Source organism: Bos indicus x Bos taurus, chromosome 10 (assembly GCF_003369695.1).
Source record: "Bos indicus x Bos taurus breed Angus x Brahman F1 hybrid chromosome 10, Bos_hybrid_MaternalHap_v2.0, whole genome shotgun sequence".
NCBI classification, from domain to species: Eukaryota; Metazoa; Chordata; class Mammalia; order Artiodactyla; family Bovidae; genus Bos; species Bos indicus x Bos taurus.
The window spans coordinates 38303061-38447239 of record NC_040085.1 but is presented as its reverse complement, the minus strand read 5'-3'; the positions used below and the strand labels follow the sequence as shown (position 1 = coordinate 38447239).

The 144179-nt window shown below is 39.8% G+C and overlaps 1 protein-coding gene and 1 long non-coding RNA gene across 6 annotated transcripts; one reads left to right on the top strand and one right to left on the bottom strand.

Annotated features, from left to right (window-relative positions):
* Positions 1-29146: 29146 nt before the first annotated feature.
* FRMD6 (FERM domain containing 6) lies at positions 29147-136917 on the bottom strand. 5 transcript variants are annotated; one of them, XM_027553744.1, is made up of 14 exons: positions 136848-136917; positions 68514-68758; positions 62760-62850; positions 59582-59685; positions 58559-58635; positions 55720-55906; positions 52315-52470; positions 48171-48236; positions 47221-47289; positions 44288-44462; positions 39538-39873; positions 38675-38806; positions 34419-34510; positions 29147-32150 (listed from the first exon to the last, which is right to left on the bottom strand). In XM_027553744.1, the coding sequence occupies exons 2-14, from the start codon at positions 68610-68612 to the stop codon at positions 31866-31868; spliced, it is 1869 nt and encodes a 622-aa protein (XP_027409545.1). In that variant the 5' UTR covers positions 68613-68758; positions 136848-136917; the 3' UTR covers positions 29147-31865. The 5 variants fall into 5 exon arrangements, with proteins under 5 accessions (XP_027409545.1, XP_027409546.1, XP_027409544.1 ...); XM_027553745.1 differs by lacking the exon at positions 136848-136917 and adding an exon at positions 116202-116317 and having other exon boundaries at positions 59606-59685; XM_027553743.1 differs by lacking the exon at positions 136848-136917 and adding an exon at positions 116202-116316.
* On the top strand, positions 116439-117544 carry LOC113900207. Its single transcript, XR_003513088.1, has 2 exons — positions 116439-116979; positions 117168-117544. It is a non-coding gene; the product is annotated as an uncharacterized LOC113900207 (long non-coding RNA).
* Positions 136918-144179: the final 7262 nt, after the last annotated feature.

The following is a 144179-nucleotide window of genomic DNA, read 5'->3' as shown; positions in this document are numbered from 1 at the left end:
GAAGAAGGGGGAGGGGGGGATGGGGGAGTGTGACCCGTACCCTGGGCGTGTGCAGCCACTTGTTTAACACCACCTGTGCACCATCACTGGGCTCCTCGGGAAGGTTTTCCTACTCAGAACGAATTACATGCTTCAGTGCTTTTAACGATTTCTGGGGGTGGGTGTTACGATTTCAGCAAAATCATGGAAACTAGAAAGAGTACCTGAAAGTATGTGATTGTTTTCTAAAAAGTGAAAGCTCAGTGGCTTGGCAGAGGAGGACAGCAGGAGGTCTTAATGAGTCAGACCACAAATTAATCCTGCCTTATTTTTCCTTTTTTTTTCTTTTCCCAGCATCTTTGGCTGGCTCCAGCAACCATTCCAACTGTGTAATTAAGTCATTTCTAGGAGAGCTGAGCAGCTGGGTCAGTACTATATGTTCTAGTGATCACTGGCTGTCAGGTTGAAGCTTAAATTAATATTCTGAACAGTTATTGAATTTCAGCCACTCCATCTTTACAGAAGCCAGCAACTAGAAATGTGACAGGTACTCCGGATTCTGCTTTCATCAACACATTCAAGGAGCGATAAAAACCAGCACCAGCCTGATACTGTCGATAATATTTCTTAGAGCAGCTGTTGATGTAAAAAATAGATAATAATAAATTGGGTCGAAGGAACTGAAAATGTTATGTTCCGTGCCTGCCCAGGCTGAGGACAGCTGCCACCCCACCATACTAAGGTGTCTCCTTTGCCCTTAGGCCTCATTTCCTTCCTAGATAATAAAAATAAATTCCCTATAATGCAAAGGGACCACTTTCTAGAAGTGTAAATTGAAATATGCTGGCTGTACAAACTTGTGAAATTAGTTTTGTTGGTGGGAAAAACCTTAATTAAAGGACTGGTTTGAAATAAGGAAGAGTAATAATGCATTTTTCATTATGTTCACCTTGGCACCAGCCACATTCACTTTAATGATCTAATTTCTATTTTTCTTATTTAATGGATGACATTAGATTAGCTTTCCCAACAGGTTTGTTTCCAAAAGGTTAATGAAATCGAGCTAAATATTTGGTTGGCCAAAAAATTCATTTGGGTTTTTCCCTATGATGGTAGGGAAAGCCCAATATATACAGTAAATCATTAGTATTTCTGTTTTGAACCACCAATGTCTCACAGTTCTGGATCCTGCTTTCTGCTTGGGGACAAGATAAAATTTATCAGAAATTAAATGGCTTGTATCCTCTATACTAGGAAATCAATGAAATATCAGAACTATAGAGGAAACAGCTCCTTTTGTATCACCTTCAAATGAACAAACTCAACATGAGATTTTTTTGTGACTTTCCTTAATGAAAAACTGAACCAAAGTAATAGATTTAACGTATGAGAATAAAAACTTGGGAATTTAAAAATTTACATTTAGTAACCTCTCATCAAGGAGTGAGGGATGGGGTTTAAGCATTTATTGGAGGTAGTAATAAGGAGAGAAACAATTTTTCATGAAATCTTTTTTTGTAAAGGTGAGGTTGTATCCACTTTCTCTTATATCAGGCTTCTTAAAAAAAAATCAAGGCTCAAGACCTTGGTTTGTTAGTCTGCCACTGCCAGTCAAGATGAAATAACAGAGACTAGAGTTACAATTCCTGCCTAAAGATATAAAAAATAAATAAAACAATGGTTTTCAAAATACAATCATTAGGAAAAAAAGGGCTGTGACTCTTGAGAGACAAACAACCCAATTTTTTAAATGGGCAAAAGATTTGAACAGACACTTCACTAAAGAAGATATATGAATGAAAAGATACTTATCATTAGTTATCAAGGAAATGCAAATCAAAGCCACAGTGAGATATGACTACATACTTGACAGAATGTATAAAATTGAAAGACTGACCATATCAAGTGTTGGCAAGGATGTGGAGAAACTGGAACTTGCACACACTCTGGTCTGTAAAATGTACAACCACTCTGGGAATGAGTTTCCCTGCTTCTTAAAAGGTAAACCCGTACCTATTACAGAACCCAGATATTCCATTTTTGAGTATTTACCTAAAAGAAATGAAAGCCTGTGTTCACTACAAGGACTGGCACATCAATTTTCACAGCTATTATAATAGCTCCCAAATAGAAATAATCCAAATTCCCATGACCAAGGAAATAGGTAAATAGATTGTGGTATATCTACATAAGGGATTATTCCTCAACGATAAAAAATAATGAGTGGGAGGGGACACGGGTAAACCTATGACTGATTCATGTTGGTGTTTGGTAGAAACCAACACAATACTGTAAAGCAATTATCCTTCAGTTATAAATAAATTTTAAAAAGTTCACTTTTAACATACTAGTATTAAACCAAAGTTAACTATGAAAAAAAATAATGAACTACTGATACACTATGCTTCATGAACAAAGCTAAACAAAAGACAGTGTATATTGTATGTTTCCATTTATACAATATTGTATAAAGTGAAAATTATAGTGACAGAAGGCACTTTGCTGGAAAAGGCAGTGTGGGGGTGGAGAGGAATGCAGGGGGTAAGGAAGGGTGAGGGGTTCCAAAGGGGCCCGAGGAAATTCATGGGGATAATGGACATGTTTATTATCCTGACTGTGGTGATGGTTTCACCATTTTATACATGTGAAAATATACTGTTTTACTTTAAATATGTACAGTCTATTGTAGGCCTATTAAACTTCAATAAAGTTTTTTTAAAAGGTCTGACTTCTAATCATAGTTGAATGATCTCAAACACGTTGCTTTTAAACATTTTTTTTTAAGTAAAAACATTTTAAATTGAACTGTGGCTGATTTACATGTTACATTAATTTCAGATGTATAGCAAAGTGATTCAATTATACATACATTCGTTCTTTTTTCAGATTTTTTTCCATAATAGATGACAAGATATTGATTTGTTCCCTGAGCTTATACAATAAGTCTTTGTTATTTATCTATTTTATACATAGCATCAAACACATTTCTTAATCTCTCTGAACCCAAGTTCCCTTGGGGATCAAATGGAGACCCTAACAACAAGCCTCTCACACCCACAGGGAGTTGTATCAGGCAAGGCCCTGTAGCAACAGCCCTTAGAGAAGCAGCAAGTATATCAGGCAGGGAGAGCATCTTGTCCTCTCTATAAAAAGTTTCATTTCCTATTGATCCTGCAGACAGGGTTCTCTCTTGAGGTCCTATCTTTTATCTTCAGCAGTCATAGGATGTGATTTTTGAAGGTAAGGTGGTTCAACCTCTTAAAACATCTTTATAAACAAAGTCAGTTGGGGAGAAATAACACACAAGGGGTTAAAAAGCAACAGCCCAGCATCTGTAGCTCTGCAGAGCACTCAGGTGGAAACTGCCCTCCCTTTGTCATCAAGGGACACAATGAATTCAAGCTATCTAGCCTTTGTGTGACCTTCCCACCCCCTACACTCACATGACAAAAATCATGAAAAGAAAATATACGAAAAAAAAAAAAAAAAGACATATGCTTTGGAGTCACACCTGACTCATCACTCCCTGGGTCTGTGGCTTTGGACAGCTCACTTCCTCTCGCTGAGCCTGTTTCCTCATGTGTAGACCCATTATCCCATAGGGTGACCATGAGGAAGAAACAGGTAAAGTTCCTTGGCAGCACTTGACACGGGGAAGACGCTCAGCGCCATGGTTTCCCCACGGTACACTAGACTGCAGAAGTGCTTGAGCAGAAAGCTCCTGACCCCGGTTCGATTCCTTTTTCACTGTTCTTTGTTGCTAGCTTGCCTGGCTAGTGTATGATGGGGAAGAGGGAGTGGGCGGCAATTAGATACCAGAGGTCTTAGCTCAGTCTGGTGCTCTTGCCACTGAGCAAGGTCATTTTTTAAAAAACCATCACAGATCAGAATTCATTTATCAACTAAGGGAAAAAATGGTGCCTAAAATCATATTGGTTGGGAGATCAGGACAAATTCCTCTGGACCCTACTCCAATGCTATTCATGACCAGTTCAGCCCCCACCATCTCTTTGACTACTTCACCCCTGACTCAGAACCCTTTCCAGAGCCGGTAACCCTGGTGCTGGACCCGGCAGGGTGCTGCGGGTGCATCGCTGCTGTTATGGCGGCCCTCCACCACAAGATGGCAACAACTCTCTTCTTTCAGAAGAGAAAGGGAGCAGAAGCCTTTGAAAGCCTGGAAGCAGGCACGTTTCAGATAGGATGAAAATGCATTCATTTTAAAGAGTGGTTCCCTCACTCTTAAAATGGTAAGAACAAAGCAAAGAGCATGAAAGGAGCTCTGCTAAGGCACAAGAGACGAGGGGAGAAGGGGAGACTGCAGTGGGGAGACCCGGGAGGGTTGCTTAGAAGCTGAAGGACTTGGTGTTTGCCCTTGGTCTTGTCACCTCCCATCTTGTCCATATTCTTGTCAAGCTCATGACTCCAAAACTGGGCTATACTTGGGGTCTCTGAGATCGAGGGCCTATTTGAGCCTTGACTAGACTAAAAATTCCGAATTCCTCTTCTACTCGCATGAAGATGGGAGTGTTTCTTATCTCTTTTCCCATAATGACAAAGGCATGCTTTTTACTCTTCCCCTATGTTTGATGCTGCTGCATATCCTCCACTTCAGACACTAGCCATTGTTGCTGTTAGGCCGATGCAGGATGATGGGAGTGAATTTTAATCCCCGTCTCACCTTGGATACATCCAGCCTGAGCTGAGCGGCAATGGTCTTGCCTAGCCTCTGAGCTTCGACTCTATGTCGCCCTCTGCTGGTAGGGTGGTCATCTTCCCAGGTCCTTCACCCTCTTTCAGGCTTATGAAAGGCACGTTGCGCTGTGCTCAGTCGCTCAGTCGTGTCCGACTCATTGCGACTGTGGAGACTGTAGCCCGCCAGGCTCCTCTGTCCATTGGGATTCTCCAGACAAGAATACTGGAGTGGGTTGCTATGCCCTCCTCCAGGAGATCTTCCCAACCCAAGGATCAAACCCAGGTCTCCTGCATTGCAGGAGATTTCTTTACCTTTTAGGCTACCAGGGAACTTTAATTGCTTAAAGTAATTAAACAATCTGCATTTAAATCTATCATCATCTTTCCTATTAAATTTTTAGGAAATGTACTTTAGACACATAGACAATTAATTGCAATGTAAACAGGAGGGGTTGGAGAGGATGGGTGAGAGATGATTTCCAAAGACTGAGCAGGAGTAGTTAAGTCTAGGTGGGTGCAGGAGTGGGGCTGGGATGAGGAAAGGCATTCTCCTCAGACAGCATTGAATGATGGGTGGGAGGGAGGAACAGCCAAATGCAAGCAACCCTCACAGGCAGTTCTGTTGGGTTGGAGAGTGAAATTAATTGAAAAACAGCCTCTGCAATAGGCTGCTGCTAGATATAGGGGACAGAGAAGGAATAATGGTCAGAGAGGCAGAAGCAGAAACAGAAAAGTGCATTGCCATAAACACCAAATGATTAAAGACCCCCTAAAGAGGAAGGATTCAATCGTTTCAAAACCATCAGAGAGGCCCACAAGGTAAAGATTGCAAACTCTCCACAGAGAGATGGCAATGGGGGGCGGGGGGAGGGCTGCAAAAGTTAGACTGCAGGGACTGGAGAGTGAGTAGAAGGTAAGGATGTGGAGATGGTGAGGGAAGGTTACCTTGTGGATGGCCCTGGGTGAGAAGAAAGAGAGAGATGGGGTGGAGACCCAGCAGGGCTGAACTGGATACAGAGTAATGGAAGCTTTGGGGTTTTGTTAATGCGGGAGACCTGGGTTCGATCCCTGGGTTGGGAAGATCCCCTGCAAAAGGGAAAGGCTATGCACTCCAGTATTCTGGCCTGGAGAATTCCACGGACTGTGTAGTCCATGGGGTCACAAAGAGTCGGACTTGACTGAGTGACTTTCATTTTGTTTTTTTAAGTACATATACTTTAAAAAAAAAAAACTTAATTTTATATATTTACAGGAAGTTGCAAAAACAGTACAGAGAGGTTCCACGTATCAGTCCCCAGTTTCCCCCACAGTGACATCTTACATTACTGTAGCATGTATTTTCAAAACCGGGACACTGACATTGCTACAATAATGTATGGATGTGAGAGCTGGACTATAAAGAAAGCTGAGCGCCGAAGAATTGATGCTTTTGAACTGTGGTGTTGGAGAAGACTCTTGAGAGTCCCTTGCACTGCAAGGAGATCCAACCAGTCCATCCTAAAGGAAATAAATTCTGAATATTCACTGGAAGAACTGATGCTGAAGCTGAAACTCCAATACTTTGGCCACTTGATGTGAAGAACTGACTCATTCGAAAAGACCCTGATTCTGGGGAAGATTGAAGGCTGGAAGAGAAGGGGACAACAGAGGATGAGATGGTTGGATGGCATCACCGACTCGGTGGACATGAGTTTGAGTAAACTCTGGGAGTTGGTGATGGACAGGGAAGCCTGGTATGCTACAGTCCATGGGGTTGCAAAGAGTCAGACATGACTGAGCAACTGAACTGAACTGAACAGATCTTATTCAAATTTTAACATTTTTATATGGATTCATGTGTGTGTATGAACAGTTCTACACAACTTTGTCATCCGCATAGATTTGTGTAACCACCACTACAGTTAAATACAGAACTATTTCATCACCACAAAGAACTCCTTCATATTGCCACAATCCCTGGTGACAAGCATCTGTTCACCATACCTATGATTTTGTCATTCTGAAGATATTATATAAATGGTACCATATAGAATGTAACATTCCAAAACCAGCTTCCTCTTTTCAGTCAGCATAATACCCTTGAGATCCATCAACACCATTGCAAGTATCAAGAGCTTGTTTCTCTTTATTACTGAGTAGTATTCCATTATATGATTATCACCACACTTAGTTTAGACATTTACTGGCTGAAAACATTTGGGTTATTTCCAGTTTGTAGCTATTAGAAATACAGTTGCAGTGAACATCATGCGGACACTTTTGTGACGTAAGTTCACGTTTCTCTGGCGTATAGGCCTGGGAATGCAACTGCTGTACTATCTGGCAGGTATATGTTTAGTTTTCTATGTGCACGCATGCTAAGTTGTGTCTGACTCTTTGCAATCCTATGGATTGTAGCCTGCCAGTATCCTCTGTCCATGGGATTCTCCAGGCAAGAATACTGGAGTGGGTTGCCATTTCCTTCTCCAGGGGATCTTTCTGACCCAGGGATCGAACCCGTAAAAGGAGTTTTTTACGTCTCCTGCATTGGCAGGAGGTTCTTTGCCACTAGTGTCACCCACCAAGCTATTTCCCAGAAGGCCATGCCACTTTACATTCCCAGGAAATTTATGGGATCTAGTTTTTCCATATAATCACCAGCATTTGGTATTGTTACTTCTTCATTTGAGCTGTTTTAACAGGTGTTCTAATAGCTGTATAGGGCTTCCCTGATGGTTCAGATGGTAAAGAGTCTGCCTGCAATGTAGGAGACCCAGGTAAAGTATGTGATAAAGGAAGCTTTTGTTGTGCTGTTTTGTTTGTGGGTTTAGCAAAGGAGAGTCTTTGACACGTTTGGGGGCTGAGGGGAAGCAGCGAGCAGAGGTGATGAACTGAGGGTGCAGGAGAAAGTAGATGAGTGGACAGTCCTAAGGGCTGGAGAAGAAGGGGTGGAGTGATGAATGAACTGTGACGGCTGTGTGCCTTATCCTTGGAGACAGGAGGACATGATGTTAGGGTGGCTGAGTGGGAAGAGATAAGTGTAAGTGAGAGGTGAGAAGTGGACTCAAGCAAGAGAGTGTCAGGAAACGAGGTTAGAGGTGGAGGCCCCGGAGGACGTTGTCACCTGGTGGGTGACAATGGGCTCTGGGGGTCAAGTTGATGCCAGTTCCCCCACTTCCCAGCTATTTGACCTTGGGCATGCTATCTAAGGACTCAGTTTCCTCATTTATAAAATGGGGAGAATAATAAATAATGGAAAGATTATGGTGAGAAGTATATGAAATTTTATGCACTTGGTGAATGAGAGTAACAATGATGATCACACAGCAAATCAGAGAGCTAAACACTCCAGATAAAGTCACAGTCCAGATAGTTTGATGTTTTGGCTTATGTGTCTTTTCACTGTCTCCTGAAAGACTGACAATAACTTGAGGGTAGAGCCAGACATTTTACTTTTCTCTGTCTTCCTAGCCTCCAGCTCAGTCTCTTCCTCATAGAAGGCTCTTGGTCATGTGTATTAAATGTCTGAGTAACTGGACTGCATATGGTCAATCCTGCAACAGTTTGGGGTCCTGCTTCTCAAATCACTTCCCTTCCTGACTGTCTGGATTGAGCTTTTTCCTCTATGCGTTTGCTACCCTTTTAAAACTAACTCATCTTGCTTCGCGGTCACTGGATGAAAGGCTCATAACTCCCTGATTTGGGTCTGTATTTCAGTTCTGGAAATGCAAAAGCAAATTATTATTCACCATTCAAGTCAAATGATCTCTGTTGGTTATAAATGTCCAAGAATTAAAAAGGAAAAGGAGACGGCAACACAGCACCGGAGGGACTTATTTAGATGACCTGTTTTTATGGCTTCTTGCATCCTGGGGGAGACTGAGTTTCAGCAAGTTGACGGTTCAGTGCCCAGAAGCTGAGTGAGTCACTCCAGACCCCAAGGGACAGAGGAAGGTCTACTGGAGCGGTGCAGCCATCTTGCTCATCCTGCTCCATCCTCAGTGGCTTCAGAGGCTCCCGTCAGAGAGGCAAAGTGGGACCTGGGCTAATGAGGCACACCTGTGTCTGGTTGCCAGTTTTTTTTTTTTTTTTTTTTTTTAACCTTGGCCACGCCCCCAGCCTTAAAAAAGAGACTGTGTTGTGAAAACACCCAACTTTTTCTCCTTTTCTCTCTCCCTCTGCCCCCTCCAATGAGATGCAGAAATGCAGCTAAAATAATACCCAGAGGTGATTGGGGAGGAACACTGACAAGATGAGTCGACAAAAGGGGAAAAACAAGGAATTTGGAAAATCTATAACCTGCTTATCACCCCCTCCTCAAATCATTCCAGTCTTGGCAATAGAGTCTTTGCACGCACAGGTGGAGTTTATTATAACTTAACCCTGCGGCAAATACTCTGGGTCCCTCCTACCAAACCACTCGCTCTGACCACCAGGGATCAGCCTAGAGCCAGGAACACGCAGCGGACACCCCAGAGCCAAGCTCCGTTTGGTCCCCCAGGCCCTGCCCTGCCTGCCCTGGAGCTCACCCAGCCCCAACCCCGTGCATCAGCAGTGGCCTGTGGGATTCCCTTTCCGTTTGTAAGAGGAGCTGCCTGGAGTTGGGACAGGTCCCAGGCGGATTATATCATTCCCTCATGTTCATTTAAGTCTGAAAATCACTCACCTGAAGAATCGTGCAGCAGGGGTGGTGGGAGGGTCTCGGGGGTGGGGGGGGAGCTTATGAAAAAGCAGATTCTTGGAACTGATTCTGGGGAGGGGGGGTGGCCCTGAGAATCTGCAGTGGGCCAACTCTAGTTCTGACGCAGGCACTGCTGGACCACACTTTGGCAGAACGCTTGAGGCTGTTGTTCTGACCCAAGCTGTTCTTACGTGGAGCCTTTGCCCCCATATCATGTCCAGGACTCCGGGAGGCAGAGGACCAGGCCCACGTCCCCTGCCACACCGGGGCTGTCCATCACACGTGTTGGGCTCTGGCACATCACCAGTGATGCAGCTACTCCTGGCACATTAACAAACACCCAAAGAGGGAGAAAGAAGGCAGGAGAAGAAGGACAACTGGTACTGCCCAGAGCCAGAGGAAGACTGCTGCCAGCCCACCACACCCTCTCCAGATGCCCTGTGTGTCCCTCATTCCTTCTATTTCTGGGCTCTGGCTTCCTTATTTTATCCTCTTTGACATGCCTCCCTCCTCCTCACTGCTCAGCAAAAGCATCCTGGATTTAGAGGCAGCCAAGCTAGAGAGCTCAGGACAATGCTTGTTGACTTTCACCGGTGCTAAGACACAGTCTACAACATGAGCACCCTGATGCACTCACAGCTTTTCAGGGAGGATGGGAGTGAAAGGCAACATCACATACACATGTAGGCTGTAAGAGGCAGCACAGATCCAGAATCAATAAAATGGAGAAAAGTATCTCTCTTGTTCTCATAATCTAATGCTGCATTGTTCATTCAACTCGAACTCACGGAGTGCCTGCCTGCTGGGCCAAGAACCTGTTCCAGGTGCTGTGGGCGGAGGGTTGAGTGGTGCTGTTGTGATGGTGTAGAAGGCAGGTAGTCAAATAAGAATAAAAAATGAATTATGGAATCTGAGTTAGAGATAGTGACATTTGTTATTAGAGAACCAATTAGGGTTGTGTGGTAGAGATGTAACGGAGAGGCTGATTTCAGATAGGGTGTTCAGAGGCCATTTCTGAGGAAGGGTCAATCCTAAAGAAAATCAACCTGAATATTCACTGATGGACTGATTCTGAAGCTGAAGCTCCAATACTTTGACCACCTGATCCCAAAAGCCTACTCACTGGAAAAGACCCTGATGCTGGGAAAGATTGAAGGCAGAAGGAGAAGGGGGTGACAGAGGATGAGATGGTTTGATGGCATCATCAACTCAACAGACATGAGTTTGAGCAAGCTCTGGGAGATGGTGAAGGACAGAGAAGCCTGGTGTGCTGCAGTCCACAGACATGCAAAGAGCCAGACACAACTGAGCGACTGAGCAACAACAACATGGAACTGAGACTGATACGAAGAGAAAATAAGAGGAAGAGCTTTCTGGGTGGAGACGGCTTTCATGTGGTTTCTACAAAGCCTGTCTGGCACCTTGGCCCATGGCTGCAGACTTTTCATCCTTTGCTGAGCTCAGCATTTATTGATCACCTTTTTCTATGCCAGGGGATGCTCAGGATGCAGTTGTGAGCAAGAAAGACATGGTTTCCACCCTCAAGAAGTTTACAACAAGGTGCAGTTTTTAAAGATAAAGTTCAGCTGGCCCTCTATTTCTACATTTGCCATTTATCTTCTTCATCACAAGATACATATTTTAGATTGTGGACTAGGGTGGCTTTGATGGGGAGAGCTTTACGACCACAAACACTAGGACCCAGTGGTAAAACCTTCAAGAGCCTGAATACTGCACGTGGGGGCTCTGGAAAAAAAAAAAATCCCCACCATTCCCTACCCAACTGTGGCTCTTGGCTCTCAGCGTTCTCCTCGTATCATCCCGAACTGTGAGATCTGGGTGAGAAGAGACGGTTCCAAAGACAGAGCTCACATCTTCTGGAACTGAATCTGGTCCATACACGCATCATCATCTTTGGTGCCCCCTCCTGGTGCCGAGCAGAAACACAGCTCCCGACGGCCCCCTGCCCGCACTTCTCAGACCTTGGGGGCTGTCACAGGGAAAGAAATATTTGTTTCTGAACCTCTCAGTCGCCTTTCAGAGGTTCTCACTGAAGATGAATGATGGGGATAAAGTTGGAAACAGTCTAAAGGAGAGTTTTGCTCCTGCGCATCCCAGGAAGCAGCTGCTTCTCCTACAGCACAAATTCATACCTGACAGATGCTGTGAAAACCCCTGCAAAAAGCTGACATCCCCTCCTGGGTTTCAGAGATTTCCTTTCGCATTTGAACTGCTCGTAAGAAAGAAAGGAGAGGAACGGCTCAAATATAGTGAGGACTGCCTTGGCCTCATGGGCAGGGCTGGTCTGGAAGGAGCTTGCACTAGGGCTCCCACGGCCGGTGAGGGGGATGAACGTGGGCATCCGCATCCTGGGCTCTACGGCTGGAGGTTCTGATCAGGTGTGGTGTGAGGCCTGGAAATACATGAATCCTTCCACAAGGCTTTCGTGAGTCTTTCTGAAAGTCACTCAGGCTTGTGAACCCTTGAATTAGGGGACAGACTGACCAATAGTCCCCTAGTTAGCTCTCCTTCCATCCTGACAGCCTCCATGTCTCCCGGCTCCCTCAGGTTCAGTCTCCCTCCGCCCCACTCTCGGTCTTTAGCCCCCAGGGGCTGAAACCTGAGTCAGCACCAGGCCAGGTGGAGCAATTGACTCGGGCCTGTTCAGTGAAGGCGTTTAGTTACCAGACACCCATCTGCTGGCTGTCCTCACCAAGGAAACGGGGGCCAGATCACTTTCACTGGGCATCGGCCCCACACTTGCCAGCGTGAGTGTGGGAGGAAGGGAGATCCACCCCGCCTTCTGGTGCCTTCACTGCAAACAATTCCCATGTGACTCCCTCCAGCTCCAGAATAGCCTGCGAGCGTTGTCAAGAAAAGCCCACGTCCACAGAACAACAACCTCGCTCTCCCTCTCCTATTCTGCCTTCTGGGCTCGGCACCCATTACTCTCTTCAAATTTACAAACCAGTCCTCAAAATGAAGAGTCCTGTACTCTTCAGGGTCTCTAGGAACCCAGGGTTCTACACTGGTGACTGAAATTAGTTTTATCTTCTTTAAAAGAATTTTTAAAAAATTTAAGTAATATACATTTACATAATTTGACAGTAGAATGTACTATTTAAAGCTTCTAAAAAAAAAAAAAAACACTTTTCTTTCCCTCCATAAATGCTAAATTAACACTTTCAATTCTTAAGGTGGTTTAAGAAGAAAAGTGTTTACCTTCATATTTCCACATAACATCCTTATAATATGTGTATACTGCTTTTCCAATCAGGAATATTCTCTGTCAACTTCCTATCATGGAAGATGAGGAGAAAGTGCTTTTACATTGACTCTGTCCCACCACTGTCTCCTCCCTATAGTGACATCATAGTTTTTGTTAAATCAATATTATACAATGTTTATTTTTATGCTTATGCAAGTGTTGTTGGGCCAACTGTAAAATATTATGATACGTTTTTCTTTCATTGTTTTTCTTGGAGTTAATTTTCTTTTTTGTCTGCTCAGTTGTTCTGTATGTAGAGCAACAAACTTTCCCATATTCCTCACAGAACTATAAAGCCCCTCTCAATGTCCTGTTCTCTCTGAGGAGGTGACATTTGAACTGAGTCCTGAATAATGAGGGGGACCCAGCTGTGGGAAGATCTGAGGAAGTGTGTGCTAGGCAGGTGAAACTGCAAGAGCCAAGGCCTTGAGATGGGCGAGAGCCTGGCTTCTTTGAACAAAACAAACGGAGTGTGAGTGGCTGGAGCATGGTGAGTAAGGGTGGAGTGGTATATATGAGATGAAACCACAGAGACGGTGCAGTAGAGCCTTCTGCCACGGTGTTTTATCTTCCAGTTTTTGACTGGGCATGTGGCTGCCCAGGATAAAGATGACATTTTCTAGTTTTTCTTATAGGTAGATATAGTCATATGACTAAATTCTGACCCATGGCATAAAAATGCAAGTGTTGTATAGATCTTCAAAGAATCTTCTTAATAAACAGTAGGCATGGACCCCTTGTCCTTTGTAATTCTTCTTCCAACTCTGCTGTTTGAATGTACATAAAGACTGGTTCTCTGGCTGCTTTTTTAGGTCACTGGGGTCAGGTCCTGGGGATGGCAGAGTGTGGCCTGGAAGGAGTTTGTGCCTTGAGGACCTCATGGTTTTTTGTTTTTTGTTTTTCTTTGCTGGTCATTCCTTGTGGCATGCGGGCACTTCGTTGCAGAGAACAGGCTTCTCTAGTTGTGGTGTGTGGGTATAGTTGCTCTGCTGCATGTGGGATCTTAGGTCCTTAACCAGGGAACCTGCATCCCCGGTATTGGAAGGCAGATTCTTCACCACTGAACCACCAGGGAAGTCCCTCTGAGGGAAGTCCCTCTGAGGGGTTCTTGAAGCTGAACTCCAGTACCAGTCTTGTTTGGTCTTCCTTCAGACTTATGTATCAGAGATGTAAATTTGTTTTATTTAAGCTGTTGTTTCTTTGTTTCTTTTGCTAATAGTCCAGACTTAACTCTAACTGATACAGAGAGGAAGCATCCATATCATCTAAGTTTTTATCGGTACTGTGAAGAGATTGGATTTTATTCTAAATGCAATGGGGAGCCACTGAAGTTTTAAGCACAAGAGTCATATGACCCAATTTGTATCTTACAAGATTTTATAAGACACAATGGAGAGAGAGTTGTAGGTGGACAAGAGTGAAAAGGGAAAGTAGGTAAAAGGTTGTCAGAAATGTTACAACCTTATGGGGAAGTTAGCAATATCTAGCAAAATGATGTGTGATTTACCCTTTGACCAGCAATCCTACTTTTGTGATTCAATCCTCAAAATTCACTAGCAAAAGTACAAAATAAAGCAGAAACGGGGCTATTTATTTCAACAGTATTTGTAATGTCAAGACTAAGAACAATCCAAATGCTCATTAGAGAGGGATTGGTTGAATAAATTATGGTATAGCTGCCCAGTGAATTACTACTATGTAATTATAAAAGGGTTTGAAGTGAAGTGAAGTGAAGTCACTCAGTCGTGTCTGACTCTTTGCGACCCCATGAACTGCAGCACGCCAGGCTTCCCTGTCCATCACCAACTCCCGGAGTTTACTCAAACTCATGTCCATCGAGTTGGTGATGCCATCCAACCATATCATCCTCTGTTGTCCCCTTCTCCTGCCCCCAATCGCTCCCAGCATCAGGGTCTTTTCCAATGAGTCAACTCTTCACATGAGGTGGCCAAAGTATTGGAGTTTCAGCTTTAGCATCAGTCCTTCCAATGAACACCCAGGACTGATCTCCTTTAGAATGGACTGGTTGGATGTCCTTGCAGTCCAAGGGACTCTCAAGAGTCTTCTCCAATACCACAGTTCAAAAGCATCAATTCTTCAGCGCTCAGCTTTCTTCACAGTCCAACTCTCACATCCATACATGACCACTGGAAAAACCATAGCCTTGACTAGACGGACCTTTGTTGGCAAAGTAACATCTCTGCTTTTGAATATGCTATCTAGGTTGGTCATAACTTTCCTTCCAAGGAGTAAGTGTCTTTTAATTTCATGGCTGCAGTCACCATCTGCAGTGATTTTGGAGCCCCCAAAAATAAAGTCAGCCACTGTGTCCACAGTTTCCCCATCTATTTCCCATGAAGTGATGGGATCAGATGCCATCATCTTCGTTTTCTGAATGTTGAGCTTTAAGCCAACTTTTTCACTCTCCTCTTTCACTTTCATCAAGAGGCTTTTTAGTTCCTCTTCACTTTCTGCCATAAGGGTGGTGTCATCTGCATATCTGAAGTTATTGATATTTCTCCCGGCAATCTTGATCCTAGCTTATGCTTCTTCCAGCCCAGCATTTCTCATGATGTACTTAGGTAAGTTTATTCCTAGATATTTAATTCTTTTTGTTGCAGTGGTGAATGGGATTGATTTCTTAATTTCTCTTTCTGATTTTTCATTGTTGGTATATAGAAATGCAAGTGATTTCTGTGTATTGATTTTGTATTCTGAAACTTTGCTAAATTCACTGATTAGCTCTATTAATTTTCTGATACTATCTTTAGGGTTTTCTTGTACAGTATCATGTCATCTGCAAACAGTGAGAGCTTTACTTCTTTTGGATCTGGATTCCTTTTATTTCTTTTCTTCTCTGCTGTAGCTAGGACTTCCAAAACTATGTTGAATAATAGTTGTGAAAGTGGACACCCTTGTGTTATTCCTGATCTTAGAGAGAATGCTTTCAGTTTTTCACCATTGAGAATAATGTTTGCTATGGGCTTATCATATATAGCCTTTACTATGTTGAGGTAGGTTCCTTCTATGCCCATTTTTTGAAGAAAATCATGAATTTTGTCAAAAGCTTTTTCTTCATCTATTGAGATGATCATATGGTTTTTTTCTTTCAATTTGTTAATATGTTGTATCACATTGATTGATTTGCCTATATTGAAGAATCCTTGCATTCCTGGGATATACCCAACTTGATTATGGTGTATGAGCTTTTTGATGTATTGCTGAATTCTGTTTGCTAAAATTTTCTTAAGGATTTTTGCATCTATGTCCATCAGAGATATTGGCCTGTAGTTTTCTTTTTTGTGTTGTCTTTGTCTGGTTTTGGTATCAGGGTGATGGTAACCTCATAGAATGAGTTTGGAAGTGTTCCTTCCTCTGCAATTTTTTGAAAGAGTTTTAGAAAGATAGGCGTTAGCTCTTCTCAAAATGTTTGATAGAATTCTCCTGTGAAGCCATCTGGTCCTGGGCTTTTGTTTTTTGGGGAGATTTTTGATCAGAGCTTCAATTTCAGTGCTTGTAATTGGGTTGCTCATAATTTCTATTTCTTCCTGGTTCAGTCTTGGAAGATTAAACTTTTCTAAGAATCTGTCCATTTCTTCCAGGTTATCCATTTTGTTGCCATATAGTTGTTCATAATAGTCTCTTATAATCCTTTGTATTTCTGCATTATCTGTTGTAAGCTTTTTTCATTTTTAATTTTGTTGATTTGATTCTTCTTTTTTTCTTAATGAGTCTGGCTAAAAGGTTTGTCAATTTTGTTTATCTTCTCAAAGAACCAGTTTTTAGTTTTATTAATCTTAACTATTGTTTCATTTCTTTTTCATTTATCTGCTTGGATATTTAGGATTTCTTTCCTTCTAATAATTTTGGGATTTTTTGTTTTTCTTTCTCCAGTTGTTTTAGGTGTAAAGTTAGGTTGTCTATTCAATGTTTTTCTTGTTTCTTGAGGTAGGATAATATTGCTATAAACTTCCCTCTTAGAACTGCTTTTGCTGTTCCCATAGGTTTTGAGTTGTCGTGTTTTCATTGTCGTTTGTTTCTAGAAATTTTTTTATTTCCCTTTTGATTTCTTCAGTAACCTGTTAGTTATTTAGAAACATGTTGTTTAATCTCCAGGTGTTTGTGTTTCTTACAGTTTTTTTCTTGTAATTGACATCCGGTCTCATAGCATTGTGGTCAGAGAAGATGCTTGACATGGTTTCAATTTTCTTAAATTTACTGAGGTTTGATTTGTGACCCAAGATGTGGTCTATTCTGGAGAATGTTCCATGTGCACTTGAGAAGAAAGTGTAGTCTTCTGCATTTGTATGGAATGTCCTGAAGATAGCAATGAGATCCATCTCATCTAATGTATCATTTAAGACTTGTGTTTCTTTATTAATTTTCTGTTTTGATGACCTGTCCATTGGTGTGAATGGGGTGTTAAAGTCTCCTACTATTATTGTGTTACTATTAATTTCTCCTTTTATGTCTGTGTTTGTCTTGTGTATTGAGGTGCTCCTATGTTGGGTGCATAGATATTTACAATTATTATGTCTTCCTCTTGGATTGATCCTTTGATCATTATGTAATGTCCTTCCTTATCTCTTGTAATCATCTTTATTTTAAGGTCTATTTGTCTGATATGAGGATTGCTACTCCAGCTTTATTTTGCTTCCCATTTGCATGGAATATATTTTTCCATCCTCTCACTTTCAGTCTATATGTATCTTTGGTCCTGAAGTGGGTTTCTTGTAGACAGCATATGTATATGGGTCTTGTTTTTGTATCCATTCAGCCAGTCTGTGTCTTTTGGTTGGAGTATTTAATCCATTTACATTTAAAGTAATTATTGATATGTATGTTCCTATGGCCTCTTTCTTAATTGCTTGGGGTTGATTTTGTAGATCTTTCTCCTTCTCTTGTATTTCTTGACTATGTAAGTCCCTTATCATTTGTTATAAAGCTGGTTTGGTAGTACTGAATTCTATTAACTTTTGCTTGTCTGAAAAGCTTTTTATTTTTCCATCAATTTTGGATGAGATCCTTGCTGGGTACAGTAACCTTGGTTGTAGATTTTTCCCTTTCAGTACTGCTGAAAAATCAGCTGTTAAGCATATGGGGTTTCCCTTGTATGTTACTTGTTGCTTTTCCCTTGCTGCTTTTAATATTGTTTCTTTGTGTTTAGTCTTCATCAGTTTGATTAGTATGTGTCTTGGCATGTTTCTCCTTGGGTTTATACTGTATGGAACTCTTTGTGCCTCTTGGACTTGATTGACTATTTCCTTTTTCATGTTGGGGAAATTTTCAACTATAATCTCTTCAAAAATTTTCTCATACCCTTTCTTTTTCTCTTCTTTTTCTGGGACCCCTATAGTTCGAATGTTGGTGTGTTTGATATTGTCCCAGAGGTCTCTGAGACTATCCTCAGTTCTTTTCATTCTTTTTACTTTATTCTGCTCTTCAGAAGTTATTTCGACCATTTTGTCTTCCAGCTCACTGACTCATTCTTCTGCTTCAGATATTCTGCTGTTGATTCCTTCTAGAGTATTTTTAATTTCAGTAATTGTGTTGTTTGTCTCTGTATGTTTATTCTTTAATTCTTTTATGTCTTTGTTAATTGATTCTTGCATTGTCTCCATTTTGTTATCAAGGTGTTTTTTTTTTTTTATCATCTTTACTATCATTATTCTGAATTCTTTTTCAGGTAGTTTGCCTATTTTCTCTTCATTTATTTGGACTTCTGTGTTTCTAGTTTGTTCCTTCATTTGTGTAGTATTTCTCTGCCTTTTCATTATTTTTTTTAACTTATTGTGATTGAGGTCTCCTTTTCCAAGGCTTCAAGGTTGAATTCTTTCTTCCTTTTGGTTTCTGCCCTCCTGAGTTTGGTCCAGTGGTTTGTGTAAGCTTCCTATAGGGTGAGATTTGTGCTGAGTTTTTGTTTGTTTGTTATTCCTCTGATGGTCAAGGCTGAGTGGGGTGGTAATCCTATCTGCTGATGACTGGGTTTGTATTTTTTGTTGTTGTTGTTTAGCTGAGGCGTCCTGCACAGGGTGCTACTGGTGGTTGGGTGATGCCAGGGCTTGTATTCAAGTGGTTTCCTTTGTGTGAGTTCTCACTATTTGATACTCCCTAGGGTTAGTTCTCTGTTAGTCTAGGGTCTTGGGAATCAGTGCTCCCACTCCAAAAGCTCAGGGTTTGATCTCTGGTCAGGAACAAAGATTCCACAAGTGGTTTGTTATGGTATTAAGTGAGATTAAAACAAATATCCAAAAACAAGAAACCAAAGATAAACCCAAGACAAATGGCAGTTACAAAATCAGGCAAATAATAATTAAAATAATGGTATATACACATATACACCCATGAGCAAAGACAAAATAGTCCAACAAAAAATAAAGTACAGTAGATTGACCTGGCGAACAAAGGAAATAAAAAATTATATTTACCAGTTAAGAACAAAACTAACTAAAGCACACACTGGAAAACAAAGCTAAAGCAAGGTGCCAAGTGGGAAATAAAGCAATGAAAACAAAACTAACAAATATGTTGAGAGAAAAGGAAAGAAAGAAAGGAAAGAAAGGAAATGCAAAGTTAAACAGAGATAGATGAAGAAGATTTATATACATTAAATTGCAGTTATATACATTACAGTTATATACATTAACTGCAAGGGGAAATGAACAGAAGGAAAGGCAAACAAAGGAATAAATGTATAAAAATAATAATAGGTTTAAAAATTAAAAATTTAAATTTAAAAAAGAGCGAGAAAAAAAAAGGAAAACTCATCAGAACTGCAAAAGCCCAATGTAAGGCAGAGGTTTATAACAACAATAAAAAAATGTGACTGAGGGAAAAAAAAAAGATCAAAAGCTCAATCATATTTCATAGTGCCAATAAAATCAACAACTACAACAGAGGTGGGTGAGGAAAAGAAAAAGAAAAAAATCCAAAAGAATCTACAGAACAAGTCAAAACATAAGAATAAAAAATGTTTTCCTTCAGTCACTGCTGTCAGAGTCCTTTCCCTCGCTGGGACTCACAGTCCACCTCACCTCCCTAGGATGCCCTCCAACACTGTGCTGATCTCTGGACCTGCTGTGGGGGCAGATCAGATTCTAACCTGGTCCTACTCCTGTGTGTTCTTGCCTCCAATGTCTACAGCTAACAGAACTGGTGCGTTTTCTTTTGTGGGACCTTTCAATGACCTTTTATATATTCCATAGACACAGAGTCTGCCTAGTTGATCGTGTGGATTTAATCTGCAGCTTATACAGCTGGTGGAAAGGTTTTGGGTCTTCTTCCTTCTTCCACATTGCCCCTGGGTTTCAATTGTGGTTTTATTTCCACCTCTGTACATGGGTCGTCCACTAGGGTTTGCTCCTGAGGCTGCCCTGGAGAACTTGGGTTTGCCCCTGTGAGAGACAGTGTGGAGGCGGTGTGGCTGCTTGGGTTGCAGGGGTTCTTGCAGCACCAGGTACTAAGGGGAATTGGCAGCTAGAGCAGCAGGATATATAATGCTCTAGAAGGGCATGGGAACCAATATTGGCCAATACGCTCCAGTATACTTGATCGGAGATCCCCCCTCCCTGACACAGATGCCTGGCAGGCCACAGTCTACAGGGTCACAGACAGACACTACCGAAGCAACCCTGCATGCATAGATGCAAAACAATTTTTGCCTGTGGCAGCTCTGCCCCAGTGAGAGTTGAGTGTGAAGGTGGCACAGCTGCTTGGCTTGTGGGGACCCTGGCGGTGCCAAGTGTACAGGGACACTGACTGCCTCCACTGCAGAAGTTATGACCTTATCAGAGTCTTTTTTCGAGCCTCTTGTAGCTGGCAATCAGAAGGCCTCTTTGGTCAGTCTTTCTCCATAGCTCTGCTCATTCAGGAACTTAGAGGGCTCCTTTGCCTGGGGTCGTTCTCTGTTGCTCAGCACGTCAGGCACATAGAGGGGCTCCCCTGGCTGGGGTCCTACTCTGTAGATCAGCAGGTCAGGCATTGATGGGCCAGCCTCTCTATTGTTCAGCCATTGATGCTGGCAGTGTGGAGAGAGAGAGGTTATGGTGATGGCTCCACCCTCTACACATGACTCAGTGCTATGGCCTTGCTTCCATGGCTTCCTAGCTTTCCTCCACAGGCATTTCCTACCACAATCTCCTCCTTCACATCCCCTCAATCCATCTCTCCACAGACAACAGCAGCCCTTGTCCTGGGATTGCTCCACAATCCCTAAACTCCATCTCCCAGCTGCTGCACTTTCCAGGGGACTTGTGTCCCCATCCGGGGTATGTATGGCTACAGCAAGGACTGTCTGATGTTCATTCCATTTAGGCTGCCACAGATCAGCTGTTTTACTTTCAGCCTTAAATGTTTCTCCTCTCACTCAGACAATTGCCCCGATGTGGAGATCGGACCCCTGCTTCAGTTCCCCCACCCACTGAGGGCAGGTCCAATCCTACTAACACTCCTGATTTTCCCCTAGTTCCTTTGTCCTACCAAGTTTTGTGTGGTTCTATCTATTCTTTTCTACTGTCAGTTACTCCTGTCTGCTCACAGCTGGTGTTCTGCAGGCACTTCTGTGTCTGAAGGTGTATTCCTGATGTATCCATGGAGAGAGATGTACTGCACATCCACCTAGTCCTCTGCCATCTTGTTCTCCTGGAATTGTTTTCTTAATTTCATTGTTGGATCGTTTGTTGCTAATGTATATAATTGATTTTGTATGTTGCTCTTGTATCCTATGATCTTGCCGAACTTGTTTATTCTGTTTTTTCAGTGAATTCCTTCAGATTTTCTATATGTAAGACTCATGGCTTTTGTGAATAAAGACAGTTTTACTTCTTTAAGAAAATAGGCTTGTACTTGGTTCTACTTGGTCACTGAGTAAGCTGGCAGCTTCTTTTCCTTCTTGGAGACGCTTCTCCTAGAATACTCCATTTTCCTGTTTCTATGTGAATTAGCAGCTCCCTGAGTCTGCTGCATGGCTGACAGTCTACATCTTCCCTCTGCTTCTTTCCTGTACTGGTTTCACGTTTCCCAGATCTCTCATCTATCTTCCTCCTAATTGACTCACTTCCCCATCCTGTGGGAGTATATCCTTCAGTAGCTTTCTAGGTATGAAGATATGGAATATAAATTTTAAAAGACTTCAATGTCTTTATTGTACTTCTACACTTATTTTACAATTCTAGGTTGAAAACATTTCCCTCAGTTTTTAAATTTTATTTTTATTTCTTTGTCTGCACTGGGTCTTAGTTGCAAGACACAGGACCTTTAGTTGAGGCATGTGGGATCTAATTCCCTGACCAGGGATCGAACCCAGGCCCCCTGAATTGGGAGCGCAGAGTTTTAGCCACTGGACAAGCAGGGAAGTCTTCCCTCAATTGTTAAAGCATTGTTCATTGGCGTCCAGTTTCCTGTGTTCCTGTTGAAAACACTAATTTCACTATGTATCTGGATTCTTTACATATGACTATCTTCTTTTTCTCTCAGTCTTTTTCTCCCTTCTCTTGTCTCTCCTTCCCCTGTCACCCTCTTTCTCTCCCTCCCTTATTCCCTCCCTTTCTTCCTCCTTCTTGCCTTCCTTTTTTCCTAAAAAAAAAAAAAAAAAGAGAGAGAGAGAATTATAATGTGTTGGGGGAGAGAGTATATGGGAAATCTCTGTACTTTCCCCTCAGTTTTGCTGTTAACCTAAAACTACCCCCCACCCAAATAAAGTCAAACTGGGGTGAGGGAGGGAATGCATGGATACTTTTAGGATCTTTCCTTTACCCCTAGTATTTAAGATTTTATGGTATGTCCTGGATTGGTCTTTATTACTTATTTTATGGGCATTCCTTGCATTTTTTTTTCCAGTTTGGAAATGCATGTTTGGTTCTGACAATTTTTCTTTTTTCTTCACGTATGTACATAAGCTATCTATTCATATGTATGCAGGTATGTTAACATCTATGATAGGATGTTTTTATTTTGCTTTCTGAGAGATTTACTTTATGTTCCAGCTCCCTCTCATGGGAACACTTATTTTGGCTATCATATTTCAAAGAGCTCTTACAATTCTATGTCTATTTTCATAGTTTTTTCCAATTTTCTGAGTGCAATATTTTCTCCCTCTCTGAGAATACTAACAATACATTGTTTTTTTCTGGAAAAAAAAATCCCTGCAGTGTCTCTGTTTGTTTTCTAAGAGTATGGACTTAAACAAAAAAGGCTAAGTCCCCATTCCTACCTTGTCTTTAATCACTCTCCTCTTCAGAATTACCCATAGTTTAGTTTGTTAGATGTTCTTCAAGGTCATTTTTCATGCACTTAGTTAATTTAAGCATGTACATATAATTACATACCTTGCCTTTTTCATGCTACACTAATGTGCTGCATTGTGCCGTTGTTTTCATACTTAACATATGCTGAAGATCTTTTAATGTCTGTATATCTAAACTATTTATTATTATAAACTATGTTAAAATAAGATTGTGCCAATATTTAATTGACATTCAGATCACCTTATGTGTTTCTCTTTTCGGATCAAAATTGTTAAGTCTTATTTTAAAATATGTTTTATTTCTATAGGATAAATATCTAGAAATAAGTGGCTGGGTTGTAGGTTAACTTTATTCAACATTGTCCTATAATGCTAGTTTATACGCCTGTAAAAAATTATGAAAGGATCTATTTCTTCACAGTCTTACAAATATTGGATACTATCAATTGTTTTAATTTTTGCCAATTTGGTCAGCCAATTTGCCACCTGCCAAAAAAAAGACTAAAGGTATATTAATTAAGGTTGGGTTACTTTGTTATTGGTAAGGTTGAACAATTTTTCATGTATTTATATTAGCTGTTTTTTTTAATTTCTCCTTCTAGGAATTTCCCAATAATAATTCCCCCATATTTCTACTGTTGCAATTTCTTATTGATTTATAGAAGCCTTTTTATACTATAAATGCCAATTATTTGTTTGTTTTAAAAAAAGTTGCAGGTATTTTCTCCTTTTGTCTCTCCTACCTTTAGGCGGTATACAGGAAAGTCTAAAAATATTTCTTTTTTTAAATATTTCTTGTATTCAAATTTATCAACTCTTTTTTGTGACTTGTGACTATTGTGTTTACTTTAGGAATGCATCTCCCACCCCAAGTGAATAAATAGATTTTTCTCCACTCTCTACTTTTATAGTTTTTTTTTAATGCTAGAGAAGGGAATGGCAACCCACTCCAGTATTCTTGCCTGGAGAATTCCATGGACAGAGCAGCCTGGTGGCCTACAGTCCATGGGATTGCAAAGAGTCAGACACGACCGAGTGACTAACACTTTCACTTTCACTTTTAATGCTTATCTCTTAATTGTTTTTGAGAATGATTCAAAAGAAATAGCAAATTTTTCTGACACTAACTACTGAATATCCTTTAGTATCCTATGATTTGAATTGCCACCTATTTTATACACTAAGTTCTTTTTTTACATATTGGCCCACTGCTGGCCTCCGCTCTAAATCAGGGATTGGCAAACCACAGTCTGTGGGCTAAATCCAGCCTGCTGTCTGTTTTGTAAATAAAGTTTTATTGGAACACAGCCATGCTCATTTTTTTACATATTTTCTATGGCTGCTTTCACATTACAATGGAAGAGTTGAGTAACTGCAACACAGACCATATGGCCCACAAAGCCTAAAATATTTATTTGGTCTTTTACAAAAAAAAAAAAAAAGCCAATCCTTGCATCAGTATTATCAATAACAGGACCTCTATTGTGTATTTTGCAGCTGGATCTTCTCACTGGGTCTGTATTTTAAAAAATTCTTGGCTATTCCTTAAAAATGTGTTTGGGTGAATTTTACATTTAATTGATTATTGATATGGTTGGGTTTAAGTCTACCAATTTTCTATTTGCTTTTTTTACTTGTCCTAGTAGTTCTTGGTCCCTTTTTTTCTTGTCTTCTTTTGGGTTTAGTAATTTTTATTATTCTATTTTCTCTCTTAAGCTTTTTGGTTTTTTTTTTTAGTGGTTGTTTTAGAGTTTATGTGATATGCCTTTAGGCTATTATAATCCACCTTTAAATAATATTATATCATTTCAAGTACAGTATAGTATAAGAAACTTATAACAGTATGCTTTCATTTTTTTCCCCTGCCTGGTCTTTTTCACTATTATGGCCATACAGTTTACTTTTAATATGTGTTTTAAACCCCACACTACATCATTTTTACTTTGCTTTAAATCATCAATGATTTTAACATTTTTCAATTATCAATTATTTTCAATTATCTTTTTAGATCTAAATGTGAAAAATTGTGTTTTATATTTAACCACATATTTACCATTTCTGGGGCTCTTCATTCTTTGTGCAGATAAAATTTTTCATCTGATATATTCTTTTTGCCCCAAAGACTTCTATTAACATTTTTTGTGCAGATTTGCTGGTATTGAATTCTTTCATCATCTGTAAGCCTGAAAAAGTTTTAGTTTCATCTTTGAAAGAGACTTTTGCTGAGTATAGACTTCTAAGTTAACAGTACTTTTCTTTCAAAATTGAAAAGGGCTTGCTTTTTATGCTTTGTTAGGAGGGCCAGAACAACCTTTAGTCTTGGAAAATACCCTTCTGAGAACTTTATAAGGTGCCCCACATATTGCAAGGGTTTTCACTCTAGCTGGTGGGAACACACACTATTTCTGGTCCTATATAAGGAGATGGTTTAGTCCCTTTCCCACAGTGCTTCCCTCACACGTACATGCTGATCAGTGCTCAGCTGAAAGCTTGAGGGGACCCCTCTGCAAATCTCTAGAGCACACTCTTTCTCCTCCCCTCTCCTGCTTTGTACTGCTCTCTCCTTTCATACTCTGTCCAGAGTAATTCTAGTTACCTTAGCATTCCCAAATTCTCCACTCTGCCTTCTCAGGGAGACCCCTCCTCCCTCATTGTGGCTCGGAAATGCTCTCCAGGCAGTAAGCTGGGGCAGTGATCAGGTTTGTCTGTTTCTCCTTTGGGGGCTTTATTCTACTGCATTATCTATTGTTGAATGTTTAAAAAACATTTACATGCCTTTGGTGGGTTTTTATCTGTTTAAGGTAAGAGGGTAAAACTGGTTCCAATTATTCCACTACGGTTAAAAAGTTTCATTTGGGATTTGATTGGAATTGATGGGAAAAATCAACACAGATTATTGAGTCTTTCCTTTTAGGAACATGATATATTAATTTATTTAGGCCTTCTTTTAATTTCTCCAGTGGATTTTATGGTCTTCCACATTTATACTGATGTTGCATTTAAAGGTCCCAGTATAGACTCCCTGACTTCTCTCTTATAGCACCTTATTAATACCCTGTAGCAAATAAGGGATAGAGTCTAAGAAGACCAGGGGCTTCTGCTTTGCAAAGAAGCTCCTACAATGACCCACTTCGTCCCATGCCTGTAGATCAGAAGAAAGCCTGTGACCTGATCTTAAGAGTTGGCTTCAATCCAGCTGACTCTTTCATGATGGCAGGTAAGGGTTGAGCAGCTTGAGAATGGAGCCTGGGGTATGCATGAGAAAACACTAGAATCATGCCTCATGCAACCCAAGGGAGAAACTTGCTTAGAGTTGCTCCATTTTGGCATGGTTTGCCTGAAGCTTGCTTCTATGCATAGTTGGGCATGAATGTACTCTGAGAAGAACCTAAGGACTGAACTTTTGGTCTACTGGTTGTGGGGTCACTCCAACTGCCTTATTTATACATTGGGCCTCTCCTTTGATAGATGGTTCCTTATGCACAGAAAATAAATCATCTCATAATATTTCTAGGATAAACAGGCATTTGTGGGCTAATTATGGAAGTTGGGGATGTTTATTCTAAATATCAAACAACAAATTTAGGAGCAAACTTGGAATGTAATTCATTCCTAAGCTAGGAACTACCTCCTCCTATGAAATCCACCTCTTGCCATAATGACAGTAATAAATTGAAGAGACCTTAACTGACTACAGTTGATACCAGATGGGTAAACACCCATCCTAAATGAGTTGGTTCATTATAGCTGTGCCATGTTTATAGACTTTTGATTAATCTCTTGAGCATATATAACTCCATCACCTACATTGGCTCATAGCATCTAAGCAGGATGTTTCAGAGCACAAGCTGCTCCATTAAGTCAAAATATATGATGTAAGAATCAAAGCGTTGAGTGGAATTTAGCTTACTATTTTCATTACACCTCTGTGTGGGGATCGACTTGTACAAAGCATCAGAAATAGTGAGGCAAATAAAACACTGACATGGAGGAGATTTTACGATACTTTCCTGGTATTCATATAACTCCACCCTCATACTTAGACAGACAGTCATACATATATAACACCCAGGGCTCTAGAATGTGGGTGCATTCAGACTTTCTGAAACGGGTTCAGTACTTCACTTAACACAGGTTCACTCCTTGACAGGTATGTTGGCAAAAAGAAATCAATGTCGCTCTCACAAAATGCAACACACCTGGACACACTGGAAACCTAACCCATTCCAAGTGGGGATCACAGTTCAGGAGCAGATAACTGGTTGGTCCATATTGCTTGGGCTTATCTATAGACCACGGGGCTGCAACCCTGATGCACATTAGCATCACTTGCGGAACTTTTAGCAGCACCGTGCCCACCCCAGACCAAATCAATCAGCAGCTCTGGTCTGGGCCCCAGGCATTGTTCTCCAGGTCATTCTAATGTGCAATCAAGGCTGAGAACCACTGCTGGAGACTAGAGTAGTTGAAGCCATTGTGCCAATTTTCAAAGTATTCCTGCAGAGTAGATTTTAGTTCATCATATAAAGCAGTAATTAACTCTACAGTCCTCTCAAGATTATTGCCAAGTATGGCAAAATTGCCTCTTTCTCCAGTTTTTAGCTTTGGAGGTGACAAGTCTGTGTGTGTGTGAGAGAGGGACACACAGAGAGAGAAAATTCTGCTATTCTGCTTCCTACGCAGCTTTTGAATCTTTTCTTTTTCCTGACTGCTGCCACATTCTTAATTCAAACCCTCATCTTCTCCCTAGTCTCCACTTCTACCTGCAGTGTTTCCATTATTTCTCTCAAACTCCAGACATTTGTCTCTTTCTTCTTATGACCCCCTCCAGTGGCTCCCTGCTGTGCAAACACTTAAGTATCTTCATCTGGGCATTCAAAGCCTCTCAAAAGTAGGCTGAGAGGTCATTACTTGAGTTATAGGGTTCCTCGCAGGTCCCTGAATGAGCATTGCTATCTCCAGCTTCTAAGCCCTTGCCTGGACAGCTTGCACCTCACCCATTCTGCCAGAAGTCTCCATTCAAGGCTCTTCTGAATAAATCTTCTCTGCTCTTCCCACCTCCCACTCCCATCTCCGAGGTCTTCACTGTCTGTGCCAAGCAATGTCTGATTAAGCCCTATGTATATTTGGCAGATAGGGGGTGCTCAAAAAAAAAAAAAGTTTGTGAACAAATTCCATTTATCACATTATCAAAATTGTAATTTTGTCCTTCCTATTAGATTCTGAGTTTTCTGTAAGTGGGTAACATGGTGTATGCAATAAAAAAAAAAAAAAAAAGGCAAAGCTTTTGGAGACAAATTTAGGTTGAAAACTTTGCTCTATCACTTACTACCTTCAGGATCTTGGGCAAATTGAACCATTTCCTAGCTGCAAAATGTGGGTGACAACACCTTGAAGGGTTGTGAGGATTAGATATGTGTGTAATATCAGACACTCAGACAGCGCCCATATATTTTCTCCCCTTGCCTCCAACTTATAATTTACCAGCTATGCGCAAAGTTCATGAATGACACCCCACTGGAAAGTTTGTTTTTGTACTGATTGCTTCAAAATGATCAAATGGCTCAATTCTACAGAAATTAAATGTTTGTTAGAAGATTTGAGACCCCTGCTCTCTCCCACCCTAGTCACCAGGGGCATATTATACCTATTACTGTATTTAATCCGCAACAGTCCTTTGAATTATTCCTGTTTTATAGCCAAGAAAGCTGGAGCAAAGACAAGACACTGGATTCTCCTTTAGGAGGTGAGCCAGGCTTTACAGAATCCTGTCTATTGACTCTTAAGCTTTGGGCTCTATGCTTTATGCAATGCTACCCTCACATTCATTCGATCCGTGAATGCATGCTTTTAAATGCAACCACTCATTTTTCTGAAACTAGAACACTCCAGTAATGACTGTTGAATGGGCAAAAGTTAAAGTAGTTACTTTAAAAAAATGAAAATAAAGAAGTAGAGACCTTTATGCTCCACACTTTGGGACTGAATAGTGGCTGACTGCCACACCCTTGAGCCTCTCGGAGCCTTGTTTCCTTCATCTCTAACTTGAAAAGATTAACAGTACCTGCCTTATGGGAATACGAGGATTCAATAGTTAACACACGAGCTTCTGACACACGTGGAGCAGGCTCTGGCACGCGGCAGGGCTTGGCATCAGCTATTAGCATCAACACAAGGGCTACTTTGCTCAGAATTCTATCAGGTTGTCCTTAAATGTGCTCTATTATAGGAAAGAAGAACATAAAGAGAACAGTCACTCTTGCATCATGGAGAACTCTAATAATAATTTTTAAAAAGGCACTTCAAAGACAAATAAAAAGTAACTTTATTGACTGCTAATCTTACCATGAAATCCTTATAAGAATAATTACAAAATAATGCAGTTTTTTAAACACACTTTTGGTATCATCTTAACATGATGATCCTTTCACAGAAAGGATTATTTACAATTTATGCAGATATAAAGTTCATTGTTGCAAATACAAATGCAGACATGTAGAGGCAATATATACCAAACTGGTATACTGACTAGCAATGGATATTAACAAATGCAGAATAAATATCAGGTTTATACTTTTCCTTTATTTTTTAAAACAATTTCCAAATACAAAAATGTAGATATTCAAAAGGGATTTTCATATACATATATATAATTCTGCCGCAGTGGATCAAAAAGCAAAAATATGTCCTTAGCATGTCTCATTTTTGAAAACCCACAAGACTATTCATAAATCCAATTAGAAAGAGGGTGTGCAAAACCACTAACGATGCTGGCAAAACCCTAAAGACCTGATTCTGTTTGAAGTAGAGAGAAAATAAAAGTATAAAGCATTATGTACTTAATTAAATATATATTTTTTGATGTTTAAACAAGAAACACTAAGAGCTAAAGGAAATACACCACATTTATGATCTGGGCTTTTTAGGGTCAAACTTCATCAGAATTTGTCTCTTAAGCATCTATAAGAAATGGTGGATTATTTAATGACTTATAAGTAACAGTCATTAGATGATCCTTTCATACTTTCATCCTTTTATATACAAAGATTGAGATACTTTAATACATTCTGATATCTGAAACTTTGGTTCTTTCAAACATTTGATAAAAGCAAAATAATTTCCTGACTATAGCACTCTAGCATTTTTTTCCTTTTAAAGTGTCAAGTTAAACCAAGTTGACCGGCCTGTGTGTACCCACTGCTCTTTCATATCCACGGCGGGGGCGGAATGTGAGGGGCAACACAGGTAGCGCTTGTTCTCACTCGCCACATGTTTATAATACTGACCCCCATCCACGGGGAACACTGTAGGTTCTGCTGTACCCTAAGACTATTTCTCTGTTACCTGAAAACGTAATTTTGTATAAAAATATGACTGTTTCTTTAGAAAATAATATAGTTTTTTTAATAAAACTTGGTAGATAGAAAAAATGGTATATCAAAATATGGTAAACAAATGTTGTAAATATATGAAATCATTAAAAACATCTTGTAGAAAGACATTGTGCTAAAGTACTTTCCTGAAGTGCGAGCAACACTGTTACTGTACATCTGAAGGTGAGTAAGTTCACTCTCCTGACTTGATTTTATTATATATCCTAACAGCAGTGGCAGTAACTGTCCTAAAAATGGCCTTTTCTCAAACACTAACACTTTCTATATACGTCAAAGTTAATGAAAAAGACATCCTCGGGATTGGTGGTTTTCAATCCTGTTACATCTAGCTCCATCTGGAAACTTCAAAAGAAAAGGCAATTTTCACCTGGGTCTCACCACAAGACACTGATTTAATTCATCTGAGGTGGTACCCAGACATTGTTAGTTTTTTCAAAGATCCCCAGATAATTCCATGATGCAACGAGGGTTGAGAACTATGGCAAAAGACACATGAGAAAACAGTCATTCTTGACTGTGTATCTATCAACTGATTGTCTGTAGGCATCATTCATTCAGTGACACCAAACATCATTATCCTCTGCACCAAACAAGAAAGACCATGTATGTAAGATAGACATGGGAGCTGTCTATCTTTCATAGATGAAAAGGTGGTAAGCTTCAGACACACATAAACACACAATCTTATGTATTTATATATGTATAACATATATGTATAGTTGGGGTATTTTGGTTAAGCAGAAACCAACATTACCATAATTTATTCTTGATTAAAAAAAACAAACCACCAGGTATAAACATATTCTAAGACATTTCTACAGTTTTAACAGAAACTGGTTTTGGAAACTCCACAAAATTCATTATGGCATGAACACAACCGATCTGTTACTTGGACAAAGGACTCGGCTGAATCCTAGAGCTTTCTGGAAGAGCAGGAGAAGGACACGGCACTGACCAGTGTGAAGCACTCACAGGCCTCACCGCACCATCTTTTGGTTATTGCTTGATTCACATCTTGTTGACCTTGGGCTGCACTTCTGTGATGACGCATCTTTGGCATGCTGGAACCATGTGATTCAACCGCTTCATTCCTGTTCACTTTGGGACAGCCTCAGAGGGATGGCAATGGCTATGACTGGGCAACTGTCCCTCTCTTAAAAAGATGAGAGCTTCTTCTCTCTCTCCTCCCTCAAACCACCAGCATTTCATGAGGGAGTGGTAGAAAAAAACATACAAGCAAACAAAGAAACACAACAACATCTTTCACATGATAAAAAAAAAAGTGATGTTACACGTAATTGAACTGGAAAACAAAACAATGAACACACACACCGCAGTCTGATATCCTGAAGGTTTGGTAACCAGTAAAGCACATTTCCTTTCAAAGGATCAGTGAACTTCCGGGCACTTGTCTTGCTGTACATTCTCTGTAGTCCTTTTCCTCCTGTGTTAATACTTAAAGTGCAACTGTCCCACGGCTTTTATTTCCATCACAACTATTATAAAGAAAGAGATATGTCTGGGGTGAAGAAAATATGGCACAAGTAATAGGTAAAGAAAGAACCCATGGCTTTCACAGCCTCTAGCAAGCAGCAGGCTGTCTGGACAGCTGCACGCAGAGGTCCTTTAAACAACAAACTCTGGAACTTCATCGTGGGTGAGATCCAGAGAGAAGTATTTGCTGGTTCTTTTGACTGGAAAAGCATCTTGGATGTTGACACACTGCTGAGCCAAGCAGCTGCTGCAATAGAGGCCTTCCTCATCCAGTTCATGGCCACACCCAAAGGTGTAACTCTGAGCAGTGTCCTGACACAGTCCTGCAATGCGCAAGAAGTCCTTCTGGTAAAGTCTGATGTCATCAAGGCTCAAGCTATGTCGATCGGTGGAGGTCTTTGGTTTTCGACATATTGTCTACAAAACAAGGGAAGGTTGAAACGACTTTAAGAGTATAGACTAATGTGAAAGTTCATCACTCTGTGTCCTGCACAGAGAAAAGATGCCAGATCAGAAAATGTTAAGGAATCCTTAGCTGTTAGAGGGTGGCTTCCAATCTGTGGTTTCTGGGCCCTGAAGCCCTGTGAGGAAAAAATGCTACCACCACCAATAATAGTAGCTAACATCTCCTGAGCCATTATTATGTGCTGCTGCTGCTAAGCTGCTTCAGTCGTGTCCGACTCTGTGCGACCCCATAGACTGGCAGCCCACCAGGCTCCCCCGTCCCTGGGATTCTCCAGGCAAGAACACTGGAGTGGGTTGCCATTTCCTTCTCCAATGCGTGAAAGTGAAGGTGCTCAGTCGTGTCTGACTCTTAGCAACCCCATGGACTGCAGCCCACCAGGCTCCTCCATCCATGGGATTTTCCAGGCAAGAGTACTGGGGTGGAGTGCCATTGCCTTCTCCATTATCATGTGCTAGGCCCTAGGAACTCAGTGACCTTCCCCACCCACTCCCTAGAAGAATAACCCAAGGCTCAGAGAAGTCAATGCAACATGAATCCAACTGTCTCCAGCATCTCAGAAACCGAGCAGTTCTCCTAAAATCAGGTTGCATGGGTAAAGGTACTGTTTCTTTGCTTTTCCATGAGGCTATGGCAATTAGGCATAGCAACACTCTTGTGATGAGGTCTGTTATTCTTTTAATACGAGATGGGAAAACAAACCAATTATTATGCAAGAAACACAATTTAAAACACTATTTTTTTAAAAAGCTAGAATTCTTGGGTAGAAAAATAACATGAAGTGTTCTTGGTGTAGAAAAGGTTGGGAGGCAGCCCCAGGATGAAGAGGTGGCTCCTAAACAGTGCAAGAGGCTGTACTCTACCAAATGCTGCACACAGCAGGTTACAGACTTTCCAAACTCATTATCCCAAGAGGTGGTACTGGCTGCAAATATAAGCAGGTTAAAAAATGGTTCCAATAATTACATGAATAGAAAATCCTTAATGGGTTACTTATGGAAACGAGCCATTACAGCTCTAACCTACTTTTGCTGCTGAAACCACAAAGGCTAGCTTTGTTAGAATAAGATATCACTTTTGCTACCAGCAGAAGAGAACAGAGTCTGAGCTCAACAACATTTTACTTGGAATTGCCATATCTGAGAGCCCCCCAAAGATGATGATCCTCGTACTGATGGTGTCTTCTGAGGATCCACCAAGACTTTCACACAGAATTCATCAGGTCATTGCCACAAAGCATCAAGGCAGGCACCCATCTCCCCATCTCCTGGGTGTAGAAGCTGATCCCTAGCTGTACCCCACAAATGTTCATGTACAGTTAAGAGCAAACATCGAGTGGCAGGGGTGGGGTGCAAACTGAGGCAGTTTGACCCTGGAGCTTGTACTCCTAATCATCATGCTACATGTACAGCTACAAATACCACTTATTGGAAGTGCTAGAAGAATAGTTCATAAAATGTCACTTTCATATTATGGCTACTGAAATGGAAGGAAAAAAAAAAGACAAAAGTTAATAAGGGAAGAAAGAGAAAAATATAAAAGGCAAAGACTGTCAGATACAAGAGAAAGAAAGAAAAAAGAGGGAAGATAATAGAGTGAAGAAAACAAGAGACCCACAGAGCACCCAAGACAGACAGCATATAAGGAGAGAGAAAGAGAGTGGTCAGAAGTCAGAAGTGAGTATCAGTTGTAGATTCCATCCAAATCCTGCAACAATGAGTTTCAGAGTATTTTAATTTGTCTGTATCTTCTGATAGCTTAATCGTCTAACCAGTGATTATGGGTTATCAAACACACTAGCTTAGCACAGTTTGAAAATTCAAACTGAATAGAATAATTAAGAGTGTGGAAACACTTCTGTCACAACATACCTGACAAGAAAATTACTCTCCCAGTTGTTGAGATCAACACACACACACACACACACACACACACACACACACACACAGAGTTAACCTGAAACCTAAAGACCAGAGGCTTCTCACCCATATGAAGTATGAAACAAAGTACACAGTTCATCCAAATAAAAATCCCAAAGAGAAATGGAACTAGCAAATAAATGGAAATAAATTCAGACTAAAACTGGAAAGTATGTATCTACTAGGAATCATTTCCTGAAGGTTTTAAATTTCTGCTCATTTACATAATTATAAATGCAAGCCCCTATTTAAAACTGTCTATAACTTCAGCTCCTGATTTAAGTTTTTCAACTCCTCCCGTACCTGTGGAAGAGAATCGGTGCTCTGGCCACGCAGTTTGACTACCGTTTCTGAGGAGCTGGAGGTGGAAGAACCGATTTCTTTCACAATCAATCCTAAAGTAAAACACAGAGGAAAAACCAGTGAAGACCTCAAATTATTCATCCTTCTTGCCACGCATCTGACATGAACTACTGTGTGCTTGTGCTCAGTCACTTCAGTCACGTCTGGCTCTTTGTGACCCTATGGACTGTAGCCCGCCAGGCTCCTCTGTCCATGGGGATTCTCCAGGCAAGAATACTGGAGTGGGTTGCTGTGCCCTTCTCCAGGGGATCTTCCCGACACAGGGATTGAATGGGGTCTTCTGCGTCTTCTGCAATGTAGGCAGATTCCTTACCGCTGAGCGACCCTACTACCAAGAACTAAAGTGCAAATATTAGCCAGTGCTGATTAATCTCCCTCCCTGTGGCCCTTTGGTGGCTGATGACAGGCATGGATCACAACCACTCCTTGTGTTGCAGGGAGTGGTGAGATCCATGAGGGGTTAGAGCATGGCATGGAGGTTAAAACTGCATTCTCTAAAACAAACTTCTAATTAAGCTGTTTAGGATGCAGTTAGAAACAAAAACAAAGGCCGAAGGTGAAAGTGGTTTCTTCACTGTATCGCTAAAGCTCCCCTACTCTCCATACAACACTGACTTTGAATATAACTCTCTGAACAGTGACACAGCCTCTAGGTTTGGTTCTGCTTAAATGAGCAGTGGGTAAATGGGCGGAAACTGGGTCCAGGCAAGTAAGGACTGTGTGTCCTGGCCAGTGTCCTCTTACAAATGTGGTTGAGCACAGCACCCATCCAACTGAAGAGCAAATGCCCACCAAGGGCAAGGTCCAGGGCCTGCATATGGAACACACTCCGTTCCAGAGGTTCCTCTGGGAAGATGGGGCCACTGCACAGGCCTCCTGCGTCAGGTTTTACTGGCCTGACACCAAAAATGGGAGGCTACAGTAAGAAGTCAGCTCTGGACCTCTGAGATCACCAGAGCCCCTTGTCACTGAGGGCTCAGGGGGCCTGATGGTATTTTAGAAACAGAAATCCAGGGCTAAAACTTTCCTAAGGGACTGTGGCATAGGAATAAAGCATCCAGAAAAAATGTTTAAGAAGGTAAAACTGTCAACAAGAACTGGCGATGTAAGTGAAAACCACTCATGTTTCTTGCAAACAGATGGAGCAAGTGAAGGTCAAGCCCCAGAGCCTTAAGGCTAAATGGCTTAAGTACATTTCCACCTGATAAAGAAAAGAACCTTGGGTAAGTAATATGATTTTTATTCAGCCACTGCTAGTAATCCATAGAAATGACTTTTTGTATTCTATCTCTTTAAAAGGGTCTCATGATAATTCAGTGTCTGGCATGTATTAAGTGTTTGATGATTAGTTCAATTAAAAAATGATATATGTACATTCCTTGGCTTATATGTAGACAGTTTATTCTCAGATGACAGTCATGTTTTTGGGGTTGGTACCAACTGCCTGAGCAGAAGATCTTTCTCTAGAAAGCTCATAATCTTTTAAAAAGCATTAAACTTAAAAAAAAAATTTACTTATTTTTGGCTGTGCTGGGTCTTTGCTATTTTGTGCAGGGTTTCTCTAGTTGTGTAGAGAGGGGGTATTGTCAAGTTGTGGTGTGTGGGCTTCTCACTGCAGTAGTTTTTCTTGTTGCACAGAACGGGCTCTACGGTGCACAGGCTTAGCTGCCCTGCGGCATGTGGGCTCTTAGTTCCCAGACCAGGGATATAACTCATGTCAATCGGCAGGTTCTTAACCACTGGACCACCAGGGAAGTCCCAGCATTAAACTTCTGAGTGAATCTTCACAGGAAGAAGATGTGGACTAGGGCACCGGCTGGCACTTGGTATGCTTCCTTTTGGATTTCCTTGTAAACGTGCCCGTGTGTGTGTGTTAGTCACTCAGTCGTGTCTGACTCTTTGCGACCCCATGCACGATAGCCTGCTAGGTTCCTCTGTCCATGGAATTCTCCAGGCAAGAATACTGGAACAGGTAGCCATTTCCTTCTCCAGGGGATCTTCCTAATGCAGAGATTGAACACAGGTCTCCTGCATATACAGGTGGATTCTTTACTGTTTGAGCTACGAGGGGTGCCCAAATGTGCCCTGGTTGCCTGTAAATCACCTGCTCTGAAACCCAGAACCAGCACTAGAAAACTCAGCATCAAGCCTGATGATCAGAACATTGAACTAGCTCCTGCCAACTTCCACAAGAGTGAAGGATAGAGCAGTACACTCCATCACCACTCAATCTTAGCTCTGTGTATTTAAAACAATGTTTAAAGGCTCAGATTATAGAGATCTGGGCAAACTAGGATGATGCAAGGAAGAAAATAAAAACATCCATAACCCCATTATCCAGCAAAAAGGTTACTAATATTTTTATCATATATGTATAAACATTTTTATAATTTGAGATCATGCTATTTAAACAATTTATACTGTTTTTCTTACCTATGTTTCTTATATTATTAAGTACCCTCTGAAAGAAAATCTCATTATTGAATGGCTATATAATATTCCACTTTAATGAACAGAACATAACTTTACTCATTGTTAAACTTTAGTTTCTTTTTTCTTTTTGCTATTATATTTGACATTTCAATACACATTTTTTATATATAAATCTTTTCAAAAGCCATCTTATTTAAATTTTAAACAAATTTAATTTCTATTTAAAATTACAAAATTAATTTATAAAAATCAAACAGAAATAAAAAAAATAGAAAGTAAAAGTCTGCTTGCCTCATCTCTCCTTCCCAGAGGCCCACTTTAGACAATTTTCTTTACACAAACACACACACAGAGTGAGTGATGACATGCTCTCTATACAGCTATAATATGCATATATATATTAAAACATTTTTAAGGAAAAAAATTAAACATAATAAAGTAAATGGACAAAAAGGGGCAAAGTTTGGTACAAGACTAGAGCAATCAGCCTCTTGGGTCTTTGTTGCTCAGAGTGATTCTCAGCAATCATGGGCAGGTCTGTTTCTGGCTAAGCTTCTGAAGGCCATGGTTCTGCTAGGTTAGCAAGTGGAATTCTGTCATCAAAGGTTCCTCTTACTCTTTAGAGAGCTGCCAGAATGACAAAGACTGTGTCTGTTAACCTTTTCATCACTAATTCCCTGCCCCTGATGCGTGGCAGAGGATCACAATCAGAGGTTGTGGGTCATGACAGGCCAATGCCAGGTCACTCCAGTCGAAGGAGGATCTCTCACTGAAGCAGTGCTTTCAGCGGCAAGACACTTAGCACTGAAGTCATTTCGACAGCTGGCTCCTAAGGCATTTTCTTTATAGAACAGAGACTAATTCATGACATGTGACAAAAGCAATTACAAGTCTGAGGTTTTTTTTTTTAAAAAAAAAACTACTTTTTTTTTTATAAGATGACAACTTTCATTTGAGAGAAATATATATATTATTATATAACTCTATAAAAGGGTTATAGTGAATACATTTAAAGATGTCATCAAACATAGAATTTAAGAGTTTTTTTTACGCCAACCTTTTTTTAACGCTTTTTCTCCAGATTCCTACATTCTATATGATATAGTGTGTGTGTGTGTGCACGCTCAGTTGTGTCCAACTCTTCTGTGACCTCCATAGACTGAAGCCTGCCAGGCTCCTCTGTCCATGAGATTTTCCAGGTAAGAGTAATGGAGCAGGTTGTTATTTCCTCTTCCAGGGGATCTTCCTGACCCATGGATCGGACCCACATCTCTTATGTCTCCTGCACTGGCAGGCAGATCTTTACCAACTGTGCCACCTGGGAAGTCCGTATAAAATAGAATGGGGGAAACCAAAACAAAGTAAACCTGGAGAGCTGACTGCTGCTTTTCTCCACCCAGCATTTGTCCTCTCTAATCCATGGGTTTTCTTGTCTATGGAAAGGAGGAGGCCAGTTTGAAGGGTCTCCAAGCCTCTTAACAGATAAATCACATAACTCTCTGATTATCATTTAAAAGAGCAAAGAGGGAAAGATAAAACCCAATTACACAGCTTTGTCCAAAGCCTGAGGTAGAGGATGCTAATTCCAATGCTGAGTGCTTCTCCAGCTTCCCTTTCCTTTCCCTCCACAGAAGGCACTCGGTCCCACAGTCTGTGACACTGATGTGCAGCCCCCAACCCACCCCTTCTATTTTCCTGGTCGCCTGCTTCCCAGTCCAGGACCACTCCCTGGGTAAGGAGAGGTCCCTTCTGCGGGAGCTCACCAGAGTGTCCGTTCAGCTTCCGTGACAGGAGCATGTCCTCTGTGATATAGATGCACATGTCTGGGCTGACTTCCAAGGACTCTTCATTCATCTGTTCCAGGTCTCTGGGGTCATCAACCAACATCTCTATTTCTGAAGAAGGGAAAGACATTTAGTGACACAAAGGAAATGGTTACCATTCACAGCCACACCTTGAGGGAGGTTATGCAATTATTTACATGTAAAAATAAATTTGCTAATGAGACTCTACAATAGGAAATTCCAGTGACAATTCTCGACTAGATCCTGCTTCTCTTTTTCTCAGGACTGTTGTGTTATCTACATGTCTGCTAATGCCATGATCTGATTATCAATTATTCTTTCTCTTTAAGAAAAACTGTACTAGCATGCTGTGATGACAAAGGGCCAGCGGAGGCTGATGGGTCGTTTGGCTCATGCCAAAGCAGACTGTTGACAAAGACAGAATGAATAGTGCATGAAGCTCTCCGTCTCCCACATCTGCCATCTCTTGGAGCATTTAACAATGAGATTTGAGATCCACATGAATTCTATAGTAAGCACACATATGTTTTTCAGTTTTCCTCAATGGAATCAGTATATCTTTTCCCCAAACTTGAATGCTACAGCAATTATTTGAAACAGAAAAACAATAAAAAAGATGCACCCAAATGCTGATACAGGCTATAGATCTCATCTTATCTCCTTAACCCAGGGTGAAGCAGCCAATGCTGTGTTGCTCTCTTCTCTATTACGACATTAATCCTATGGAACCAACACTGGGGAAGCACTGGGAAAGAAAAAGCAGAAGGGGCCCTGACGATGGGTCAGCACCGTTAGCTTGGAGGGCCTGGGGGGCAGGTTACCATCATCCTGCGAATCCTCCTCCAGCCGGTCCTTGCCGCCACTCTCCACCCCGGAGGTGTGGGAGCTGCCGTGGCTGGTCATGGAGCTGCAGGTTTTCAGCTTGCGGTGGATGGCACTGCCAGGGTAGGCGTCCTCAGGGCCCGCATCCCGGGCCTTGGTGTCGGCCTCGATGCCCGAGGTGTGGGAGCTGCTGTGGCTGGCGGTCGAGTGACGGGACAGGCGCTTGTGCTTCATGCTGCCGGCGCTGCTCCCGCTGGCCCGTGACCGCTTCTCCAGCTGGTCCATGTCGAGGTCCAGGTTGTCGCTGATGTAAGACTCCCGGTACTGCTTCTTCTCTGTGTGGTGAGGAACACAGCTTGTCATTACAGTCAACCAAGGCAGGAGGAATGGCTGGTTAGCCCAGGGCAGGCATCAGGCCACGAACGAGTACAATTTCACATTCAGAAGTGAGTGACTGGAAAGTGCTGATAATTCTGATAGGAACTCTATGTAAGAAGACTGCAAAATGAATAAAACCCAGTACAATAGATCTGAGGCAGGTATTTGACTACTTGAAGACTTTTAAAGTTTCAAACACTGCAGAAGAATGCTACTCAATGTGGATGAAAAGACCACTTCTTGTCTGAAAACTGTTATTTGTCCACAATGGAATAAGTTTAGGAATTGAGAATAAACATTTAGAAACTTTCAGAGCGATCTGATATTGCCAGGACATCCACTAATGAGACTTTGAACTTTGCAAAAGTATCAGTGCATGGTGGATTAGAAGTTTTGAAAAATCTGGTTCTTCCCCACAGATAATTTCTGAAACTCTGCTACAGAAATGGTTTCATAAGTACACTTATACTAACTGCCTTTCATTTGATTTGTTCATCTGTTCAGTTTGGTCCATTGTTAACTTAGCTCTAACTGTTGAAGACAATTTAAAATAAAACTATTTTTCTGAGAATTTCTTTCAAAAAATTCCAGAACTGAGATTTTCACAGATTAAGATTGCTTTTCTCCATTTAGGCTGAACTAATGAGACTTCACGATCTATTAAGAAAACATAGTAATCACTCTGGTTTGATGATTTATACCCACTTAGCCTCTGACTGATAAAACTGTTATTTAACAAGTTGGTACAGATCTTTAATGCAGACAAAGACACAATACTGGAAAGTCCCTTTTATCAAATGCTAAACTAACTATTACATAAAGGCACAAACTTACAACTGGGCTACAGGTATACAACTGATATGCTATGCTATGCTAAGTCACTTCAGTCGTTGCCAACTCTGTGCGACCCCATAGATGGCAGCCCACCAGGCTCCCCCGTCCCTGGGATTCTCCAGGCAAGGACACTAGAGTGGGTTGCCATTTCCTTCTCCAATGCATAAAGTGAAAAGTGAAAGGGAAGTCGCTTAGTTGTGTCCCACTCTTAGCAACCCCATGGACTGCAGCCCACCAGGCTCCTCCGTCCATGGGATTTTCCAGGCAAGAGTACTGGAGTGGGGTGCCATTGCCTTCTCCAATACAACTGATACAAACATACTATTTTTGTGCTTGAGGTCAGAAATTTAAAACAAAGAAAGAGCCTTGTATTTTTAATACTTATGAGAAATAACACATCAAAACAACGTTAAAAAGGAAGAGTGCACTTGGGGAATGTTGAATTGATACTATTTCAGAAACTGTTAACTAAACCAGACTGGGTTCTCAAGGGTCTGCTAATGGATTTGTCTTGTCTCTTGGTTAAGTAAAAATACGTGTACTCTTGATGTCTGAATCCAGCCTGAAGTATAATCACCACAGGCTTCCCCAGAGAAGAAAGGAACATCAGCAGAAAGAGAAGATATGTACTCCAGGATGCAAAATGGCAACGATGCTTGGAGATGATGGTGTGTACACTTCTGGGCTCCAGCCTATTTATGTTACTTCTAAGGACTCAAGCTGAAGCAAAGAGGTGTGTGCAGCCATACTCACAGTGAGGCAGAAGGGAACCAGATATCAGGGCCTAACCACAAATCACTGCTACAAAAGTACATCCATCTACAGCCCATCTTTTTAGGGCTAGGCTGGGTTCTAATGAGTCCTATTTTCTAAGAAAGCAGGTGTTAAGATGAAGAGCTAAAAGGGGTTTGCAAAATTCCCATATGCTTTCTATTTGTTGTAGTTTTAATACAATAGGCACATGGCCCTTGGAAGGGTAAAAAGTAAAAAAAAAAAAAAAAAAAGTCCTAAGCCCTAAGACAACTGATAACAGTGGCTCTAATAATTAAAAAAAAAACTTTTCTGTATCTTTAAAAAGAGCCCTTTTACTCCCAAATTTCTGACAGATTTGGAGTAAACTAGTTATTCTATACTCACACACATAGTCACTAGAAAACAAGTACTTTGCCAACCTGTCTTCTAGCTAATAAGAGCCTAGCCTGAATTACTTCGTGTCAACATGTCAGCACAGCCTTGGTGCTCCACGTGCCGGCTTCTGCTCCTGTCATCGTGCTTTTCATCTCTTAGACCTTCTGCAAACGTTTAAGGAGTTTCACACCGATCAGTTACAAAATGAGGAAAATGTTGAAATAATTTTGAAATTTATTTTAAGAAATACAAAATGCAGCCGCTCACCCTCTAGTAATCACTGGTGTCAACAATGCAATCATCTGTTGTAAAAGCCCACAGAACACCAAACTTTTCGTGTTGTTTTGGACCATAATGCAAGTCAATGCACCCTCTTGACACAAAACCTAAGAATAAGCCCTAGCTATCGAGTAAAACTGAGTTGAAAAAAGATTTTAATGACAGAAAGCATTTTTTATCCATCTCTTTTTAAACAACAGGATTCTTGTGATCATTTTTACTACAAAATGCAAAAATAGTGTTTCAGACAAGGTGACACTAGATGAAATCTAATTAAGAAAAATACAGATTCTTTTCACGCTGTGATTTTGGCTAATGTTAATAGCTTTTTTTTGTTGTTTAAAATGTTGCAATCCTTAAGTGTGGGTGAAATAACTGAATTCAGGCCAAGGTTAATCCAAAAGAACTTAGTTTCAGGTTTTCTTCAGATCTGCAGGGATTTCTAAGCAGAAGAAAGTAAAGATAGGGAAGAAAAAAAAAAGCCATATCTGCAAAATGTATCTACGCATACCCACATCAAAGATCCAATCTGCATCACTGTCAATCTCACTGCCCCATTCACATAAGCCCTCACATGCACGTGATAACAAAGCCCTCCCCTAAGAACTCAACATTCTTTGTAATTTTTCTTTAGAACCTATAGGGGAGGTTCATTAATTCTTTCAGGGTACAAGGGGCTCACATTACAGTCACCTAAACAAGAATTTACTAAAATGCTGTGGGCAGAGAGCTGCTGGAATAAATGAATTTCCCAAAGTTGCGAGTTGGCCATTCAGGAATGAAGCCAACTTGGCAAATGATGGGCTCTGCACCTAAGTCACCTATTCTCACAAGCTTTCCTGGTGCTTCTGCCCATTTAAATTCCTAATCTTCATGTCAGCGTCAATGCACTTGTTATACTGATAAGTCATCATGGGGAAGAACTGGCAGTCTGGCAGCAGGGGAAGCCAATACACTAGACAGTGAGACTAATTCTCTCCAAAGACAAATGCAGTTTGGTGGCAGACAGTGGAAAATGATTCATGTTCTAATTGCTACTTAAATTACAATGGCATCTCCAAACTGGGCCTCATTTAAATTGAGAGGCAGCTTTTGAGAAACATCCATCAGATTGTGTTTAAACCTCTATAAGGATTTTTGTTTGTTAAGAGAGGACAGGTACTTGTCTTGTTTCTATAGGGAACGTGACGTCTGAGAGGTCAAAATGTGTTTCCGACATGGACCTAAGTTAATATGAATCTGAATCCTAATTTATGCAAATACCCCAAATAAAATCTAATAAAATTACCAACAATTACTATAACATGAGTTTGCAAAAAAATTGAAGACACTGAAAGACCAAATATGCAAAGTAGCATTTTTGGGTGTGAAACTGGAGTGTGCTGTACAGAGTAACCACAGGAGATAAAGAGCTAACCATCAGGTTAATACTGTGAAGTTGAAGTCTACTGTTAGAAGCCTCCACCTCGTCTTCCTCTCCTCACCAAGACTTGCCCTCTCATGGCTCAGAACTCTGAAGCCCCACATGCACTGCTCTGTTCTGTGTCTCAGCAAACCGCCCCCGTGCCCCAATAGGACAGGCTAACAAGATCCTCAATTGTAAACTTTTCTCTCCTTTGTTGGTCTTTCTTGCTGAGCCAGACAAGGGGCTTCCTAGTTGTCAACAAGAGGCTGGAGATATTCTGTGGCCCACCTTTACTGTCACTCTAACATAAGGAATAATCACACTGCAAGGAATTTCAGAGAGCCTGTACATAACAGCCCCAAGGTGGACCAGTGTATAAACAAGACTCTGAGATGCAGATAAAAGCTGGTAAGCAGATAAACCTTAGCTGTGCTTCCACATAGTGGCTTTCTGGACTTTCAAGTTGAGTGCAGGGAAACTTTAAAGAGACTGTTTGCTAGGACAGTTAAATAGCAGGGATAATCTCAGATATGCTGACCAGCCTGTGGGTGGGCTTTCCAGGACTGCTGAGATGGAAAAAGCAACGCTGCTGGGGACCTGGAGAGGCTGGGGGTCCCCAGGTCCCACTCTTCAGGAGACTAAAGCCCCAGTTCTTGGCAGCTGTCGAGTAAGGGGCCACGGGTAGCAAAAGTACCACCTGCTTCCCGGCCAAGATTTTGCGATACCTTCATTTTCCTCCAGCTTCCGGATGTGGCGCAGAACGGGCTGCAGGTTCATGTAGAGGCGATGGCTGTTGCTCAGGAGCTGCAGAAGATGTCTGGAGCGCATGGGGCACCCCGTGTAGTAGATGAGCTTCCTGGCAGAAGGCAAGCCATCTGGGAGAATCTCAAACTTCTTACCCTGTGGAGGGAAAGAACAAGTCAGGAAGACAAGTCTCTGATGTGTCAAGGTCCACTTTCTTTCCTAGTAAGTAAGGAAAACTACAGACTCAGAAATAGATGCCTAAGGCTCCATCCAAAGTTCCCTGAGGGGTATATTACTGTCTTCCCTTTCAAAAATGTCATGGGATAGAGGATTACCAAAAATTCAGGGAAATGCCAAGCCAGGGTCTTCCGGTTCCATCTGTGGTTTCTCTGGCTGGCCAGGCTATTTACGTAATAGAGAAGAGGCCATCATGAAAGCATTCTCAAATGTAATCCCAACACCCTAACTCAGTAAACAAGACCACAAGCTCTAGAAGAGTAATGCATTCAAATATTTGTTGAACGCTGACAAGATGTCAAACACTTTTCTAGTTCCTGAGAAAACAGTAGTGCATATATGACCAAGTCCCTACCCTCCTGTTGCTACAATCTGGTGCTAAAGAGGGTGAATAAACACATAAAATAACTACAGCTTATGATAAATTATGGGGTGGAAATAAACAAGGAGTTACGATAGTAAACAATACAAGATACCTATTTGGGGGTTAGAAAAAAATGAAAAACTCTTTAGTCAGATAGAAGAGGGACTTGGAAGCCAGATGGATAGCTGGAGGGATGAGATAGGAAGGAGAAATAAGATATGCAAGTGGTATGTAAGTATCTCTCTGTCAGTGGAGGAATCTCATTCACCAGGTTTGGGATCATTAACCCGAAGTTGCTCAGTCGTGTCCGACTCTTAGCGACCCCATGGACTGCAGCCTACCAGGCTCCTCTGTCCATGGGATTTTCCAGGCAAGGGTACTGGAGTGGGGTGCCATTGCCTTCTCCGAAATTGAGGGAGAGGGTGTGGCAAAGTTCCTTCCAGTTACAGAATATTATGAATTCCTTTAACTTTTTTGACAATGAATAGGATAGCAGGACTACAGAAAGGAGTCTTCCAGACACAGTGATTCTCAGCTGGAGACGACAGGTAAAGCAAAGAGGGAGGTGTATTTTAACTACACACTGAAAGTCAGCACAAAGCAATTCAGACATGGATGGAATTTCTTACCTCTTGACTTTCCATTTTAAAAGGAACCACCACCAGATCTCAATGCTATGATAGAATGCTTGTAACTTACACTTCATGAGCACTAAACATGTATTAACTTACTCAGTCCTCACAAGTCTATGGCCAGTGAAAGTGTTCGTCACTCAGTCATGTCCGACTCTTTGCAACCCCACTGACTGCAGCCCACCAGGCTCCTCTGTCCACAGAATTCTCCAGACAAGAATAGTGAAGTGGGTAGCCATTCCCTTCTCTAGGGGATCTTCCGGACCAAGGGATAGCACCCAGGTCTCCTGCACTGTGGGCAGATTCTTTACCATCTAAGCCACTAAGGAAGCCCAAGGGGGTGGTCCATTATTCCCCATTTTGTAAGCAAGAAACCAAGGCACAGAAATGTTAAGTGATATGCCCAGAGTCATACAACTAGGCAGGGCTGGGCCGGCTGCAAAAAGAATCATCTGGGAAGTTTGCCAAAACAGATTCCTAGTCTCTGCCCCAGACTTGCTGAATCAAAAATCTCCTGGGTGAGGCCCAGAAATCTAAACAAGCTCCTCAGAAGAAGGTGATGCACAACTAGATTCAGGAACCACTTGGTGCAGGACCCTTAAAAATTCAATTTCTATAAATGTATTTTATTACTACTTAATTGGAGACATGAAGGGGGCAAGTGGGTTAATAATTTTCTCATTTACAAATAACTCCACTCCTTTCACAAAAAGCTTGAAGGAGAAAGAGCCAGTGAGGAGGAGGCAGGTCAGGCCCCATTTAATGTATGAGTAAAGTGAAATCAGATTGAACTGTGCCCAAGGAATTAAAGTCAGAAACAGGTCTTTTAACTCACAGGGCAGTGTGGGATCAGTGCCCAAATGCGATCTGGCAATAGAGCTCTTTATTTATATAGGCCATCTTCCTGCTGGAAAGAAGCATGTGTCTTAATCCTTATCTTCCTCCTCTTTTTGTGTATTTCTTCCAGTAATTTAGGAACAAAGCAAAATTATGAATTTTAATGACTACTAGAAAGACATATAATTAACTGTAATTCTTTGAACTCTTCCCCAAAATGGATACAGCTGGCAAAAGAGTGAAACAGCTGGGAAAAAATAAGAATTTGCTCTGACCAAAGAAAGTGTATTGTTCTCAATACTCTAAAAACAAAAGTACTTTTCCTGTTAAGAGTTGTAGCCCTTTCCTTATAATGATGATTTTCAACAGACAGATTTTAATAGAAACATCTTTTTATATCACTCTTTATTCTCTATTCAAGAGAAGTTAACTTCCAAAAGAACGGGCCAACCCCCAAGCTAAGAATAATTTACCCTCTGATTACAGCTTTCTGTTTTCTAATCCCTTTGCTGTACATTTTTAAAAATAATTCTGTTTGATGAATTCATCTTGAACTTTTCCCATCACATTTTTTCTGCAACTAGGGTAGAGTGGTGGGGACCAGACACACAAATTAAAATTGGTGATTTCTTTTGCTGTAAGACTCTGTGATTTCAGGTTCACTACTGAAAAGTGGCAAGGATTATAATTACAGTGCATGCATAAGAATCTAAGAAAGCTAACTATTTTCATCTTCAATTTTGAGAAAACATCAAGTTTTGTGCCTGAAACAATATTTTGTTTAAAAAACAAAAATCCACAAAAACAAACAGATGAGTATTTTAGTCAGTTATTTTAAACTTACCACAAACACCAACTTTCCAACATTGGTCCAAGGGAAATCATAAAGTAATTGTTTCTCTTCGTCTAAATTCTGTGGAAAGAATGATGAGTTACTTATAACTCTAAGTTATGCACATAGAGTTACCGAGGAAACTGACAGATACTCTAAAATAGCTCTAACTTCTTTCCCAGAAAACTAAAATACATACAGTAATTAAAATCCGAAAGAGGTCCCCAACTCTCTTTAGAGACATGCAGACAGTAATTAAAAGAGAAATGATACAACTCTGCCACTTTGGGTTCCTCAGTGACTACGTTGCCTTTCAAGGTAATCTGTTCCCTTCTGGCCCATCTCTAAATTTAAATAAAAAGTCCAGAAGACTCAGGCATTCGAGAGATGAGATAAGGCACTCAGATGTTCATAACTGGGTGTTTTGCCTATACCAAAGATAAGGCACCCTCCCAGGCCTCACAGACCTCCTCTTTCCCCTGTTGATGGCGGGATGATAACACCATCCCACCTGCAGAAGGATGACAGGAACCGCTTACTCAACAGATGAGTTTTATCAGAAATTGTAACGGAAATTAAAACGTCTGGGTCAGATACTTTATCACAAAGTCATTTTTCTTTCCATAGTTACAGATGCATCAGATGATAAAAAAAAAAGAATGCTAAAAATTAATGACACACAGAGAAAAATGTCTGGATATTAATGATCTATGAGTGATAAATGTGGGCCAATCTTTGGTTTGCTGTTTCCTGTTCTAGAGGACTTACTGATGTCAAGGATCAGACTGTTTCACTTTGTCTATCCCACATTATCCACATCTGTGCTGGACAAATAAGAAGTAGTAACCAATCAATGGCTGGAAATAGGACCAGTGGACATAGCACAGGACCAGGCAGGCACGCTGTCAGAGTGAAGACACAGTGGATAGATACCATTTGACACCTATTCCCCATTAACTAACCTGAAAAATCTGTATTCCCCGCATGGTCAATCCAAGGGTCAGAGAAGCTTCAATTTCCCTTTTATCCTGTAGGAATAAAATTATATGAAAAAGCGTATCTTTCTTCCATAAGAAACAATTCAGCACTAAAGAATGAAAGATAAATTTCAGTATTAGAAAGCTTTTTACTTAAAATAGCTTTGCCTTTCTGCATCCTTTTTTTTCCTGTAAGATACAAGAAAATCATGGGTACATATTAAATCAATAATGATATTTTCTACTTTTTAAATCTGAGATTTCAGAGTTTTAATGTTTTTACTATACTTTCATATCTGACAATATTCTAAATTCGTGTGTTACTGAGAACTCTGGTAAGACTATTTGCTACATTTACATCAATTTTTTTTTTAACCTTCTATGCTATGCTAAGTCACTTCAGTCGTATCCAACTCTTTGTGACCCTATGGACTGTAGCCGGGGATTCTCCAGGCAAGAACAAACACCACAGTGGGTTGCCATGCCCTTCTCCAGGGGATTTTGCCTACCCAGGGATCAAACCAGTGCCTCTTATATCTCCCACATTGGCAGGTGGGTTCTTTACCACTAGTGCTGCCTGGGAAGCCCCTTTTAACCTTCTAACATCTTTTCTCAGATGTTAGAATCTTGAATATAATGTCATAGTTATATTCTGAGGTGCAGTAGATTTTGCGTATTTAAAACTGGTTAAATCTCCCAACTCTGAAACAAAAGTTAGAGGCAAGCCTGAATAGTTAATGGGCTTCCCTACTTAGATAGCATACTAAAGACCAGAGACATTACTTTGCCAACAAAGGTCCATCTAGTGAAAGGCATGGTTTTTCCAGTAGTCATGTATAGATATGAGAGTTGGACTATAAAGAAAGCTGAGTGCTGAAGAATTGATGCTTTTGAACTGTGGTGTTGTAAAAGACTTTTGAGAGTCCCTTGGACTGCAAGGAGATCCAACCAGTCCATCCTAAAGATCAGTCCTGAATATTCATTGGAAGGACTGATGCTGAAGCTGAAACTCCAAAACTTTGGCCACCTGATGCAAAGCGCTGACTCACTGGAAAAGACTCTAATGCTGGGAAAGATTGAAGGAAGGAGGAGAAGGGGACAAGAGAAGATGAGATGGTTGGATGGCATCAGTGACTCAATGGACATGAGTTTGAGTAAGCTCCAGGAGCTGGTGATGGACAAGTAAGCCTGGAGTGCTGCAATTCATGGGGTCGCAGAGTTGGACACAACTGAGCAACTAAACTGAACTGAACTGAAGTGAATAGTTAATGCTCTCTCATGAAGATAGTTGAAAGCTATAAAGCTTTACATTATGTTAGTTTGGAAAAAGCACTTATTTTTAAGAAGTTCAATTATCACCTGCCAATATGATATACATTCAACCAGCTAAACCATAAACTGAAAAAAAAAAAATACACCACAACAAGTAGCAGGGAAAAATACTGTACTTAGCCACAGCTTTTAAGCACTATTTGTAACAAGTGGTTGTATGATGTAAAGTTCAAAATAGAAAATAAAATTGCTAAGTCACTAAAGTATATTCAGTATGAGATTTCTCAGTTAAAAAAATGAGTATGTACAGCTCTTTATTATGTTCAGTGCCAGTTTTTGCATGATCATGAAAAGAAGTATTTTTAGAAAATGTATCCTCAGCTGGCATAGTAGATAGAGCCTATATTCACTACTGGGGCTGTTTTTTTTTCCCCCACTAATATTCTTTTTTTTTTTTTTTTGGTTTTAATTTTATTTTATTTTTAAACTTTACATAATTGTATTAGTTTTGCCAAACATCAAAATGAATCCACCACAGGTATACATGTGTTCCCCATCCTGAACCCTCCTCCCTCCTCCCTCCCCATACCATCCCTCTGGGTCGAATATTCTTTACATCAAAAAAGGCACATACAGTATAGGTTTAACAGGAGAAACCAATTCATCACTATGACTTTAGGCCAATATCCCTTTCAAGGCTGTTCTGATTGCTTCCAGAAATAAGACTGTGTTCATAAAAATGCTGGTTGTGTGTGTATGAGGTATGTATCACTGGGCAAGAGGTACAGAGGTTTGTTGTTGCTGTTGTTTTAAATTTCCTATCTCCTGTCTCCATTTTATAAACAGGTCTTAAATGAAGCACTTTTAATGGCAGTCACAATTTCTTTAAAGAATGAAAATTCTGTCCATAAGGAAAAAAAAATCTGTTTCTTCACCTCAGTTCGTTAGCTTTATCTTGTTTTAAGAAGGCCAGAGTGATTTTTATGCCATGTAAAAGTAGCACACTTTGAGCAAATTGAAAAATTAATTTTTACATGAAAGGTAAATTAGAGATATCTACTTTATCTACTAAAGGATTCTTAATAGGATTCTTTAAAATACCAAAGCTTCTGTAGCAAATAGAAAGCAACCAATATTTACTGAGCACTCACTAATGTGCCAGGCATGCCATCTGGCCATTTCAGATTCATCATCTTGTTGAATCCTTCCTGACCTGTGGCATGTATAGGATAATTCCCACTGAACAGATGCCCAGTACTGCAGCGACAGACCCCCAGGATCCCAGCAAGAGTGAGTGCCAGCGGAGGGTTTCTAACTGATGATCTGATTCTAAAGCCATACTCTCTCCAATGGATCATTCATACTTCTAATACATTTTAAAATATAAACTTATTGTCAAAACTGTCGTTAATTTTCATTTTCTCTTATAAGTTGAGGTGTCACAATGAACTCTTAAAAGAAAAACAAGAACTCAGTCTTTTAGGAATTTAACTGAAGAGATCTTGTGGAAGTCTTTGCCTTTCAAAGATGACAGGGCATTAACAAAGCATCTCTTGGGCATGAAAAGGGAAAAAATAACATCCTTTGCTCTCTTTTTAAGTTTTTTGAACCAGCCAAGAAAATTACCCAGCAATATAACCGATCTGTGGTCCAGTCTCTAATGGCCTAATTATGCTTATCTTACCACAAGGGTGTAGCAGAGATAACAAACCTAATAATAACAAAGACAGTGGTAACAGAAACACATTTAACATCATACTTAATGTGTGCTGGGCACTGTTTTCAGCACTTTTCACCCACTAATTCCTTTAGTCTTTAATAAACCTCAGAATTTATTGGGTTTGTTACCATCTCCATTTATCTGTGGGGAAACCAAAGCACAGTAACATGCCTAAGGTTACCCAGTAAGGGCTGAAGCTGGGATTTAATCCCAGCAAGCTGGATACAACAGACCACACTCTGAACCACCTCATCCTATTTGGTTGGAGAATAAATATGCCTTTGAATACTCAGGTGGGAATTGAAGGGTTCGTACCATGGAAGTGATACTTGTGGAATAGGGAGAGGAGTGTGGCGGAGAAGAGGGAGAGAAGACAGAATGTGGTGAATACTTTTGCCAGTGATTCTCCGCAAGACCTGCCCCAGTTATTATTTGGATGTGTGACCTCTGACTCAGAATGGAAAAATGAGGCTAGAGACACAAGAACACAGAACACAAGGACACAGGACAAAAGAAGGAACAAACTTCAGAGTGAGAGCAGCAAGAAAGTCAGTGATTCAGGCGCAAAGGTTCTTGTAAGCAGACATGGGTTGACTCCTGTCTTTTACTAGTTTTGTGATCTTTGGTATGTATCCCTGATTGTAAAATGAAGATTACAGTCCTATCTTATAGAGTTATGAGTATTTTTTAAAAAAGGATAGATATGAAGTGTTCCCATAAATACAAAACTCAATAAACATTAGCTGCTGTGGTGGTGCTCTTATTACTAATGGATACAGTGCAGGTGTGGCTTCACTTATTAAATAATTACTGATCAAAGAAGTAGTAAACATTACTCCCCAAGGCAGAAATGCAGATTTGGGAAGGAGGAGAATAACTATTTCATAATCACTGAAAAATCAAAAGCACAATTTACAGCCACTTGTCATCTCAATATCAGAACCATGAAAAAGACTCACTCCTGCTTCCAGGCCCAAAGAAAAACATCACTGACTCCAAGACTGACTTATGACGACAAACAGCAGTTCAAATAAAAATTCTTTTAAAAACCCATTTTAAAAACAACCAAAACTTAAAAAAAAAAAAAACTTCTCCTGATCAAGAAGATACAGCTGCAGACGTACTGCAGTTTTGTACCTTATACAATCTGTAGTAGTGAACAGCGACGTCATCCAGTCGGACAGCCTCTTTGATATATTTAAGATGAGCCTCAGAAGCTGTCAGTGCAAACTGATCTTTGTGCATGTTTGGAATGTGCTTCAGGATGTAGTCCTTCCCTCTCTTGGAAACAACCTGTTGGGATACAAGGGGAGCGCAATGCAACATTTGTTGGAAGGATTCAAGTATAACACGACCCTCACCCTGCAAATGATGAAAGGCCGAGAACCAAAAATAGGCCCTTGAAACTGGCTGATTTCCACCAGGAAATTCTCACACTGATACTCTTTTGACCATCTGTGACGTTACTAGGCTGAACAAGCTAATACTAGAAGGTACAGAGTCAGTTTAGCTGTAGTACTTCATATCTAAGAAGAAAAATCATAAGAAATGGGAAAAATATGTTCTCTTGGCTTTAAAATCACTAACAAAGAAAAACCATGCAAACTTGCACAATTTTGCCCACATCATTGTTTATACTTGCAGAATTATTGGTACCATGAAATACAGCTACTGTTAGCACATCTTCAGGTTCTGGATCCTACTTAACTCTTCTAAAATTACAGCCACAAAGTGGGAGGCTCTCAATGTTAATCCAAAGAAGGCAGAGGACTGCAAGGAATTCTTAGAAACATTTCTGGTTTCTGCATAAGAGGCTGATAAGAACACTCTACTCAAATGCTTAGGAGAAAACAATTTCACCCAAATATTCATTACAATTTACTGCGACTTCAGTTTTCATCAGACAGTAGTCTAAGCTTTCAGATTTCAAAAATATATAGTGCCCAGTAGCTACAGGCTCAAAAAAAAGGTGTTGGTAAGTTAAAAGTCTTAGCTGACTTCATGAAGATTATAAAAGATGGAAAGAAGTATGCAAAGTGAACAAAAAGCATTTTTAGTGCTCAAAATGATCAGAATTTAAAAATTAGAGAATTTTTAGTTTTATCAGTTTTTATAGTTGACATATTTTTCTTCCTATGACTATTTTAAGGAGAATTAAACATGATGAATTATTGGCCAATAATCAAGTTTTGCTGATAACTCATTATAGATTTTTTCTTTCTAGATTCCTTTTTCATGGAGATCATTTAAATCAGTGCTTATCAACCTTTTTCAGGTCAAATAACCCATAGAAAATAGTATTTGAAAGGGCAGTGAGGTATATGTAATAGGTGGTTCTGGTGATCACAAGGGTCAAGGAAGCTGGTCTCAGTACCCTGGGCGCCATGGCACACTAATCAGGAAGCTCTGCTTTAAAGACCAAGAGTCCATGAGAACCTGATGACAACTAGAGAATGGAAATACTGGCTACTTTTGGTCCCACAGGCACTGCTATGTAATAGCTTGATGCCCTCTGGTTTTTCTTCAACAACTGAAGCACAGTCAGCCCATGAACCAAAGCTTGTATTGAGCACCATGATGTGAAATGCTGAAGAAACAGAAAAGGTTAAGTTTACACCTGTTCTTTAGGATATCTTAAGAAACACTCAGATTACTGGGTGCAAGAGATAAGCAGAATATTTGAAAATAAAATACTTTTGTTCAGGGTCTTATTGAGCCCAGAGGAAGGGCCCTGGGCACCTAGACAGTCCATCCAGAGAACACACCTGGGCCAATGAGCAGGAGTAGCCAGGTAAAACAGGGAGGGTGCCTCACCAGCTAAAGAAGCTGCAGGCAGAAAGGCCCAAAGTGCCAAACTACAGGAGTTGTGGAGACACAGTAATGCTGAGTGTTGCTGAAGCACAACACATGAGGTGCAGGACAACCAGAGAGGAAGGTGAAAAATCTGGCAGGGACCATGAGCTGGGAAGTTCCTAGGTCATGTTTGGCACTCAGGCTTTCACTCTGTAGGTGAAGGTTTAAATCAGAAGCAAAATCGACTTCTCTGCAAGCTGTGAAGTAAAGCCTGGAGCAGGGACAAGTGTCCACTGGTGAGTGCTGACGAGAGCTGGCACCTGGGAAATGGGAGGAGTCATGACCTGGGTTGGGGTGGGGATGCAGTAATGTTTAGGAAGTTAACAGCAACAAAAATACAAGAGAATTTTATTTCCTAAGTTGAGTGCTGGGGAATCAAGGGTTTATATTAGAGGATGTTCTCCTGACTAGATGGGGCAAGGTAAAAGAAGAGTGTTAAGGAAGAGCCTGAATGACTCTTAAGTTTCTAGGTGACCAGGGCCACTGGCTGAGGTTATGAACACAGAGGTAGGAACACACAGAACTGAGGTGGGAAGCAGATAAATTTGATCTGGGGCACTGTGAGTTTGAGGTGCCTATGGGTAAACATCTGTCTTACAGACATAAGGGAGAGAAATGGATTCGGGAGGTGCCAGCACATATGTGGTTGTAAAAAGCATCAATTTGGAGGAGGTCTCCTGGGATAGGAGTGACTAAGTGTCAATCACAGCAGAGAAACCCAGGAAAAGATGTGAAAAGTGTCCACTGGATTTGGCAACTTAAAGGTCACTGCTGGCCCTAAGGACAACGCCATAGTGGAGGGGCTGGTGAGGAAAGAAGGCAGATAGATGTCGGTTGAGGAGTACATGTCGAAGTAAAGATGTTAAAACATCAAATTCACATCACTTTTTCAAGAAGCTTTACTGAGAAGGGAAGGAGAGATAGGTAGCTCTTCTTTCCCTCCCTCCTTCCTCCTCTGAAGATAGGAAGGTGTGAACCGAGTTAGTTCAAGTAGAGGCTGAAGATACAGGAGAGATGCCTCAGCAGAGACCTGGAGGAAGAACGGGAAGTGATATCAGCAGAGTATGGTGGAGGAAAACATGGCTGAGACAGTCAGTGCTCAAATAACCTATATTTTCTTGCTGAAGGAAGGGGGTGGCTCCTCCTTTGATAGTGAAGGAGATGGTGGAAGGCACAAGCAGTTCACTTATATTTGTTTTCTCAGCACAGGAAAAGTTGTGAATGATGTCGCTTTTTAAAGAACAGTGTTTTTCTCCTCCTGAAGGGGAAATATGCTGCTTGAATTAAGAGTAAATAAGAAAGTCAAAGCTGAGTAAATCTCAAAAGAAGGCTGACAAATTCCCAGTTCCAGCATCTGCAGGATGGACAGCCATCCTCTTCCTCATTACCCACGTACAGGTCGAGTTGGTGGAGAGACTGTGTGTGCCACGCTCTCAAGTGTGAAATGTGTACCCGGGTGTCATGGAGGGTGTGTGGGCCATTAAACACCTGGCTTCCCAGTTCTTGAAGCTGCATGAGTAGCTTGACTATTTCTGGTTGCTACTAGTTTCTTTGTCATTACCATTGCGCCTCGCAATGTGTCTAACATAGAGGGTAGACATTTTAGGGGTTGATATGTCTCTATTGAACTAGAACAATGAACTAGAAATGTGCTAGAGCAAATGCTTTAGATCTGAAAACAGTGCCTACCCAAGATGGGAAGTAAGCCTCGGGCTCAAAGTACTTTCCATAGTGCTTATTCCTTTTGAAGTTCCCAAGATCAGCCTGCAGCGCAAAGGCTGCCAGCAGGAAGTAGGCCTCCTCTCGGAGCACACACTGCGAATGCAGAACTTGCTTTCTCAGGTGCCAGTAGTAATAGTATCTTGCTGCTCTGTCACTAGGAAAACAAAAGAAAGCAGAACTCACATTTTGATGGAACAATCTAAACGCATGTAAACAGAGCGCAAATCCTGCTGCCCATCTGGGGACGGGAGCTCTTCTGCTCTGTCCCCTCCTCCTCCCCCGCCTCACTTGCTGAAGAGGGGGAGGCTGTGTCAACACCTGATGGCTGCCTGATGGCTGCTTCCCTCAGGCCTCAGGGAGACAGGACCCCAGGCCAGACGACCCAGACTGCAAAAGCAACATTTCCTGAGGCCTGCGGCACTTGATTCATTCTGATGATGGAAACAAGATCTAAATCATGCCACTCCAATGTGGTAAATAAATACTACATTGAACAAGTATTAGAAGAGAAGCCTAGGCATTCGTTGTCTGTATTAAAATAACTTTGCTACCACAATGCTGCACACGCAACATAAATAAGGACAATCCTGGTTTTAATGTCATGTGTCCTTTTTTGTTTTGTTTTTCATCTGAGCAAATTACAAATACATTAGGCCCTTTAAAAAATATTTCTATTTATATGCTGTACTGGAAAAAATTTGCTTGACTATAGTTTTTTTCCCTCTAAAAGTGAATGAACTGAAAATTCTCTTAAAATCCTTTTTTTTTTTTAATTAAGCAGATGTTACTTTATGGGTGTGTTTTTATAGGTACATGCCACAAAATCCGGAGAAGGCAATGGCACCCCACTCCAGTATTCTTGCCTGGGAAATCCCATGGACAGAGGAGCCTGGTCGACTACAGTCCATGGGGTTGCAAAGAGTTGGACGTGACTGAGCGACTTCACTTTCACTTTTCACTTTATGCATTGGAGAAGGAAATGGCAACCCACTCCAGTGTTCTTGCTTTGAGAATCCCAGGGACTGGGGAGCCTGGTAGGCTGCCGTCTATGGGGTCGCACAGAGTCGGACATGACTGAAGTGACTTAGCTAAGCAGCAGCAGCCACAAAATCATAATAGTCCTCACAAACGGAAACAGTAATAGTGCACTCATTACAATCTGTTGAGGTCAGAAATAAATATAGTCCCCATTAAATACACTAAAGAGTGCTGACTGGGTAAAAACACAGTCAAGCTCCAAAAAATGTCACAGGCAAACAGGACGCCTCTGTGATCAAAGTAAAAATGCAAGGGGGAAAAATGTGTGTGTTTGTGTTATGTATTTAATGAGTATTTGCCTCCCTATTATTTTAGGTTGAATGTTTACCTGAGATTCATAGCTCATTAGTTGATGATAATAAAAACATATGGGTTTATTTTAACCAAGATCATGTTTAAGAATGAAGAATTTAAAAATAAAGCATTTATGTAATTTTTTTCCTCTTGGGACAGAGTACTTTTCAGAGCACTTCTTTGTATAATGCTGAGTACACAGCGTTTGGACTAGCTAATCACTGGAGAAAAGGGCAGAAGTATAGGGGTTAATGAAACATTCATTAGTCCCAGGGGGCTAATTAATGGCTCAATACTATATTTTTCTTCTTTCCAGCACATTCCATTCCAATTAAGTACACTGAGTGAAGATTTTATACAAACTGAGAATAACTAAAAAGGTTTCTCTGCCTTTAAAAACATCCTTTATGGGCTCATATTTTTTACTTTTTAATTTGCATGTGGCAATAATATAAATATTAAGAGCAAATCTCAGATACAACTCATTAGTTAAATGTATATTTGTCCCTTTTACATAGAGTTTCTCAAAATTTTAAAATAAGTGAAAAACAGAGTTCACATTTCTAGTAATTTCTACCAGGTGACAAAATCACCTCTGAAAATCTTCCAGCACTGTAACCTCATATAAAATGTTAATCTGAGCTTCTGAACTGGTGACTTCTGGGTCTGTATCATGTGCAGAGTAATATTCAGGCACCCACCTCCAGAAAAGGAATCAGTTACCTGCCCTCGCCGAACTGCATCTAAGATTCTCAGAGGATAGCTCCACTGGGTGTAATCTTAGCTTTAAAGATACTGCCAAGAACAGAAGCAAGACCCCAAAGGTGAAAAGAAAACCAGGCGATATAAACACCCATGCATTTGTATAGGACAGAGTTCTTGCTGCTGTCCCTTTTCTCACATCACCACCCGAAAAGAAAACAATGCATTAACCAACCTCTCCTCTTTTCACAAAAGTGCTAGTTCTTCCTTAAAGGAAGTACCTTTTCAGTGACTGATCTGTTATGGAAAATGTAGAGAAGAGAAAATGTGAGCTGTGATACTGTTAACAACTTCACTGATAGTCTAACAACTCGTTCATTCAACAAATATGTATTGAGTGTCTACTGTTACCTCTGTTTTAGGGACTGAAGATACATGTGTGTGCCAAAGTGTTTTTTAAAAAAAAAAAAAACAACCCTGTTCTTGGGACTTCTCTGATGGTCCAGTGGTTAAGACTCTGTGCTCCCAATGCAGGGGGTCCAGGTTTGATCCCTAGTCAGGGAACTAAGATCCCACAAGCTGAAACTCAGAGCTTGTGTGCTGCAACTAAGACCCTGTGCAGCCAAGTAAATTAATTAAAAAAGAAAATCTCCCTGCTGTTTTATATTCTAGCAGGTGGAGACAAACAATAAACAGAAGTACTTTATTTGATACATTAGAAGATGAGTACTGTGGAAAATGAAAGGTCTGGAATTTCTCCTTGTCCTCATACCTGATCAATCGACCATTTTCCACATAATACTGCACACGGAAGTGGATGATCATAGGAGGTCCAAACTGATCAATTCCCTAAACAAAGACACGTGTAAAAATCAGGCTGTTTTTAGTTACTTTAAAAGTGGGTTTCAAAAACAACAAATATCATTTTTAAGACACTTTTTAAACATTGAAAGGTTTGACCTACTTCTAATGAGTAGGGGCTTCCAATAGGTATAAAGTTGTCCATGCAGAAACAGGAAGTTATAAAGCATCATCACTATCTGATACTCATTCACTGTAATGCCAGTGACAACATACGGGAAGATAAAAATAAATGCCAGTGGAAAGTTCTAGCTGAGATCCAGCTCCTCTCCCAGCTCTGTCCCCTGTGGTGACCATTTGCTCCTCATTACAATGTTCTCCTGTTCCTCTGACATTCCACATACCAAATTCTAACATGCTGTTTGTTTATTTAGACATTCATGTTCCTTACTTTGTAGTTGGCTTTGAAGTAGCCTTCAGTTTACTCCAAGAATTCTTAAATACAAATTGGAGGATCAAGGATTACACACTGGGGATTATTACTGTTTTGTGAGGGTAATCTTGAGAACACTAGGTAAATTCCCAGTGAATGCTCTCCTATGCAAATACAAGGCATGGGTTCAATAAAGTAATAAAATATCAATGTAAAGATAGTAAAAGCAGATTTTAAAATGACTAATAACTTCTAGACAGTCAGTTTTGACAACTAATGTGGCCAAAGAAGAGGAGCAAATACTTTTCCCATGATTTTCATTTCAAAACATTATCCCAAGGTTATGGAAAAGTTATTGTCCAATACTATTTTAGCAGATGTTCAAAATCTTTTGCTACATGTTATAAGCTATTAATCCTTCGCTAATGTGATATTTTAGAACTTATAATTCATATCCCTTTCCAAATCTTTACTGTATAAAGTGTTAAGATGTTTTCCTAATGTATAACAGCTAAAATAAACCTTTTTTAAAAATCAAAATAATTTTGCTGATAATCTCACCCAAGTGACTTCGTATTGTCGTACCTTGCTGGCTTCTTTCTTCCATTCTTTTGGACAATACTTATAAAGCTTTTGTGACAACTCCATATACACGTGTTCATTATCTGCACATTAAAAAAAAAAGGAGACCAGGTGATAAAGGATAGATTTTTTTTTTAAAGAAAAGAATATACAAAGAAATGGGTTTTTCAAAAAAAGCCTCAAGCTTTCTGAATGTACTCTAAAGTCACATATCACCAAGAAAACTGAAAACGTAAAAAGATACAAGGTTCTGTGGGATAGCTATTAATGACATTATTATTTTGCTTTTGCAATACAGAACATGTATCACTGAAAATGTTAACACTTAGAAGAAATACTAGATTCCTATTCTTGCTTTTACTTAGTTTCCATGGTCATTATAACATAGTTTAACTTCCAACACTGTGGTGTTACTCAGTCTTAGAAAAACATGCTTTTGTTTGGTTCACAGAGGATCCATCTCATAAGTGCAAAGTAATAAAAAAGGGCAGAAACAGCATCTTAATTGCTATGTAAGAAACTAAAAAAAACTGATGATAACCGATTTGTTTTCAAGTGAGCAGCTTGACCCATGTGTTTTGTGAAAAGAAGTCTCTAATACTATTCCTTCTCTGCGCTATCCACATAAAACCCAGAATGTCAAAATGATAAAGCATTACTTGCGCTGCTTTTGGGGTTGATCTTGTGGGAAGAAGAAAATAATCTTATGCAAAACAAGAATGGATGCCAAAATATTTCTTCAAGGGAATGATGTTCTTAAGATGAGCAGAAAATAAGACTGCTAACTAACTCATGCAAAAATGATCTAAACATGTGAAAACTAGCTGGTAAAAAGTGCAAAATTTTTCAGATTTCTCAAATGGACTCTTTTAAACAGAGATATTTCATATGAAAAGTATTCCTATCTTGTACAAAGTTTTCCAAAAAAAATTTTTTTTTAACTCCTTCCTTTTCCTCTAACCATCACCCTGGGGTCATGCTCATGGAAAGTCCTGCATAAAAATGTACTTGTTGTGGAAGAAAAGTCCGTCTCTTTGACTACTCCAAGGTAACACATGCCCACACTGTCACTCATGACTGAATACTGCAGTTTGACAGAACAAGTCAAACATTTGACTAGAATAGGAAGGGTAAAGCCACTCTTTGTCAATGAATGTCATAATAAGTCAACCAGCGTGGATGAAAGGGGCAAAGAAGAAGTCCGAGAGATAAGAAGATGCTACTAAAATCCATTTATCACATGAAGCAACATAATGAATAGAACTGAGACTGCTCGCCATGATGGCACATGCATAGTTTTTTAAACTACCACTGTGTTTCTACCATCCAGCAGTTTGACCAGAGCTGTATACTTTCTCAAGCACACATCAGTCCTGCAAAGCAGGTGAAGCAGTGATTTCTATTTGACATGAGAGAAAACTGAAATGGAGAGAAGGCAAGGGACATGTCTAAAGCCACATAGCTAGCTAGTGGTAGAACCTGAATCAGAACCAGGTCATCTGATGCCTGTTCCAAAGTTCTTGCATCATCCTGCAATCTCTCTTCTAATAGGCTCCAGTTTCATCCACCTCATTAGAACTGATTCAAATGTATTCTTTTTAATGGCTGAGTAATACTCCACTGTGTATATGCACCACAGCTTTCTTATCCATTCGTCTGCTGATGGACATCTAGGTTGCTTCCATGTCCTGGCTATTATAAACAGTGCTGCAATCAACACTGGGGTACACGTGTCTCTTTCAATTCTAGTTTCCTCAGTGTGTATGCCCAGTAGTGGGATTGCTGGGTCATAAGGCAGTTCTATTTCCAGTTTTTTAAGGAATCTCCACACTGTTCTCCATAGTGGCTATACTAGCTTGAATTCCCACCAACAGTGTAAGAGGGTTCCCTTTTCTCCACACCCTCTCCAGCACTTATTGCTTGTAGACTTTTGGATAGCAGCCATTCTGACTGGCGTGAAGTGGTACCTCATTGTGGTTTTGCAAATGAAGCAACTGACAAAGAACTAATCTCGAAAATATACAAGCAACTCCTGCAGCTCAATTCCAGCAAAATAAACGACCCAATCAAAAAATGGGCCAAAGAACTAAACAGACATTTCTCCAAAGAAGACATACAGATGGTTCCTTTCTTCTTGACGTGTTCCCTGCTCCACGGTCTCTGGCCTCTTTAGAGCAGTCTTTTTAGATAAATGAAAACAGCTCACATTTTGGAGCTGAACTTGTTGATCAGCTCATCATGATATACTTTCCAATCTGGGAGATCTGAGCATTTTATGGTACTAACCAGATTCTCAAGATATCATAAACCTTTAAATTGAAACCAATTTCAGTAGTAGAAAATAATTCATATCCAAATACAAAATACAGCTACATTTCACAAAAAAGGTTTTCTTGAAAAACTGAGCAACATTTCACAAAAAAGGTTTCCTTGAAAAACTGAGCAAAGATCTGAAAGGTTTTTTGGCATCTAGAAGACTAAATTAGAGAAATTTTAAAGTATGATTTGAAAGAAAAAAGTTTTAAGGAATGGCTACACTTAAACTCTGGGAACTTAACTCTAACTAAGGTGTCACTGGCAGAGAAAGCTTATATGGAGCCCTTTACTTGAAAATCTTTTCCATGTAAAGTATACAGAAGAAACCGATCCCTTATCTCCGAGTTATATGTTTTGACTGGAAAAAAAAGAGAAGGGATAAAGGAAGGAAAAAAGAAAATAAGAGTAAATTAATAGATCACTTTGTTATACTATATCTTCAACAGTAAGAGAATTGGAATAGAGAAAAGTCAGGTTTATTATGTCTACATGTCTTTTAATGTCAAAAATTACAAAACAAATTAAATTACAAAAATAACCAAGGTAATTTCCTAGTTGGGTTCATTAAAACACAAAAGAGCAAATGCATAAAATCTAGACTTGTAAAGAGGAACCAGTTTTTGAGTTCAAACCATAATAAATTCAAGACCTAAAATTCTAAATCATAGAAGAAATACACAGCAGTTGAGTTTAAAATATGAATACTAGATTAAAAGCCAAGATTACAAGTACTTTGACAATCACAATTACATAACAATATGCTCAATTAAGTTACAGCTATAAAATGCCATTTCCTCAGGGAGAGTTGGCTAACTCCATCAGAGACAGGACTGAGACTTACTTTGTATAACACTGAGTCCAAAGAGGTGACAGTCCTTTAGCCTGAGTAGGTCACACACCTGGACCAGTAACTGGTGACACAGAATTTTGACCTATGGGAAAAAAGACAAAAATAAAACAAACACAACTTAATAATTCAGCCAAGTCCAAACAGTGAGCCACAATCAGGCAATGTAATGCATCCTAAATATATGCCGAAGGGACAAGCTGACACTAGCAAAACAACAGTTGGTTTATGGAAATCACTACAGCTGTTTCAGTAATGATGATCACAATACAAATTTCTACAACATGGTAATAAAGTACCAGTGCAATCTTGTACAAGACTCACAAATCTGAGGACACATGGACAAGGCTTTACTCTATAGCCATAGTGCATGATAAATATGTATTTCAGAAGGAAACCAAAATAATCTAATCAAATGATCAAAATTATTAATTATCAAAATTATTAATTTGGCAAGTATTTTTACAAGGAAAGTTTTCATCATGGTGGTTTAAACAAAATGCTCATGTACCACACGATGAGTGAATACCTAGCTTTTATTTACTTTAATCAATCACTTTCATTGACATATCTTTTAAGTACTAAACCAGGTTCTTTTCTGAGTCCTAGTATAATAATAAAATCATGTTAATTTGGAACATGGAGTTAAGGTTAAGTTATTCTGAAAAGTCACATGCTGAAAGATAAAACAGTCTTTAAAAGACACAGTTTTATTGACTTTTCAAATACTGAATGAAGCATTTTGGGGGACACATAATTGTAATGAGTCTGCCTTGCTGAACTCAGAATCACTAAAGCTTATTGGTGTTAGGATTGACATTAAGAGACCATATAGGTCAATTTCTTCATTTGACAGACATATAAAGGAAAACCCAGAGAGCCTGAAGTCATGTAGTTAGTACTATCAGAGAGAGTAACTCAGAACTTTGCTCATTTGTGTATTATAATATTTTTGTATGTAAATATTATTAAAATATGTGCAACCTGACAGTTCATTACATGTAGCATTTCTCCTCTTATTTGTACTAGTAACTTGCAACTTCTTTCTTCAATAATCATGCCAGTTACAGTTTTAATGATTACAAATCTTAACTTAGTTAACTTTGAATTAATGATTTTTTATCATACTTTAATATATAACTTAGATTCAGAAAATAAAACATGTTGAGATCTCTTAATAATTGAAAATCAAACAATTCAGAATGGTGACAATGTCAACTGGAGTAAGAAAGATAGGTTTATGGCTCTTTTCCACATTCACTATTAATTCACAGTGGCTCAGCAGTAAAGAAACTGCCTGCAATGCAGGAGATGCAGGTTCGATCCCTGGGTTGGGAAGATCCCCTGGGGAAGGGCATGGCAACCCACTCCAGTGTTCTGGCCAGGGTAATCCCATGGACAGAATAGCCTGGTGGGCTGCAGTCCATGGGACTGCAAAGAGTCAGACACACCAAGGGACTGAGAACACATGCAATCTGAAGCACTTTATCCACTAGAAAGTGCAAAATGTATATATGTAAGGCCAAATAGCACCACTTCAGCTGTTTAGAAGTAACAGGAATTCCGTGAAGCCGGGACAGTGTCTTATTCTATACTCAGAATATACAGCAGGCATTCAGTAAATGTCTGATGAATGAAAGCCAAGGATCTGATTTCCTGTGGGTTTCTTACCTTCCTTCTGGTCCATGACTACAAACTACAGTACTCTGGCCCACTGAGCAGATCATTTAATACTGTGCCACTCAAGAATTTGTATCAATACGTGTCCACCAACACCACTGAGGGGATACATTTGCCAACAGGAAATCAGTGTCACCTTCATTCACTAAAAAGACTTTGGATTTGAATTCCGTATTACTGAAACTGCACTTTATAAATAAGCTTAAATAAAGAAAATGATAAAATAATGGGAAAAGTATTTAAGGTTAAATAAAACTGAATTATATACTACAAATTTGAGACTTAAAGAAGTCTAGGACTTTAATCTTAAGCTTTGACTGTATTTTAAAATGTCATATACAAAGTACTTTGGATAAAATACGATTAAAAAGTTAAAAGAAAAATTCCAAACCACACGCTGTATACAAAATATGTTGTACCTCTGTATAACTGTTGTTCAAATAATCTCCATACATCCATACATCCTATATAATTATTATTGTTCTGCTAGTTTTAAATCAAGTATCTGGAGCATAATAAAGCTCTTTAACAACTATCAAGGAAAGACAATGTTCTTGTTTAAAAACTGCAAGTAAGTAAGGCTGTGGCTCTGAAGTCTTACCTACTGTGAAAACAATTTTGAGTTTTTTGCATTTGCATATTATGAGTCTTGAAGGCTATGTTTTAGTTGACTGAAAATTTTTCAAGTTCTCTAATCTTTAGGAGCAATAGGAACTTTAAAAGGTGCCATAGACTATGAGGCATTAGGGATAAGAATGAAAGCATTATCTAAAAATATACTTTGTATGGAACTTTTTAATAAAAACAGCATCTAATTCTCAATATTAATGGCTTGTTGATCAAGAATGTCTAAAATATGCTACAGAGAAAGAACTGTTCACTCTCGTCTCAGTGAAGAGATATAATCTCTTAGCCACAATTTATATCACTTAAAAATGTTGTGACTCCTACATTAACATAACTTTGTTTCCAAAAATTTCCAAGTTTCCATATTTAATATTTATCTGATGATTAAAATAATTTAGAACAATCCCTATTTGTTCAATTCATGGAAAATCAAAAATGATCAAAACTACATTTACCCCATGCAGAAAGGCAATATTCTATCAATTACACTTCTCAGGGAATAGATTTTCTCCATTTAAAAAAAATGTTTAGAAATGATTTTTAAAAAGGAGACCATTAATGAAATAGTTTTTGTTATAGTTAATCTGTTCTACCACAACTCTACAAACATCACTGCTATTTTCTGAAGACAAAAATGACACTTTGTAGAAAATGACATGCCTTTTGGCAGCCCTGAGTTGGCTTTGCAGCAGTGAGGGGACCCCGAGCTACTTAACCCAGTTCCTCCTCCTCCCTCCTTTGGTCCAGCAGTTCGCTTGCTAATGAGGAGTCTGGACATGGCAGGGCTATGCACGGACCCTGGAATAAGAACAGGTCTACATGGTGTTCAGAAGTTGAGTTTCATTAATAGAGGGAGCATACAGGTCAAAGAAATGAAAACAAGTGCTACTCTATTAAGTGCTCACTCACTGAGGCCAGACACGGCAGTAAGCAAGTAAGCCTCTTATGTCTTTATATGCTCACAATGTCCCTGTGAGGAGAGCAGATTATTTTCACTTTATAGAAGAGGAAACCAAAGCAAAGAACTACTTTGCCCAAGGTTGCAGATGTGAAGTAGGGATTTCAACATAGATCCCTGTGTCCCGCCCTAGACTTATTAGATCACCAACTCCAAGGAGTGGAGTCCAATAGTCTGAGTATTTATCAAGCTCTCCAGATAATTTTTTAGACATCAAGTTGTAAAATCACTGATCTATAGGAACAAATGGATCGTCTGTCAGTTCTCCATAACTATCTTCCTCAACTGAGATTTCAGTATAAATTAATTTCTTAGAAAATTATAGCCAGCTCCTAGTATTCCTCATGAAATAAGACTAGTCTTCCTTCTAACTTACCTGAGGTCAGTAAGGTTTTGTTCCATATACTTTTTGTGTGTACACACATGTGAACACATTTATACATATTCAACCAGGTGAAAAGGCAGAAATGGAACGGAGAGAAGTTTCTTAAGTGCTTATACTATATGTTTATGTATATTTTAAAATTTTAGTTGATACCTTCTCTATATAACTGTCAAAAGAACTCAAACAACATATTCATGTATACATGTAAATTATCTTTTAATATATTCTGACAGTGCCCAAACTGAAGAAGAGAGATAATGTTGCCAACTTTAACTAGGTTTTAAAAACCAAATGCTGGAATAATAACAGTTTATCACTTCACACATCCAAAACAACTTTGAGTAATCTGAGTATAGAAGAGCTAAATCAATAGAAATTCTGCCTAAGAGACTGATAAAATTCACTCAATAGGCAGGTTTGATACTCAGACAATTCCTTTAAGCAAAAACAAGGCTACATTAGTAAATCAAGGAACTCTGGTGACTGATAGAATGAAACCAAAATAATTATGATAAGCAGAATCTTTTCCTCTAAATTTTTAATGGAGCTATTTAAATGTCATATAGTTTCCATATAACATTTAGAAATTTCTTTTCATGTGGCAATTGGGTTAAAAATACAGTAGCAAGAAGAACTAACTCAAGACATGAACTAAGGAAATTTTTTCCTTAATTCCAACAGAATACAAAGAAAGAACATGAAAGTTGACAACAGGGAGGGGTTGACAAATGCTAGGCATGACTGCGATCACATAAAACTGTGCAGCAGTCTCTACCAAAGCTCAACATGTGCATACATCATGACTCACAATCCACTTCCAGGTATAAGTCCAGACATGTATATACATGTGTGTGTGCTCAGTCGCTAAGTCATGTTCGACTCTTATGACTCCATGGACAGTAGCCCGTGAGGCTCCCCCGTCTATGGGATTTTCCAGGCAAGAATACTGGAGTGGGTTGCCATTTCCTCCTCCAGGGTTTCTTCCTGACCCACGGGTTGAACCCATGTCTCCTATGTCTCCTGCACTGGCTGATTCTTTTACCACTGAGTCACCTGGGAAGCCCATATACATATGTGTATACACATAAAATGTTCATAACTGTTTTATTTGTAATACCTCCAAAACTTAAAATAACCTAATACCCATAATAATAGCTGGAGAAGAAATTAGGCATACTCATACAATGAAATATAAAAATGAAGAAAAGAATTACTGTCACATGCAACAGCATGGATAACTGTCACAGGCCAAATATTGAGTATATAAAATATAAGCAGATATAAAAGTGAGCACCACATAATTTTAGCTGCATGAAATTCAGAAATAAGAAAATTACTCTATGGTGATAGAAGTAGAAATAGATATTATCTTTTGGTAGAGATTATTGATTAGGAGGGATCACAAAAGATCTTTCTGGGGCACTAGAAATCTACTGTATCTCAAGCTGAATGATGGTTACTTGGATGTATACACTGGGGAAAAGTCAGAGCTGCACACTCAATATTCCTATACTTTGCTGTAAGTAAATTATAACTCAACTTTAAAAGTAAAAACAAAAAAGAAAATGTATTATATTCCTCAATGTCCAGGTTAACTAAGAGAGTTAACTCCATCCAGCTCATGAACCATAAGCAAGTTTAGTGAGTAAATGCACAGCCTATTCTTGAAATTGGCTAGACTTAGGCTACGGCCTACTATCAAAACAATGATCAAGATGCATGTTAAAAAGTTAGCAACTATGTATTACCATTTCATGTGTGTAGGGGACAACTCAAAAGTATTTAAAAAGCAAACTCAGATATCCATAAAAATTATATTTCAATAAAAGTTTTTTTAAAAAGCAAAGTGTTTATTTTCCTATATATAATATAGTAACAGATATTCTCTAATTTTACCAAATAAGAGAATGGTAAAGACAGCTGAACTTAAGTTATCATTCAAATTTATACCTGTGTAGACAGCCTTAATACCCCAATTCTCCAGCATTATTAATGGTCTCATTCTGTGAGGATCTCATCATTAGCCAAGTCATAATTTGAATGTGGTCACTGGTGGGAACATCATCATTTAAACATTTCTAAAGTAGGATCTACTCACATTTATGATGATGTTCAGAGATTCATCATTAGGAAGGAAAATACACACACTCCGGCGGTCTTGCATGACTCTATTGTTATGGAAGTTCAATTTGTTCATTGTGTTGTGGGCTCTCTAGTGGTCAGGGCTGGGCTTCGAGTCCTCGGCAATTCCTCTGGTTCCGAGTACTCCAAAGCCAAACTCTGCTCCTCATCACACTCCCTACAGGAGAAGCATCGTGATATTCGACTACGTAGGTTTCATAGCTGTAAAAAAAAAAAGAAAGTCCAAAAGGAAGGAGGTTGTGAATGAAGATGGTAAGATTGGTGAATAGACAGATGGGAGAGGAGCTGCAGCAGGACAGGGCACAGCACATCTCACAGTGAGGCCCGCCTCGTCTAATCACTGAAAACGCATGGGCACATACTCTGTACTTGGCCCACTGCCAAGTGTTTTAAAACTTATATTCACAGTCATGAATTTAACATAAAGCCAATGAGTGTCTCTACATTCAAGGTGGTACTGTGTACTGCAGGGCTTTCAAAAGCAGAGCCTGCCTTTGAGAAGTTTCCAGTCTCATATGGAAGGGTTCTGGAATAAATGAACAAAATGACAAAGCAGCAATAACAACATAACTCTCAATCCCTCTCCTTTTTTTCTTCCATTACAATCAAACTCAAAGAAATGTCTTGGATCTTACATTATATTCCTTCTTCAACCACTGTGGTCTGGCTTCCATTTCCTTCTTCTAACCAGCGTGGCTTTGCCAGAGGAAGCCAGTGATCTCAAGACCACGAGGAGAAACCATAGCATTCACTTTGATTGACCTCAGTATGTACAACACTTACTAAGGCTCTTAAGTCCTCCTTACAACCTTTTTCTCCCTGAGTTTTTATGATGCTGCCCTCTCTTCTCATTCCCTAACCTGACAATGCAAACTTTATTTTTCTGTTATTTCACCAACCAGCTAACACACAGAAATAACATGATAGTATATAATAAATATTTGTATTTATTTTATATGGTGGATTTTGGATACTTCTCATATCTAACCAGTTTATTAAACCATGTAATTTTACTTTTTAAATTCTCTCAGATATTCAGTGTAAACAATTTTGCCTGCAAGTTATAAAGACTTAATCACCAATTTTCAATTTTCAATAACTTTTTATTTCTGTCTCATGTCTCACTGCACTGGCAAGACTTTAAGAATAATTTTAAAACACGGGTGGATATTTTCTACTTTTAATGAATGTGTCTAGTATTTCATATATTATTCCTAATACAACACTATTCAACCAAGGTATGTTAAGACATACCTTCTGGGCTTCCCTGGTGGCTCAGAGGTTAAAGTGTCTGCCTGGAATGCAGGAGACCAGGGTTCGATCCCTGGGTTGGGAAGATCCCCTGGAGAAGAAAATGGCAACCCACTCCAGTACTCTTGCCTGGAGAATCCCATGGAGGGAAGAGCTTGGTAGGCTATAGTCCATGGGGTCACAAAGAGTTGGATATGACTGAGGGACTTCACTTTTTCACTTTCTTTCATGTTAAGACAACTTGCCTGTCAAACCAGTAGTAATCATTTATATTGTTCCTTTACAGCTACATTTGTAGGATATGTAGGAATTTCCAGGAATATGGATTAGTTTTATCAGGCAGAAAGCATAACCATATAGTTTTATTAGAAGAGCTATTATCACTGCTCATATAAATCAAACCATAAATAAGGCAGAATCTTGGCTTATTTGTTGGTGCAATGTCCATCTGTTATCAGCAAGAAGACAGGAGAGAATATACTCTTAGATGGCACCATAAGTAAATGTAAACTAGTATTTTTTTTTTTAAAGTATAAATAAAATACCATCCACCAGGGAGCTACTCAAAACTAAAGTAAAAACATGTACAGTATTTCCGTAGGAAGGAGACCAAAAGACCCTTAGGAGTATTTTACATTTCTTAAAGCATAAAGGCAATTGTTTCACATTAGGCTGTAGCCAGTATATCACCTTACAGGGTCACCAGAGGTCAGTGCTACAGTTCTCTCCAGTATGGGGTGGCTAGAATGGTTAGCCTTTGTGTTCTATGAACACAAACTAACTGCACTTCAAATCCAACCATTCAGCTGTAGAATGCACACTTTAAACAATTCAAAAGCAAAGAAAGCCATAAGTGAACCATGCAAAGAAACAGAGGAAAATAATAGAATGGGAAAGACTAGAGATCTCTTCAAGAAAATTAGAGATACCAAGAGAACATTTCATGCAAAGATGGGCACAATAAAGGACAAAAACATTATGGACCTAACAGAAGCAGAAAATATTAAGAAGAGGTGGCAAGAATATACAGAAGAACTGTACAAAAAAGGTATAAATGACCCAGATAACTATGATGGTGTGATCATTCACTAGAGCCAGACATCCTGGAGTGTGAACTCAAGTCGGCCTTAGGAAGCATTACTACAAACAAGGCTAGTGGAGGTGATGGAATTCCAGCTGAACTATTTCAATCTTAAAAGATGATGCATGAAAGTCCTGCATTCAATATGTCAGGAAATTTGGAAAACTCAGCAGCGGCCACAGGACTGGAAAAGGTCAGTTTTCATTCCAACCCCAAAGAAGGGCAGGGCAAAGAATGTTCAAACTACTGCACAATCATACTCATCTCACACACTAGCAAAGTAATGTTCAAAATTCTCCAAGCCAGGCTTCAACAGTACATGAACTGTGAATTTCCAGATATTCAAGCTGGATTTACGAAAGGTAGAGGAACCAGAGATCAAATTGCCAACATCTGTTGGATCACAGAAAAAGCAAGGGAATTCCAGAAAACATCTACTTCTGCTTCACTGACTAAGCTAAAGCCTTTGACTGAGTGGATCACAAAAAACTGTGGAAAATTCTGAAAGAGACGGGAATACAAGGCCACCTTACCTGACTCCTGAGAAATCTGTATGCAGGTCAAGAAGCAACAGGTTAGAACCGGACATGGAAGAATGAACTGGTTCCAAATTGGGAAAGGAGTATGTCAAGGATGTATATTTTCACCCTGCTTATTTAACTTATATGCAGAGTACATCATGAGAAACACTGGGCTGGAATCAAGATTGCTGGGAGAAATATCAATAACCTCAGATATGCAGATGACACTAAACTTATGGCATAAAGTGAAGAACTAAAGAGCCTCTTGATGAAAGTGAAAGAGGAGAATGAAAAGGTTGGCTTAAAATTAACATTCAGAAAACTAAGACCAAGGCATCAGATCCCATCACTTCATGGCAAATAGATGGGGAAACAATGGAAACAGTGAGAGACTTTAATTTTTTTTGGACTCCAAAATCACTGCAGACGATGACTACAGCCATGAAATTAAAAGATGGTTGCTCCTTGGAAGAAAAGTTATGGCCAACCTAGATGGCATACTAAAAAGCAGAGACATTACTTTGTTGACAAAGGTCTGTCCAGTCAAAGCTATGGTTTTTCCAGTAGTCACGTATGGATGTGAGAGTTGGACTATAAAGAAAGCTGAGTGCCGAAGAACTGATGCTTTGGAACTGTGGTTGGAGAAGACTCTTGAGAGTCCCCTGGACTGCACGGAGATCAAACCAGGCAATCCTAAAGGAAATTGGTCCTGAATATTCATTGGAAGGACTGATGCTGAAGCTGAAACTCCAATACTTTGGCCACCTGATGTGAAGAAATGACTCATTTGAAAAGACCCTGATGCTGGGAAACATTGAAGGCAGGAAGGAAGGGGATGACAGAGGACGAGATGGTTGGATGGCATCACCGACTTGATGGACATGAGTTTGAATAAGCTCTAGGAGTTGGTGATGGACAGGGAAGCCTGGCGTGCTGCAGTCCATGGGGTCATGAAGAGTTGGACACAACTGAGCGACTGAGCTAGGAACAATAGTCTCAGGTATACTATGTGAGAAATACAGTTCTAAAATAATTTCATAGTCAAATATTATATTTCATGGCAAACTTTTTTCCCTATGCATAGATATATTCTAACACTTAGGCCTCCTCTCTGATATTAAATATGAGATATTTAATAGGAGTTTCCCTGATAGCTCAGTTGGTAAAGAATCCACTTGCAATGCAGGAGACCCTGGTTCAATTTCTGGGTTGGGAAAATCCGCTGGAGAAGGGATAGGTTACCCACTTCAGTATTCTTGGGCTTCTCTAATAGCTCAGCTGGTAAAGAAGCCACCTGCAAGGTAGGAGACCAGGGTTCAATCCCTGGGTTGGGAAGATCCCCTGGAGAAGGGAAAGGCTACCCACTCCAGTATCCTGGCCTGGAGAATTCCATGGACGGTATAGTCCATGGGATCACAAAGAGTCGGACACGACTGAGTGACTTTCACTTTCACTTTTATGATATTAAAATCTTTTCAAGAAATTATAAGCTATGATTAAATGCAACTTATTTAAATTCAAACCATTAAGTGATATTAATCCCAGTAAAATTATTTAAATCTATACTTCAAATTGAGCTACTCACATAATTTTCCATTTCTAATTAAATCAATTAAAGGGGGTTTATTTCTACTGACCTACTTTCTAGAATTTAAAAAACAAACTAGGGAAAAATATCTTCTGAAATGGGGATGCTTCCAGAGCTTCATTAAAACAATTTTAAAATTCCATGAGTACAATTTTTATTTACTAGTTTGTTTATGGTTCAATAGTACAGTATAAAAAAGGACTAGAAGAGGATTATAAAGAAAATTTAATAAAAGCAGAGTTAAGAAGCAGTGCTGCTTCATTGCTGCTTTTCTGCTTTGAGGATAGCAAACTAGCAAAGCCCTGAAAGAGAGACAGTATTAAGATTTACTTTACCCAAGCCTGCATTAAAGCTGATTAAAAGGTTCCACTGAAATAGCAAAATTGCCGTATCTCTAATACGCTTCAGTATAAAATTTAAAGTTAGAGAGTCCTAGGGGAAAGACTTAAGACTAAATTTTTAACAATTTTAACCACAGAATTTAGCCTCTGAGCCATAGGCTACTTCTTCTGTATCCTAAGTCCCGAAGCAGTCCCAGGAGGGCACATTTCCTACTCCAGGGCAGCCCTTGTGTTCAATAATCTAGAGATAGATTATCTATAAAGAGCAAACCATGTTATAATACCATATTTCCCAAACAACAAAAGAACAGCTAATATGGTGATCAAGCCCCACCCTGCCATCTTTGTTGTCATTTAGTTGCTAAGTCATGTCTGACTCTGTGACCCCATGGATTGCAGAACACCAGGCCTCCATGTCCTCTACTATCTCCAGGAGTTTGCTGAAGTTCATGTCTGTTAAGTCAGTGATGCTAACCATCTCATCTTCTGCCACCCTTTTCTCATTCTGCCTTCAATCTTTCCCAGCATCAGCATCTTTTCCAATGAGTTGGCTCTTCACATCAGGTGGCCAAAGTGTTGGAGCTTCAGCTTTAGCATTAGTACTTCCAATGAATATTTAGGGTTGATCTCCTTTAGGATTGACTGATTTGATCTCCGTGCAGTCCAAGGGACTCTCAAGAATCTTCTCCAGCACTACAATTTGAAAGCATCAATTCTTTGGTGCTCAGCCTTTTCTATGGTCCAACTCTCACACTCATACATGACTTTTGGAAAGACCATAGCTTTGACTATACAGACCTTTGTTAGCAAAATGATGTCTTTGCTTTTTAATATGCTATTTAGGTTTGTCACAGCTTTCTTTCCAAGAAGCAAGCATCTTCTAATTTCATTGCATAATCACTGTCCACAGTGATTTTGGAACCCAAGAAAAGAAAATCTGTCACTGTGTCTATTTTTTCCCCTTCTATTTGCCATGAAGTGATGGGACTGGATGCCATGATCTTTGTTTTTTGAATGTTGAGTTTTAAGCCAGCTCTTTCACTCTCCTCTTTCACCCTCATCAAGAGGCTCTTTAGTTTCTTTTCACTTTCTGCCATTAGAGTGGTGTCATCTGCATATCTGAGGTTGTTAATGTTTCTCCTGACATCTTTATGAATACCCACGTTTCAATTACTTGTCAATTTCCCTACTCAAACTTTAAACCCACATTATTTTAAGTTCCTTACTTCCTGATAAGCCCATTAATTATAAAGTTACTTCATTTCTTTTAAGAATCAGGAATCTCAAAAAAAAAAAAAAGAAAGAATCAGGAATCTCACACATGGTATGGACATTCAATACTGATTTTCAGTTTTTAGAAACTACTGGATATAGCCTTTAAAACTGTGTCACCTTGGAGTAAAAGTTTGGACTTTACTTCAGTATAATCAGTTGGTTTGTCAGTTGTGATGAAGATCTCATACTCTTACCACAGGTTAACAACAGGGAAAGTGGGTACCATGGGTACAGAGGAACACTGTCCCGTATATCTAAAATGCACTGTCCTATATATCTAAAAGCATTCTAAAGTTAAAAAGTTTATTTAAAAAACCCTAGGTCACCAGAAATTTACTCCTTATACAACAGGTATAGTCTCACTTTGAATGGAAGATCCTTAATTCTGAGACTGTCACCCTAAAAAAAGTTAGGTGGTAATTTGATAAGAAAATTACTATAACATCAGCATGGTTAGTAGGCATATTTCAACAGTCAATAAGGTATTTTTATTACCTAACAAAAATAAGGCAAATAGTATCTTGAAAAGCTGGGTGGCAGACAGCCCTGTCTTTTAATTTAATCACTACAGATTCATGAAACTCAAATTATATACACAGCATTGCAGTATTTACTTGGCATAAAGCAGAACACTAAAGCAATGGAAGATGTGCCCCCTACTCCCACGAATTCACCATCAAGTTAGGGATATCACAGGGCCAGGACGCTTAGGATGATGATATTGTGTCCCTCCTTCCCATGAGCACACAGACTCCGATGGACACTTCTGGGAAGACATAACAGATGACAGCATTAGGTGTATGAATACTGTGGCTAACGTCACTATGGAATAAAAAGTACATAGTCTTTTACTCAATGTTTTCCTAAAAGTGATATCAAAATGGCTTTGTTGTTGTTGTTCATTTATTCATTCAGCATATACAGCTACTATGTGACAGGTGTTGTTGTAAGTGCTGAATACACAGCAATGAATAAAACAAATACTCAACTCTAATGGAGACAGACAATATATAATGTAGATAGTGACATGTACTGTGAAGAAAAATAAATTCAGAGTAGGTGAGAGAGCTGATGAAGATACTGTGGTCATGTGGATGCTATTTCATACAGGGTACTCAGGGGAAGCATTTCTAATATTTGAGCAGATATAAGAATTAAGAGAGCGATGTAATTTATTTCCTTTCTTCTTTCCTTCTTTCTTTTCTTCCTTCCTTCCCTCTCTCCCTTCTTCCCCCCATCCAACCCAGGGAAATTTTTTTCCAAATAGAGGGAACAATAAGTGCCAAAGCTCACTGATGCTTCAGAAAAGGTAAAATAACAGTAAAAACTATAGCTAACATTGACTACATACTTGTCGTGTTTAGTCGCTGAGTCATGTTTGACTCTTTCGTGCCCCATGGACTATAGCCCTGCAGGCTCCTCTGTCGATGGGATTTCCCAGGCAAGAATACTGGAGTGGGTTGTCATTTCCTTCTTCAGGGGATCTTCCTGACTCAGGGATCAAACCTGCCTCTCCTGTATCAGCAGGTGGATTCTCTACCACTGAGCCAAATGCTGATGTTAAGTACTCATGGTACATTAAAGAAAACCGACAACTCTTTGCCATGCTTCTCATGAAGAGGTAGGTAGGATCTATTTCCCTCTTCTCTTGAATCTGAGCTGGCCCTCTGACTAGCTCATGCTCAAAGCTCTGCCTCTGCTTGTAGTTGTTGTTGTTGTTATTATTATTATTATTATTTTGGTCTAGCTCCTCTATTCAGATCTTCTTAGAGCAGGATCACTAGTCTGTGAGAGTATGAGTGTGTGTGTGTATATGTTTAATTTTCAATGGCAGGTACATGCTGCTGCTGCTGCTAAGTCGCTTCAGTTGTGTCCAACTCTGTGCGACCCCATAAACAGCAGCCCATTAGGCTCCCCCGTCCCTGGGACTCTCCAGGCAAGAACACTGGAGTGGGTGGCCATTTGCTTCTCCAATGCATGAAAGTGAAAAGTGAAAGTGAAGTCGCTCATTGGTGTCTAACTCTTCGCAACCCCATGGACCGCAGCCCACCAGGCTCCTCCATCCATGGGATTTTCCAGGCAAGAATACTGGAGTGGGTTGCCATTTCCTTCTCCAATGCATGAAAGTGAAAAGTCAAAGTAAAGTCACTCAGTCATGTCTAACTCTTCTCGACCCCATGGACTGCAGCCCACTAGGCTCCTCCGTCCATGGGATTTTCCAGGCAAGAGCACTGGAGTGGTGTGCCACTGCCTTCTCCGTATATACTAATTAAAAGTGGCTTGACCGGTTTACTACACACATGTCCTTGGACAAGGAAGATTATACAGCAGGGGTTCTTAACCTTGGCACTGTTGACATTATGGGGCCAAATACTCTATGTAGTCAGGGGCTGTCCTGTGCACTGCAGGATGTTCAGTGTTCATCTCTGATCTCTGCCCACTAGATACACGGAGAATCCCCCTCAACTCCCAGTAGTGACAACCCAAAATATCACCAGACATTGCCAAATATCAACTTGGGGGCAAAATCACCCATTGCTCAGAACCAATCGTTGAGAACAAGTTTCCTTATAGAGTCACAACAGGCTGTTCTTACCATCCAGTTAATTTTTAAGCAGTGAAAGAAAAATGTTAGTCAGTTATGTCTGACTCTTTTGTGACCCTATGGACTGTAGCCCACCAGGTTCCTCTGTCCATGGTATTTTCCAGGCGAGAATACTGGAGTGGGTTGCCATTCCCTACTTCAGGGGATCTTCCCAACCCAGGGATCAAACCCAGATCTCCTGCATTGCAGGTGAATTCTTTACCAGTTGAGCTACCAGGGAATCAAACTCCTACCAAACACACATTTTCCAACTAAATGTCAGCAACTTAGTTTCAAACTTAGAAATCTGGCTTGAACCTTAAATTTTTCCACGGCCACTAGCTTCATAACAGTTTTGAAATTTAGCCTTCTTGAAACTTCAAGTTTTAACTCAGTGTATTGCCAAACTTCTCATGTAAGTAGACTTCCATTATTACCGGTACTCGCTGTTGGAAAGTCCTATAGTTTAATCCCAGTACCTAGAAATATAAAAACTGACCTGGAAATAAATGATACCTGATTATCAATTGTCTGTACGCATCAATTTGTCTGTACACTCTGTATTATGAGGACTTCTTTTTCTTAAGTAAGGTAATTTGCTTATAAGAGTCATTCTGGACCCACAGAGTTATTTTCCTCACGAGTAAGTAAACTGAACATTTTCTACTTCATGCCCTCTTTTGCAGGTACTGCTTTACCTAAAAAAGAAAGTAGCTGATATTTATCAACTATCCAGAGCCAAACCCTCTACAAAGAACATCAGATACTCTGTTGCTGTCTCTTTCTCACCTCTAACCACTGTTTTGGTAGATAAATGCTGCTGCTGCTAAGTCCCTTCAGTTGTGTCTGACTCTGTGCGACCCCATAGATGGCAGCCCACCAGGCTCCCCCATCCCTGGGATTCTCCAGACAAGAACATTGGAGTGGGTTGCATGTCCTTCTCCAATGCATGAAACTGAAAAGCGAAAGTGAAGTCGTTCAGTCATGTCCAACTCTTCGCAACCCCATGGACCAGGCTCCTCCATCCATGGGATTCTCTAGGTAAGAGTACTGGAGTGGGTTGCCATTGCCTTCTCCGGTAGATAAATGAGGCACTGTGAAAAGCTTAAGATCACCTCCCATATGACTGAGCCTCAAATGTTTAGAAACAATATGGGCAGAATACTGATTAAGGAGATAGACTTAACCTCCCCAATCAGTGACACCTAAATCCTATCTAGAATCTAGGATATGAGCTGTATGACCTTGGGCAAGGAACCCAATCTCTGAGCCTGACTCTTCATCAGTAAAATATGTACTATTGGCCTGCTTGGATTATTGGTCAGATTAAACAAGATAATGATTATAAAGCACTAGATATCAGGTTGTTGGGGGGATACTCACTAAAATAACAGCCATGAGTTGCCAGCTCATGAGAAGATACGTCTACAAGTGACTGACAAAAATACATATCATCTAGAGATCTAAAATTTAGAGCCAGATGCAGCGTCAGGGCTAAACTTTGGAATGTCTACTTTGGGGTGGGGAAGTTAAGTGTATTGTTGGTTGTAAATGGGACAGCTGCATATTATAAGGTGATAACTCCTTTGAAATTTAATATATTGAAAAAGAAAATGTATGTATGTGTGTATAAGTTCAAAGTGTGTGCTGGCTGACCATAGGACAGGACGTAAAAAACATCTGTTTCCATCTGTTTGGTACCATCTCTCGACTGGGGAGTACCCCTCTTCCACCCAGTATTTCCAGGGGAGCTGTCAGTCACAGTGTATACTCTTCTGTGGAAGAGTGAAGAGATGATCTAGGCAGGGATGTGACTCAAGGCTGGTCTAACAGACTGCATCACTCTTCAGTCACAGAGCTTGGTCTAAAGGGTGAACATATAACCTAAGCAAGACCAGAATTCCTCCATGAAATCTGTAATACACACGGAGAAGGCTGCACCTCCTTCTGGATTGCTGTTTGTGAGAATGATATGACCCTAGAGCTGCTGGCAATCATCTTTATGTGGTAAGAACTTTCCTGAAGAAGAAAGCCATCACAGAGGAAAGAGAAGCTCAGAAAGCATTCTGATTACATCGTTTGAACTTCTATGTCTAGCTATGTCTGAAGCCACAAACTATCCCAAGGAATTCCCATATGTAAAACTAATAAACTATCCTTTCTCTTCAGCTAATTCTGCCCCTTGCAACTAAATGAGTCTTTTCTAATACAGCCCATTCAATCAAGCTGATTTACCGCTTGATATATTCATTCATTAATTCACTGAATGCCTACTATCACTGGTTACCTGTACCAATATTTACTTGAAAAAGACACTTCCCTAAGTTTTAAAGTTTTTCTCGATTCTAAAACAAAGGAGATTATTCACCATTAGTAGAGAAGACAAAAGGCGGAAAAATAGATCTGAATAAATGAAAAGTTTAGGTGACTGAGTTGCTGTTCAGATACCACCACTCTCTAAGAGCACTACATAGAGCGAGTGCTTTATGGGTATAATGCACACGTTCATTTAAGGCAGACCGAGTATACAGGACAACTAATTCATGATAATAATTTTCAGCAACAAAAGAATATCTCATCTTGAATACTAATTTGTGGGTGAATAGTCCTCTCTTATTAAAGACCACTATGTGTTTTTAAAGAGCCTCTTGATGAAAGTGAAAGAGGACACTGAAAAAGCTGGCTTAAAACTCAACATTCAAAAAAATAAGATCATGGCATCTGGTCCCATCACTTTATGGGAAATAGATGGGGAAACAATGGAAACAGGGTCAGACTTTATTTTCTTGGGCTCTAAAATCACTGCAGTTGGTGACTGCAGCCATGAAATTAAAAGACATTTGCTCCTTGGAAGAAAAGCTGTGACCAGCCTAGATAGCATATTAAAAAGCAGAGACATTACTTTGCCAACAAAGGTCCATCTAGTCAAAGCTATGATTTTTTCCAGCAGTCATGTATGGATGTGAGAGTTGGATCATAAAGAAAGCTGAGCACCAAAGAATTGATGCTTTTGTACTGTGGTGTTGGAGACTCTTGAGAGTCCTTTGGACAGCAAGGATATCCAATCAGTCAATACTAAAGGAAATCAACCCTTAATATTCATTGGAAGGACTGAGGCTGAAGCTGAAGGTCCACAACTTTGGCCACCCGATGCAAAGAACTGACTCACTGGAAAAGACCCTAATGCTGGGAAAGATTGAAGACAGGAGGAGAAGGGGATGACAGAGGACGAGATGGTTGGATGGCATCATCAAATCAATGGACCTGAGTTTGGGCAAACTCTGGGAGATCGTGAAGGACAGGGAAGTCTTGCCTTCTGCAGTTCATGGGGTCGCAAAGAGAAGGACATGACTTAGAGACTGAACAACAAAAACAACACACTATATAAGTAGCTGTGTATGAAATGCAGTTATTGTAATATACAGTTATTGTATGTACGGTGTGAAAATATGTAAACGCACGTATGTATCTATTTTAAATATGTAAGTATACGTATTTCTTGTTTAGTCACTAAGTTGTATTCAACTTTTTGTTACCCCATGATCTGTAGCCCGCAAGGCTCCTCTGTCCATGGGACTTTCTCAGGCAAGAACACCAGAGTGGTTTGCCATTTCCTTCTCCAGGGGATCTTCCTGATCCAGAATCAGACCCATATCTTTTGCTTCTCCTGTTTGGCAGGCTGATTCTTTACACTGAGCCACCTGGGAAACCATATTATTTTTACATAAATAGCATGTATATGTAAATATGTATATATAATACAAGCAATAACTACACTTGAAAATATTTATTGAATCAATGGAAAGTTTAGGTTAGGAAAGAAGCAATATAATGTGCTGCTTAAGCTTGGCCCCTGGAGCCTGACTGCTCCAATCTGGATGCCAGCCCTGACACCTGCCACTGCCCCTGGGCAAGACTCTTTACTTCCTCATGTCAATTTTTCTCACTTCTGAAATGGAACTGTTGTGGACATTATTAATTGGGTTACTCATTTACTATGAGGTAACATTCCTGATTTCCTATTATGGAAAACAAGTGGAATAATTGCTTTTTGGTAATATGTGTTGGTCATTATCTATGCTGTCATTCATCATATCTTGAGTTCTACAAAAAACAGTATTTCTCTCCTATTAGTAGCTAATAGATTATTTCATTTTTGTATTTAACCGATGAGGTTTGCTGTATCTTGGGGCTGGGAATGGAAAGAACCTTCCAATTGAAGTAGATGTGAATTGGTGCCAAGTACCGCTCATCATACTTTACTGAATAAAATTATATGGCTAGTCTTTGGCTATAGAAAAGGGAGAATATAGGCAAGACAGGCAAAGAAGCCTTGGACTGCAATAAGGAAAAAAAATAAGTAAAATCATGTATCCATAAGCTGCAGTTAGCACTGTAAATTACTGCAACCAGCATGAGTTTGTAGTAAGAAGCATAAAAATGTTCCTACCCTTTGATCCAGTAAGCCAACTTGAAAAATGTATAAGAAGGAAATAACTGAACCAAAGCACCACACTTGATCAAAAGCACTCAGGGAACCATTATCTACCAGGGTACAAACTGGGAAAAAAATCTAAATAGTCTAACAACAGCAATGGATTAGTAAATTATGGTATATCTAAAGTAGTATCAATAATAAAAAACTGCATTTACTCAGCACAATCCCCTCAAATCACAAATACCAACTAAGCCAAAAATTACCCTGTTTCACTACATATATAGTTCTGTTTATAGAACAGAACTTTCAGGAATAAAGAACTTAGAAAAAAAAAGATGACAAGTATCACAAGCAGTCAGTCAACGAACAAACATAATCCAACTGGATTTGAGTCCAAAGCACTTCATTAAAGTTTACAACTTTTTGTCTCTCACACCATTTCTAAACTCTGGCCTTTAGAGACTTTATAATCTCTTTGAAGTGTTGAAATTAACAGAGTAGAAACAATAGAGAGAAATACAATTATATTTTAAGTTAAATGCTAAACTGAGCAGTAAAATAAAGATTGTGGGATTTGAGAAAAGGCTGAGAACTGAGGGAAGTGCAGCATTTAGGCCAATTTCATGGAGGGAGGGGAAATGATTTGTATCCAGTAGAGACGAGAAAGAATTAAGGGTGGAGAACTACAAAGTTAAGACCCTGGGTGGGGAGGGAGGTAGGAGACAAGCCTGAAAGGCCTGATGAAATCAGGTCATGGAAAACTCATCATGAGACACTTTCTTCAGTACCCTGAGGGGCTTCTGAGTCATGGGAACATCACACAGTGGGTCGTTTTTTTCAAAGTTGTGCTCTGTGGTATTCAGAACCCTAGGCTTTTGAATTTCTCCTTCTTTAGCATTATTTTTTGCTATGACCATACTCATTTTATCCATTCAATTACAGAGGCAAAGCAAAGGACAACGGTAACAGTGATGTTAGGGGAAATGAAACTCCCACTTTTTTAAAAACACATGAGATTAAAAACATATTTCTGCAAAGCACCATTCTGGTATACTCTCCCTAAACAGAACAGTTATAAGCATAATTCTTTTAATCAATAATTACAATGGCTTCCCTCCGGAGTTCATAAAAGAAGTAATGCAGATCTTTAGAGTTATTTTAAATATTTTTAAAAGTCTAATAAAATTGGCATATGTACCCATGGTGATATCTCAAGGGAAATTAAAAGATCATTCACTTAAGTAACTTTATTATTAGGTTGGTACAAAAGTAATTGTGGTTTTGAACAAGGAATTTTAAATCATTATAACTAGGCTCAAACACATCTTTATTAATCAAAATAGGAACCATTACAAACAACACATTTTTTTTTGCCAGGGAGAAATAGGTTTGTTTATCCCTGAAGCATAAAAATCCATACTTCAGGATTCAGTGAACTCTTGAAAGCATTTTCTGCCTCCTGCTGGTTATGGAAGCGTTTTCCCTGCAAAAAGTTGTTGAGATGCTTGAAGAAGCGTTATCAGTTGGCGAGAGGTCAGGTGAATACGGCAGATGAGGCAAAACTCTGTAGCCCCATTTGTTCAACTTTTGAAGTGCTGGTCGCGTGGCATGTGGCTCAGCATTGTCACGCGGAAGAATCGGGTCCTTTTTGTTGACCGGCTGCAGGTGTTGCAGTTTTCCGTGATCACATCAATCTGCTGAGCATGTTTCTCAGATGTGATCGTTTCACGGGGATTCAGAAAGCTGTAGTGGATCAGACCGGCAGCAGACTATCAGTGACCATGACCGTTTTGGGGTACAAGATTGGCTTTGGGAAGTGCTTTGGAGCTTCTACTTGGCCTAACCACTGAGCTGATGGTTGCCAGCTGTCATTTAAAATCCACTTTTCTATTTCCAGTTTTTTAAGGGATCTCCACACTGTTCTCCATAGTGGCTGTACTAGTTTGCATTCCCACCAACAGTGTAAGAGGGTTCCCTTTTCTCCACACCCTCTCCAGCATCTATTATTTGTAGACTTTTGGATCGCAGCCATTCTGACTGGTGTGAAATGGTACCTCATAGTGGTTTTGATTTGCATTTCCCTGATAATGAGTGATGTTGAGCATCTTTTCATGTGTTTGTTAGCCATCTGTATGTCTTCTTTGAAGAAATGTCTATTTAGTTCTTTGGCCCATTTTTTGATTGGGTCATTTATTTTTCTGGAGTTGAGCTGTAGGAGTTGCTTGTATATTTTTGAGATTAGTTGTTTGTCAGTTGCTTCATTTGCTATTATTTTCTGCCTTATGATCCAGCAATCCCACTGCTAGGCATACACACTGAGGAAACCAGAAGGGAAAGAGACACGTGTACCCCAATGTTCATCGCAGCACTGTTTATAATAGCCAGGACATGGAAGCAACCCAGATGCCCATCAGCAGATGAATGGATAAGAAAGCTGTGGTACATATACACAATGGAGTATTACTCAGCAATTAAAAAGAATACATTTGAATCAGTTCTAATGAGGTGGATGAAACTGGAGCCTATTATACAGAGTGAAGTAAGCCAGAAAGAAAAACATCAATACAGTATACTAACGCATATATATGGAATTTAGAAAGATGGTAACAATAACCCTGTGAACGAGACAGCAAAAGAGACAGTGATGTATAGAACAGTCTTATGGACTCTGTGGGAGAGGGAGAGGGTGGGAAGATTTGGGAGAATGGCATTGAAACATGTAAAATATCATGTATGAAATGAGATGCCAGTCCAGGTTCGATGCATGATACTGGACGCTTGGGGCTAGTGCACTGGGACGACCCAGAGGGATGGTATGGGGAGGGAGGAGGGTTCAGGATGGGGAACACATGTATACCTGTGGTGGATTCATTTTGATATTTGGCAAAACTAATACAATTATGTAAAGTTTAAAAATTAAATAAAATTTTTAAAAAATCCACTTTTCATTGCACATCACAATTCAATCAAGAAATGGTTTGTTGTTTCATAGAATAAGAGACTCCAAAACGACCTTTTTTTTTTTGGTCAGGTCAGGAGGCACTACTTATTGAGATTTTTCATCTTTCCAATTTGCTTCAAATGCCAAACGACTGTAGGATAGTCGACATTGAATTCTTCAGCAACTTCTCATGTAGTTTTAAGAGGATTAGCTTCAATGATGGCTCTCAGTTGGTTGTTGTTACTTTCCAATGGCTGGCCATTGTGCTCCTCATCTTCAAGGCTCTCATCTCCCTCGCAAAACTTCTTGAACCACCACCACTGCACTGTACATTCGTTAGCAGTTCCTGAGCCAAATGTGTTGTTGATGTTGGGGGTTGTCTCTGCTGCTTTACAACCCAGCTTGAAGCTGAATAAAAAAACTGCTTGCATTTTTTTTTTGTCTAACATCATTTCTACAGTCTAATAGAATACAAACAGCAAGTAATAAGTCATTAGCAAAAAAACATAAAGAGAGAAATGTGCATTCAAATGATGTATATAACATAACCACATGTATTTAAGAATCTATTCCAATATCATATGGCAAAGTTCAACAGTGCAAAACCACAATTACCTTTGCATCAACCTAATATCATTTTAAGTGCTTATTTTGACAGCACAATTAGTTTTACCTGCCAGATTAAAAAAAAAAAAAGGAAAGAAAACAAATGACTGAAATTTATTTTGATAGACAGTTTTTCCAAACCTAAAGCCCAGGAAGGTGGGAGGGAGGAAGGATAACAAGTAATCCTTAATGGCTGAAACACTGGGATAGATTTAGTCATTATATATACATTTAAAAAATAAACTTAGTAAGAAAAAAAAAACAAACAGACCTTCCTTCTGTCTAGTCTCATTCTAGTCATGTTACCTCCTCTGCTATACCTCCTCACTGTGTTCTAATCTAGATTTCCAAACGTCTTGTCTCATTCTTTAAATCTATCACCCCCGCAAAGCTGCCAGAGTGAACCTCATGAAACTGTACTTGCACATCACACCCAGCTCACATACTTCGGCGACGCAGCAGCTCCACAGGACAGCACCTGAACTCTGAGGCACAGCCATCTTCCATCATCAGGCCCCCCTCTTCCCCAGTGTGACCGCTCAAGTTGTATACTGTCAAAATTCTTTCCTTATGGTTCCCTGAGCAAGTCTTGCTCTCTTATTTCCATGCTTTTGACCACGGTGTTTCCTTGCCTATTATTTCACCCATTTCCAAAAGAACAAAAGCAAAGCGTTTTCGTTCTCCCTGGAAAACTCAAGACACAGGTCTGCGAAGCACGTCTCCACATCGGCAGGCAGCTGAGGAGTGTTTCTCCTGCATTCCTAATCACCTCTGTGCTTGCTGGTGAGTCTGCTTCCCAAAGAGTACTGGGAGAATCTGCTAGCATCTCTAGGTTTCTAATGCCTACAGTAGTCCTGGGTCTGTAATAAGCACCCAGGAAAGGTGCCCTTCCCTGGTGGCTCAGATGGTGAAGAATCTGCCTGCAATGCAGGAGGCTCAAGTTCGATCCCTGGGTCAGGAAGATCCCCTGGAGAAGGGAATGGCAACCCACTCCAGTATTCTTGCCTGGAGAACTCCATGGACAGAGGAGCCTGGTGGGTTACAGTCCCTGGGGTTGCAAAGAGTTGGACATGATTGAGCGACTAACACTATTACACTAGTGAGTTGTGTTGAGTAAATTATTTAGAAATTCACCAAAAATGTGAATGAATTCCCTAGCAATTAAGATTAAAATTAGGTTCTTTAAGAAGAACCCACCCCAGCAAAGGGTGTCAATACTGGTTACAGCTTCTTGAATATTTTCTCTATGTTAATTACAGGTGAAAGGGGGCACCTTTTTTTTTCTTGTCTTTAAATTTAGTGAACAAACATAATGTCAGTACTGTCAACAAAGTAGTTTGGGGGAAAGTCTCCATGTGTATCAGGGTAAGCCAACTTGTGTGAAAGCAAACATATATAAAGATACATCGGGTGGGATGCACTAAGTTGCAAGTATCCAAGATACCTAAATTGCACTTGGACTCTGGAGCCACACTGCCTGGGTTGGACTATTTATTAGCTGTATGATCTTGGACCAGTCCCTTCACCTCTCTACATCTCAGCTTCCATATCTGTAGAATAGAAATAATAACTGTATCTACCTTAAAGGATGCTACAAAGCATATGGCAAGCCCTATATGAGAGTTACCTACTGATATTTAAACTAGTTAAATGACATAAGGGGAATTTATAAAAACTAAAGTAACTTAAAGCTTAGAAGTAGGATGGGTAAGCTTGTGGGTGGTTTGATATGGTAGCTTGATATGTCATCCAGGGCCTAGTTTCTTCTTGGTACCTTGGAATAACTCCACTTTAAGGCTGGCATCTCTCAGAGTAGCTTAATCAACCAGAATGCAGAGGCAAACAAGAGTACTGATACTCAATCTGACTGGATGTCTTGGGTTACAAGCTCTCTATCACTGGACAGAGGGGCATGGACTCCGCAGATTAGCTAAGGCCTCCCAAGGCCCACTTCCAGAGCCAGAGGTGGGAGCAACTTCCCCTGAAGTGCGTGGACATCAAAACAAAAACACGGGTACCTTTGGGAAGTTGGAAGATGAGGGGAGACGCTAGATAAGCAACCAACAAGAAGAAAAAAGGCAACGGTGAAAATTCATGAATTTCAAACCACATAAACTTTATTTTTTCATAGTCATCTGTATTCAAAAGTCGTATCAGGTTTAGCAACCAGGCGCAAAAATTCCTTTCAGCCAAGATGAATTTTTAGCATGACACAGCCAACAAAAAGTGCTGTTCTCAGGGAAAATCCCCCAACTTAGAAGCATCTGCTTCTAATTTCCACAATGAAATCTTTGATTCCTTCATTCATGGGACTTGCACTCAATTCCCTCTGACACAGGAACTGCAGTTTTCTAGATAATAATTTTGCTGTGAAATTCTCATTATCTGGTTGAGATGTTTAAAGAATGAATTAAGTGTTTGAGAAGTTGCTAGCTTTCTTATAACACTGTGAAATGATTTTACATGTCATGAAATGGTTCTTAATAACAAGAACGAAATAAACATACAAACTGGAAATGTAAAAATCCATTGGCAGAATAGGAAAATACAAAGTACAGTACACAAAAACAATTCAGCAGCAAGCAGTGAACTACAGCTGTACATCAGCAAGTACGAATCCCCAAAACTGTGTTGAACAAAAAAAGCCAACTTGCAAAAGACTGTATATGCTATGATACTTTTCTATGAAGAGAAAGTTCAAAAAAATCAATGATTCATTTAGGAATACGTGTGTGTGTGTGTGTGTTTGTATGGTAAGACTACAAAGAAAGGCAAAGGAACAATTAACTTTAAAATTGCAATAGTGGTCCTGAGGGATGTAAGAGGCTGGGGTAGGGAATGTCTACAGAAACGGGCAGGGACTGCCAAGGTGCTACAGAAAGTCTTTTTCTTAAGCTTACAAGTAAATACAATGGTGTTCTTTCATAACTATTACTGCTTAAAATGCACTCTACTATGTACATTTCACAATTTAGCAAAGTTAAATGAGTCAGAGGTACTGATGTTAAAATACTGTGAATAACCACATACTACTGATTAAAAAGATATGTAACAACAAGTTATACAAGAGTTAAGTCAGAACTCAGAACCAACCAACAATGCATTCTGAAAGGAATTTAGGATGAAAAAACAGAAGGAGGCATTCCCTGTTTTAGATAAACAAACTCATAGAGAGTTAGCTGCATATCTCGGGAAGAATTTCAATGACCCCAGATTCTTGTATCTTCTTACAACGGCACTAAAATCATTAACTTGTGATATCTGTTTTTTGATAGACCATTCAGGTATGATCTAAATCAAATCCCTTATGATTATACAGTGGAAGTGAGAAATAGATTTAAGGGCCTAGATCTGATAGAGTGCCTGATGAACTATGGAATGAGGTTCGTGACATTGTACAGGAGTCAGGGATCAAGACCATTCCCATAGAAAAGAAATGCAAAAAAGCAAAATGGCTGTCTGGGGAGGCCTTACAAATAGCTGTGAAAAGAAGAGAAGCGAAAAGCAAAGGAGAAAAGGAAAGATATAAATATCTGAATGCAGAGTTCCAAAGAATAGCAAGAAGAGATAAGAACGCCTTCTTCAGTGATCAATGCAAAGAAATAGAGGAAAACAACAGAATGGGAAAGACTAGGGATCTCTTCAAGAAAATCAGAGATACCAAAGGAACATTTCATGCAAAGATGAGCTCGATAAAGGACAGAAATGGTATGGACCTAACAGAAGCAGAAGATACTAAGAAGAGATGGCAAGAATACACAGAAGAACTATACAAAAAAGATCTTCACGACCCAGATAATCATGATGGTGTGATCACTGACCTAGAGCCAGACATGCTGGAATGTGAAGTCAAGTGGGCCTTAGAAAGCATCACTACGAACAAAGCTAGTGGAGGTGATGGAATTCCAGTTGAGCTATTCCAAATCCTGAAAGATGATGCTGTGAAAGTGCTGCACTCTATATGCCAGCAAATTTGGAAAACTCAGCAGTGTCCATAGGACTGGAAAAGGTCAGTTTTCATTCCAATCCCAAAGAAAGGCAATGCCAAAGAATGCTCAAACTACCACACAATCGCACTCATCTCACATGCTAATAAAGTTATGCTCAAAATTCTCCAAGCCAGGCTTCAGCAATATGTGAACCGCGAACTTCCTGATGTTCAAGCTGGTTTTAGAAAAGGCAGAGGAACCAGAGATCAAATTGCCAACATCCGCTGAATCATAGAAAAAGCAAGAGAGTTCCAGAAAAACATCTATTTCTGCTTTATTGACTATGCCAAAGCCTTTGACTGTGTGGATCACAATAAACTGTGGAAAATTCTGAAAGAGATGGGAATACCAGACCACCTGACCTGCCTCTTGAGAAATCTGTATGCAGGTCAGGAAGCAACAGTTAGAAGTGGACATGGAACAACAGACTGGTTCCAAATAGGAAAAGGAGTACGTCAAGGCTGTATATTGTCACCCTGTTTATTTAACTTATATGCAGAGTACATCATGAGAAACGCTGGACTGGAAGAAACACAAGCTGGAATCAAGATTGCCGGAAGAAATATCAATAAGCTCAGATATGCAGATGACACCACCCTTATGGCAGAAAGTGAAGAGGAACTCAAAAGCATCTTGATGAAAGTGAAAGTGGAGAGTGAAAAAGTTGGCTTAAAGCTCAACATTCAGAAAACGAAGATCATGGCATCCGGTCCTACCACTTCATGGGAAATAGATGGGGAAACAGTGGAAACAGTGTCAGACTTTATTTTTCTGGGCTCCAAAATCACTACAGATGGTGACTGCAGCCATGAAATTAAAAGATGCTTACTCCTAGGAAAGAAAGTTATGACCACCTAGATAGCATATTCAAAAGCAGAGACATTACTTTGCCAACAAAGATTCGTCTAGTCAAGGCTATGGTTTTTCCTGTGGTCATGTATGGATGTGAGAGTTGGACTGTGAAGAAGGCTGAGCACCGAAGAATTGATGCTTTTGAACTATGGTGTTGGAGAAGACTCTTGAGAGTCCCTTGGACTGCAAGGAGATCCAACCAGTCCATTCTGAAGGAGATCAGCCCTGGGATTTCTTTGAAAGGAATGATGCTAAAGCTGAAACTCCAATACTTTGGCCACCTCATGCGAAGAGTTGACTCATTGGAAAAGACTCTGATGCTGGGAGGGATTTGGGGCAGGAGGAGAAGGGGACGACAGAGGATGAGATGGCTGGATGGCATCACTGACTCGATGGACGTGAGTCTGAGTGAACTGCGGGAGTTGGTGATGGACAGGGAGGCCTGGCGTGCTGCGATTCATGGGGTCGCAAAGAGTCGGACATGACTGAGCGACTGATCTGATCTGATCTGTTTTTTGTGATTAGTAGTAATGTTTTACCAAGATATATGCTTGACTATCTGTATTTCCTAGCCCCCAAATTCATATATACTGGCTCCTCTCCTGCCTCTTCAGAACAGTTTACTCAGAGCTACCAAATGGCTATTTCCTGGGCTATACAGTTCTCAGTGAGAATAAAACTTAAACTGACAAACTCACAACTCTCACGTTGTGTGTTTTTACGTCAGTAATGGATTGTGCATGGGCTTCTACTACTAAATGAAAAAGCAATGCAATAAAGTACAATCAAATGAAAATCTTACCAATGAATCAGATTTTAAAGATGGCCTAGTCCAACTCCAGTACTCTTGCCTGGAAAATCCATGAACGAAGGAGCCTGGTAGGCTGCAGTCCATGGGGTCACTAAGAGTTGGACACGACCGAGAGACTTTACTGTCACTTTTCACTTTCATGCATTGGAGAAGGAAATGGCAACCCACTCCAGTGTTCTTGCCTGGAGAATCCCAGGGACGAGGAAGCCTGGTGGGCTGCCGTCTATGGGGTCACACAGAGTCGGACACGACTGAAGTGACTTAGCAGCAGCAATCCAACTCCTTAATTTTATAGGTTAAGAAACACACTTCAAGAGAATGACTGGGCCAAGATGATACCAGTAGATTTAGGGAGCTGGTGTGCTTTTCTTTCCAGAGTTTTTCTTCTCTGAGTTCTAGCAAAAACTCTCATGGGGAAGAAACAATTAAAACTAGTCTCTTTTCAGAGAGCTCATATTTTATACATTTGAGTAAAAAGTTAAGAAACATGCTAAAATGATTCACTCAAGTAAACATATCCAAATGCTAGCAAAACCTGCCTCTAATCCTACTAGTTGTAGAATTTTATATGTCAAAAAAATTTTTTACAAAGCCAGAAAAGGACTTTGAAATGCCAAGAATCCAATTTTACACCTATACATATAAATTATGGGCCAAAATTATTTCGGCTGAGCACACCCAAATGAGCAGTATTACCTGGACACACCCTCACACTCGCACACATACTATGCATGTGTTAAATGTGCAGAATGGTGTGACATGAGACTCACAGGGCCAGGCACACTCTACAGTAAAAGATCAAAAGCACAGTCTATAGACTTCAAAGTAAAAGATTCCTCTGGACATTCTAATGAGGCTCTATAGTGCTACAGAAGTCTTAATTTAACATTCCTTTGGGGGTTTTACCATAACTATGTAAGTTAGAAACAAACTGTCACACAAATACATAAAAACACCTGAAAATATCAATTTAAAAAGTCAAAGAAAAACAGTGATTATTTTAATCATAAAAAAACCCTTCTTAGAACTCTGATTTACAGTTTGAAAGACCCTTAAGAGAAATGATAAATGTTTGTTTTACACATGGCTTCCTTTTTTAGACTGAAGTATAGCTAATTTACCATATTGTAATAGTTGCAGGTGTAGAGCAAAGTAATTCAGTTATTTATACATGTATATTTAAATACATATTTAAACATACATAAACTTACATATATATTATTTTTCAGGTTCTTTTCTATTATAGGTTATTATAAGATATTGAATATAGTTCTCATTGCTATAGAGTAAACCCTTGTTATTTGTCTATTTTATGTATAGTAGTGTGTATCTATTAATCCCAGACTCTTAATTTATCCCTCCCCTTTTCCTTTGGTAACCATGGCTTTGTTTTCTATGTCCGTGAATTCATTTCTGCTTTGTAAGTAAATTCATCTGTACTAATTTGTAGATTCCACATGTAAGAGCACATAATGTTTATCTTTCTCTGCCTGACTGACTTCACTTAGTATGACCATCTCCAGGTCCATCCATATGTTAGAAAAGGCATTATTTCATTCTTTGCATAGTTTACTAATATTCCATTGTGTATGTGTGTCTGTCTCTGTGTGTGTACACACCACATCTTCTTTATCCATTAATTGGACACGTCCATTCGACACTTAGGTTGCTCCCATGTCTTGGCTATTGTAAATAGTGCTGCTATGAACACTTGGGTGCTCGTATCTTTTTAAACTAGTTTTTGTCTTTTCTAGATATATGCAGAATATACATATATATATATGCAATATACATATGCAATATATATATATGTCTTTTCTAGATTTATTATAGTTTTATAAAATATTTACCACTGCTATTGTCATATAAGGATTCATCTCTGACACACTAAAAGACATCATTTCTAACAAAGATTTCAGTACCATTTCAGTTACCAGAGACCAACAATCTAAACTTTAAAAACATGTCCCACCCACCTCTAGCAATGGCCACAGGACTGAAAAAGGTGAGTTTTTATTCCAATTTCCAAGAAGGGCAATGCCAAAGAATGTTCAAACGACCATTCAATTCCTCTCATTTTCACAGGCCAGCAAGAAAATGCTCAAACCAGGCTTCAACAGTATGTGAACAAAGAACTTCCAGATGTACAAGCTGAATTTACAAAGGGCTTCCCAAGTGGCACAGTGGTAATGAATATGCCTGCCAAGGCAAGAGACGCAAGTTTGATCCCTGGGTTGGGATGATCCCTGGTGGAGGAAATGGCAACCCACTCCAGTATTCTTTCCTAAGAAATCCCACAGAAAAAGGAGCTTGGTGAGCTATAGTCCATGAGGTTGCAAAGAGTAGAACGTGACTGAGCACATATATGCACAGAGGAACCAGAGATCAAATTGCCAGCATCCGTTGGATCACAGAAAAAGCAAGGGAATTCTAGAAAAACATCTACTTCTGCTTCACTGACTATACTAAAGCCTCTGACTGTGTGAACCACAAAAAACTGGAAAATTCTTCAAGAGATGGGAATACCAGACCACCTTATCTACCTCCTAAGAGACCTATATGCAGGTCAAGAAACAAGTTAGAACCAGACATGGACTGGTTCAAAACTGGGAAAGCAGTACTTCAAGGCTGTATATTGTCATCCTGCTTATTTAACTTATATGCAGAGCACATCATGTGAAATGCCAGGCTGGATGAATCAAAAGCTGGAATCAAGACTGCCAGAAGAAATATCAATAACCTCAGATATGCATATTATACTATCCTAATAGCATGTATGGATGTGAGAGTTGGACTGTGAAGAAGGCTGAGCACCGAAGAATTGATGCTTTTCAACTGTGGTGTTGGAGAAGACTCTTCGAGACTGCAAGGAGATCCAACCAGTCCATTCTGAAGGAGATCAACCCTGGGATTTCTTTGGAAGGAATGATGCTAAAGCTGAAACTCCAGTACTTTGGCTACCTCATTCGAGGAGTTGACTCAGTGGAAAAGACTGATGCTGGGAGGGATTTGGGGCAGGAGGAGAAGGGGACGACAGAGGATGAGATGGCTGGATGGCATCACTGACTAGATGGACATGAGTCTGGGTGAACTCCGGGAGTTGGTGATGGACAGGGAGGCCTGGCTTGCTGTGATTCATGGGGTCAAAAAGAGTCGGACACGACTGAGCGACTGATCTGATCTGATCTGATCTAATAGCAGAAAGAGGAACTAAAGAGCCTCTTGATGGAGGTGAAACAGGAGAATGAAGAAGTTGGCTTAAAACTCAACATTCAAAAAATTAAGATCATGGCATCCAGTCCATCACTTCATGGCAAATAGATGGGGAAAAAGTATAAACAGTGGCAGATTTTATTTTCTTAGACTCCAAAATTATCTCGAGGTTGACTGCTGCCATGAAATTAAAAGACGCATGCTCCTTGGAAGGAAAGCTATGATAAACCTAAACAGCATGTTAAAAAGCAGAGACATCACTTTGCTGACCTCAAAGCTTTGGTTTTTCCAGTAGTTATGTACAGATGTGAGAACTGGACCATAAGAAGGCTGAGCACTGAGAAATTGATGCTTTCAAACTGTGGTGCTGGAGAAGACTCTTGGGAACACCTTGGACTCTAGGAAGAAGACTCTAGGGAATTCAATTCTAAAGGAAATCAACCCTGAATATTCAGTGGAAGGACTGAGGCTAAAGCTGAAGGTCCAATACTTTGGCCACCTGATGCGAAAAGCTGACTCACTGGAAAACACCCTGATGCTGGGAAAGACTAAGGGCAGGGGGTGACCAAAGATGACATGGTTGGGTGACATCATCGACTCAATGGACATGAGTCTGAGCAAACTCTAGGAGATAGTGAAGCACAGGGAATCCTGCATGCTGCAGTCCATGGGGTCACAAAGAGTGGGATTTAGAGACTGAACAACAATAACCCACATCAACCCCACCCCCCATTCCCCTGATGCATCAACAAATCATTAGCCAATCTACTCTAAGGAGATGGAAGTGGCCAGTATTATTCTGGAGAAACATGAATCCAAGACTGTTAAGACTGATATGGGGAACTTCACTGGGAGTCAGGGCTGCAGCCTTAGGTCTTTCCTAAAGGAATCATCGATGAGAAGCTGGCTCTCCTCTACCTGCCATCCAGTGTTTAATTCCCGTAGCTTCTGGAAGACAGCTACCATGAATTTGTCAGTTTCATCAAGTGTGCAATCTCATTTTCCAGTGGTACTTAGCTATATACTAACATTCTATTTCCCATATACCAATCCACAGGCCTTATTTCTGGAACTTCTCAACTAGGACTTTGAAATAAAATAAGAACCAAGGTCAATTAAATTATTACCCACATATTCCAAAGGGAATAGAAATAAAAGCCACTTAACATTGAACCTCTGGGATTCCTGGTGTGTGAAGTCACAAACCCCAGTAGTGAATCACTAAATAACCCATTTGACCTGCCTATTCATTGGATTTTCTGGTCTGTGCTGTGTAACCCCCTTGCTTGTTGCCAAAAGAGAGCACTCCTTCTTACAGTAATCATCCTCTAAAGCTGTGAGAAAGACTTAAAGATTGATTTTTAAAGGGTGTGGAGGAAGGAAATCAGAATTACACCTTACCCTACACTAACAACGTTAGTCTTCTATGAAAAATGGAACCACAGCGTGGTCTTGAAGGTTAATGTTAAAAACAAACAAGCAAACCAATCGAACAAACAAACAGGAACCACCCTGCCTCTGCTCAGGACTGCTTTTCTATACATCCCTAACCATGCTGAGAAGGCACCTACCTAGTCCTGAGACTGACCTACACACTTTTATCCTAGAGAAACCAGATGAGCAGTTTACTCCAAGGTCACACTCCATCACTTCTAGCAGGACAAGTGAATAAGACCAATAGTACGTCACTGCATTACCCCCCACAAAAGGCTATATTTTGCCAATAATTGCCGTGGAATCATCTCATCTTAGGTCCAGAGGCAAAACTATTCAAGTGTTCAAAAAACATTCATTAGAAGAGAGGTGTTTCTTTTGCTTCATGACTCTTATTTGGAAGAGTGAATTAAAAAAACATGGTATTGGTCCTAGACACAGGCTTTCTAGGGAAGGCTGGAGAAGAATTCCTTTTCTAACACAAGATTTGGAAACTTGTAAGTTATCTACTGGCTTTCCAACTTCAGTAAAAGTCTCAGGAAATTCAGGAGATAAAATTCTATACAGCTGAAATTCTGTCAAGACTCTTTCAAAAACATCTTCCAGTTAGGGTCAGGAATTAATCTGCCTAGAATTTGGAAATTATTTGCTCTAAGAGTGTAAGAAGTCATGACAGTTCATGAAAAACCTACAGCTAATATTATACTTAACACTGAAAGACTGAATGGTTTTCCCCTAATACTGGAAACAAGACAAGGATTTCTGCTCTCACAACTCACATTCAAAGCTAGAAGACTTACTAGCTGATTGTCAGCCTTATTATAAAGGATACGAACAGAAACCAAACAGTATTATATTGGCCTAGAGACAGACATCTAGATCAATGGAATGGGACAAATGGTCCAGAAATTGAGCCATACATAAAAAGTCATTTGATTTCTGACAAAGGTGCCAAGGAAATTCAATGAGAATCAACTCTCGAAAAATGGTGCTGGAATAATTAGACATCGTCATGGAAAAAAATTAACCTCAACCTATATACAAAAATTACTTGAAATGGATTACAGATCCCAGTGTAAAAGCTAAAACTACAAAACTTACAGAAATTTCTAGAAGAAGATCTTTGTGATCTTGGGTTTCTTGTTGCCCGTTGTTCAGTCACTCAGTCATGTCTGACTCTTTGTGATCCCATGAACTGCAGTACACCAGGCTTCCTTGTTCCTCATCATCTCCCGGAGTTTGCTCAAACTCATGTCCATTGAGTGGATGATGCCAACCAACCATCTCATGCTCGGTTGCCCCCTTCTCCTGTAATTCCCTTACTTTTTCTATGATCCAATGGATGTTCGCAATTTGATTTCTGGTTCCTCTGCCTTTTCTAAATCCAGCTTGTACATCTGAAGTTCTCGGTTCATGTACTGTTGAAGCCTAACTTGAAGAATTTTGAGCATTACCTTGCTAGCATGTAAGCGAAGTGAAGTGAAGTCGCTCAGTCATGTCTGACTCTTTGCGACTCCATGGACTGACTGTATGTAGCCCACCAGGCTCCTCGGTCCATGGGATTTTCCAGGCATGAATACTGGAGTGGGCTGCCATTTCCTTCTCCAGGGGATCTTCCCAACCCAGGGATTGAACCCAGGTCTCCTGCATCGAAGGCAGACGCTTTACCGTCTGAGCTACCAAGGAAGCCCGTAAAATGAGCACAATTGTATGACAGTTTGAACATTCTTTGCCATTGCTTCTTCTTTGGTATTGGAATGAAAACTGACCTTTTCTAGTCCTGTGGCCACTGCTAGGTTTTCCAAATTTGCTGGCATATTGAGTGCAGCACTTTAACAGCATCGTCTTTTAGGATTTGAAATAGCTCAGCTGGAATTCCATCACCTCCAGTAGCTTTGTTCATAGTGATGCTTCCTAAGGTCCACTTGACTTCACACTCCAGGATGTCTGGTTCTAAGTGAATGATCACACCACTGTGGCTATCCAGGTCAGTATAGTTCTTCTGTGTATTCTTGCCACCTCTTCTTAATATCTTCTGCTTCTGTTAGGTCCATACTGTTTCTGTCCTTTACTGTGCCCATCTTTACATGAAATGTTCCCTTGGTATCTCTAATTTTTTGGAAGATATCTCTAGTCTTTCCCATCCTATTGTTTTCCTCTATTTCTTAGGGGACAAAAAATCATGAAACATTTTCAAAAAAAGAGAAATTGGACTTCCTTAAAATAAAAAATTCTGCTCTTTGAAAGTCACATAAAAATAACAAGGCAATCCTCAGGCTTGAGAAAACCATTTTAAAATCTCTTCTCTGATTAAAGACTCAATCCAGTATATATAAATAGGTCTTACAACCAACAGAAGATAACTCTCTTAAAAGTATGGCCAAAAGATTTAAATAGTTACTTCTCCAAAGAAGATATAGAAGCAGCAAATAAACATTTGCAATGATATTCCATATTATTGTCATTAGGAAAGTGTAAACAAAAACCACAGTGAGTTACCACTACACACTCAATAGAATGGTTACAATGAAAAGACTGAATACCAGGTCTTGTTGAGAATTTAGAGCAACTAGAACTCTTAGATACCACTGGTGGGAATGTTAAATGGTACAGTTACCTTGGAACACAATTTGACAATTTTCATAAAATTAAATTAATTTACCATGTAACTCAGATATCTCATTCTTAGGTATTTGCCTTAAGAAATGAAAAGATATTCCACCAAAGACTTACACATGAATGTTCATAGTAACTTCATTCATAATAGTTCCACACTGGAAACAATCCAGATATCCATTAATAACAGATGAATGAATAACCATATTGTAACAACTGAAAACTATCCAACAATAAAAAGGAACTACTGACATGCAACAAAACTGATGAATCTGAAACATATTTTGCTAAGTGAAAGAAGCCAGATATAAAAGGAAGGCAGAGAAAACTACATGCCACATGATTCTATTTATATAAAATTGTATAAAAGGCAAAACTAAAGGTGAGAAGTTGTCAGGGATGAGGAGGTAAGGGGAAAAGGCAGAGAGGAAGTGGTGGTTGGGGGGGGTAGTGGTGAGGAGAAGTTAAAAGGGAGCTGTAAAAAAACTTTTTGGTATGACAAAAATTATCTTTATCTTGATTGTGACACTGATTACATACATTTGTCAAAAGTCACAAAATTTTCTATTTAAAATTTGTGGACTTTATTGTATATAATTACAATAAATAAAGTTGATTTAAAAAATTTTAATGAATCTACATGTTCACTAAAGTGCCTTCGGGGTTAAGTAATACATCATCCCAAACCCTTTGCTGGATGATGCAGGGTATAATCAAAAGTGAAACAATACATTAGGTAAACTGGCTAAATCAATGGCTTCAAAAAGTTTAAAACAGACCTTAGAATTAAAATGTAGGAAGTCACAGTGATTTGAAAATAGATCTGTAATTTTAAAGAATACTAAGTAAAAATAAATGTTGGCCTTTTATGTTTACAAAGTTTATCATCCAGTAAGAATTCTGGAAAGGCAGAAGAAAATTTCTTGGTAGACAAAAATTGCAATAGCAGAATTTTTAATAGGTAGTATTTCACTTGTTGCATGGTTCAAGTGTTCATTTGTTTGTCTTTCTCCTCTCATCATTCAGGCTCTAACTTCTACAAGCAGGGGTCCCCAACCTCTGGAATCTAATGCCTGCTGATCTGAGGTGGAGCTTATGCAATAACAATAGAAACAAAGTGCACAAAAATGTAATGCACTTGCTGCTGCTGCTGCTAAGTCGCTTCAGTCATGTCTGACTCTGTGCGACCCCATAGATGGCAGACCACCAGGCTCCCCCGTCCATGTGATTTTCCAGGCAAGAGTACTGGAGTGGGGTGCCATTGCCTTCTCTGGTAATGCACTTGAGTTATCCCCAGACCACCCTCCCCAGGTCTGGGGAAAAACTGTATTCCATGAAACCGGTCCCTGGTGCCAAAAAGGTTGGGGACTGCTATATAGAGGACACGTCCATGCACTGAATTTCCAGCAAACTGCTTGGCACATAAATGATCGTTGAATAAAAGATGAATTGCAGAGGTTCTCGTGCTAAATTATATTTCTTCTAAAGAGTCCACATGTAAGTAAAACTCCCTACAGATGTGAGTATAGTAGATATGCTTCCATGAAACATTAGCACTATTCATTCAAGCTTCAGAGCCTTCTTTATTTCAATTTAAAGATTATAAAGTTCTAAAGAGAAATCAGGCAACTGTATTTAATGTCTTACCTTTAAATACATAATGTGCAATCGTTCCAAAAAAAATATTTTAATTTCTCTTTTATTAACCAATCCTACAACTTAAATAGAGTTTTTTTTCCAAGATAATAGTTGTTCTGAACAAAGGATTGACAGTGTGCAATTTCATGCATATCTTGCTTTATTAAGACAAAATCTGATGATCTGGAATTTTGTGCCAGGTTTAATGCATTATCATGGGAAGTAGAATATGTTTGAAAAGATTTTCCTACCTAGCTCAGAGTGACCCAAAAATTATGGTAAAATTAGTGTAAGCTAATTCAGGACCACAAATTGACTTAGTATCTGGCAGAAACTAAACTTACATAAGGCGGCTAAAAAACAAACAACAACAACAACAAATCAAAATGTTGTATCGTATGTTGCAAACACTCCCGAAATGTTTTATCAACAGAGTGGCTATGACTGAGGTGGCAAAAAAAGCTCAGATCTCAGAGACAGAAGAGTATCATGTTCTGGTTTTGTCACGAGGTGAATCAGGTAAGGGCATCAAGTCATACAAGTCATTTAACCTCCTTATCTATAACATGGAGACTAGTACTTTGAGGATCAAATAAAGTAAACAAGCAAAAGTTCCACTTAAAATACAAAATGTGCTACAGATATACGTTACTATGGTGCTAGAAAATCTAGCTGAAGGAAAGAAATGCTTACCTTCCTTTATTTATTTATTTGCGCTTCCCTGATAGCTCAGTTGGTAAAGAATCCACCTGCAAAGCAGGAGACCCCAGTTCGATTCCTGGGTTGGGAAGATCCGTTGGAGAAGGGATAGGTTACTGAGTATTCCTGGGCTTCCCTTGTGGCTCAGCTGGTAAGGAATCCACCCACAATGTGGGAGACCTGGGTTCGATCCCTGGGTTGGGAAGATCCCCTGGAGAAGGGAAAGGCTACCCACTCCAATATTCTGGCCTGGAGAATTCCACGGACTATACAGGGCCCCAAAGTGAAAGAGCGACTTTCACTTTCACTTTCCAGGCATCAGTAAAAGCAAATAATTTAGTAAATTACAAATCATCAGTTCAACAGCCTTTCCACTGATTTGAAAATGATTGTGGGCTCAGTTAATCAATATTTGAAGATAAAAAGACTTTATTTTAAACATACTTATTTGGAATTTATTTTAAATTCCACAGGACGCTTGACATTTCTTAAAAACGTCTCCCTGATCTGATCGCCTTGCATTTCTTTAAGATCACATTTAAGAATCTTCAGTTTATTTGAACTAAAATTTCCTTAATCATGTTGATTTTTCTGAATTATCTTCTATAATTACAAGTAACATGAGTTTCTTAACAAAGACTTCAGAAATGGCACCAGTGCAGCTGACCTTTGTTTCAGTGTGACAATAAACCATGCAAACAATTAAATTTTACCACTATGTTCAATAGATTAAGCATAAAATTCTATTTTTTTAGAAAAAAATACTTAAAGCATGTCTGTTGTAATAAAATATATGCAACCACACAAAATTCCACTCTTTTTTGGCTCACATTTGTCACTGACTATAGAGCTAAGGGTTTTCACAACACCACGTTACCTCACTCCAAGATCAGACAGATAAACCCATTCATATTTCTCAGTCATGGGCTTGGAAGTATAAAAGTACTATCCACTAACTAGTCTCAAGGGAATAAATCAGTTTAGTTTTTTATATATTATTTTTGAAAGTCCATTTCATAAAGCAAAAATTGTTTTGCAAGTTAGCTATTTCTGAAATTTCCAACACATTTTTTTTTTTGCTTATATATTCAGAGTTCAACTTAGGTATCAAACAAAGACTGCTGAGTCTCTTCAGTCGTGTCCGACTCTGTGCGACCCCATAGACAGCAGCCCACCGGGCTCTGCCATCCCTGGGATTCTCCAGGCAAGAACACTGGAGTGGGTTGCCATTTCCTTCTCCATTGCGTGAAAGTTAAAAGTGAAAGTGAAGTAGCTCAGTCGTGTCCGACTCTTAGCGACCCCATGGACTGTAGCCCACCAGGCTCCTCCATCCATGGGATTTTCTAGGTAAGAGTACTGGAGTGGCTTGCCATTGCCTTCTAAGTGCTATAAATTATAATTCCTTATCATTAATGAAAGATCTATAGCCAATGGTATATCCTTTAGAAAAGTTTTTTTTTTTAAGTTCTTATTTTGTTAAAGAAATTGCCCTTTTATTTATTTGTTTTAAGGTAAAGTTTTAACCTTCAGAATATTTTACAAACTGCTATGGAATTATGAAAAATCAAGGAGTTTAGAATTCAGTTGTGTCATATTCCGCAATATAGCCCTGGCCTCCAGATCACAGTGCTCTGTTATAAGATCTCAGAGAATGCCCTACTTCTTAGTAACACTTATCAAAATTGAACAATTATATACTCCCTTATTTAAAGCTGCCTTTCCAGCTGAAGGGTCAAAGCTTCTGAAGAGCTGGTACCATCATGTTGGTTAGGTTCACACCCCCGCAAGGCTTCCCATATAGTGGACACACTATTTGCCAAATGAATGGGAAAATAAGATGTGCAAAACAATAGCCTTCAGAGGCAGGTCTAAAATAAATAAAATGGTATGTATAATGACCTATATACTTGGAAACTTCATCCATCTATGTCACTGAATCAGAGAATTGGCAGTAAATGAGGTGTTTAGTGAATTAATACTCAATTAGAGTACATAAATGTGGTTACAAAGCTACAGAGGAATGGACACAGTAAATTAAGAAAAGCTTATCTGAAGAAGTAGATTTTATACAAGATTTTACTATTTTCTCATCTTTTTACAGCATCATAATCATACATGACCATATACTGGAAGCTAAATCTGAACAATAGTTAATCTATTAAATCTAAAAATTTGATAGGCACTAGTAAATTGAAAGATACAGTTGCTGTCCTCAAGAGATTTCTAACACAGTTGAGAAGTCAGTATATACATATAAAAGGTTGTATATGTGATTGTACACAACAGCACGTGCTTGGTTCCCACGAAATGATACAGGCAATAAACAGCTCAGTTCAGCCGAAGGAGTGGAGGATGCAGGACCCAGACTAAGTGTGTATGTGCTGGACGGGACAAAGAGGAGAACCATTTGGATAGACAAGGAGCTTTGCGATGACACTAGAAATAAGTATCTACAACAGAAGGGTAGCAAACTCACTCACTGACAGGAGCAGTTAACAAAGGAGTGAAGCCTGCAGGATGAAAAACACCAACAGCCATTTGGCCTCAATGTTGGAAGCAAGAGGATCTCTGCTGGGGACAGTGGGGACTGTGGAGCACACACCCATATAAAAAGGGAAGCTGTTATGTTGCTCCAGCAGATCGCTGACACACCTCCCAATTTTTTAACAAAAGGTGTAAAATTCAATTTTTTTTTAAATTTAAAATTTCTCAGTTTTTAAATGCTAGAAAATAAATGTTTTCAACACCATGTTAAAACCAAAACATGTTTGCAGCCAATCCTGCTGGTGCACCACAGGCTCGAAACACTGCTTTGCCATGTGGAATTCCACGACGAGAGATCTGGACTTCATCCTGCAGTCACTGACTTAGGAGATTTCACATTTATTTCATAATTTGCTTAGTTTTATACCTCTGCACACTCCAGTATTTATCATGTAATACACTCAGCACTGCCAAATTATTTCACATTGGCCTTGTGTAAGTATTTCTCTGTTACAGGCCAATTTCTTTCATTTAATTAACTGAAGAGTGACTTATAAGCTTCAGCTGAAATAACATTCAAAATGACAGTAATAAAACAGTGTTGATGAGCAGGACCTAAGAGAATGCTGACATTATATGTGTATACCACAACCCACTAGAAACACACATATAATCACTGGAGCTCCACTTCTCAAAAAACATGTGCCATAATCTACTACAAAGGAAAAGTTCATACCCTTTCCAGCATTTTCCCATAATTAGCAACTTTCTAAAGACTTACTATACAGTATACTTTTATTACCAAGTAGCATTCAAATAAATGTAACAATGTTTTAATTCTACCAATCACTATAAGCTTTTAACTATCCAAAAACAATACTTAAGCATTAAAGGCCTATGCTTTAGCATTTCAATAAGCTTAGAGAAACAAAAGATAATTAGTATCAGAGACTTGTTGATTCGTTTTGATGACAGTATTACAGAAAGTTAGAATTATAATTCAAAGGTAATTCCCAGGTGAGAAAATTCTTAGTGCATAATTATGATATAAAATACAGAACTATGAAAATTGCTTAATCACATGCCTTGAAATAATATTCACAATGAAAGTCATCAAAGTATAAAAGAAACATTAAACGAGCAATGTTTCTACTACTCAATTTGCTCTGGTCTCTGGGAACCCCTAACCTGAGTCATCCACTCCATGAATGAAAGTTTTCAGGCCTGTAGGGGTACCATGATGTGTAGACTGGTCAACTCAAATCTATCATCGTTACTGAAAAAAAGCTAAAGCACATGTGTCACCTTGGCTCTACTGTATCCTTTCAATAAGAAATGATCATGGGTTGAATTAAAGAACATGTCACTAGAAACAAAATGATTCTACCATAACTCTATTAGTGGGCAACTCAGAGGCTCCCCACTTCTGTCAGAACCTGTTGAAGACCCTCATAGCCTCCAGCATTCTGAAGTCCCTACCCACATTTTATCAGACATATTAAAATATATTCACTTACAATACTGAATATTTGTAGTGTAAGAAATTTAACTGAAAATAAGAATTGTCTTAATAAGGTTTTCATTCTTTTTTTTTAATTTTACTTCTTCCTTTCTGATTCTTTAAAATTTATTTTTTAATTGAAGGATAATTGCTTTACAGAATTTTGTTGTTTTCTGTCAAACCTTAACATCAATCACCCATAGGTATGCATATATTCCCTCCTTTTTGAACCTCCCTCCCATCTCCTGCCCCATCCCATCCCTCTAGATTGATCAGAGCCCCTATTCCCATTGGCTATCTATTTTACATATGGTAATGTAAGTTTCTATGTTGCTCGTTCCATACATCTCACCCTCTCCTCACCTCTCCCCATGTCCATAAGTCTATTCTCTATGTCTATTTCTCCACTGCTGCCCTGTAAATAAATTCTTCAGTACCATTTTTCTAGATTTCATATATATGTGTTAGAATACGATATTTCTCTTTCTGACTCACTTCACTCTGTATAATAGGCTCTAGGTTCATCCACCTCATTAGAACTGACTCAAATGTGTTTCTTTTTATGGCTAAGCAATATTCCATTGTGTATACGTACCACACCTTCCTTATCCATTCATATGTCGATGAACATCTAGGTTGCTTCCATGTTCTAGCTATTGTAAATAGTGCTGCAATGAACAATGGGATACTTGTGTGTTTTTCAATTTTGGTTTCCTCAGGTATATGCTTAGGAGTGGGATTGCTGGGTCCCACTCCTAAGCATATATTGGTGGTTTTATTCTTAGTTTTTTAAGGAATCTCTATACCACCCTCCACAGCGGCTGTATCAATTTACATTCCCACCAACAGAGAGAGTGTTCCCTTTTTTCTACACCCTTTCCAGCATTTATTGTTTGCAGACTTTTTGATGATGGCCATTCTGACTGGTGTTAGTGATATCTCATTGTAGTTTTGATTTGCATTTCTGTAATAATGAGCGATGCCGAGCATCTTTTCATGTGTTTGTTAGCCATCTGTGTGTCTTCTTTAGAGAAATGTCTGTTTAGGTCTTTTTCCCACTTTTTGACTGGGTTGTTTGTTTTTCTGGTATTGAGTTCTATGAGCTGCTTGTATATTTTGGAAATTAATCCTCTGTTTCATTTGTTACTATTTTCTCACATTCTGAGGCTTGGCTTTTCATTCTTGAGCCCACTCCAATCAGGTTTTTGTCCCTATTCCTCCACTATCATAACTCTTGTCAAGTTCACCAGTGACCCTGAGGTTGCTAAATCCAATAAGCAACTCTCAGTCTTCAAGCTACTTGACATGACATCACTGATTCACTCTCTCCTCCCTGAGTTTCCTTCTTTATTGACTTCAGGTATATTCTTTTAATTTCCCTCTTGTCCCTCCGACTGCTCCTTCTCAGTAATCTTTACTTGTTCCTTCCCAGGTGGCACTAGTGGTAAAGAACCCACCTGCCAATGCAGGAGATGTAAGAGAGGCAGGTTCGATCCCTAGGATGGGAAGATCTCCTGGAGCAGGGCATGGTAACCCGCTCCAGTATTCTTGCCTAGTGAATCCTATGGACAGAGGAGCCTAGCAGGCTGCAGTTCACGGGGTCACCAAGACTCAGGCACGACTGAAGCAACTTAGCACCTTATCAACTCACCCTCTAAAGCCTGAAGTACCTCAGGCTCAGCCCAAGTCCTTCATCACAGAAAAGGTAACTCATAGTTCCTTCCTCACATAGTATGGGTCAAAAGAATTAAAATCTACTAATAATAACACTATTACTTAGAGAATGGAAACAATTAGGTCCACTATGTCAGAAATATGTGCATATTTCCTTTGGCTTAAGGTACATTCTTATGCAATTTCTTCTTTTCCACAAACTATAAATACTGATATGACCTAAGCTTTGGTTCATGGACTGTTTTCCCTGTCTGCATACACTCCCTATATGATTTCATCCAAAGTCTGCTGGCGACTTCCAAATTTCTATCTCTAGCTTGGACCTCTTCCTTAAACTCCAGATTCCTGAATCCAACAAGCTGCTCAACTTCTCTGCTTGGAAGCTGAACATAACATGTTCAAATGGCTTTTGGTTATCTTTCCCAAACCAGTTCCTCCATTAGAGCCCCATCTCAGTTCATGACAACTCCATAACTATACAAAAAGCTTTGGTGTTATCCTTCCTCTGATCTCTCTATGATATTCCTCAAAGAGTTGGCCAGGAAATCTTATTGGTTCTACCTGTAAAATAAATCTTGGTCAGTTCTCACTACCTCCTCTACTGGTAGTGGTGTCTCTCAACTGGATTATTGCGAACAGCTGCTAACTTGTCTCTGCTTCCAGCCTTGATCACCCCACTCTATTTTTCTATCTCAACACAGTGGTTGGTGATTCTATTAAAATGCAAGTCAAGGCACCTTGCTTCTCTGCTTCAAACTCTCTAGTGACTTCTCATTTCACTCAGAGTAAAAGCTGAAGTTCTTATAATGGTCCACCAGGCAGACCTACATGATGAGCCCCCCAAACATCCATAACGTGATCTACTACTACTTCGTGGCCTTCTCGCTGGTCCTGGAACAGACCAAGCACACTTCTGCCCGAGGCCTTCACTGGTCCCTCTGATGGAACTCTCTTGCCCAGGTATCTCTGCATGGCCAACTTCCTCCCTCAAATCACCTTCTCAGGGAGCCCTACCATGACCACATTATTTGAAATTGCCAAAGGCCCTGCTTTTCTTCTTCAGCACGTCTAATGTGCCTTACCTTGCTTTACTTTATCTTTCTCCAAACACACTTACTACTCTCTGAACTACTATATAGCTTTGTTATGTTCAGTGTTTAGTTCCTAATAGGATATAAGCTCTACAAAGGCCGGACTTCTTTTCTTTATTTTGTTCACTGTCTGTAGCTCTGGGGTCTAGAACAATGCCTAGCACACAGATGGCATGTATTATGTTAAATGAATGAATGAATCTAATTAAACATTTAATAATTTCAATTTCATTATTTTCTTCTAAAATTTGAAACTTTTACCAAATCCTGAACATTTTTGTTGCTCCTAAAAAAATTTCTTTGTATTTGAAGACTACAAAGATCCGAGCCTGACCTCCTGACCCAACACAAATGCAGCAGGTCCAGGAAAGCCAGAGCCACTAAGCCTTTGGCCATTAGTTCTCCTCCAGGAGTCCACTTAGTCCTTACCGGGAAACATCTAATACATCTCCAAACACATATATTTCACTCTCCCACCTAGATAAGAAACAATTCTGCAGGATTTGCACTAAGCAGTCAGCACTGTACTCAGTACTTCATGCAGAAGTAAAAGCTGTTTTTTGATGGACTTGGTGAACATTTTTAAAGTACTAGGTTTATTAAGTTTAAGATATTATACAACACGTAACAGGGCACAGGGTTATCTTAGGTATATGCTCTCCTTTTAATGAACGATACTCCATGATTATTCTGGAGCATCCTGTGCCTATTTTGACTGGGTTTGTAACTATGCTGCTCCTGCTGCTAAGTCACTTCAGTCGTGTCCAACCCTGTGCGACCCCATAGACAGCAGCCCACCAGGCTCCGCCATCCCTGGGACTCTCTAGGCAAGAATACTGGAGTGGGTTGCCATTTCCTTCTCCAATGCATGAAAGTGAAAAGTCAAAGTAAAGTCGCTCAGTTGTGTCCGACTCTTAGCGACCCTATGGACTGCAGCCTACCAGGCTCCTCCACCCATGGGATTTTCCAGGCAAGAGTACTGCATGTAACTATGCTAGTTAGATGTAAATGTCTTTTTAACGTGCTTAATTTGTTTTTCTTAAATATCTCTTTGAAACTTTCAGACTATTATTTTTTTTTGAATGAATGGTTTAAAAATCTTAAGCTTTGGGCCTAACAGAAAATCGTAACGTGGTCTGACCCACATTATATAAACTGTGATAATGGTAGGGGTTGGGGCTGGAGGAATAATAATTGCCTCATTCCAGTAATAGTGGCTTTCTTAAAAAGGACTCACATGAAATCTACAGGGTACAAGATAAAAAGACATGGACCACTGGTACTCCTTAAGTCTAAAAGTACTTTGTATAACATTATTTGTTACAAAGAGAATTTCTAAATTCTGTGAATTTACTTTTTGGCAGCTGGAAAGAAATCATTAGCAAGTAGGCAGAAGTTGGGGGAATGAGACTGCTGGAAATAGGAGTTAAGAAAAATAACTTGATCAATTAGAGATCAGTGGGACAGGCCAGCTGTTCTTAGTGCAACAGTATAGATTGCCCAACATCTGTGACTGAGAAATATTACGATTTGTTGCCTATTTAATGTGATCAAAATACAAAACCTGTGAACAATTGCTTGTAAACAGAAACTTAGGGACTTCCAAGAACTAGAAATCTTCCTATACATCATTTCTTTTTGTCTTAAACAAGCACTAACTTCGTTTACTATGTCATGCACTGCCACTTGCTTTACATCTGTTACTTCACTTAATCAAAACAAGCCTATGAGATAGCTGCTATTATTATCTTCATTTTATAGATGAGGAAAAAGAGGTTTAGAGAGGGAAATAGCTTCCCTAAGGAGTACACACTGGAGAACAGTGGAGCCTAGATTTGGACCCCAGGGAACTAATCTCAAAAATCTTGTTCTTAACATTTATATTTTACTGCCTCTTTTCCATCTTGCCTTCAGAACTTATTACACTTTTCTGTAGCAATTTCAGTGAATAGCTTGTCAGGCCCTATGTTGAACATTCTTTTCCCAAGTATCTTTTATTTTTTAAAATCATATATGCTAAGTTTTTGCTTTTATAAGCAATATCTGATCTGGGCAGGCTATATTATTTACTCCCATTTATAAAACTTCAGGTTTTGTGGGTTTTTTTTAACCTTTCCCCATCTTGCTAATGAGCCTAAGTTGAAATTCTGAGTCTTTTCTTAAAACATGAAAATGTATTTTTTCTCTTGAGGGACACATGCGGGGAAAAAAAAAAAAAAGTCTTCCTTCACAAGCACTTTATCTATTAGATTTCTCATAACCCTATGCTTTACGATAAGTTCTTCCTGGGGATAGCCATAGAGTTCAGCATCAGATATTCACTGTTGTTTTCAGTAGACAGAAACCAGAAACTGGGTATTTCCAAGGATATTTAAGAAATGATAAGTTGATGGGATTAGGGGGCATAGAGGAGAAAAGTGTATATAAGAGGGGACATAAGGGCAAGAAGAAGCAAAAATGTATGTGTATTTACATATATTCTTATTCTCAAGAATAAACTTCTGGAAATATTTAGAAAGCAGTCCTTTGAAATTAGGGTCCATCCCAGACCATTCGGGCTTCCCAGTGGCACTAGCGGTGAAGGACGTGCCGTGAACGCAGGTTAGAGGTAAGAGATGTGGGTTTGATCTCTGGGTCGGGAAGACCCGCTGCAGGAGGGCATGGTAACCCACTCCAGCACTCCCGCCTAGAGAATCCCATGGACAGAGAGGAGCCTGGCAGGCTACAGTCCATGGGGTCGAACAGAGTCAGACCCAACTGAAGTGACTTAGCACGCACGCTAGACTATTCATGGATGAATAAAACAATGAGCCCGGAAGGACCTCAAGATACCACCTACTTGGCATTTACAACCCAAAGTCTCACTGGAGAGCCCTAAGACAGAGGGCAGAAGGAAAAGGGGATTAAAGAAAAATTCCAAGGGTTCTGTGTAGGGGGCAGAGACACAGCAGGCTTGAGGAAGTGCAATTCTGCTTCACTGGCCACAGCTCCCTTTCCTCTGGGTAGGTCTGCCTCTATCCGAATAGAGCCATAGGACATCTTTGTGTGGCTCAGGAAAGGGCACCCCATCCTCCAGGCCAGTGGATTCACTGCTTGGACCAGAGAGTCAGGGGCTGAGTTCCAGCCTTCAGATGGCAGTAGTCTAAAGGAAACTGCAAGTCAGAAGCAGCTTCCACTCTTGGTGCTTTCGTGAGCTGTAAGACTCCGAGTCACTCAGTCTTTCGGATCTTTAGTTCCCCTCACCTCTAAAACATGAAGGGGCTAGCTGTCACCTAAGGTCCCTTCCTTCTTGCCAACTCTCAAGTGAAATGCAACAACCAGCTGTATATTCCAAAATGTGTCCCTGAAACACTAGGATTCTGTGGGCCTAGACAGAACCTAGACGCTTGAGTCTTTAGTGTTTCTAGGTTATTGTATTTTTTTCTCTCATGTTTCTGATGCATTTTTTCTTACTCTTCTTTCTCCCCTGCCCCCCGCTTTTTTTTTTTTTTAATTTTAAGGTTATTCTTTCAATTCCAAAGTGCTCTTTCTTGAGCCATCAAAAGGTCATGACCCATAGATCAGCCCCAGACCACCCAATGTCTACCAACAGAATGGATAAACTCAGTATATTTATTCACAGAAATAAAAGAAAAAAGAAGTACTGCTACCTAGATCAATTTGGACATGACTCTATATTGGGTTAAAGAAGACACGAAAAAGAACTTTCAATTGATTGCATTTAAATGCAGCCCAATAACAGGTTAAAATAACATCACCAACTCAATGGACATGAGTTTAAGCAAACACCAGGAGACAGTGGAGGACAGGGAAGCCTGGCATGCTGCAGTCCCAGGGTCACAAAGAGTCGGACATAGCAAGTGAACGATAACATGACAATAAAAGTCAGAATAGTGGTCATCCTTGGGGCAAGGTTTAAGACTGCATGGAGAAGCATGGGGGCAGGGGATGTGTACCTGGAAAAGTTCTGTTTCTTAATTTGGATGCTGGTTGCCTAAATGTGATCACTTTGTACTATATACTTCTGATCAGTGCATTTTTCTGGCTGTATGTAATTACTGAGTAACAAGTTCAAAGAAATAAAGCCACAGGGACACCCACTCTCTTCAAACAAAAACCATGTACTAAAACTGGGCAGCATAAGTGCTGCTAACAGAGGGGGAGAAAATTAATTACATTTCATCTAATGTGAATCAGACAAAGAACTACCTGAGAAGTTAAATGAGAAGCTTCATTAATTTTTCTAAAATCTTCATGCAGAATTTGCTTGATTTTTATAATGACTTCCTCCTTCACATGAAACTGTGGCTGTAAGGGAGTATAAAATATTGCTTTTCCATGTATCTTCGTATGCTAGTAAAATATTACTGCTCAAACTTCTATAACATCTGTGAACAAAGGCAATGTTATTAGAAAACATCTGAAAACATCAAAAGATAATCTAATTGGACTAGTGAGGCTCCAAATAGATACTTTTGGTCAAGAGTTATCATTATATCGCATTAATGAAATGACCTGGTTAATGACTACATCTCTACCTAGATTCTTGCTGTATAGATAAACTCTGCTGGGTAAGGTCACATAGGTGGGGAAAGGCATTCCAGAAAATGCTGTGATCCAGACAACACCAAGGAGAAACAATGCCATCTCCTTTGTGCAGGGTTTGGCTCATCTGTGAATGTTTCGGCACATTTTTCTCCTTACGTGATACAACCAGCCGTCAGATCACTGCTTTCTTTCCCTTCCCCAGTGTTCTGTGATCCCTCTTTGATCAGTACTGTATACTGCATGACTGGTCCATTTGATACATATGAAAAGTGATAGGACACAAAGTTCCATCGGAAGAAATGACACCACTAAATCATACAAGATAACTGGAACCACAGATTGCTTGTTTTCACTCAAAACTTAATGATAAATTCAGCCCTTACAGCTGGAGAGTCCCTCTGGACCCAGAGCATAGCGGGTAGGCATTAGCAGATCTCCCAAATGCTAGAGAACTAATTAAATATTTCTCAAATCATCAGAGTTTAGATGGAAAATGCTTCCAGCCTTTGAAATGTGAAGTGGTGGGATGGGGGTGTAGGGGAAGAAAGGACAGAGATAAGCATCCAATCTCTGAAGGCAATATTTATAACACCAAACTAGTGATTCAACACAAACGCAGGCAAGGTTTCCAGGACAGGAGCACTACTTCATGTTGTATATAGACCTTATAGTGCACCTCAGTTCTAATCCTTTTTCTCACAGCGGAGAAGATCTTATTCTTTAATTTCCACTTTTAAATATAAAGTTTTCCCTACTTCAGTCTTTACCTCAATACTCATCCTTCTAAGTTTAGATTTTCCTTGCAATTCAATGCCCAATTTTCTACTTCTTCCTTCCTCTCAAATTATCCCTTTAACTTGTTCCTACTTATTTTTATAGGCCCCCAAAGCCTCTTCCTCAGGATAATGTGCAATTCAACAGGCCCTCTCAATTACTCCCTATACCAAAGTTTAACTATAGAGGCCAACGATACCATTTTTCCTGTTTGGGTTTCAGGAAAGATACTTTTTAACTAAAATTTTACCACTCATAAATTTCTCCACTAAATCTTTCCTTTCCCTCATCCTACACTAGATTGTTTCACACACAATTACAATGTAATCAAACACTCAAAATGTATAATTCTATAATCATACAAAGATATCCTAAAAATATATCATTGCTAATGTATGACACACACCCTTTATAACTCTGTTATTGGGAGTACAAGATAAAAAAACACTTGAGTTTTCTGGTAAGTTGTGCTTCTTGTTTCTTATTGAGAATGTCATACAATTGCTATATCAGAAACCATTCAAACTGTGTTACAACAAGATTTTATTGAAGATTGTAAATACACTTAAAACTTTTTTTTTCCTTAAAAGAAGTTGTAACTGCATAAACAAAACCCAAAGCTTCTATACTCTGCCCAAAGGATACATAATACTTAAACTGGAGGTCTGTACCTCTTAATAATGTATTTCTAATATATTATTTTTAAATAATAATAATTACATAATACCTCCAGTTTCCCCATAGTCTTCATCTACCAAACCAGGGCATTTATGGGGTTGGTATTAATGAGTAGTAGGAAAAATTCATCTCTCCATAAATGCAGAAAATCTTCTATCCTTTAGAAGACTTGAGACAATATTAAAATGACTGGAGAAGGCTGGTGAAATTTAGTTCTGAACTCTGAAAACCACCTAAGGGATAATTTGCAAATGCCATCTGGGATCCAGGCAGCCTCATCAACAAAAGGGGAAACTGGTTGAGATCATACAAATCTAAAATTCACATACATTTTTACATCTGGACTGAATCTTTTCTTGGTACGGGCTTTCATGTATTAAAATAATTGTTTGCAGGTTTTAGCTTTTTTTTAAACCCACAGCCTCAGAAATCAAAATGTGCAACATCCAAGTTGAAAACTACAAAGAATTCCTTTATCAAAAAAGTTAGTTGTGAGACAGGATTCATTTACACTAAACTCTGAACTTGATAGCCTAGTCAAAAACAATTCTGTTTGAAACTTTCATCTCAAGCATCTGCCACAAAGGGCTATAGAGTCTATTATGTCATTAGTTTTGAAAGCCAAAAGCTTTATAAGTGTAGTCGAAAGTGGAAACAAAGTTCAGAATCTCAAAAAGCTCTATATTTCCCCACGTCCCCTTCCAATTTAGCTAGTCCATTTGAATGAATTTTTAAATAAGTCGTAGCTAAAACTTATTACCTAGCACATGGACATTTCCCTTTCAGAAGCAACAGTTTTTATTCTGGCCCATTGGGTTTTCTGGTAGAGCCAGGAGCATCTTAATTTTCAAGTTCAAATTATGTATTTGAAGCTAGTAGCTTACCCACCCCTGTTGCTCCCCAAAAAGGAGGGGTGCAGAAGCAGAGAAAGATTTCCTGTCCCTTGAAGTGTTTGGGGCCCTGCAAGAACTGGTGATTACTGCGGTCCATCAGTGTCAGATCTCAGGCACTCTTACAAGCAATTCAAAGTGGGGGCTGGGGGGGGGGGCGGGACGCGGAGAATTAGTTCATGTTACAGACAGTCTGCTTTCTGGAAAAGATATCCCGCAGATAACTGGATAGCAGATATTCCCTGGGGGACCCTTCTCATCTAATAATCCCAGAAGTCCATTTTAATATGAAATATAAATCCAATATATTTACAAACATACTGAAAGAGCATTCAAATGTCAGCTGTCTCATATTGTGGAGTATTTTCATTTTTAACATAACACTTCTATTTCTCAAAACCACACCCAAGGAAAAATGATTAAGTGCTAGAAGTTTTTTTTTTTTTTTAACTACAAAGGACAACAGCACAGGCATCTGTTTTCCTGCCTCTCTCTTCTGTTCTTCTCCCCTCCCCCACCTTCTACCCGGCAGGCGGTCGGTAGGTTTTGGTGCCTGTTAAAATTACTTTCTACAATAGTTTCATAATGCTGTAGATTCTGAAAAACTTCTGATCCTTTAACAGTGCTAAGCCTAAACTTATGCTCTGTTCTAAGATGAGAAATCCAAAAGTCAAAAGCCTTTTTAATGACAGATGTATTACGGAAAATTTTCCCCACAAAGTTTTGATGCTGTGAAATATCAACTCCCTGAAATCACAGAAAGGAAATGACTTACATTCTTGGAAAATGAAGCCACTAGCAGCTTTCTCCAATAGAATTCTCTAATCCCTAAACTACACCCTGTGGCAACGGGGGAGTATTTCGTGCAAGGACTAAATTTATATAGATGCTTATAAAAACCAATAAACAAACATTGCCAGGTCCCAGAGAAAAAGGGACGGAATCCTACATGAGAAATCCAGCAAGAGGTACTTTTTCTGAACACTCTAAAAGGTTAGACAGCACAAACTTGAAGTTAAAAGCAACCTGAGAATGCTTGCTGAAGTTTTCCTTCCCTGCTGTGGGCAATGCACAACTCCTGAGGGAAATACTGGCAAAACAGATTTTTGCTAGAATTCCAAACGAAAAGGATGTCAAGGAGCTAATATTGCTTTGGACACTAACTAAATAACTGCACGGCCTGAAAATTCGCCAACTTTCACCTCAACTTTAAAATGTGCTTATTTTGACAGCTTTCCATTTCTTCCTGCCGTCAAGAAAACGCCCTCACCATTAGATTATGCTGTCCCGGGACTAGAGGGCTGCTGTAATTCCCGTGGACCTCACTAGGATGGCCCCCAGCTGTCCATCCCTGACAGCTCCTGGCCCTCCTCGGGCACAAGCTGGGGGTCTCCTCGGCCCGGAGCCGGGCCTGCGCGTCGCCAGCTCCTCCAGGAACCCAACTACTGCAGGCCGCGCCCCCCACTCCCATCCCACCGAGGCCCCCTTCCGGCGTCGCCGAGAGCGAGCTCAGTCTCCGGCTCCCCCGACCAGGGACTTACGGGGACTGTGGGACAGACGCCGCGCTCAAGTCCCCTCCCGCAGCCGGGCTGCCCGGGCCGGCGCGCGCACAACAGGCGGCACCCAGGAATTCGGGACTCAAGAGCTGGCCCCGCCGCCCGGGCACAGCAACGGGGCGTGACGGGCAGGCGTCCCCAGCCCGACCACCCGGGAGCCGAGCGCGAGCACCGATCCCGGGGTCGCAGCCCGCAGTCCCGGCCGGCCTCCCCCCTCGCCGCAGAGGCTGCCCGAGGCTCTGCGCCTTCCTCGCTGCCCGGCTCGGCTGCCCCGAGGCCCCGTCCTCCCTTCCTGGCGTGGGCGAGCTCCGACTCGCCGAGAAGCGACCTTCCTTCCAGTCCGGTGCCCGACGCCCAGAGCTGAGAGAGCGAGGAGAAGGAGAAGAAAGACGCGGAGAAGGGGACACCGCCTGGGCTGGGGCTAGCGACTTCCAGAAGCCCTCCCGAGGTCCCGTCCAGCCGCCGCCGCCGCCGCCCGGCCGGCAGGGGGCAGAATGAGCGGCCGGGGCGCGGTGGCCAGTCTTGGAGGTTGGCTAAGGGAGTCCCCGGGTACGCGGCTCCTGCTCTTACCTCGGAGAAGGTCCGCAGCACCGGGCGTCGGACTATTCCCAGCTCTCCTTGCCTTCCTGTCGGCGCCGCGCCTGCCCCACTCTCTCAGCCCCTTGCCCTGGGCAGCCAGACGAGCGCCCGCGTCCGCCCCGCCCACGCCTCCCGCCCCGCCCCCTGAGGCTCCGCCTCCAGCCCGCCCCGAGGTGGCGGGGGCAGTGGCAAAGCCGCTGCAGCAGAGCGTGGAGCTCGCGACCGCACGTGGAGCGCCTGCAGGCCCCGCCCCGGGCCCAACCAAGAGTCCCGCGGAGGGGTGCCGCGAGTCAGAGGCGGGAGAAAGCCGAGCTCGCCACGCCTCCGGGGTCCCGGGGAGGGAGGCGAGCCGCAGATGGATGCTATGTTAGGACCGCAGCCATCTGGGCTCTTCCCAGCAAAACGGAGACGGAGGCGCGAGGGGACACTGTCAGCTCCCCCCAGTTCTTGCCTAATGGCCCCCTCTGACACCCGGCCTTCGCTCCCCTGTATCTCTGCCTCCCGAGCTCAGTCGGGCTGGCCGGGGGCGGCAGTTTAGCCTGAGCTTCGTTTTGGTAATTCGGAACAACGCAGGGGAGGCCACTGGGCGAGGAGGCGGTCCCAGCCGAGGCGATTTAGCGATTCCTTACTCCCTCCAGTCCTCCTGTCCCGCACCCACCTGCCCATCCACCACTCGGGACGCCGGTCTTGCGCCGGTTTTATGCTGGATGGAGGAGGCCCCGCCGAGGAAGTCAAGCCTTCCCCGCTAACTGTCTCTCCAGGTCTTCAGGTAGACACAGCCTCTGTCCGCTGTGGTTTTAGCGCCAGTGACCTCTCGGAAATTATTTTTACCCGCTCTGCTCTCGATGGTAGCCGAGGGAGTGATGCAAAAGGCCAGGGGAAGGTATTTTTAGGGCACTAAGACTCAAGATAGGAGATGGAGACTTTTTTTGGTCACCTTTTATTTGTTGGGTCTAGGGAAGGAGTAGGTTACACCTTTCCAGCCAGCCTGCGCCACTTGGACCAGCTTCTGGGGATTGGAGACAAGAGAGAAGAACCAGCCTCCAGCTGGCTCCCAGGCCCGAAAGCCACAGAACTACCCGCTCCCGGCCGGGGCTTCTACCCTCCTAGGTCTCATGTTGCCTGCTAATCCGGTGAGCCCTCGCCAGGGGCGGCAGTAACGCCCACTGGGCCCCTCACTAAGGGAGTGATGAGGTGCTTCTGGAAGTGACAAGGAGACAAGGAAACAGGACCTGACAAAGGACACTACCCCAAATCAGATTTATGCTAACAGAAGCCAGCTTTAAAATTGCCCTGCTCTTTTGACCCAAAAATAAAGTTACCTGTTGAAGGTATGCCTCTGTGCCTTGTTTACATGGCAAAAGAAATTCCGTTTTGTGTTCACAGCCGAAGCTTACTAGAAATAGTTGTTTCATTCACAGCTTTTACATTTTGGGAACAATGACATTGGAACTGAATATTGGGGGTGGTGATCTTTTTTGTCTTTCCGCAATCTATATATCCATTCGGAGCTTATTTCGGATAAAACAAAACAGTTTCTAAGGCTATTGCACTCATGATTTAAAGTCATGACTCCATTGTGGGAAGGAAGACAAGAAGTATGTTCCAAGGACTGCCGTTTGAATTAGTTGTGTTTAATTAATAGACTAAATTTAAAAATTTGTTTAGTAGTTGATTACAACGTTGACATTTAAAAGTGGAGGTTTATACTTTTTCCTCTCATTTTTGACTTTAATATGCATTCAGAATCAGTGCATATTGAACAATAGTTGACAAGGTCTTAATTTGATATCTAATGAGATAACCCAAGTTTTCATATGTGAAGATAAATGAGACAAGTGAGGAATGTAACACTATCATGGAAAACAGTTCCTAAATCTGATTATTTTTTCAGGCTTCATGCATAAAAATCTAGCAGATAAAGAATAACGTTGGATTGTGAAGCATTGCTGAAATTTGAAGTAATTAGGTAACCCAGGGAGTAAAATATTTTAAACTACTTTTAAAAAACATGTGTTTAAGATTGGGTTTATTGTCTAGGATTTTATTATAGCAAAATTTACTATATGAATTTTTAAAATCATAAAGATCATGTTATTAGTATGAATACCATGATAAACATAGACTCTTCACATCTTACACTTTGTAAACTAAGTACTCTAAAATTCTTAAAAATCAGTTTTAGAAACCCCTGAAACAACATAAAATTCAGGAAGGACTGCTTTGGAAAACAATACAATCCACTCCAGATGGAACTGGAACTGAGAAAGGATGAGTTGTTTTAGATGTTTCTTACCACAGGAAACATTTTTCTGTGCTTATTATAATAAATAATGCAGTTTTGTAGGTAATTAAAGTTATATTTTATGATTCTCTTTGATGTTTAGGTATGGATTTATTTTCATTGGTATGATGAGATGTTTTCCTAAATATGAGATGTTGACCAAGTGAAACATTATCCTAAAACACATCTTAAATGTTCTCCATAGCAATATAAATCTTGTATGTTTTTGCTTTAGTTTTATTAGGAAGAGGTTATTCGTCCCATAAATTTATTTATTGAGTACTCCCTTACATAAGCCCAGGGTTAGACTCTGGGATTTAAACCTAAAAATAGCATCTTATTATAGTTTGAGGGAACGGATGAACTTTATGCTTGGTGTAGTAGAGAGATGCAGGAGGGATAATGGGAAGGCCAAAAGCAGGCTTCAGACATACCCTATCAACTGAGATGGGAAGGATGAATGAAAGTTTGAGAACAAGTTGGTTGAAGTGGTGTTTCTCAAACTTGGTAGCACATTGCAACCACCTAGGGATTTTAAAAACTCCTGATGCCTATGTTCCAGGAATATGATTTAATTAGCCTAGGATGTGACCTGGACTTGGGGATGTTTTCAAGATGCCCATATTATTCTATGTGGAGACACATGTGGGAACTATGGGTTACAGTATCTCAGGAAAAGAGCACAGAATGAGCAGGTACACGGAGGCATAGTTTTAAAGGACAATGGCTGTAGCTTCATTTTGTAACTGAACATGCTTCACTGAGCGACTTCACTTGCACTTTTCACTTTCATGCATTGGAGAAGGAAATGGCAACCCACTCCAGTTTCTTGCCTGGAGAATCCCAGGGACGGGGGAGCCTGGTGGGCTGCCATCTATGGGGTCGCACAGAGTCGGACATGACTGAAGCGACTTAGCAGCAGCAGCAACAGCAGCAAGCTTTGGTGGGTGATAGTTACATATATTTATGTAAGAAACACAGTTACATAGAAAATGAAGAGATGTGAACTGCTATAATTTACATCCCTATACAAAGTATTTTCCAAACACCAAAAGAGTACCTTAAGAATTAAGCTCAGTTCAGTATGTTAGAAGAAAATAATTTAGTTCTTTTTCATCTTTTACACGTAATTCAAGAGAATTTGGAACTTACAGTATGTTTTAATGCTGAAATATAAATTCTAGTCAAAGGAAGAAGCCAGTAAATTGACATATTAGCTTTTAAAGAATACTTTCTCCAAATTAAATTCTGTTCATCATTCTGACTGAAGGTCATAATAAAGAAATTAAGCTCTTTTTTCTCTTTGGTAATTACTAAAGTTCATTGGAAAAGCAAAACTATTCATTTTAAAGCAAATTTGCTTTAAAAGTTCTACTCGAAGGTCTTAAATGCCCCTTTGCATGCATGCTAAGTCACTTTTCCAACTCTTTTCGACCCTATTGACTGTAGCCCACCAAGCTTTTCTCTCCATGGGATTCTCCAGGCAAGAATACAGGAGTGGGCTGCGATGCCCTTCTCCAGAGGATCTTCCCAACACAGGGATCAAAACTGAGTCTCCTGTAATCCATCCATTGCAGGTGGATTCCTTACCACTGAGCCAGCAGGGAAGCCCAAATGTCCCTTTAGCTAACATATATTACTTTGAAAGAAAAAAGAATCATGCATGGAAACAAACAGTACAAGGATGTAGTCCTGGTTTTCACTGACAAAAGCTCAAAGTGCACTCCTTATTATTCTCAGCGAGTATATAACTTATGTTCTGTAAAATAAAACACCAAAAGAGATTTTAATTCTCAAGGGAAGTCAGGACAATTGATTAACAGTCATTTAATCCAGCTGTCTCATTATTATGTACTAGGAGTCCCTAACCAGGAATAGAAAGAATTATGGTTGACCTCTGAACAACATAAGTTTGAACTGCATAGGTCTACTTATAGGTGAATTTTTTTCCCACTAATTAATACTACAGTACTACAGTATTTTCTAGTAGTCATGTATAGATGTGAGAGATGGACCATAAGGAAGGCTGAGTGCCAAAGAATTGATTCTTTTGAACTGTAGTGTTGGAGAAGACTCTTGAGAGTCCCTTGGACTGCAAAGAGATCAAACCTGTCAGTCCTAAAGGAAATCAATCTTGAATATTCATTGGAAGGACTGATGCTGAAGCTCCAATACTTTGACCACCTGATGCGATGAACCGACTCATTAGAAAAGACCCTGATGCTGGGAAAGATTGAAGGCAGGAGAAGAAGGGGACAACAGAGGACAAGATGGTTGGATGACATCATCAACTCAATGGACATGAGTTTGAGCAAGCTCCGAGAGATGGTAAAGGACAGGGAAGCCTGGTGTGCTGCAGTCCATGGGGTCACAAAGAGTTGGACACAACTGAATGACTGAACAACAGGATCCACTGTTGGTTCCAGTGGCAGACATGGAGAAACCACAAATATGGACAACTGAGGGCATATGTATATATTTGGAGGGCCAACTATAAGTTTTACATTGATTTTTTACTGCATGGAGGGTGGGTACCCCTACACCCTACCCCACCCCTTGTTGGTCAAGGGTCAGCTGTATTTTGTAGAGGCAGCACAGCACTGGAATTAATATTATGTACCAATCTAACTCAGAAAGATTTACCTTCACCCAATTTACAGATACAAAATTGAAACAAAAACTTAAATTCATTAAATTCTGTTCTCTTGGCCATCAAGTTTTGAGACACTATTTTAAAATAGTTTAACTTGATTATCCTGGGACAAAGTTTGGTTTTAATACAGTATATAAAAGTTTACAGGAGACATATTTGAAGAGTTACTTTCTTTCTGTTCCAGTATGGTTTTAGTTTCACCACAAACACCACATTCTGGTTCCTTGAGGGCTTGAATACTTGAATACTCCAGACAAAAGTTTCCATGAGACTGGGGTGGGGGGCGGTGCGGGGGCTCACGGGCCAGGCCATTCACTCTTTGGGAGAGGCTGTTCTAAGGGGTGCAGGGGAGACCTGAGCTACACGAGGTAGGCCAGCCAGCCAGCATGGAGAACTGCCCTGAGGTTTTCTAGTTGAAAGGCTCAGTGACAGAGACAGTGCTGGCTTGAGATACTGCTGCCCACTAAAACAGGGTGAGGAATTAAGTGTGAAAAGAACACTGCTGCCTTATGCATGGGCTTCACATCCTAGAGAAAGATTGAGGGACAGGCAGAGGGCCCTTGAACAAAAAACATGTCTAGCAGAAAGAACAAGATAAGCAGGGAGACTCCTGATAGTATAAAACCTGATGTATGTCACTCATATGTTTATGCAATGGGCCTTTAAGGTCCTAGAGCAGTTTTTCAGCCCAGATTCCTTGATTACTCTACAAAAAGCTAAAAGAAAATATTCCTAACCCTTAGAGATGGGAGGCAACACTCTCCACTCCCTACTAGGGGAGACAGATGAGAAAGGAATTACTCTGAGTTATGCCTCAGGCACACTCCGATGAGTTTTATCTTGGGTGGCATCACTTTCAAACAGAAATTATAACAGTACAGATGTCACTGAAATTCTCTTCTGTATGTAGTAATGCCATCTTACTGATTTGTGCCTGAAACACATGAAACATACTGAACTAGAATGCGGAAACAAACACAGACTTACAGCCTGGTCAATGCTGGTCTTCTTGACGGAAATTCCATTTATGAAGAAGATTTATGAAATCTGTCTGGTCTGTTTTAATTTGGTTACCTTGAGTAGATTGTAGGCATAACAAACATGCTCTTAAGCTTGATTTTAGTTGCTTAAAAAGTAATGATGGTGGGAAGATTAGGGAGAATGGCATTGAAACATGTATAATATCATGTATGAAACGAGTTGCCAGTCCAGGTTCGATGCACAATACTGGATGCTTGGGGCTAGTGCACTGGGACGACCCAGAGGGATGGTATGGGGAGGGAGGAGGGAGGAGGGTTCAGGATGGGGAACACATGTATACCTGTGGCGGATTCATTTTGATATTTGGCAAAACTAATACAATTTGTAAAGTTTAAAAATAAAATAAAATTTAAAAAAAAAGTAATGATGGACAAAGGTGCAAATAAGATGTAGTTGCTCTGGAATTTCACAGGAAATTCACTGAGGCTAAAGGACTTTGTTGAAGGTTTCCAAGAGACACCCTACCCATCTGCAGTGGCTGGGATTTTGGTTATAACACAAGGTTACATTAACTGGTACGATAAAAAGGAAAAAGTATTTGTGAATACCCACATTAGAGTCCTGTTTCCCTTTCACCTGATCCTAGTTTAGAAACAAAACCTACATTCACTGTTGTTTAGCTTGGCTGTGGAACTTCAATGCCAAAAAAAAAATCTTAAGAAGTTCTACAGGCAAAGCAATGGTTCCATTTTTCTTTTTCAAGGGTGTCTTAATGTATCATTTTATTAGCCTAAACAGAATTCTTAGGCTCGAGTTCTTTGAAGAAGGAACACTGGTAGTTAGACTGGAGTTGGAATTAGGAATCACAGATTTTAGATTGTTCCCAAAGGACCTCAGACTCTGAAGTTAAGTTTTGACAGGCCAGGAGAATAAGGTGCTGGTTGGTAGGTAGCACTCTTAACTAGATCTGGCCTTGAAGGTAAGACCCTCTGGGGTTGGGGGAGATTAGGCAGGCTTTCTTAAACTTGCTTTCTGTTAAAAACTTTTAATAAAGTATTTGTGATTCATTTATCATTAAGCCAAATATTCTATGTGATTTCTTGAGCAGAAAAACAGAATCAGCAAATTAATGACTTCCTCTTCTGCCAGTAGTTCTATATTGGATAATATTTTTGTCACTTTAACTCCAATTTCTTAAAGGATAATGGGGATATATACCTACTACGTGATAATTTCATAGACATACAGACAATATACAAATGAATGTAAAATATTTTATTATCATCACTTTTTTTGGTAGCATTTTCACTATCTGAAATTATTTGTAAATATGTCCACTTGTTCGTCAACTGTCTCTCTGTTTAGAATGTAAGCTTCATGTGAGCACAGATCTAGCCTCTCTGACTGTCATGGCCCCAGCATCTAGGACAGAGTCTGGTACATATTTGTTGAATGAATGAATCCCATAAACTATGTGTAAGAAGGGTGTGTGTGTGTGTGTGTGTATACACAGCTGCCTTGAGAGTAGGGTAGAGAAAAGAGAGTAGGCACTGAGATGAGAATTGGAGAGGATTAATATTTTTTGAGATATCTCAGATAATGATGAGAAAAGATCAATCCCTTAAGAAGACTTTTGGTTGATTTGAATGAAGCTTCATACATCAGCCAGTTCACTTAATGTTTATATTGGATCATCAATATTTTATCTCTACTGATATTCCTTAATGTGTATTATATTTCTGTGTGAGCCTGCCCCCTGCCTTTTGAAATACTAAGAAGAATGTTAGAAAGATTTTGCTAGAGTGGTTGATCAGTTATTGGATTCCTTGCTAGCAAAAACGTTCTGATGAGATACCCTTAGGAGCAGAGTGGTTTGAGTTAAGCAAGGGGAACCGAAGTGGCCTTGCTTCTGTTTGCTCAGTCCCCTCAACTCCGTGTAAGCTTCACTGGCCCTTGTGTCATCTGCTCCATCTCTAAATACTGGAAACTGCTCTGTCTACCACATCCTACCCTCCACCTCTTCCACCAGAGCTGTTGTTTAACCTTGAGACTTTCAGTCACTGCAACCCCCTGCCCCCAGTTCTTTCAGTTTGTTAGCTGTTTTTGGCTTCCCTTCTTTCCCTTTGAGCTTAATGCCTGGGCTCACAATTTTGAATATATGCTCCCTCTAGTTTCATTGTCCCATATCTCCTTGATCTTTTAATGCAGTCTTAACAATCCCCAAATTCAGGTCAACTTAATCATCCATTTTGCTTTAAAGTCACTGAGGAAGATTAAAGAAAATCAAATAAATGAGTCTATTAGTCACATCGCCGAGACAACGGTTGCCTCACTGGAGCGCTCACAAATACTTGGTCAACTTTTTACTCACTCCTGGTAGCTCCCTTTTCCTTTCACCATGATAACCATTTAGATTTTTATGGTTCTCAAGACCCTCATCCCACTCTGAAACACTGCCGCTTCTCAATGGTCAATCTAGACTGACTCCTGGCTGATCACCAGTCTGAAAGGTTTATAAGTATTACCTTGTTGAATCCTCATGACAGCCCTTTGATGGAGATACTGTCATTATCCCTGGTTTATGATGCCCAAGATCTCAAAGGAAACAAGTGGTTATGTCTGTATCTGAACTCAGGAAATCTGAATTCAAGTTCACGGTTTCTCTCTAAACTGTCTTGCTGCTGGTACAGAGTTGATCAGGCATTTTCTCACTTGGGGTTTAATCCCCTCCACCTTCAAGCTTCCATGTATCTTCCTCTTGGGCCATTTGTTCCTGACTCTTCTCAGTCAATCTCCTCCTACCAAAACTGTATCCCAAGTCCCGCCCCCGCCACTGCTTGAGGGCCTTATCCATCATGCATTTGTTTATTCATTTAGCAAATTATTATTAAGTACCTATTCTGGGCTAGGTGTTGGGGACACAGAGGTAAACGAGACCTAATCTCCCACCTTGGAGTTAAATTTTAATTATCCATTCTCCCTATTAAATATCCGAAATTGTATCCTCTCTTAGACCCTTCTTCCCACTTACAGAATGTTGAAGTTGCTGTTTATTTCATACTACATTCAACACCACCCTTTACAAGGCAGCAGGTATGTGTTGGATAGGTGAATGAACAATTCCAGGTAAGATCATCAAGATTTGGAAGTTTGTTCTTAGTCTTCTTTCTGAAAAGTGGCTCATTTGAGATGAGTCTCTAGCTCTTAACACTTTTCTGTCTGAGAAGAACTGGGAAGGTTCTGAAAACCAACCTCTTTCATTATTGACTGACTAGTTGCACTTCAGTGAAAGAAGTGCATTCTCACCAAGTTACCTCACACTGGTACCTCTATAAGAAAAGGTACAAGTGCCAGCTTTGTATTCTGTGACTGTGGAAAGAAAGAAACAAGGCCTTATTACAGGAATTTCAGCATTTTTAAAAGGAGAGATATTTTTAAGATTGAGGAGGGCATGGCAACCCACTCCAGTATTCTTGCCTGGAGAATCCCATGGACAGAGGAACCAGGTGGACTACAGTCCATGGGGTTGTCAAGAGTCAGACATGACTGAAGCGACTTAGCATGCACACACATTCGTGAGATCATGCAATTTTCAAACCCCTATTTTGCCACTTATTATCAGAAGGTGATTTTGCCCCTAAAAGAATATTTGGCAGTGTCTGGAGACATGTTTAGTTGTCATAATGTGATGGTAGTGACTGAGTTGGGTAATGCTACTGGTATCTGGTGGATAGAGGCTAGAAATGCTGCTAAACATTCTACAGTGCAGGGCACCTCATGAAAAAGAATTATTGCCCCTAGTTGAGAACTGCTGATCTAAAGGGTGACCTTGACTGGAACATTTAGGTGCTCTGTGAGTTGGGTTGAAGGGAGGCTACCATCCAAGGATGCTAGCTGATCCTGCTGAACGTCTGTTGAAAAGAACCGCTAGAGATGAGGGATCATTTGGGACCTATTTGGGCTCAGTTTCTCCATTTACTCTTCTAACGTTACCTGGATCTCTTTCTCAGCCCCAAGACTTGATACACATTTTATGCTGTCCTGTATCACTTCTTTGAGTATACAGTGACTTTGAAGAGGAAAAGAAAATAGGATAAACTTTCATCTGTTGAAAGCATTGTTTGTATTAGCATAATTTCTATCTCTGGCAATAACATTTCTAAGGTGGTAGAACACATCCTCTTTGTCAGCAGAGGTATGGCAAGATTTATTAAATTAAATAAAAACCTGACACTGCAGTGTTCACTTTTTTAGTAAAGTATTTAATTTTCAAAGAGCAAGGTAGGTATCAGTAAACATTGAGAAGTACCCAAGATATGTGCCCACTCATACAGATGGAAACCCAGATTTGAGAGAAGAAAGGCTGGGGACAAAATCCACAGTCCTGTTTCCAATGGATAGATCTGTTTTTAAATAATTATAAAGAATTATATGAATTTATAAAGAATTATATGTCCTTTAACAAGAAGGTGTCAATAGGGCAGTGGTTGATAGCACCCCTTCCACCCTAACAGCTTAAGTCTGCCTGGGTTTTTATAAACTGAACAAAGTTTATAAGTTTAATAAACTTAATAAACTGAACAAAGAATGACAAAGCTCTCAGGTAAGCTGCTACTTACTCCACATTCTATTGGCAGCTTGGCTTTTCCTTTCCAAGTTTCCAGTTACTTCATCTGAGCCATAAACACAGCATAAAGGAGAGAGCTGGACAGTTCAGGGTCCATGTGGGGAACTGGTGGCTGTCCTGAAATCACCTTTGCCTTTAGTCCCCCTGGTTTTGTTTATCATTGCTAGAGCTGAGCAGTAAAATGCAGCATGCGACAGGAGTCTACTGTCAGCTGTGGCTAACAGGGTGACTGTCAGCCCTCCAGGAGGAATTCGAAAAATGCAGAACCACCCACAGCTGGAGGCTCCCCATCTGAATGGGGTGGTAGGGACTGAATTACTGTTCCCACTGATGTTGAAGATGAGGATAAGGCACCATGCTATCCTATCTCACTCCAAACCCATGGAAAGAATTTGGCAAACGTTCCATTTCTTAAATCAAAGATTTCTCTGTTACTCTTGGCAACTTGGAGAATTAAACATCCTTGAGTTTCAGGAAAAGCCAGGCATTAAAACTTTTTAAAGAGATTTGGGGAAAGATAGTTAAACTGGAATGATTTTTAAAAAATGGTTTTAGATGGATTTATGGATTACATTCATGAAGATATAAAGATATCAACTCATCTTGTGAATTTAATCTTTATCCTGTTTTTGAGATTTCCCCATTATCTGTAATTCCTATTTCAATCTAAAATCCTTATAGCTTTGTGACTTATGCTAATTAACAGGGAAGAAAAAAAACCCAAACACGTTTTCCTTGTTCTGCATTCCCTCAAAACTTGTTTTTAGGTACAGGGCACTGCAAGTTTGTGTGGTTGGGCACAATACTGCTGCTAATTGTACTGTTCTGGCTGATTACATGCCTTTTGCTTGATGTCAGAGTTTTCCCCCAGCAACTATTTCCAGCCAGTGGTATCACTCTTATGTATTGCTTCTAAGAAAGAAAAAAAAAAATGGCAAAAATGTGTTTCTAAAATAAAGGAATGATACATATATTTGACATTATTCATCTACATTTACTCTAAAACATCAGTTATAGAGTTTTTAAAGAATTTTGATTTAATGACTGTTAATTCAAATGTTTATTCGTTCCCTTTAAAAGGAGACATATTCATAAGAATTTCCCTTTAATAGGAGACAAATTCATAAGAATTTCCTGTCAGTTATTTTAAAGAAAAACATTTATTTTAAAATGTAAAATACAATTACTGTTTACTTAAAATGTTTATGAATGTGAGGTAATAGTTCAGAATGAACCTGGCCATTTCTTCCCTATGGTCGTCTCCTCTTTTTGTTCCCAGTGCTCTTGGGGAATGCGGTCTCTCCTCTTCCCCTGCAGGTCATCCCTCTCGTATGCCAAATCAGTACAGAGAGACAACCGTTTCGGGATCCATGGGACATGAGCACTGTGCCTTATCATAATGAGAGATCTTCCAGAGGTCACATTCCACATCTGGCCTTTTCCCTTTAGATTTTATCTTCAAATTGGACCTTATGTATAATAAGTGGCATTTGAAAAGCATTTTGCAGCATTTAAACCACAGTTATTATCTCATGGGCCTCATAAAAACAGGACACGGGCTTCCTGAACCATCATTTTCAACCCAAGCTGGCATTTCACATGGCCACTTCTGTAGAGTTGCATAGAATGTGTCAATAGCAAGCAACCAGACAGTCAACTTTAGGCAAATTTGATGACTAAAGCAATTTATTTCATTGTAGAGAGGAACAGAACTCTAGAGTCGGAGAGACCAGGAGCAGTCAGGTGATGATCCTTGCCTGCCTTCCTCACTTATTCTGCAGACGTGACAAAAATAGGTCAGAGTGAAGGGGTACATGCTTAGTCACTTCAGTTGTATCTGACTTTCTGCATCCCCATGGACCATGAAGAATACAGCAGTGGGTTGCCTTTTCCTTCTCCAAAGTGAAGGGGTAGGAACATACCAAATGAACACTTTTATTGTGTTCTTTAAAATTAAAAAGTTGTTTCCTAGATAAAGGATATTTGGAAAAAACCAGTTGTAGCTGCTTCATTGAGTGATTACTAGGTCAGATGCTCTCCGAAGTGCTTTGCAAGTTTCGTTTTTCGTTTAATTCTTATGCCTCCCACAAACCCTTAAGGAGATAGCATTTTTTTTTCTTTTTGTAATGACTTTAAAAAGACGAGGTAATTGAGTCATGGAGAAGTCCCTTTGCTAAGATCTTTTCTCCCCAGGTTTGAGATATGATTGACATATAACACTGTGAAAGTTCAGGGTGTAGAGGGTGATGATTTGGTAGACACATATACTGTGAAATGACTACCACAATAAGACTAGTTAGCACATCTATCAGTGTCCAAGTTCTAAAGCTACAATTCACTCCCGAACAATCTGATTACAGAAAATATTTCTTAACAACTAAATGTATTGATTTGTGATAAATTTTACTTAAATATTAAAGGAAATGAGAGCATTTTAAAGTGTTTTCTAAATATACTTGCTTCAAAATTGAAAAACCAAGAGCCTTTACATATATGCTAATAATTTTGTTTGCCAATACCCAGGCTCATGTAATTCAGAATGGCTCTGGGTCTACACACTGGGCCATGCCAGACTCTGCCTACTCAGTACTAGAAAAGACCTGAAGCTTCAAGCACTGCTCAGGAGTCTCTGGGAGAAGAAGAATTGGAAAACAGAATTTTAGAGCTGGAAGGAAACTTATAGACGGTTTAGTCTCACCTTCTCATTGTATAAAGTGAGAGTACTGAAGCTCAGAGAGAATACATGACTTTACCAGGTTATACACTGCTAACCAGTCGCAGAGTCAGGATTCAAGCCCAGGCTTTCTGTCTGCATTGTTTCAGTTACAATAAGCAGCCTCCAAATCCTCATGAGAGAGAATTTTCCATTTCCTTTTCCAGTGTTTTAGGAAATATCAAAAGCTAATATCCATGTATTTAAATAAATTTATCTAATTTATTTTTGCCTCGATTATATACACTGGTAAATGAAAATGTGTTTGGATTTCCCAAGAGTACTTGAATTTCATGAGTTTTACATTTTCTACAAAGGGGCCAGGTTCAGCAATTTAATTTTCATGGGCTAAGCGCTCTGATTAAAGCCTTTATCTTGACAAATAATTGGCTTTGAGAATAGGGGCTAGAGATAATTTGGAGACATGATGAGCATTCATTCATTTACTCAAACAGACTTGTACTGCATGCCTATTTGTTTTAGGCACTGCTCTAGATACAAGTCAAACAAATATATATGACATACTTCTTCCCCTTGAGGAATCATTTTCCCCCTTTCTTTCCTAATAGTAAAGGATCTGATATAATTTTGCTGCACTTAAATTAGATTGATGCTTCCCAAGGTGTATTAAAGGTACCACATCTGGTATGCTGCTGCTAAGTCGCTTCAGTCGTGTTCGACTCTGTGCGACCCCACAGACAGCAGCCCACCAGACTTCCCTGTCCCTGGGATTCTCCAGGCAAGAACACTGGAGTGGGTTGCCATTTCCTTCTCCAATGCATGAAAGTGAAAAGTGAAAGTGAAGTTGCTCAGCCATGTCCGACTCTTAGCGACCCCATGGACTGCAGCCTACCAGGCTCCCCTTTCCATGGATTTTCCAGGCAAGAGTACTGGAGTGGGGTGCCATTGCTTTCTGGTATGCTACATGATTTTAAATGGTAACAGACAAGCATTTAAAAAGGCAGCTATGAGGCCATCTCAGTGTATTTTAGAAAAATGAAAACAGCTCACAAACCTATATTTAATGGATGTGATGTCTTAGGACATGGCTAATTATGTTGGTGATCCACTTTCTGCAGACCATATGCACCACAGCATGATACTCAGGCCTGTTCTGTAAGCCTTCTGCCAGAATATTTAGAAAGTTATGATGATATGGGGTTTTGAGAGTATAGATGGTATGGGTTAATAGCATGGATTCTGCAGGTAATGAATTTTTGTGTTCTTCACTGTGTTCTTCTAAAAGATATATCAAAACATCAACTCTGAAGGTTGACAGTCATTTAGTATGTGAAGTATAATATATAACTTTATTATGCTAATCACTCAGAGTGGCCATTCTCTTTAAAGAACTAATTTTTAGGTACCCATGTTAGAAATTGATTAGAGTTATTACATTGTTTGCTTTAAAATGTTGTACTTGCACAATATAATACTACTTTTTATTATAATTTTATAGTTACCTTCTAATTATGACAAGTAATTATTCATTTTTTTAAACTTAATTCAGATATGCAACTGTGTATTACAGAGAATAGTTCTTAACAGCTAAATGTACAGACTTGTGAAAAAATTTACTTAAAATTTTAAAGGAAATGAGAGCATTTTAAAATTGCTTTCTAAATATACTTCTTGTAAAATTGAAAAACCAAAAGCCTTTGCTTATATGCCAACGATTTTGTTTGCATATGAGTACCTGGGCTCATGTAATTCAAAATGGCTCTAGGTCTACACACTGGACCATGCCAGACTTTGCCTACTCAGTACTGGAAAAGACCTGAAGCTTCATACCAGCCACTGCTCAGGAGCACTGCAATAGGCTTTCTCCTGTGTTAAAATCACCTCACACACCAACATCACTGCCAAGTACTGGGCTGTTAAGTACGGGGCAATGTGCAAAGGTTATCACAGTCCAGAGGAAGCTAGCATCTCAGCTAGCTGATACTACATATGATTTTTTAAAAAGAGAGTGAGAGAGAGGAGGAGGGAAACAATAGCAGACTTTTAGGCCCAGTCTCTAGAGAGTTTGATTTTAGTAGATCTGCACTGACAAACCTGCATTAAGAAGAAAAAAAAAAACAATTTATCATAAAAAAATTCAAACTAACAAAAATTATAAAAACTCTCTATATTCCATTACTTAGACTGAACAGTTATTAGTATTTTGCCATATTTGCTTCCTCTATTTTTTTTATTTTTACTTTTTGGCCATGCCTTATGGCTTGCAGGATCTTTGTTCCTGATCAGAGAAGGCAATGGCACCCCATTCCGGTACTCTTGCCTGGAAAATCCCATGGACAGAGGAGCCTGGTAGGCTGCAGTCCATGGGGTCGCTAAGAGTCAGGCACGACTGAGTGACTTCACTTTCACTTTTCACTTTTGTGCATTGGAGAAGGAAATGGCAACCCACTCCAGTGTTCTTGCCTGGAGAATCCCAGTGACGGCAGAGCCTGGTGGGCTGCCGTCTATGGGGTTGCACAGAATCGGACACGACTGAAGCGACTTAGCAGCAGCAGCAGCAGGGATTGAAACTGCACCCTTGGCAGTGAAACCATGGAGTCTTAACCACTGGACTGCCAGGGAATTCCCTGGGTTATTTTAAAGTAAATCCTAAACATCATGATATTCCACACTAAACTACTAAGCATATGTCCTTAGAGCACCAGATACCATTATCATGCTTAACATGATAATTATAATTCCTTAGCCTTCAAACTTTCCACTTATCCCCCAAATATTTTCTTATACTTGGTTTGTTAGAATCCAGATCCAAACAAGTCCCATGCACTGCATATAGTTATTATATAAATTAGTTTTTGTTTATTTGCTTTTTAGTTTTGTTTTTTAATGAAGAATTTCCTTTTCACATGAAACCACCATTAACCAGTGCCTCAAACAGGCTGGCTCTGGGCTTTCAGAAGATAATTCGGATTTAGAAAGGATCATAGATACCATTCCTCTTTCAGTATCTTCCTATGCTCTATATGTTTACCAATCTGGGTCCTTCCTGGAGATATTAGGCAGAAGGTAGGTGAAATGAAGAGTGGTCTGGATATGTGAACTTTGGATAAGACAACGAAATATACCCCTGAAGCAATAGCAAATTTTCCATGTTATCTTTACCCCAAATGTTTTACATCTTGTTCCTGTGATTAAATGTTTGTCTTTTCAAGCAGCTCAGAAAATCCCCATATGGTATCCCCCTTTTGAAGGCTGATAATGCACATTTAATACATTGAAGTCTCTTTAGTGTTGTACAAATTCCACTCAGTGTTTCCCAAATGTCTTTGATTATGGAGTTGGGTTTTCCCACCACCCCAGATCACCTATTAATATGTTTTGGAACCTAGTTTGGGAAGTGGTATTGATCTGTGCTACTATTATTAGTATTTTTATTGGGTACATCAATAAACATTTGTTCTGGCAAAGCACCTTGTAACTGCTTTTGCTAGTTTTTCCTCTCACTCTGAGATCCTGTGGCATACACTGGTATTTTTATTACCATTCAAAGATAAGAGCTATTAAGTACACATCGATAATATGAGCTAAGTAACAAGTTGCTGTCGGGCAGGATTTAATTTAAAGCCCTAAAATTTGAAGACTTTAATTGGCAAAAATCTAAATAATCCCCAAATACTAGAGTTGTATTGGCTGTTAGAGAAAAGGTAATTTCACAGAATATTGCTCATATTCACATCTCTCATTCTCCCTCTGCATATCCCCAACCTAAGCATAATCGACCCCTAACCTGATGCTCAAAGGAACAGAAGGACTAAAGGAGGCAGTGCCATTTCCCTTGAAACTAGGCATCCTAAAGATGAGTTATCACTTTTCCTTTCATGATGACCATATAAACGTTCATGGAAAAAGATGGTGTATGAGACACATACATCAGTTATTCCTAAAGACAGAGATTAAGGAGACCTCTCTGTAGAATCTGTAAATGTGATTCTTTGAGACATCTCCTCCAAGTAATCTCTTCTAAATGCTCCACCCATTTCTCCACTGCTCTGACCACCACCATGCAGGGATGCCAGGTGGTGGTGGGTGGTGATGACATCAGCAAAGATTCTGCTCATCCAAGGGAAGCAGAACTGTTACTCAAAAAAATGTACTAGTTTAATTCAGGAACCTCTCAGTTTCTGGGTGGTAAAAATGTCTCTGGATTTTCTCTGCATTATCTGGGCAAGTACTCAGAATGAACAATCTTTTCTTAGCTGGGAGAAAATAAAATAAGCAGGAATACCATACCTCCCCATCCTTCCTAAAGCTTCGAGTTTGATTCCTAGTCCCCAGGGTTTGAACTCTGTATATGTCATAAGCATCAAAGCATGGAAATAACAGAACCCTTGTACCACAAACCGATCGTTGGTTGTATAATTTAGACCATTATAAATCTTGTTACATTCTCTCAGTAGTTAACATTTACATGAACTTTTTGCTCTTTGTTCCTTAAAATTTTCCTTTCCTGTTTATTTCTTGTCAGTTGGTGTAGTGAAAGAAAATCAGTTCAGAACTAATGACCTGGGCTTAAAACCTAACTTCACTCACTGTGCAACCTTATGCAATTGACCTAATCTCTCTGTGCTTTCACTTCTTGACCATGAAATGGTGATTTATAAAATACATCAAAGATTATGAGAATTTCCTGATGTGAAAAATATGAAAAGGCTTATCCCATATTCAGTACATGGGCAATTGACAAATGTTGGGTTCTCTACTTTATTCTCTTTGCTTCTGCTTGCATTATTTATCACCTAATTCCATCATTATGGGAACAAAATCAATAAATGACTTCCCTGAATTTTTTTTTTTTATTGTTTTCTTTGAAATAATACCATGGGGTATGAAAGGCTCAGCCTAAAGGGATCTGTTTCAATTTTCTGGAACAGAGGAGGAGTTGTATAGGAGAAGAAGCTGGCCTCTTGGGCGGGGAGAAGACAATCAGCGCAAAGCCTCTACCTTTGCTCACATCAAGAGCTAGAGGGGTGTGTGTGCGTGTGTGTGTGTGTGTGTGTGCACACACACACACACACACCCACACACTTCTTCTAACTGTTTGACCAAAACAAGAAATAGCAAATAAGCATTCCATTTCTTCTTAAATGGACACCAAAGGTCCTGTTAGTTGATAAGTGATGTCTGGTCATTTTAGGATGCTTACGATCCTACTGAATGGATATAACTTAAAAGACAGACAATAGTAAGTGTTGCCAAGGATGTGGAGAAACTGGAACCCTCTTTCACTGCTAGTGGAAATGCAAAATTTATTTTTTGCTTTGAAAAATCTTTTGGCAGTTTCTTAAGAAGTTAAACCTACCATCTCAATCAGCAATTTTGCTGTTAGGAATCTACCCAAGAGAAATGAAAACATATATTTACACAAAGACATATATGTAAATGTCCACAGCAGCATTATTTGTAGTAGCAAAAGACTGGAAACAATTCAAATGTCTATCAGGTGTGCTTGGACAATGGAATACTCTTTAGCAAAAAAAAAAAAAGAAAGAAAAAAGAAAACTACTACTACTGATGTATGATAAAAACAAGGATGAAACTCAAAGACATTATACTAAATGAAAGATGCAAAAGACATATTTGATGACTTCATGTATATGTCTAGAAAAGGCAAATCTATAGAGACAGAAGGCATATTGGTGACCACCTGGTGTTAGGGGTAGGAATGAGGAATAACTGAAAACAAGCATAAGAGATCTTCTGGGGAGTTGGAAATGTTCTCAAACTGGATTGTGGTAATGATTATACAACCCTATGACTTTATTTTAAAAAGTCATTAAATTGTACATTTAAAATAGATTTTGATATGTCAATTAAACTTCAATAAAGCTGTTTAAAAATAAGCAGCTTATTATTATATGCAATTCATGTGGTGATCTCCTTATCAAAAGTAGCATTCAGAGGTTGTGGAGAATATGATAATCAGGGTGTTTTCCTGGAATAGGCATGCATCTGTCTTTCAGCTCAAATATTCATTATGCTCTGACTCTAATGGTAAACAACTCCAATGCACCAACTTTCCAGCTGGGTAAGGCATGGAGCTATGAGGGGAGGAGGGAAGCAGGACTGGGTGATGTCAGCCACAGAAGAGAGGACACAGAGGGAAGAGGAGCAGACTGGAGCTACTTCTGCTCATTGACATCAGAAACAGAGGTGGCAGCACACATCTGCATGGACTGATCATTTTCAAACCAATATGCCCATCCATCCACTTCCTGTCTTGGCCAGCAGTCTCTCAGAGCAGCCACCCTCTCCCAATCCTGCTTTTTCTCATTTCCAATTTCCTTTGGGCTATGCTTCTCCATCTATTTGTCCCTCAGTCATCTGTGCACCAGCGTGTCCTATCTGTCTAGACTTTCTGAAGTATCTTAACACCTGTAGGTAACAGTTCAAACCAAGGAAAACTGTATCTTTCAATCATCACTTTTCAGTTACTTATAAAGGTTCTTTCCAGGTCTCATTCATAAACATATACCCAAAAACTAAGATCATTAATTTGAAATTACATTATTGAAAATGAATGTAGGTGAGAATCTCAAAGAACAGTCAAGTTTGACTAGTTCAGGGCTTGATAATTTAATAATTCTTCCTTTTACTTCATCTAGTCCTAGTATTTCACAGGGAAATTATCACGAGAGAGGGAGCAATGTTATGGAGATGAATGTGACACATAATCACATAATCTTGATGGTTGTAATTCTACAAGCATATAAAAAATAACCAGAAAATGTGTGAATTTCACACAGAAAATTACGGTAATTTGGCATATAGTACTCATTGAAAGTGGAAGCCTATTTAAATCTACTGAAAACTGAAAATGCCTTCCCAAATCTATCTGCCAATTGAATATTTTGGATTTTGAATTACATGGTTTTTTCTATAAGAAGCATAGAGCACTCTATAAATAATAGCTAATAATTATTGAGTTATTGTGATATTCCAGGCATATTATTTAATCTTCATAATGACCCTATGAGATAGGAACAATAACTACCCCAATTTTACAAACAACAGAAGTAAGATATAAAGAGGTTTTCTGCTCAAAGTGACCACTGATAAGTAATAAACCAAGGATTTAAGTTCAGGTCTTTCCAACTCCAAGCCAGTGTCCTCAGTCACTGTGCCACACATCTAAATAGACCTCATGATAATATCTCATAAAAATATCATCCTCATTTTTACAAATGGAGGAGCCACAAGGGGACAAGGGCATATGACTCACCCAAGAATATGCATCAAGTCAGTTCTTCATAGATTTCTGTCTTTGAGGCTTGTGGGCCTCCTCTTCAGTGTTTTATAAATTGTTCATGAGGTTATAAGACTCTCTTGAACAGGACTCTCTTCTTTTAGAGGGTACTCACCTGACTTTCAGTTATAGGTTCTCCAGACAGCCAGAATGTTTCAGGCTCTTCATTTGCTGGAAATCACTGGAGTGGCTGAAAATAAAAGGACCATTTGTGTTCAGGCTACCAGGTCACTAGAGCTAATTAAGTAGCAACTTTGTTTGGTTTACAGTCAATGCAAAGATTTTGGCATCTGTTCCACTGAGGAAAAGACAGGAGATTATGGATCAAGAACATTCTCACATGGTGATCTATGCACATATTTTAAGTAATTAAAACTATTCATTTGGCTAAAGAGAAATCATTATATACAAAATTCCTTTAAAACATTCCTTCGGTATGTTTTAAAATTGTTTATCTTCTTAATCTGACATCAGGCAAGAGTAGCAGAGAAGCCTGACAAATCCTGAGAACAGAGTGAAATAATTTGCAGAGGAATATGTTTTAAAACTTTTCATTCTGAAGATGTGACTGCTGGTATGTTCAATGCAGAGAACCCCAGTTCTGAGCCTGATGTTGATAAGTAAAAAAACATTCACACAGCCCAAAATCTTTCCCATTTTCCCTCCACACTTCTCTAATCATGAGTTCAAATAATATTGCCAAATAATTTTTATTTTCCTTTGATGAGAGTAATATCAAAACTCATCTGTTTTGCAAATGAATGCAAAATAAAATAATTTTTTTCCAGCTCTTATTATATAACCAAGAACAGTTTCCATTTATTAACAGCCTACTATACAGAAGGCACTGTAATTGACATTTCACATTATTTCTAATCTGGACAACTTGGCAAGTTAGGTCTTCTTAATTCTATTTATAGCAAAAAAAAAAAAAAAAAAAGACAAAACTAGGACCAAGAAAGATTAAAAGATTCTGTCTGACTCAAAATTCACGTGCTTCCCATCATGCTCACTCACTCTTCATCAAGCTTTGGAGTACCACTAAGGATAAGATGATTCTGGGGGCTGTTTGAACAACGATTTGTAAGTTGCCTATTTAATGCCTAATGAATATAGGAAAGGACAATATTCCAAAGTAAGGCATGGACCTTGCTCTCCAGGCGTTCACAGTTTAGTGAAGACAAAAAGAGAAGAGAACGAAGTTCTAAGAAGAATGATTTAGAAAGTGCTAGAGGAATTCAGAGAGGGGCCCAGTTATGAGCTGATGAGAGGGGAGTACCCTCCTTAAATGAAGTGAGGCCTCGGTAAATCTGATAGAAGACACAGTTTAGATGAGCAGAGAAGAGAGGGAAGACCATTCCTGGAACAAGGAGTGAGCATGCCGAGTCCCAGAACAGCAAGGACACCAGCCTGGTTGGTGTGATGGAATTTGTGCTAGGGAGGAAAAGGATTCTAACACTACAGTGATTTATCCTATAGCAGCTTGTTATAAAACTGAAGAAGTTACATTCTAGTCTGGGTCAAGGGAATAGTTATCCAAGGTATGGCTTCCTGTCATAAGTAGAAATATGTCTATTTTTTGCCCCCATTCAGAAAAAAAAAATAAGGGGAATCCCAGAAGGGTCATGGGACAAATATAGGTTTAGAAGTCAGAATTTCTGGGTTCTGTTTTCATTTTCAGTCATTTCTTCTCTGAAATGCAACAGTAGAAATTACTGAACCTCTTCTGAATCAGTTTCTGCTAAATGGGAAAAAAGTGTATCACCACTTCTCTCCACACACAAGCAAATTTATCCCATTCTAAGTATGCAGATTGTTGGAGACAGGAGATTTTTCCCATTACTGATTGTAGTAATGAAGTACCCCTAGACTGCCCTGCTTCACTGCTGCATCCCTATACCTATTTTACAGCTCATACTATGCTGGAGATAGGGTGGGCAGTAAATAATGTAGTTTTTAAATTATGGCAATGTTGACATCTTTTAGTGTAACAGGAAGACATAGCATTAACTGTCTTTATAGTCTTCAAGCACAGTTTCTAGATACAATATAATATTGTCATTACGATTTTCCTGCTACCTGGACAACTTGAAAACTTTCTAATGTGTTTAATTATACCGTTTTTAATCTGTGCAAGATTAGGGTGAACAATTCTGTAAGTGAGTTTTGACAAAGCAAGTTAGCCTTCCAGACAAATTTTCCCAAGCCCCCTTGGCTCTAATCTGGACTTAAAAAATTCATTTTACTAACTTGTTGAGGATAAAATATTTCGTGCTAATGTTTAGCTATCACAGTGCTGCAGTTTAGAAGGGCAAAGGAAAAACATCCCTCTGGGCTCTTGGGCTGGATAGAAGGAGCCTTGGACTCTGCTTGCATTCACTGGCTAAGCAGTGCTGAGCAGAGACTGTTTTAAAAACACAGAGCTCTTTATCTTTTTGCCATTTATTTTTCTAAATGTCTTATGGACATCTACTAACAACATATGAGACACAAAATTTTAAGTATATTTGTGTATGATATAATATAAATCAATGTAAATAGAAATCTATTATATTTAAATTATTAATGACATTATCCAAGATGCTCCTATTCTTATTTTTTCTGCACTTCATCAAATATTCTCAGAGAAATGTTAATATGGCTCACTATGATTATATATATATTTCTTTTCCCTATGTTTCTTCTGATTTTTGCTTTATGTAATTTTGTTTCTTTGTTGTTAGGTGTCTAATGGTTTATGATGTCTATCTTGTTTGTGAATCGTACTTTTTATCATTAAAAAGTTCATCTTTGTTTTATTTGAAAACTAAAAAATTATAAATAAACAAAAGAATAAAAATGAATTATTTTGAAATTTTTGAAATTTTGAAATTTTTTGAGAAATTAATCTCAAAAAATAAATAAATTAAAAGACAGAGCAATGGGAGAGAGAGAGGGAGAGAGAGATATCATCAAGGGATAATATACCCATCCACACCCTACAGATCCATCTTGCTTTTAGCAGGACAATACTATTAAAAGCCGGAAATGAGAGTCTAATTTACTTGTTTATATATCATTCAGAGTCTCCCAGACCATTGAGATTTTATTTGAATCTGTGAATAGTTTGTCCTTATGGTGTTCCCAATAAGGGCTACATTCTCTAAATTGGGGATAAATCAAAGTAAGTTTCAAAGGAAATTCTTTGAATCTATTTCTGGAGCCACTAAACCAGAGTTCATGTCGTATTAATGATCGACAATACTTTCTTGCTTTCATTCACTTGTTCATTTATTCAACATTTTTTGACTATTGAGTACTATAGTGAACACAGCCCCATACTCTGATTGTTTCTAGTCCAGTGGAGGAGACAGATAACAAACAGTGTGGAGTCCGGTGATGTGATCAGGAACTAGGTGCTAATGGTGATTGGTGGAGAGCAGCAGTGCTCAGGAAAACTTCCTGGAAACTATGATAGCTGGGAAAACTGTGAAGGATAACGAGGAGTGGTCCAAGCGGAGAAGATATAAAGAAGCGTTCTAACTGGAGAAACAACATGTCCAGAGGCATGAGAAAACATGCATGATCTTCACAAAAATATGAAAGACAGCCAGAACCAGAAGAGATGTGAGGGATTTGCAGAATCATAGCTTTCAGAGTCACCAGACAGTTTTCACAATCTCATCAATTTGAGTGTTTGGATGTGTGGCATTCCCCAGCCTGTTTAAAAGGACATTTCCTTGACTGGCAGTCAGGAAACATGCTGGCAGCATGGCTAAAAATGCATAACTCCCTGAGGAAAAGATACTGCAAAGTATCCAGTTGGTGACAAAACAAGAGTATCTCACCTCATTTCTTGAAGTAGGATCAGGAAGTCTGCCAAGACAATCACATATTCTTTTCTCATGTTCCATGCACCTAAGGTGCTGCTTTAATGCATGAAGATCAGCTGATTGTAAATTTTGATCTATTTTTTTTTCAAGGAGCTGCTGGCATTATTTATTTTCATTGCACATTCAAAAAAACTGAGGATTGTATGACAAATGACAAAGCCACAAAATGAGTCAGTGCCGAGAAAGGATTAGATTGAAGGGCTCCCCAAACTTGGTTGGGGATGAATCTTTAGGACAGAGTGTGTGTATGCTTAGTCACTCAGTCGTGTCCAACTCTGCAACTCCATGGGCTGCAGCCCAGGCTCTTCTGTCCATGGAATTCTCCAGGCAAGAATACTGGAGTGGGTTGACATTTCCTTCTCCAGGGGATCTTTCTGACCTAGGGATCGAACCTGGGTCTCCTGCATTGCAGGCAGATTCTTTACTGGATGAACCACTAGAATACTATGAATATAAGCCAATACCCTGACAGGAACAGAGCTTATTAGAGAGGAGATTTGGGCAGCAGCAGAAGCTGGATCAGGGACTGAGTCTGAGTGAAGCACTAAGGCAGAAAGTAACTCTATGAGAGGGACTACAGAAGGACTTGAAGCTCACAAACATATAATAAACCATGTTCTTCTGTATTTCTTCCTACAACTAAGGATTAGGAACCAGGACTGCTATCCCTTTTCTGTCATCTATGACCCTCAACTCCAGCTGGGAGATTTTCTTCTCTTGAGCAGTCCTTAGTGATCATTTTATCCTAATTCCATTAGTATAAACATGATGAAGGTAAGAAACAGCCTGGGAATACATCTATAAGTAACGAAAACACTAATTCAAAAATATATCTACACCACCACGTTCATAGCAGCATGATTATAGTAGCTAAAACATGGGCACAAACCTAAGTGTCCATTGATAGATGAACAGATAAAGAAGTTGTGGTGCATATATATATATATACACACACACACAATGGAATATTATTCAGGGGATTGTACCCTGTGGGATGCTGTTGATTCCTACTTCTCTCCCAAGACTGCACCACCTTAGCAGGCACCCTTGGCACTAAATATGAAACCTGAGGCTTAGATAACTTGGGTAGAGGTGAGGGGTGGAAAGGATACTCAAGAAAAAAAAATTATTGAAAGTCATTCAGTCATGTCCAACTCTTTGCGACCCCATGGACTATACAGTCCATGGAATTCTCCAGGCCAGAATACTGGAGTGAGTAGCTTTTCCCTTCTCCAGGGGATCTTCCCAACCCAGGTTTCCTGCATTGCTGGCAGATTCTTTACCAGCTGATCCACAAGGGAAGCCCAAGAATACTGGAGTGGGTAGCCTATCACTTCTCCAGTGGATCTTCCCAACCCAGGAATCAAACTGGGGTCCTGCATTGCAGGCAGATTCTTTACCAACTAAGCTATCAGGGAAGCCCAATATTAAATACAGAAATACATAATTATTTAGGAAATGAATCCTAATAGGTACCTGAAGCCTTGGAGATCTGGGACTTTTCCTAAAATATCTTTAGGAGAGTTACCAACATCACTTCCATACAGATGTTTCCTGCTTGTGTTTGGCTTTCCCTTCAACCTATAACACTACAAGCCTGCTTTCCTCCCAGCGTATACAGGGACCAGTGCAAGCGAGCAGCCTGAAACTTACGCTTCATTGGATTCGTGGTTCACCCAGATGCAGTACCACTGACAGAAGATGCTGGAGGATGATTTGGATGTATGTCCTGGTTTGCCAGAAAGTCCCAGGTTATGCCTGTCATTCTTGTTTAAGTATTTTCCCCAGTTTCATTGAGAAATAATTGACATACATCTCTGTATAAGGCTTACAGCATGATAGTTTGATTTACATAAGTTGTGAAATGATTACCACAATAGGTTCAGCTACATCCACCTTCTCCTCTAGCTACAATAAAAAGCAGCAAGAAAAGAATAAAGGAAAAAAAAAAGCTTCTTGTGATGAGAACTCTTAGGATCTTCTTATAACAACTTTCTTAAACATCAGGCAGCAGTGTTACCAATAGTCATGTTGTACATTACATCCCAAGTATTAAACTCTCTCATCTTAAAAGTAGACCTTTGTATCTTTTGACCACCTTCCTCCAATCCCCCGTCTCTCGATCCCCTGATCCCCCGCTTACCTCTAGTAACCACAAGTCTGATCTGTCTCTGAGTCTGATTTGTTGTTATTGTTACCATTTTCAGATTCGACATACAAGTGAGATCATACAGTGTTTGTCTTTCTCTGTATGACTTATTTCACTTAGCATAAGGCCTTCAAGGTCCTTCCATGTTGTCACAAATGTTAGGTTTTCTCCAATTTTTATAGCTGAATAATATACCATTGTATATATATACATCACAACTGCTTTAGCTATTCATCTGTCAATGGACACTTAGGTTGCTTTCATGTCTTGGCTACTGTTAAGTAATGCTACTATGAACATGGTGGTGCAGATATATTTTTGAGTTAGTGTTTTTGTTACATTTAGATATATTCCCAGAAGGGAAACTAGGGACTCATATATGGACGTTCTGTTTTTCGTCTTTTCAGGATCCTCCATGCTGTTTTCCATAGTGGCTATGCTGGTTTACACAGTGTACCATCAGTGCACAGGGGTTTCCTTTTCTCCACATCCACACCAGCACTTGTTAGCCCTTGTCTTTTTGATGATGATCATTCTAACAGATGTGAGGTGATGTTTCTGTGGTTTTAATTTGCATTTCCCTGATGACCACTGGTGTTGAGCATCTTTTCATGCACCTGTTGACCTTTCATATGTCTTCTTTGGAGAAAAGTTTAATCAGATCCTTTCCCTGTTGTTTAACTGAGTTATTCAGGGTTTTGAGTTCTTTATATGCATTGGAAATTAACCTTTTATCAGATATATGGTCTTCAAATATTTTCCCCATTTTTTAGGTTGTGTTTTCATTTTATTGATGGCTGTGCAGAAACTGTTTAGTTTGATGTGGTCCCACTTGTTTATTTTATATTTTATTGCTTATGTTTCAGGTGTCAAATCCAAAACGTCATTATCAAGATGCATGTCAAGGAGTTTTGCTCCTATGTTTTCTTCTAGGAAGTTCCAGGTTTTAGATCTTGATGAAATTAACATTTCAAGTTAATTTCTGTGAGTGGTATAAGACATGGGTCCATTTTTAAATTTTGATAACTTCCTTTTCATTCTGAAAAAAACAGTCTTGGTTTGCGTGATAAAGTGTATGGTCACCCGATTTATGTTGGATACCTCTGTGACCACATAAACTGGTCCCAGGTGGGGGCTGTCAATTCTAACTTTAGCATCTTCATCACCTTTCTGCCCCAAGTAGGTCTGGCAGAATATCTGTTTCCCAATCTCAAAGTGGGGGTAATCACATTAACCTGGGCTTCCCAGGACTCAGAGGTCAAGAACCTCCTGCAATGCAGGAGATGTTTGTTGGATCCCTGAATCGGGAAGACCCCCTGGAGAAGGAAACGACAACTTATTCCAGTATTCTTGCCTGGGAAATCCCATGGATATGGGATCCTGGTGGGCTACAGTCCATGGAGTTGCAAAACGGTCAGACACAATT

Coding starts and splice junctions, on each gene's coding strand:
- FRMD6 (XM_027553744.1), bottom strand. CDS start 68,612: ATGAACAAATTGAACTTCCATAACAATAGAGTCATGCAAGACCGCCGG. Junction 59,686..62,759: donor TGGACTCAGTGTTATACAAA/GTAAGTCTCAGT, acceptor TTTAATGTGCAG/ATAATGAACACGTGTATATG. Junction 58,636..59,581: donor GACAATACGAAGTCACTTGG/GTGAGATTATCA, acceptor GTCTTTGTTTAG/GGAATTGATCAGTTTGGACC.